The sequence below is a fragment of the Mytilus trossulus genome, chromosome 6 (assembly GCF_036588685.1).
Source record: "Mytilus trossulus isolate FHL-02 chromosome 6, PNRI_Mtr1.1.1.hap1, whole genome shotgun sequence".
Lineage (NCBI taxonomy): Eukaryota > Metazoa > Mollusca > Bivalvia > Mytilida > Mytilidae > Mytilus > Mytilus trossulus.
Genome location: NC_086378.1, coordinates 44,878,802 through 45,022,980, shown reverse-complemented (window position 1 = coordinate 45,022,980; position 144,179 = coordinate 44,878,802). Strand labels below are relative to the sequence as shown.

Below are 144,179 nucleotides of genomic sequence, written 5' to 3'. Positions count from 1 at the left end.
AATCAGGAGGTTTAGACTTGAAGTCGTCAATATCGAGATCCTGCAAACGCGTTTGTAATTGAAAATTTTAGTTGCAATAGGTTTGATATAGGTATAAGAATTTATTGGTACAGACTGGTATTTAAAATAAGGAGGTACTTTCGATTGAAAAAAATTATGATGGAGGGTATTGCCTATGTTGACGCCATCGAGACCTTTGTTGGCAAAGGAAAGATTTAGAAAAGATCTTTTCTCTTTTTCATCTTTTCCAATGCGAACTGGCTTGAAAAGTCTGTGACTTGCAGATTCATGCACGGGTACGACTCCCAGTGCAGGCATATAGAAATTACAAAAATTAAGGGTAAGTTTTTAAAATAATTCCATTACTAAACAGAAATAAGTAAATTGGCCAATTCAACCTTAATGTACTTAGGTAACAAAGGAAACAAAAGAATATAAAACGGTGAGTCGATTTCTGTGACGGATTAAGGAAGCGTTGATTCTAGAAAAAGAATCCACGGTAAATGAATAGGCTGACGTCACCATAATGGTTTAAGTGATATAGATACAATGGATAAGCGTTGATTCTTGAAAAAGAAACCATGAGCCCGCAGGGCGAATGGTTTGTTTTTCATGAATCAACGCTTATCCATTGTATCTATAACTTAAACTATTGTGATAATGTCTTTTCAAAGTTAAAGCCTATTCTTAATTAGAAGGTATTGTTAGTGAGTTTAAATAACCATGTTATCGTGACAAACGATGCATTACAATATATCATATATTATATTTAAATCATTATGGTTAAAACAATACAAATACATGTTGTACACATAACGTCTGCCCTTAAAGATTTTCATTTATCAGGCATCTGAACATTATATGTTTTGACAAAATAATTTATTTGATCTTATTTCTAATAAAATTGGGGAATGTGTCAAAGCCTGGGACAACAACTTGACAAAAAACATATATATGGCATATATATAAAGCATGTGTCCGTAATTTCTAACAAGAAGTCTCATTACCTACATCAAGATTTTCTAGCATTAATTTGTGAATAAACAAATGTAATCATACTATATTGATTTATAAAACAAAAATAGACACCTATAATGTTAACATTTCCGTTTTAAACATGTAGAATAGCTAACAATCATCCAACAATAAACGACCAAACTCGCTTTTATTAAACAAAATATCCAAAATCACTTAATAAACAAGGAACAAACCAGGAAAAGTCGAGAACAGGGACAAAAACAAAAACAGGATTCGAACCTAAGCCGACAAGTTCTAACTCATTGAGCATTTCCATGAAACCTCGCGGCTACCAACTCATACTATATGATTGCCTATTATTGTATATATAAAGGTAAAATCTACGTGTGTCCGTTGTACCGATGTTTATCAAATATTCAATTTATATATATGAATTAGACAATTGAATCGTAACCAATTGGTAGCCGAGAGGTTTCGTCGATGTGTTGATGTAAGTGACAATGAAAAGAATTCATGGACGGGTTCGACTCCGAGTGCAGGCATATATAAATTACAAAAATTAAAGGTAAGTTTTTAAAATAATTCCATTACTGAACAGAAATCAGTAAAATTGGCCAATTCAACCTTAATGTAATTAGGCACACAAAGGAAACAAAAGAGTGACAAAATGTGAGTCCATTTCAGCGACGAATTAAGGAAGCGTTGATTCTAGAAAAAGAATCCACGGTAAATGAATGGGCTGACGTCACCACAATGGTTTAAATAAACTTAATAGACAACAAAGGTAACACTAAATATCATTCAAATTCATTAAAAAAAAGTGTTACCCGTTTCTACCTGAAATGTCAAGTCAGTGATTGTACAGCGTATTTCATCTAAACTCATTAATTTTAGGTTTTTGCAATGAAAAATCCAAAATACAAAGATCCAATTTGAGTATTGCACTTCGTTTTGTCTATATAAATGCTATTCACATGTTTGTACTTCAAAGATGAAATACTAGTGACAAAACGAAAAATCCATATCTAAAATACCGAACGTTACCGACCAACGAAACAAAGAAATACAACTGTCATATTCATGACTAAGTACGTGCATTTTCTGCAGATAATGGTGGATAAAACCTGTTTTTTTTATAGCTAGCTGAGACACCTAATAATATGACAGTGTTTTATAGTTCCCTTATACTTTTATATTAACATAAAAGTTTAATGTGACAATAATTCAGATTATCATATCTGCTTATTGTCAAAATAAGGTCGCGATAACTTCAAAACCAACCAGAAGTGCCATGTTGGAAAAAACATATGGGAGATAACTTCCTAATGGTTTGATGATACACAGGGTCATTTGATAATATGTCATGGTGCGATTGTGACCTACCGAATAAGTCTATTTACCGGATGTGTTATTACATAAGCAACACGACGGTCGCCACATGTGGAGCAGGATCTGCTTACCCTTCCGGAGCACATGTGATCACCCCTAGTTTTTGGTGGGGTTTGTGTTTTTTGTTTTTTGTTTATTTTCTATGTTGTGTCATGTGCACTATAGTTTTTCTGTTTCTCTTTTTCATTTTTAGCCATGGCGTTGTCAGTTTATTTTAGATTTATGAGTTTGACTGTCCCTTTGGTATCTTTCGTCCTCTTTTATCGATTGTCAAAATTGGTGTTGATAACTTCAATAGAAACGATGGGAAGAATAAAAAGAAAAAAAAAACATTAGAAAAACAATCAGGTTTTTCGAAAGTATGGGAAAGACCTTAAAAGCAATATTAGGTTTTTTCCAACGTAGAGGAAAGATCGTTATAAATTCCTGCCTATATCAAAGTGAGACAAAAGTCTTCATTCTAATTCGACATCATGATTAGTATCAAAATTTATTTCAAACACCTTGTGTTACAAAAAAAACAATAGAATAGTTAACGCAAGCGTTATTTTCAACAAACAACTTCATGTTTTTTTGGTTTTTTTTCATATTTGAAGTCCTTTGACTGTATTAACGCATATAGTTTCATAATTTAAATGCATTTATAAATAAGGAAATCAACAAATGTAAATTTGCAGTTATACATTTAGTCGTGGAATGGTGATATTTAAAACATTGTCTTCCCATCTGTTAGAAATAAATTTATAACGGATGTTGTCTCAATAACGTTATTGCTAAACTCTCTGACGGGTTAAAATGCAAACATGATATTCACAAGTGACAAGCAACATACAATACATAAAAAAGTGTTAAACAAGTCAAATTAATATTAATAATAATATTTATATACATTATAAGAATATAGACTAAGATGGTTGACCATTCGCAATAACCATAGATGTTTTTAAATAACCACTGGCATTATAACTACAATACACTTTCAGTAATATTGACATCAAGGCAATCTTTTGGGTTGTATAAAACAATATTATCAAAATTCAAGAAAAGCGTATTGTTGTGCTTTTACTTTTCATCACTTGTTAAAGGTTAAGGGGGAGGGTTGAGATCTCACAAACATGTTTAACCCCGCCGCATTTTTGCGCCTGTCCCAAGTCAGGAGCCTCTGGCCTTTGTTAGTCTTGTATTATTTAAATTTTAGTTTCTTGTGTACAAATTGGAAATTAGTATGGCGTTCATTATCACTGAACCAGTATATATTTGTTTAGGGGCCAGCTGAAGGACGCCTCCGGGTGCGGGAATTTCTCGCTACATTGAAGACCTGTTGGTGACCTTCTGCTGTTGTGTTTTTTTTATTTTGGTCGGGTTGTTGTCTCTTTGACACATTCCCCATTTCCATTCTCAATTTTAAACATAGATAAACGCAGAATGAATTTCTAAATCTGAATTTTTGTTTTACGTCATTTCAATAAATAATAATGCATATTAATAACTGAGCATGTTGAACTATATGAACACTAAAAAAGGTTTATTCAAATAAATATTATATGCAGGACATTATCTTTTCCAATGCCAGTTCAAAAAATATAACATGACATCATCTTCCTGATTTGCTATTTAAAAAAAATATATATCAAAAGTAACTTCTAATTTCTTACACGAAAAGAAGTAACAATACATCATTTTACATTATAATGTTATGCATCGGAATAAACGATATTTTCTGAGACAATAATTACTGGTCTTTAAAATACACAAATAGATATAGAGATTCGATGTCAGAGCTAAATATTCCACTCATATTGCTGAAACACGTGGAAGACAAACGATAAAAGTTAATTGATTGTAACAATTAAAAAGGAAACTCATAACTCCCTTCTCAAAATGCGGAACAAGCCAATTTTACAAGATGCTTTTAATAATGTAATTCATCTGAAAGACTTCACCAGAATTCACCAAAGTTCTAAAAGCATACCATAAAATACCGCAAATTCACAATAATCGAGACGACCTTTCATTGAAATTGAATAAACAAATAATGTAATTTTTTTTTTTTAACCTGCACAGACAGGCTTTAAGGTTGAATGTTGATTTTTTTACGTGACAGGAGCAGTCCAGTGTACTCGATAACTTAGATGTTAACAAGTTGTAGCGCTAGCCTTCTAAAAAGCTATGTACTGTTTCGCTTTACCCTAATTTAAGGTAACATTTGTGCATGTGATTGGAAATGTGGTACTTTTAGATATTGATTGATAAAAAAATGATGTTCTTTAAGATTGTCTGTATGCATTTATACCCATGCTTTTACAAAAAATCTAAATTTCTTGTTGAAAATTAAAAAAAATGTAAATAGACATGACTCTGGAGGTGTGCCTAGATTGTCAGGCGTTTTAAACTACAGATAATACATTTTGTAGACATTGTATATGAACATTGTTTAGCATAGAAAATCGTGCAAATTGCAGAGTAAAAAAGCAAATAAACACGTATTAATAATGGATATTTCAATATAGAATCCATCTGTGAAGTGTATGCATAATAAAACGAACATGAATAAATGACAGTGGATCGGAACTGAAATACACATTTAATGTCTTATCCTGGCTTAGAAAAGTCTGTAATTATTCATGTCATTTAAGCCAATATATCTTGCTGTATCTCAGCCGCATTCAATCAGAATCTATACGTGAAAAGTAATGTATTCAAGATGGCGTGTCTGTCGATTGATACTAATAGCTCCGCACCGTGATGCGAAGCAAAAACATATTGGAACATTGTGACATGCTACGGACTTATCGCGACCCGAAAGATATTTAGATTGTGTATGTACATGATTTTTTTTAATTTTTTATCATCCATATTACCGATGTGCAGCAAACATTATCATTCTTTACATTTCAGTTTCAAAAGCTTCTGATGCATTTTTCTCATAGAAACTGAACTTAAAACAACGTGTATTTGCATGAAAATTTCTAATAACACAGTTTGAACAATAACCTCTTTTTACAATGTACAACTGTTGTTTAGAAATAACTTTTTATCAGTATCGTAATCAGCACTGTTTTATTATTAATTTTTCTCGACTTTTTCATAAGAATAGTGATTTTCAATTATCTGTGATCACTTGATTTCTCACTGTGTAGCTGTTCATTTTTTTTTCTATAATTAGCCTTAGAATGATTTAAGAAATTTGTCAAAATTGGAAGAAAAAGCTGATAAATTGTGGGAGGTTTAGCGCTATAAAACCAGGTTCAATCCACCATTTTCTACATTTTAAAATGTCTGACAGTTGTTGTCCATTCGTTTGCTGTGTTTTATCATTTGATTTTGCCATTTGATTAGGAACTTTCCAATTTTACTTTTTTTGCACAGTTTAGAAAGTTGGTCTAAGACAACTTCAACAAATGATTTGAACTTTTTTTTGTGCGTTTTAACGTAGCAGTAATCCAAAAGTTGACTAAGCATTTATGTTGTCTATGTCCATATTGTTAGAGGTATTTTACTCCGTAAGTTGTATGACATCAACATCATATCCTTCTTTCATTCATATGCATCTAGCTGTATTTGGCAAAAACATTTAGAAATTGCAAGACCACTTTAGACTTCAACTTCGTACTTTTTAGCCCTTTTTTCATTCGAGCATCACTGTTGAGACTTTTGTAAACGAAATGCGCTTCTTGTCTTTACAATTTAAATCCTGGTATCTTCGATGAGTTAATTTGGAATAATATAATACGCAAAACAACTAAATTATATACTGACAAGGTTTCCAAATGATACATTTGCTTTTGATATCCTACTCAACGCACTAGATTATGTACATTCTGTAGTTGTGTATTTCCATTGTTGTAGATTTAAGGAATGTAAAAAATAAACAGAAACAATTGACCTTTGAAGTCATCTGTTTTTTTGTGATATATATTCTATATGTAGTCATTTTACAGACAAATCCACTGTGGTTGATTCGTCACTTTTCAAACATTAGGCTAACAATCTGTTCAAACTGTGTTTAAATTTGTGTAAATAAGTTTCAGCAGATGTGGAAATTTTGATGACAAAGAGTTTGGGAAATTCAGTGAAGATCGTTGCACAACAAACTGAAATTTATGACCCATTGATATATCACAATCGATCGGTCAATTACTACCTATTGATATATTTCCTCGGTAAAATTGCACCCCATTGATATATTTGACGGATCAAAAAAGGGACCCCTCCAGCGGCACATATGTATATACCATTATATAGGAAGAGACCCCCCGTGCTTTTTAGTATATTTGATTTGTTTCAAGTAGATACATCAGATACATAGTGTACAGGTCTAGTGGCTTTCGAAGCGTTCCGTAAATTGTATAATTATGATATCATTTGGCCACCACTTTTAGAAACACTTAAGACACGTTTATTGCATGTAACTATATTTATTGCTTATATATCACTTGAAACAAATTAAAAGGGTTTATAGGACAGCTAACTGTTATCCGTAAAGAAAGATCATGTTGCAAAATTTTGCTTATATTGTTATCTCATTCTCAAAAACGGATCAATGTTGCCATGGTACATGTATAGAAATAACAGAAACTAAACTAAAATATTGTTAAAAGTATGAAATACAAAGACCAAAGGTTAAAGTTCCCTTATTTTCTGTCTTTGGTGTTAAGTACCAGTGTTCATGTGTTCTAAGTTTTAAAGGTTTGAATACATGTAGGAATAATGGATTCAGTTTCAATTTGAATCAAAGATATGGTAAAAACCAATAAGCACGAATTAAGCAGCCACAAGAATGTACACCTTTGCCGCTTAGCTATGTATACAATTGGGAGGTTGTTACATAAAATAGCCTGGAAAATATATAATACGCCCGGTATATTCACATCTGACGGCGTTACTTTATCTCATGTGGGCAATTGTTTTTCTTATTTCATTACAGGGTAATTTAGATATAAATATATGTGTGGTCATTTAAAAGTACGGTCACGGCGGGTGTGTTGTGTCGCTACCGCATTGGTGGCGGTGGTCGAACTAAGTGTCCAATAACTCTTGGTATAGCCACTGAATTCGACCATGTGGCGAAAATAGCGACACAACATCTACAAATATATTATGCTTCTTATAATGGAATTATGTATCCGCTGAGCTTCTGTTTCCCAGGGCCAGCATCCGATCTATTTTGGAAGCAATAATGTTAATAAGGATATTATATTGATATATAAGGAAATGACATCATTATAAGGAATAACAATAAGGTGGAAATAAGGAATAAGAATAATGTGGAAATAAGGAATAAGGAATGGACAATAATGTGGAAATAAGGAATAAGGAATGGACAATAATGTTGAAATAAGGAATAAGGAATGGACTATAAGGTTTAATTATATATACTAGGGACTTGCCAATTATGTTTCTCGGCAGTCCCATTCTTTGTCAAGCCGTGGCCGTACTTTTGCCAAATAAATATTTCTTACTTTATATGTGTATGTCATTTGGCCCCACGTTGTCTCAGATAATAAGATTTATTCCTATGAAGAATAAATCCGATTATCGGAGGAAAGTAGCCTATTTGTTCTGTAAAACCCTTACAATTTTAATAGCTTGATACATCGATAACCCATCTCCAGGTAGGGATTGAATTGAAGGTCACATGAATACGTATTCAATGATGTCCAAATATTCACTCGCTAGTGCACAACCCATCAACCTTGTTTCTCAGCTAATTTAACAAAATAGAACCAGATTGGCTGCTAACAGTGAATTATAATTTCACTTTACCATTTTTATTATCTTTATAAGGTAGTAAGTCTAATATTCTTCAAATTCAAAGTTTTCTTTTTTAAAATTTAAAACATAATGCTTTGGGAGAATTTTCAATTTCTGATTTCCATGTCTGCTGAAATTGGTCAAAAATTATCTGTATAATGCTCAACTTTAACCATTTTGGATTAAAACTAAAGTTGCTCTGATTTAACCAAATATTTGTAAGTCCATATTAATTCAAGATATGTTTGATAGAAATCAACCATTCAAAATTTTAAGATTACTAACTGGTCTTCTAGTTAATATAGAAATCAACCATTCAAAATTTAAGAGTACTAACTGGTCTTCTAGTTAGTATAACTATTACTTTTGATCATACTTTCACCTGACCATAATACAACATTGTTTTAGTAGTCAGTAAATAGGTGTAAAAATTCATTTTAAAATTAGTAATTACTGGTAATAACTGAGTCGTTTAAGGAATTATTTGTATTTACTAAGTGCATCGGGGATTACCTGTAATTCCTAAATTCTAGTAAATACATGTAATTCCTAATTTCACCTATTTACTGTAACATAAACCAAGCAACAACATACATATGTATGAAATCTACTTAAAGACTGGATTGACCGCAAGCAAATGTATTGAATTTACATTAAAATGTATCTGAAAAATAACGTAGATTTTAACCAATGTTTTAGTTTCAGTTTTCATGCAGATCAAAATTACCATATAAGACTAATATTCGTGTATTAGTGATATGTAAGTGTTCTGCATATTTATTGTAATCCAATCGAGATCAACTGGATCTCTTTCATAGATATGTGTCCCATATGTCAGAGTGTTTGCGTCTCGTATACGCCAGTTCTGGTGAGATTAAGGATTCTAGAGGTTGCACTTTGTAAATACAGATTTTTCAAAAACCATGCCCCTTTTGTGGAAATATATTATATTCATGAGTATTTAATTTTGTTTACGTCGCCAATGATCTTTATGTTTCATCTCGTAGAGACATAACATAGGAAGGTTATCAGTTAATAAACATATATGCATAGCGGTCAAATTGAAGTCTTTGGTAAATCGAAAGGCAAAGTAGGGGTGGTACATAGTATCACTATCAGTGTAAGTTTATAGTCATATGAAACCTCAAACCATCCATATATTTTTTTTAAACTAAATTGATAGTTTTCATTACACAACTTATATACATAGACTTTTTTCTGAGGAACATTCTTTAATTTGTCCACATTTAGAAGAGGTTTATTTGTTTTTAATTGCTTGCTGCCAGGATGCATAATGACCTGAGCGTGACCCTCCTCGTAAACATGCGGTGATAGCAATACGCATGCATCTGTCATTAAAATCAACAATTACTTTATAATATATGTTAAACACGTGCTAAATACCCGCTTTTTATTGGTAATTTACTATAAGGTGACAATCGGTAAACTTTGGCTTCAAAACATGCCATTTAATGAGTAGCCATATTTGTTAAATGAAAGCAGACAGGGAGAAAAAAAAATGACGATTATACGATATATTTGCCTAAAAAATGACAAAACCGTGCACAGAGGACTAAGTTTATGATAAATACATACATTGGATCAAGAATTGGATAAACATTATTTTTCACCAGTCACTCGTTTCTTATGACTTTAAACTCTTGGAAATTCGTCCATACAAATGTTGAAAATTTGGATTGTTCAATTTATACGAAGCAACAAAATACAAAATGTTACAAATCTACTTAACAAACCAAGATCTACCGCAAGCAAATGTCTGAATTAAATTGAATATTTAAAACAAAGGGTATCAGAAAAAAATAATTTAAAGTTTGAACAATAATTTAAGTTTCAGATTTTCATGCAGATCAAAATTACCATATTAGACTTAAATTCGTGTACTAGAGATCTGATAGTATACTGTATATTTATTTGTATTTCAATCGGGATAATCTAGGTCACTTTCATTGCAGATTTGTCCCATATGTCAGAGAGTGTTTGCGTGTCGTATATACCAGCGCTGTATAGATTAAGGTTCCTAGAGCCTGCACTCTGCATAGATTACCTTCGCCGTATTTGGCACAACTGTTTGGAATTTTGGATCCATAATGCGCTTCAACTTTGTACTTGTTTGGCTTTATACATATTTCGATATGAGCGTCACAGGTGAGTCTTGTGTATACGCCTCTTTTAGGCGAGTGACATTCAGACCTAAAAAATATTTTTTATGCACCTATAATGCACAGCTATATTATATATCATTCGAAAGGAAAATGTGTGCAGATTCCATTTTTCGCGGTCGTAAAAATGAATATGGTGCATTGTTTTTTTAAATTGGGGTCAAAGGTCATTCATAAAAAATTGAAAGAAAAACACTTTTTTAGTATTGTTGTTTTATTTGAAGCAGCTGGTAATATAGCTAATTCAAATTTTACTTTACACGATACTATGATAACGTCTCTCTGATTCTTAGTTGCATATCGTTCATTGTTTGGCGATAATAGACGTCATTTTGACGTTTTTACTCTGCTATAGCTAAAACGGTTCTTTTCTCAAAAACGACGTATAATAACTAATATTTGACCTAACATGTGTTAATATTTGCTATAATTGATGGTGTGCCATGCAAAATAATAAAATATGATGAAATATTTGTAAGTTGGACGAGTAAAAGCGAGAGAAAACAACGCAATAAAGAGAGTAAAAAGTAGACGTCTTTGTCACATTAATAGTGACAATAGTCTCTTGTTTAACATCCAACAAACCGTGTCAAGATCAGAAATCACTATATTACATGTTTAATACAACCACAAGCAAAGTTTAAAAGGATATATGAATCACATTTCAAGTCTGTCCGTCCGTCAGTCCATACTTGTTTGCGGCCCGTGTCGAATTAAATCAGGTAACTTCAACATGTATACAGATATACAGTTGATCCAAAAACCAATGATTTCAAATATAAAATGCATTGCCTTGAACTATAGAACTAATGTTAACACACTTAGTTCAGAGTAGTATTATGGGATAACACGTGGTTTTTCATAAATTAAATCAGTTCATTTTAACAGTGGCATTGACATTTGAGCCGTAAAATGTCAAACATTGTTTGATTCGTTCTTGTCTGGGTTGTGTCCGGTCCATATATTTTGAACCAGGGTTTTCCAAACTAAGTATGCATATACATCATATAAAAGGGGATGTCATAAACTAAAATCAGTTCACTATGATATGGATCCAATCATAATGTAGTCCTGTCCGCGACATATATAGCTGCAAAACTAAGGTTTTTACATTGTCAAGGGCCTTTTATAGCCGACTATGCGGTATGGATTTTGCTCATTGTTGAAGGCCATACTGTGACCTACAGTTGTAAATGTCTGTGTCATTTTGGTCTCTTATAGACATCTGTCTCATTGGCAATCATACAACATCTTCTTTTTCTTATATTTACCAAACTTCAGAAACAGAAGTCGGTTTTACAAAAAAACTGAAGACAAGATTTATCGCAAGTAAACTGAACTATTCATGACTTGCGACCAGCTTAAGTCGGAAGATTTGTTGCGAAACTGACCCCAGATAATTGACAAACTAAACCTAGGTCCCACGATGACCCTTGTTTTGACACTTGGGATTATATACTTTGCAAACACTTTAATTTCTTAACGTGTTTTTGTTTATTACGACTGCATTTATTTTCACTCGCGTTTGTGCAGTCAAAAGTTTTGCAGTTAAATGTGCAAGCATTAATGTCTTACCAGTATTCAAAACTTAGATATATATAGATTTTTATCAACTAATATGGAGAATAGTTCGGCTAAACCTATATATAGTTTTTTTTTGTCATTCTGGAGGATTTTCTGTGAATAATCTATTTCTTTAAACTAAACGAAATAAATCTTATTTATTACAAATAATGCAATTTTTTATTTTGTGATTTTTAACAATATAAGACAGTCGAAATTCATATTTTAAAACTGAGCCTGTGAAGCTTTTGCTTTACTGGAACAATTTTTGATACTTCGCTTTTACTGACATAATTCTGTGTAACAGATGTTTACAATGATTTCAGTCAAGTACAAGTTCCCTAAAGCATATTGTTTTCCTTCAAAAGAACAAATTTATTAAATCCTGAAGAAAGTATGACGTATTAAGACCTTTTTTGTCATCCGTACTCATACTTAGGTAAACCTACTGCCGTATTAGCGTTTGGTATGACGCCATGTCTTTGTTTGCCAGCTTTCAGAACATGTAGTTTGAATGATGATGCACTTGGTGGTAGGCGTGACACGATGGCAATCTTTTTGGTTTGAAGTCTATTATTATGTAGCTTGCTAAAATAGTCTTGATTAGACTTATACATACGTATTTTTGGTTTCGGACACTTTATAGAGTTTTCTTTCAGCACCGATCTACATGTCAATATGAATTTTGTTTAAGTTGTGATAGAGCCGCTATCTATTGATGATTTCGAAAGCGTTTAAAGAAAGTTTTCTTAGAAACACAGATAGATGATGAGCTAAATAACTTGTAAGAGCATGAACTGCTGGTAAAGGTACATATATTTAATAAAGGAAACTATACATGCACAATAAACATGGTGCATCGCCAACCATAATTCACACTGGTTATAGAACTCGTAAACAGCACACAATTGTTCCGTGTCTACAATACAACGAAGTGTCAGATCATCGTCGACCCTCTGACATTACTCCTCTTAAATTGTTAATCCGTATTTAGAATAAGAAGCCTGATGATATCATATTATAAGCCCGGTACATTTGATAAGTATGATTAAAAGGACACTATGATCTCTGTATACCAGAGACTAAATGCTTTGAGGTGAACAACTATAGCTTATCGTATGGTCTTAAACAAGAAGTAATAGCCAACACCGTATAAGTTATAAAGGTTCTAAAACAATTTTAATTAGTTACCCAAAAGCTTGATTCATGATCAAAACTACAAACAAAAGCAAAAATCATAAAAAGCAACTAACGACAACCATAATAAATAACAAATCAATTTGAAAGATATTAGGCATATAATCGCTTGTTCACGTTAGACACGTGTTTCGTCAACATAAGACTCATCGGTGACTCTCGAACCAAGTAAAACTTCGAAGAATATTTAAAAACACGTAATCCTATTTAAAATACAGCTTAAGTAATATATACCCCCCTTAGGTAGAACATTTATTGTATTTCAAATATCTACGAAGAATTCAAAATTGTCAACTGAATGAATAGATATTCCCATATGGTCCGAGAACACAATTATTTCGTTGTGCATTTCTTTTAGAACATAAATGAAAATTAAAAAAATCCCACCTGCGCTTTCTCAAAGAAACTTTTACAGTGTGTTGTACTACTTTTGGGACAAGTTATATCAAAATTACAGAAAACTTCATCGTCTCTAACTCAAAATATGAACAATATTATGTGTAGGGCGTCTTGAAATATTTTGACAGCTTCCGAAGTGCTTATTTTCAACCTTTTTCAGCTGGACCAAATCACTACTTTCCTTTAAATTTCACCCCCCTACTTGCAATTTGAGGCATCAAACATGGAGAAATAAATTTGGAAGGGGTATAAAAATTGATGGCAAGTAACCCACTGTCAGTACTAGGGACTATATTCGACAACAATGGTGGTCTCGGACCATATACTAAAGTATTTATAGCATGTCAACATACAGGTTCTTGGCGTGGTCCTAGCACATACGCTATGCTTCTCTAAAATACAGACCAAATTTGCACCATCAAGTCTACCGTATGCGAACGAAATTTAAAAGGTGGACATATCTCACGTTCAAGTTCATGGTGAAATATCAGATTTGACACATTTTTGCGTACTTTTAGTTGCAAAACTTAAATGTGCATTGATCCAATTGAGAAAGAAGTATTTTTCAATAGTTATTAATAATCTCTGCTTTTTGGAGGTGCAAATTGACTAAGAACAGTGAGATATTGGTTTTCTACCAAGAAAAAAAGGCGACGTTTCAGCTTCTATGATCCTTCAATGCCCATGCCCATGCTACGTCAATCTTTAAAGACCCAAATGTTGCTAAACACCTATCCGACCTCCATGATAAATATGTTGTTGTCCCCGCAGACAAAGCCCCAAATAACATCGTTTTTGTCTGTAAAAGTCATTACATTAATTGCTTGATAAACGAATTAGGTATAGACAATTCACTTGGAAACTCAACATATACCCTCACGACACTTACCAAAGAGGAAATCCTGGATAATCATAGGTCTGTTCTTTGTTCCTTTGGTATTTCAACCAAAGATGAAGAACTGGATCTTCCATCACTGTATTGGATACCTAAACTACATAAGTGTCCTTACAAACAGCGGTATATTGCTGGGTCTTCCAAGTGCTCTACAGAACCTCTTTCTAAATTATTAACATCCATTTTATCAGCAATCAAAGACGGGCTTCAAAGTTATTGTGAAACTGCCTATTCTAGAGGTGGCGTGAATCAGATGTGGATACTTAAAAATTCCAAAGATCTTTTAGAGTACATACAATCTAACTTTCTTTCATCTTGTAACAGTATTAAAACATTTGACTTCTCTACTCTTTACACAAGTATTCCACATTCCAAACTTAAAGACAAATTAAAAGAGTTGGTATTACTTTGCTTCATAAAAAAGAATGGCCAACGTAGATACAAGTATCTTGTCTTAGGGAGGGATAAATCCTACTTTGTAAAGAATTACTCTGATTCAAACAAAAAATTCTCTGACACCGATATTATCAAGATGCTTGATTTCTTGATTGACAACATATTTGTTACGTTTGGAGGACATGTTTTTCAACAGACTGTCGGCATTCCCATGGGAACAAACTGTGCCCCTCTACTTGCTGACTTGTTTCTTTATTATTATGAGGCTGACTTCATGCAGGAACTTTTTAGGAAGAAAGATAAGAAGTTAGCAATATCCTTTAACTCTACTTTCCGCTATATAGATGACGTTCTTTCACTAAACAATTCAAAATTTGGTGACTATGTGGAACGCATCTATCCCATCGAATTGGAGATAAAGGATATTACAGATACAGTTAAGTCAGCTTCATATCTTGACTTACATCTAGAAATTGACAATGAGGGTCGGTTGAAGACAAAACTTTACGACAAAAGAGATGATTTCAGCTTTCCAATTGTGAACTTTCCATTTCTAAGTAGCAACATTCCAGCAGCACCTGCATACGGGGTATATATCTCTCAATTGATACGATATTCCCGTGCTTGCATTTCCTATCATGATTTTCTTGATAGAGGGTTACTGCTCACAAGGAAGATATTAAATCAAGAGTTCCAAATGGTGAAGTTGAAATCATCCCTTCGTAAATTTTACGGACGCCATCACGAGTTGGTTGACCGTTATGGAATAAGCGTTTCACACATGATATCGGATATGTTCCTTACGTCGTTACTACAATCCCCTTCCCTTTCATGAATTTGACCTACCGAACTAGACTATTTACCGGATTTGTAATCACATAAGCAACACGACGGGTGCCGCATGTGGAGCAGGATCTGCTTACCCTTCCGGAGCACCTGAGATCACCCCTAGTTTTTGGTGGGGTTCGTGTTGTTTATTCTTTAGTTTTCTATGTTGTGTCATGTGTACTATTGTTTTTCTATTTGTCTTTTTCATTTTTAGCCATGGCGTTGTCAGTTTGTTTTAGATTTATGAGTTTGACTGTACGAAATCGACAAAATGTATAACAAAAAATAGCCGAAAGTGGTCATGAAATGGCACAACTTCGGTAGCGTATCGCCGCTATGCGGTATGTAGGGTTCAGCGTATATTTTCGTGGGGGAGTTACATATAGACCAAGAGTACCACCATGTTAGCGTATAGCAATCGGAATTTCAACTTACAGTTTCCTCATATCACATCCATGCAACGTCATAACTATTATAGCCTTCTATACTGCATGTAACAAATAAATGCAGATTGTTGCCATGGATACACCAAAAAGAAATTATATTTTACCATTTTATATACTGGAAATAAAATCTATGGAAGATTCTGATTACATACATATGCCCATATATGACACAAACAGTAAGCTTGATATTGCAAGAAAGCAATGCAAAGGGAATTGTAAAATTCATAAGGGCAAATTTTAGTATTTTTTCCTAACTGTTTATTGCTACCTTAACAAAACATCGGATGGGGTCGATTCCGGCTTATTTTGTAAAAAGAATCAGTAGCACTTAAAATTTATTGATGTTTTGAGATATATTCATTTTGTTTCAATGATATTTAGTTGATAATTTATTTGGAGAGATGAATAGATATCGTGTACTTCAGAAACAAGGGAAAAAGGAGGACCACGCCCCCATAGTGGGGACATACAAAATAAAGATGACCGTTCTCCATTTCTACTCGACAGAAGTGCCTAATTTTTTCATAACATCTGCATTATGTACCAAAGATTATAAAATGAAAGTATAAAAAAAATCGAGGCGGAGATTTTTTAGAATCAGCTAATAATTATAGCAGACCAATAAACGTAATAGACAAATAGGCGAAAATGGCGCCTTCTTCAATTTCGAAAAAAATCTATAATTTTACAATTTATTGACATATATTGATATTTTCATAGAGGTTACATATATAGGGATTCAGCTATTCTTGATAGTTGAATGACTATTTACTTTAAAAACAGAATATTTCCCAATTTCTAATTCTACCGGCCATGCAAGGAAAAACCTATAAAAAATTGATACCCCTACTTTAAAATGGGTACAATTTTTTGCCCCAATTTGGACACCCCTTTTCTTTACGGATTTCGATGTGAAAAACTAGCGAAATTACGATGTAAAAATTTTAGGGTAATTGGAGGATAGGCTTTTTTTTTGTACCCCTTTTTAATATCGCTATTTAATTCTACAGTGCAGAAAATCGAAATCCGAAATTCTATGTTCAGATGTGAAAAATTAAGATTTTTTTTTATTTTTGTGTTCAAACATGAAAATAATAAGTAAACTCATATATTTTTCTCTTATAAATGTGCTTACAATCAACAGCATTGACCGCCGGTACTTTGCTATAAACGAATGAATTTTTTTTACAAAAGCGCGCCATTTTTCAGCTGACTTCGGCCGACTCAAAATAGTCCAATTTTCGGCGTAGGACTACTGAGCGCCGCCGTATCACAATTTAGCAAAAAAGGCACATCCGGTTGTCCTACTGGTATAAATAATTCATCAATCATCTCATTTCATATAACAGTCACGTCTCAGTCCTTACAGCTGAACGGACGTGCTGGGTCAGCTCTCCTTTACCCGCTATCTTCGATGAGGGTTTATTGCTAGATGGTCAACGACATACTACTAAGATGACAGAAACCAATCCATGCCGTACAGAGAGACGTAGTAGTAGGCGTACCCGCGTTAACATGCCTCCAAAACCATTGTCTATTATGGGGAGTGTCATGCCGATTAACGTCCGAGGGCTGTATCCTAGGCTGTTGGGTGATACGACCTACATTTCACTGCCTCAGGGCTTTGGTCCTGATAACGCTTCGGAGTCCTGTCATCTTAGAATTACGTCCACGATTCATCTACCAGTACTCCATCATCGAGGCTAGCGGGCTGCCAAGCTGACCAAACTGGCCCTGAAAGCAGCCGTTGTGAAGTAAAGAAAACAACAAAAATAGTCAAAAAGTAAAATCAACTCACCAAAACCAAGATGGCGGCCTCCATTCGGCGTCCTTTGCTACCCGTTCCTGACCCACGGCACAAAATATTGAAATGCTCACCAATCGTCTTCGGGCACCGAGCCGACCGTGCGAGGGCTGAAAAGCCAGTCAAGGTCGTTAAACACTTCCATATATATATATTTCATATAAGTATTTATACGGCTCAGCCAGTCGGGTTTTTATATACCAGAGTCAAATTGATATGTTCTAGTTCTGAATATGCATTAAACATGCCACTGGACGTAAATGTGTGAAGTCCTATTTGAAAGCGTTATTTATTTCACATGTGGCGAGAGAAATGATCTAAGAGTCGTCCATCTTTCCCAAATGTTCCTTTGATATCTAACGCCTCTGAACCCTGAACAGTTGGGGCACGTTTGGATACAATATCAAAGCTTGATACGGTCTAAATTTGGATTGTGATACATTTTTTGACATAATATAGGTTTCTGACACAAAATAAATGTGGTCAAGGTATTAAAAATATATTGTGCAATTCTGTGCAATTGGAGATTTCTTTTCGAGATATTTCAAAAAATTTCAAAAAAAAACAAAAAAAAAACGAAACGCCATCCCTCCCCTTTTGGAGTAATTACCACCAAACTCAATTCCAGCCTTCCCTGTGTGGTATGGAACCCTGTAGTACAATTTTAAATAGATCCATAACACAAGTTATTGTAAAATTATTAATAATAATTTTAGTAAAATGCTTGTTTGTGGCCCCTAATTCCTGAACGTTTTGAGCAATCACATGTTCCCCTCAAATCAATTCCAGCCTTTCATTTGTGATATGGAACCTTATGGTACAATTTCAGAAAGATTCATTACTTCTTAATGTCATATTAGAAATTTTGAAAATCAAAAGGGTATTTACATCAACAGATATAAACAATTCATCAAAGCGTTTTTGAGTTAATGCCCGACGACGGACGGACGGACAGATGTTTAACATAATATGTTCCGTAACAGGGCGTAAATTAATTCAACACGTACTATACATTTGGCTTTACCAGTCTCCAACAAGAGAAACATTTAACACTCACACACACACCAACACACATGTCTTTATGTAGATATACACATGTCTCACAGAGTACTGCTAAACTGTAACAAACACATTAATGGTCCGTCTGGTAAATAATATTCCACTCATATAGACAAATGTTTTGTGCTGATGTTCATGTAATACTTGTCACTGAAAGTTTTGCAAAAAACAAGAAAACAATGGTAAAAAAATTGATAAATACATGTAGTAATAAAAGTTCAGATGTAGGTTCGAGTTTGGATAACTCAATGTGATCACTGTCGACAGTGATAACGGTATATTGTCGGAGACCGTGACTGAAAAGGACGTCTAATTTGTTTATTCTTTATTCTTTGGTTCTTTTAACAATAATAGCCAATATGATATATCAGTTAGTGCTTAAATATTGGCACACAAATTCAATTAATTATTTTCAAATTAACTATCATTAATGAGGGGTTGGGGCAGAGGGGTCCTGATCCCGAAATCCCGAGCTTAAAAACATGAAATTCCGAGGTCCAGAATTAAAAACAAAAAACTCCTGACATCTTGAACATCCAAAAAAGAAATCCCGGATCCCGAAAGGGTCAATTCCGAACCCCGAGCTTAAAACACTTGATTCTTGAAAAAGGTCCTGCCCCTCTCATTAATCAGTATTGGCAAAAAACAGGTGCATTTACCACTGCGACAATGAAAGATAAATGTGATTAAAGAATATACATTCAAACAAAAAGAGGTGCACCAACAGAAAATAGGAACAACATTCTTACTCTTAATTTCATCGGATCTCAAAATTTAAACTCTTAACAGAATTTTTACTCTATCTAACCGTATAACTCAAGAAGTTTCTAAGTGTAACTTGAGCTTAAACTAAAAATCTTACTGGAAAAAATATTCGAAATCAAAATAAAACTGAAACTCGAACTTAATTTGCGTAACAACAGAAATGTTAGCCAATTTTAAATTTCTTCCGAAAACGGTGTCATTGAGAGCTTTTAAAAGTGCCGAGTTTTTGGCTTTTTAAACACGGCAATTCGGGTTTTATCTTCCCCGCGGTGCAGTGGACATTCAAGTTAGTGAATTTATTCTGTTTGTAGTCTAAATGGAACGTGTTCCTTTTCAGCTACGATACCCTCAATCTTCCGAAGTAGAAGATTCTAAATCTGCAAGCCGTAAACTATTCTTTAATACAGCATGAGGCACACATTAGTTTTTCCTATACAACAAATGCAATTAAAAAATTTAGATGACTCCAACTTTGACACTTACTTTTTAATAAACTGTTACTTTTTAATAAACTGTTACTGTATGTTTAATAATGAATAATCAAAATACCTTAAAAAAATATTAAAATATAAAAAAAATATATATAATTTTAACCCAATAGTTCCAAGCATTGCAAGAAATGCTGCTACGCTAGCAACGTCGATCCATAACGTTAGGAGAAAAAGTTATAATTCCCGCCAAAAATCAAAGTGATAATAAGATTATTTCCACTGTAGCGGATTTAAATTATCGGTGACCCCCCTTTTTATTAATGCTTTTAAAATCTCCCCTGAAGCTGCAACTAATGCAGAAGTTTGAAGGAAAAAACATTAGTAGATTTTTTTTAATTCAAGAAAAATCTATAATGAACGGCAATTAAAAATGGCGGGAAATGTAAAAAGCCTTAAAAAATAAGGAAAGTGAGAAAAAAATAAATGTGTATAAGATAAAAGTTACAATTGGCTGTTTTACTTAAACCAGTTAAACATCGTTTTTTAATAATTTTGCCTTCTTTTAGCATTTGTTAGCGCGATTTCTATATTACAGTATAACGCAATTCTTTACTTTTTGATGATGTCATATCTCGAAAACAACATCGGTGACCCCAATTTTTTTTTCGCCTAAAATATTGAAATAAGTTTGATCTGTCTAAATGCGAAATTTCAATGAATTAATATTAGTAGTTTAAATAGTGTGATTTGAGTTTATTTCTATTGACGTTGTGTAGAAAGGGAGATAATCTGTCAATTCTTTGTAATAACTGAGATACACATATGAATATTAAGTTAAATAACTGAAAAATATCCAACGATAAATCTTAGGGGCGCTGGATCGTATAATTTTAATACAGTGCACTACAAAATATAATATATAACCAGTCTCAAATGGTACAACACCCCCCCCCCCCCCACCCCCAAAAAAATAATAAATGAAGAAATGTTAAATATTTCGGATATAACAGAAATCCTTCATTAGTATGATCACGATGTACAATGAATCATATCAATCTATTCTAATTATAAATCTTCAATTCTATACAATAAAACAGTTTTAGCCGAACATCATATATAATAGCTAGTACAATGCTAAAATTTCCAAAACTCGACGCAAAGACAGCAAAATATGTGCCTAAAACATGTAAAATAAAAATAGTAACTTGCGATATGAACTTGCACAACTCTAAAATTCCAAAATGACGACAGTTATTATGTTTAACATCAAATTATATATATATAAATTGACTTAAGCCGTGGTATCAGTCATGACAATTTTGCTGTTCAATGAATTATTGTTTTTATAATTTTACAAATCTAAATAGCAGCGTAAAAATGTTAGATTCGTAAATTTGCTATTGCAGATTTTTGTTCTTCCCTCGACGGGATTCAAACTCAGACTACTGAGATATCGTGACACCAAATCGCCTTGCACTGTATCCGACGCGCTAGACCGCTAGACCACTAGACCACCTAGGCTTCACAAAAAATAAAGCTCTCGGTAGCCGGGTTTTACCTTTCCTCTTTAGTTTTAATTTCACGACATAATACAGTACATGATTTATAAGGTATGAAGATGAAATTGGTACAGATCAGCTGCATTTATTATCTATTGTAAAGGGTCCTACAAATTAATGCAAGATGCAGTTACAGAAATTTTAAGTATAATTACGTCTGAACCAGTGACAACTCAACAAGAGATTTTATCCATCGGATCACCAGCATTGATTGTGATACAATGCTGACAATGCATTCTATAATAATTAAGAATTTAATATTAAGAAGATGTTATACGGTTACAAATAAATTAAAAACTCTTCTCAAGAGACAAAACGCCACAGAAATTACTAACGTATGCATGGCCTTCAACAATGAGCAATTCCAAAGCCCATACTGCAAAATCAGCTGTAAAAAAGCACAGAAATGACAAATGTAAAACAATTCAAATGAAGAAACTGTCTAATTTATGTTAAAAAAAATGAACAAAAATCAAATATGAACAAGCGACAACCACTGAATTACAGAATCCTGACTTGGAACAGGCACCTTCATACAGAGTGTGGCGGTGTTAAACGTGTAACCGGTATACCAACTCTCCCACTCACCTAGGACAGTGGTATAACAGTACAACAATAGAAGAAACTATAGAATACAGTTGAAAAGACTAAACTGGGTCAAGTAAAAGTAAATGGGCTATGTCTCAGATTTTGCTAAAAAAAATACATGCAACCTTGGCACCAAACTACTGCAAATCGAAAAAATAATGCATTTATCTCTTTTATTATCTGAAATATTACAGATTGATTTCTTTCAATATAGGTGAATATGTGTATGGAAAGCACATAAAATCAGTAAAAAAAAATTAAAAATTTGTCTTGAAATCGTCAAATCTCTAATTCTACTCCATAGGTTTTTCTTTAAAAACTACTACCGAGTATGTTGTTAATAAATAAATTCCCATTTTAATGATGTAACAAAATCATATGGTCACCGATTTCATGTTTTGTGCAATAATCAATTTGTTACATTTTTTTGCAGTGAAAAAAAACCGGGCAACGGTTGTACGGCCTGCAACGCGATGGCGTTACGATTATTTCGACGTGTTATTGGATTTGTTCACGAAATACACCACTTGGAATGATTTTTACCTTAAAAATGAAGTCGTTCACCCTATCTTTATTGGTTTAAAAAAGGCAGCAAGTTGGAATTTTCATTTTCGGACCATTCTTTGGACATTGGCTCTGTAGTTAGAATACAGAATGAGATGAACTAAGTTCCTATCATGGCAAAATTAATGTTAAAAACGTTCGAAAAGTTGAAAAAGGCAGAAAAGTATCGCAGTTTAAACTTGATTGGGTCATTTGTGAATAAAATGAAGGCTCTCGTTCTGCATATGCTTATCGTAAGTCGGGATCTTATTGTTGCTGTCATTCATATTCATTTTTTTATATACTTTATTTCATTCTAGAGGAAGTATACAAGATAAGAAAATCAAACTATATAAAAAATATATGTCAATATGTACCTACACCTAAATTTTAGGCCGTATAGAGATGTGATATTTTTCTGGGACAAGTGTTTGTAGTTTTATTTCCGCTTGTTCGCAAATGCCATGTTCGTAAGTGTTTTTGGCAATCGGGGACGTTATCCCAACCTCGCCTAAAAATTGATTGAGAATTTATGTAATAGCTGTTTTTTATGACATTGACAAGTAGGTAAACAATGTTCATTTCAATCAATAAATGATATTTGTGTCAAACTTGCAATACTATGAGGCAATATATATCACCAAGGATTTGTATATATATTTCTGACTATACAAATCCTTGATATCACCATGGAAGTAATATTTCAATATTACTTCCATGATATCACCAACCCGGCAAATCATTCATTTCAACCAACCAATCAAGTTATCGATACCAATCATTTATTTCAACCAACCAATTTAACCAATCCGAACCATCTAACCATCTAACAAAAAAAAAGTGTTTCGAGTACCAACCATCAAAACCAACTAACTTATCGATGCCAATCATTTATTTCAAACAACTAATTCAACCAACCAGAACCATTTAACAAAAAAAGTGTTTCAGTACCAACTTATTGATACCTGGGACTATTATACTAACATTTGTATAATAGTCCCAGTTGATACCAACCGCATACCAACCAACCCAAACCAGGCTAACAAAAAAGTGTTTTAATCAAATCAAATCAAAATCAAATATTTTATTGTCATATAAACTTTACAGTTTGTGACCAACATATATTAATACAATAAACACAATAAACATATATACATACATATTAAACATACAAAATATGAACAGCATTAAAATTTATAACAACAAACAAGTTGTTAAGAGTCCCCTGCCCTCAGTTCTAATGACTTTTTCAAGAAGGATCCTAACTTATTTGTTTGTAAAGACGATGATGGATTTAGTAAGTAATGATTTTTTTCTTCTTCATTTAAATTATTAAAGTTATTATTTTCTGTACATATGTGATGAAAAAAGTCATTTCTTAGAGTTTCATTATACTCACAATATAGTAAAAAATGTTTCTCATCCTCTAGTATTTTACATTTATGACAAAGACGTTCCTCTCTTGGGATTTTAAAATATCTCCCCTTTTCAATCAAGAGGGAGTGATCACTTATTCTAAATTTAGTGATTAATCTCCTTATCTGAAAATTAGATGTATTTAGATAATATTTTAGTTATCTTTTTTAAGTTTTTTATAGAGAAAAAAATTACTTTTATCATCGATGTTTTGAAATTTATTTTGAATTAAATATTCATATCTATTTTTCATTTTTAACTTTATATCGTTTTTTATTTTATTTACATCTTTTATGTCCTTTCAAGTAGAAAGAATATTAAGGTCAACGTTAGTCTTTTTAACAACATTTTAGCATATGTATACCATGAGTAAGTTCCTGTCAAATCTAGAGACTGTGCTAGAGAAAAAGCTTCCTTTAACAATGGATTAATATTATTATTATATAGTCCTGCTAAATATAAAAGGGTTTGTGTTTTAATAAAACATTCTATAGGCAATCTTCCTAATTCAACTCTTGCTCCTAAGTTGGATGCATTTTTTCTTATCCCTAGAGTAGATTTACAAAATTTAAGATGCATATTTTCTACGGGGGTTTTGTCTATAAAATCAAGTTGATTAATTTCTTTTCCTGAAGTTAAGGCTCTGCTTTGGGCTCGATGAAAAGAAATATATGTATCCAAATATGTTACTTCTGAATTATAGGTCATAATTGGTTTTACTAAAGAATCAAAAAGATTATTTGCTACTTTTATAGGTAGATTATTCAATGATTAAGTATATGATTTTATTGCAAAAAATACTTTTTTTGCTTTTTTTTGTCAGCTCTAAAGTACTTTGTGATAAATTTCCATTACATTTTATCAACATTCCCAAAAATGAATATTCTGTTACACTCTCTATGGCTTTATGCGGGGTTCACACATTGCCGATTATTGCTCCCGTTTGAGATCAGACAGCAATACGATATGAAAAGTGAAAAAGTCGGATTGGTATCCTCAATTATCTGGAATGTCCTATCATTGTCTGAACGCATTCGTTTTAGTTCGTAACAGATTCCTACGGATCGGGAAGGGTCCGAATAGTTCGGCAAAGCATCCCGACAGTTAGGCGCGTCCCGTAACATTCGGGGCAACTCAGCCGATTTTGTCTAATCGGATTACAATCGTGGCTATGTCGTGACAGATTCTGCTGTATCGGATCGAATTCCGAACAATGTCTTGTGTATTCTGGACGGTGTCCTGTGAAACGGGAACGATCCGGAGTAATTTTTCATAGCTGTTTTTCTGCCGATTGAGTCCAGATTGCATCCAGATCTTGTCGATTGCGAACCGTTTTTTGCCGAAACCGTTCCGAAACAGTCCCGTTATTAATACGAAATTCGTCAACGATACCCACGTCAGAGTCCCGACAACTACAGAATACAATACGACTGAGACCAGACAAAGCCGTTTGCAATGCGATAGAGGGGAACGTGATAGGATTACGTTCCGACAGTACCTGATCATCCCGAATATGCCGACAGTTTTCGAACAAATAACTTCCGTCAGCGTCGGTTCACAGTCTGGTCACTGTCTGATCTCAGTCGGATTACATTCGGTAGAGTCGGGACGCAGTCGTGACAGACTCGGTCGAATTTTACCTGGCGAAAAATACAAATCGGATTAGAAGCGGATTCAGAACGGGATTATCGGGACTTATTCGCTTAGAAACGGTTGAATATCGGTGCTTCCTGGACACTATCTGATTGTTGTCGTGATCAAATTATTTTTTTTACAAATTTTAATTCAAGTTTGAATTTCCATCCACGATTCACAGGATCTTGATCAGACTTTTAATAAATTTTAATCGGGAATGGTCCTGTCAAGAACGGTAGTAAAAATCGTGAATGTGTGACCCCAGCTTAATCCTCATAGTAAATATGTGATGTTTCACTTTTATGTTTTAACTGACTAAAAATCATGGATTTAGTTTTGTTTGTATTCAAAGAGAGTTGCCATTTGTTACAATATAATTTAACGTTAAATAAAAAAAGGTGGAAACATTTCAAATGAAGGATTGAATTCTGTACTTGAATTACTCCTCTTGGTTTTTTTAAGATAACCCATTTCTCTATGTGCCAATCAACTCTCAATGAATTGTAGGCTACGCGTCTAACTCTTTTAACATAACAGTATACTGTAGTGACAAAATTTAAATACATTAGAGTTAGCTCCCTTGTGAAACAGGTGCCCGTAGTTATCGCCCTTGAAAAAGACGTTCCCGGAAGGTAATCCAAAAACCTAAATTCTCATATATCTTGATATATATTTAGTGTCAAAAATAAATTAAAAGATGAATGAATAAAATACTTTACGATAAAACATGTAGACAAGGAGACATTATGACATGTGACTATTTAAAAGACTAATTAATGAAGGGAAGTAAACAAAGCAACAAGTTCCAAAAAAATGGCAGCACTTTACAATGGGAATCAAATAGAAAACGATGATTGGGCCAGATTCAGAAGTTTGGAACGTGGACTTGTTGTGACAATATTCTTTGGAAAGAATAAAAGACCTGAGAAACGAACTTTACAAGTTAGAATAGAAACAAGACAACTGGTATGGATCCGAGCACAAGGAGGAAAACCAGAGGGTTCATGTAAGTTCATTCAGTGCAGCTGATGCTGATGATGGGGTTTATCATTTTCAAATCCTGATTCTGTATCATACATTTTTATAAATGTACAGTGATGGTTCACATATATTATAAACAAATGTGTTATTTATAATGTTTATGTCATGTATTCTACATTATTATTGCAATTGATCAGTGTTGATCATGTTGATCTAGCATGTCTAGTCCTAGTCCAAATAATTATGACATCTTGAAAAGCTAATATATTATTTTTCTTTGACACCTTACATCGCAGAAAGGAAACATTAGCCTTCCAAGACGTCATAACTATTTGGTCTAGTCTAGCATTGTCTATCATTGTACATGTCTAGTCTAAATAATTATGACGTCTTGCATGTCTTGCTATTTTAAATTTTTGCTTTGACATCTTACATGTACATGGCAGGAAGGCGTCAACGCAAAAATCTAAAATATTTAAAAGTCATAATAATTTGGACTAGTCTAGCATTTTCTAGTCCAAATAATTATGAAATCAGCATGATCAGACCGTTCGAGGGATGTACAAATGAATATCAAGTCAAGGTTGTTAAACACTTCCATCATCGATCTAGAAAGGCTATTTTAAATTTTTGCTTTGACACCTGTGACATGTAATGTAAGGCGTCAAAGAAAAAATTGTATTAGCCTTCAGTGATCTGGAAGGTTTTTTTCACTATGGGCCCAGGGCCCCTCAAAAATAAATTCAATGGGCCATTTTCAAAAATAATGGGCCATGTTGTCAAATGAGTGGGCCATTCGAATTGACTTCTGTAAAAAAATAAAAAGTATCATTATTTTCTCATGTTTTGGAAAAGTTTACCTTTATGATTTTAAATAATATTGTTCCTGTGATTCTGTAATTTCAATGAATATACAATAACTTCTTCCAAAACGGACAATATTAAAAATAAACCTTTATTTACAATGTTTAAACTGTTACTGTTGCCTTGGCTTGTTCATGTTCATGTTTTTTTAACATTAAATTTGGGTCTTCGTCGATACCATACTCATCCCAGACGTTCCGTATTAGAGGACATTTCAGGAACGTCCTCTGCACTTCTTGTATTATTATTATTACTTCATCAAGATGACAAGAATAACAGTCGAGAGTACCAATAATTGATAGAACAAAACAATAATTCGCTGAAGTCATGTTTACAAAATGTCAAAACGAGCCAAAGACCAAAAAATGACAAGGACAGTTAAGCGCCTTTTATGGGGACAAAAACTATATTCATTAAAAGGCTTCAGGGGTTTTCAATCGAAATAATAGCAAGCTAAACTAAATTAAAATATTATTATTAGAGTTAAATCTCGTCTGTAATAGCCAAATTTCACAAATGTAAAGTTGTTTATAAAAAATTATATCATGAATGATGGTTAATTGCGTTTTTTGGGTTATCAGTTAAACCGCATGGTTCTATTATCACCATAGGAAAACACCAGAGACATTAAACCGCATGGTTCTATTACCATAGGAAAACACCCGAGACGTCCTAAAAATATATAGGTGCTCCTATGATTGGAGGAACATTATACAGTTGTGTACACACACATGGTGGCACGGAACACGATCGTAAAACTATTTGACGAGAACTTAACGTTTCGAAACGATGTGAAAAATATCGTGCGCCACGTGGGCGCTTACATTTGTCACTCTATGCGCCATTTCTGGTGAATATGCGCTATAGGCGCAGGGCGCACGTCCTTCCCGATCACTGGCCTTTCAAGACATCATAATCATTTGGGCTAATGGTGATAATATTGATCCTGATACATGTACATGTACATGTATCAATGGTTATTGAAATATACAAACAAGCTAACAAATACTTTATTTGCCAATCATCAATCCAAAGTGTACAGGAACCTTTAATGTTCTGTTTGTGGACATTGTGGTAGAACTGTTGTTTGTCTTTTATTCTTCATCTTGTTTTGCCATACAAATGAACAATGTAGCTTTGTAATTTTTTTCTTCAACTGAACTTGTTGAATTACCCTGTGAAATTTCAATACTCAAGTTTATTTTATAGGCCACTAAGTCACAGTTAGTTTGGCCATATTAAACAGAGGCAGAAATTTTTATATACATTTTGTAGGTGGCAATACATTGTAGTACCATTTACAGGTACCAGGAACCCTATGCATGTTTCCAAGCTACTGTCATGACTGTTCTGTTTTTTTAGGCGAACGATAAGAAGAAGAAGAACTGTTCTGTTTTATATAAAAAACATACATATTCAACATGACTTCAATGTGAAAGGGCCTCATGTCTGATAATTTTGTTTGTCTGATAAGTTTGTTCATTTTGTATGTCTGCATTATATGAACCCATCACAAACTTTGGGGTGTTGTATAAACTGTTGTCCAGCATGGTATACACAGTACAAAATGAAGAGTAGTCAGTACCTGCCAACCTCTTGGAGGTATTGAGTTGGAATTCTACCTCTCGCCATCTTCAATAGGGAGGGGTATTGTGCATGAATTCCTTTTTCCATTAAAAATTGAGAATTAAGTTTCTAATTAAGCATCAACATGATCAATGCAATCATTGAAATAGACTCTATTTTAACATGTTTAATAGTCCAGTTAAAACAGAAAATAGATTTGATTCATGTAATTAGCATACTTATAAGTTAAGTTAAACACACTCTTGTAGTTCATTGCAGTTTGGGACCATACATGTACATGGTGAACATGCATGACATGTATATGGAATGAAAAAAGGTTTATGAATTATAAGAATACTAGTAATAACAATGGTGGTCATTCATTACAGAAACAGACTCCATCACAGAATCTTGTGCAGTATGATGTTTCTCTGCTCTTGACATTTAATTAAATTTGAATATTCTAAAGGCTCTGCAAGACTTATTCTAAAGCTGAAAGGGTAATAATTACTGCTTCATGGAGAAATGTCACACTTGATGCAGTGCACAGTGTACATGTACATTGTAAATGATGTAGAATGCATATATATTATTTTTACATATTACATTGTATATATATATATACATTATGTACATGTACTGTGGATTCATTATTATTGGTTGGATACCAATTTTCGTGGTTTTCGTGGGTAAAGGTGAACCACGAATTCAAATGTTCAACGAATAGCACATTTTCAATAGGCTTTATATACAAACATTGGCAAAACCACGAAATCAAATACATTGTATCCACAAATATGCAAGTTTTCTGCAATCCACGAAAATTGATACCCACGAAATGAATCCACAGTATTTCTCTAATTCTTACCAAATTATAATTTTCCTGACCAGTTGATAATTTTTTAACAATCCTCTAAAAATTATTAGAGAAACTTTACACAACCAATCTTGTGCAAATGCCAATATGATGACTTCAAACAGAAATTAAAACACCAAAATGACAAGCTAGGTATGATCTACAAATAGATTTGTAGGTATATACCCGGTATAGTCTCTTTTGCCTAGTCTATGTACATGTAAGAAAGAATTGAACTGTAAATATGGAAAACAGCAGAAATTGTTAGCAAGAGTATGAAGATCCACAAGTTGGTTTTGAGGTGGACATTTTCCAGGGGTTGATCCAGCCTCTCTTAAAAAGGGTAAGGGGGTTACAACCATACATTTGTTATAGATATAGGAAGATGTGGTGTGAGTGCCAATGAGACAACTCTCCATCCAAATAACAATTTAAAAATTGAACCATTATAGGTTAAAGTACGGCCTTCAACACGGAGCCTTGGCTCAAACCGAACAACAAGCTATAAAGGGCCCCAAAATTACTAGTGTAAAACCATTCAAACGGGAAAACCAACGGTCTAATCTATATAAACAAAACGAGAAACGAGAAACACGTATATATTACATAAACAAACGACAACTACTGTACATCAGACTTAGGACAGGTGCAAACATTTGCAGCGGGATTGTACATGTTTGTCCCTATTCAAAAGCAATGATCGTAAAAAAAAAGGGGGGAGGGGATTCTAGATTCCCTTACCCCAGACCCATTGTCCACATCTGGTTTTTTAATCAATTTTTGATTCAAAAGTCTCTTTGATATCTTCATATTAGATAGATTCAAATTGTATAACCGGTGAAACTCGTCCTAATATAATAACTCAATTTTTGTGGCTAATTTTACTAATTGTAACTGGCATTTGTAGGTAACTGATCATGAAAAACCAGAAATATTACTACAAAATGAACTACAAAAATTTTATTACTATAGGAATTTACTACCCAGGAAATTTTTTATAGTATTTGACTTTGTGATAACCATCTTTATAGTAGGGAAAACAGGAAAACCTATTCACATCTGATGTAAGTGATGGGGAAGTTACCCATGTCTTCATCTTTAGCTTACACACTTTTTCTTAATTATGTTATAAAATGTTTATGATAATACTTTAAGCTAATTTATTTTCCACATGTCCAAATTACGTATGCATGGACTGGAAATTCAGAAATGAGCTGGAACCCCCCAATTTAATGCTACTGGAGTAAATTATGTATTAACAATATTTTGCATGTTTTTATGTAAATTGATTAAAAATTAAATTAATTGTTAATTGCAAATATACAGTAGCATAAGTGATAAGCTGTTGTTTTCAATGTTGACAGTCTTTAACAGAGCCGGGACAATACTTTGCACATTGCATGCTGATTGGTCTTATATTTTCAAGGGTTGGCAGTGATGATATATATGTCATAAATCATGTTAATTACAATTAAAAATCTTTGAATGGAAATAACAAATTAAAGACATTTGAAATTTGTTGAATAAGATATTATCAACAGTTATAAATATAAGTAGTAATATTCAGTAGTCATGATTATACAATGTACATACATGTTGTACATGTACATGTACAATACACAATCATTAGAAAATTTGATGAAAGACAAAATAAAACCTTTGGAATACTTGATGTGAAAGTCAGTTTTCCATATTTAAATTTGACAGAGAGATGCTGAAATTGTACAAGATAGATGAAAACTATAAGCTGTTGCATTTCCTCTAACCTGCGATTTTTTTCTATATAAAAAAGAACATTTATAGTTTAAATTTTTGGGGTCAGTATGATATAAACTGTACAAGTTACTTTGATAATAAATACTTTAAAATTACAAGATCTACACTTGACATATTGTTTTTGATCTGAGTTCTTTAAGTTATCATATATACATGTATGTACATTATATATTCTAATGCAATTTGGATTTAACAATTTTTTTCATTGGCTAAAAGTTGCCGTCAAATCCACAGTTGACCAGGCGTAACTAAGGAGGGAACCCACCATTTTGAATTGATGAATCAACAAATGTTCGATTAAACAAGCTAAAACGTCAAGAATGCATGACTACCATGAAATACTATTATTAGACTTGATATTTAGGTGTATCATAAGCCAAAGATCAAGACTGCATGACTACCATGAATTACTATTTCAAGACTTGATATACAGGTGTATCATAAGCCTGAGGTCAAGACTGCATGACTACTAGGAAGTACTATTTCAAGACTTGATATTTAGGTGTATCATAAGCCAAATATTAAGATCACATAACTACCATGAAATACTATTCCAAGACTTGATATTTAGGTGGATCATAAGCCAAAGATCAAGAATAAATTATTACTATGTACTTCTTAAATTATTAAAACACCCTTTATCCAATGCTAAAGCCCAAATATGGTTATATCATCAGGTCACATGTTTACCGTATAGTGTAAAAATGTTTACCGTAACATGTCAAAAAGTTTACATGAACATTAGCTAAATATAGATAATTGTAACCATGGAAAATCCCACTGGGATTTTTCACCGGTTAACTCAACCGCCGGTAAACTCAACCGCCGGTTAACTCAACCGCCGGTTAACGCAACCGCTGGTTAACGCAACCGCCGCTTACCATATCTATATAAATAGGGTGCAAACATTAATCCACCATTCTGCCACTGATGAAGGTCCTTTATGGACCGAAACCGGTCAGGCTATCAAACATCACCAAGCGCTGTTAATTATGTGTATTGGTATGTACTATATTTTTATGCTTTTACATTTTTCTCACTGATACACATATTTAATATGGCTTCTACTAACGAAAGCTCCATGGAGCTAATGTGTTTAGAGACTACTTATGTCAGTACACCTTTCCTATATTGCCAAATGTTCGATTACTACTATATAATCGAAAATAAAACAACACATACCTCAAATTCGCCGTTTTAATGTAATTTTATCCTAATTTGAAGCGTACAGGTAACCTCCAGTTTGTAAGTTTTCATTTGTATGACGTCACGTTTAGCCATAAATTCTTTGTGCCAAAATCATTCATGAAGTTTCGCGGATTTTTTTTAATTTGACAAATTTAAACATTTTTTCAAGTTTTATCAGATTTTTTCTTTTTGTAATGCATTAGAATCGGAATAACAGTACTTGATTTGACGGTCGCAAATCTCCGTTTTACTGTCTCCGCTACTCGTCGCCAGTAAAACTGCATTTGCGACCGTCAAATCTACAATTGACGGTGGCAACTCTTCAACTACAGTACTGTTATTCCTTAAATGTACAATATATTTAAAAATATGTTTGTGACCAAAATATTGCATTGTTGACTTTTTATTGAATTTCATTTTTCAGTTGACATGTTAGGTATTTTGTGCGGATAAATCTATGGGTCAAATAGATATTGAATTTAAAGTGTTTCTTTATCTGGCAGATATTATTGATTTTTAAAAACTGATTTATGTATATATATGCATTGTATATCGGTCTAAGGATTTTTATAGGGTGTATAGTAAGATATAGAAGTAGTTGATCTGTCCTATTAAAATCAAAGTTGAAATAGATATACAATCTCTATATATTTTATGATGCATAACATTTGGCCTTTTCATTGTATTAGGTTTAACAAAAAAAGACCATTATTACATTCTAAGAAAACAATTAACTGAATAATTTTTTCAAATGAAAGAATTTATAAGTGAGGCTTAGTCTATAATACATAAAAATTCTGTACAAAATATAAGATTTGTGTTAATATTCATGAATTTGAAAAAGATATTTAGTTTTATGTAAATGGAAACCAGTCCAATATTTCCTAGTAAAAGGAGTTTGTTATAAGTCCTGAAAACCATATCATCAATATCATCAAATGAAATTTTTGAAAAAAATCTACATGTACATGTTCAAGATTCTATTTGTACCTCCTTGTCCTGCTATTCAAAGTTTTGTAAATGTTGTGTCATGATCAGATAAAATATTTTTTTAATTAAACTTTGATTTTTGAATATTTTTTTGTGTGTACATAGTGGAAGATTGCATTGGGATTAAAATGTCCTTTTCCCGCAAACGTAAAATGGTCAATCAAATTGGTTAAAATTTTATCATTATTTGTTCTTTTATTTTTATCCTGATATGTCAGAGGTTGGGAATAATTATCGTTAATGTGATTCGTCAACATTTGTATATTTATTCATGAAATTGATTGTCTAAAAGAAAGTAAACATTTAATCGTCGTGCACCAAAAATTATCGTTAACGCCATTTGGCAAGATATGTTTTCGTTATTGGTCATGAAGGTACCCCCATTTTGACCCTCGTGCATGGGTAAATGTCCAAGAATTAATTTGCTCTTCTAAATGCTTGCAATGGCTTTTCAAGCAATGTCTCACAAACAATGAAGGTTGTAGGGATTAAAAATCTGGCTGTCAAGTTGAGGGAAGAAAAAATCTGCATATTTTCCATTATAATTAATTATCATATTATCAGATTACTGTGGATTCATTTATTTTCGTGGGTACCAATTTTCGTGGATTAAGAAAAACTTGCATACTCGTGGATATTTAATTTCGTGGTTTTGCTAAAGTCTGCATACAAATCTATAAAAAAAATTATAATTCGTTGAATATTTAATTTCGTGGTTTGACTGTGCCCACGAAATCCACGAAAATTGGTATCCAACGAATAATAATGAATCCACAGTATGATAATCAAGTTCAATGGCCCATGTAGAAAATTGGGAAAAAACTTAACACCCCATTTAATTTCTGAGTTTCAGTCATTGATGTTTATGGACAATAGATATTGCATTAGGTATTTCTTCCTTAAGAACTCCTCTTACATCTTAAACTGTGCCACCGAAACATTGTATTTAGTTCATGTGAATTTTCCTCATTTATAAGCCTTCATTTCCTTAAAATTTAAGCTTATGTTTAAATTATTGAGTCTTCCTGCAGATGTATGTGTTTAAAGTCTATCCAAAATAATTGATATTTATGTTGATAACATTCCTTAATAGTGTGTCCCTTTATTGTCATGGGAACTGTATCTGGGAAGCAGTTAGTAAATATAATGATATATCTATTGGGTATGAAGTATCACCCTAAGTTCCCAAACTTGCACTGACTAACTTGTTTTGTGAACCTGTTGCATGTACGAAGTTTTTGTGGTTTATATAAAATAAGAAGATAAGTAGATATAGGAAGATGTGGTGTGAGTGCCAATGAGACAACTCTCCATCCAAATAACAATTTAAAAATTAAACCATTATAGGTTAAATGTATTAAGTAAATTTTTCACATACTACATGTGTATAGAAGCAATAGATCAAGTATATCAGGTGTTAGTAATAATTGTAAGGTTAACAAGTCTGTCATATGACCCTCACCTCATTTTCATGAGTAGGTCAACAGCACTCTTTGTCTGACATGGTTCATCTGACTGACTTTTTTTAGGGACAACAATATGTCTTTGTGACACTTGTAGTAAACTTTCATATAAAGGCATTCAATATGAATTCAGTCATTAGTACAACAGCCTGTCAGGCTAGACATTTCAGTGGTGCACTCATGTTTTATTTTTTGTATTTCTTGTTTTTTGTTGGTGCCCAATTAGTGGCCATCTTTTTTTTGGCTGATATGGCTCAAATTACCAACTTGAACTATTTCCCACAAATTTTATCCATCATCTTTCCATCCATTTACTTTTTGAAAAAACATCTATAAACCCATTAGTCCGGCGTCTTTGTGAAAAATTGTGCACATCCTGTTACAAGCATGAAATTTGGCATAGACCTTCCTCAACTATTACTCTTTTATTTCAGATAGGGAGGCATTTGAAAAAAATGTCTCACTTCCGGTCAAATTCAAAATGGCGGATGTCATACTTAAATCAGCCCAATATCGAAGGCTAGCGTGTAAAAATGTGTTATTATCATGCTACTATCATAATATTTGGTACTGACCTTTGTTTTTTACTACTTTTGGATAAATTAAATAGATAAGATGTCTTCAGAAACCCAACTTCTGGTTAAAATCCCACATGGCGGACATTGTACTTAAATAAGCTCATTTTTAGGGAGGGTAATTGAAATGTGTTTTAACGTATTGCTACAATTATTACATTGTATAGGAACCTTTCTTTGGTGCTTCTGATGGCTAGAATGTATAAGACATATGTCTTAAAAACCCTTACTTCCGGTAATAACAAAAATGGGGGACATAGAAATATCTTTTTTTTATTCAAATTTCAACTTTTTTCAAAATGTAAAGAAAATGATTTTATTTTGTCTTGGTCATTAAACTTTTGGCTTTAAGTTATCCCCAAAACCACTTATTCTAGCATATTGTAAATGTTTAGATTTAAAGTTGACACTTCCGGTAAAAATATGAAGTAAATATCAAAGATGAGTCCTCAATCTATTTCTTCGATGTAGAGTTTTGGATAGATTGATTAAAACAAAAGGAAATCACTACATTATTAAAAAATATTTAAAATTACTACTATTTGGTCAAGAATACATGTTTATTCACAGTCATCACCACAAACACTCATCGCAGTGCAAGGAATACCCGGGTTTCCACATTAAAAAAAACCACGGCATCCTTTCTTACATCCATAATGTACAAGCTTCTGAAAAAATGATGAGGTCTCAGAAAGATTATTTTTAAAAAAGGAACCCTCTGTGTCCCTTCGCGATCCATTAATGACTAGACTAGGTAGCATAAGAGTCAATCCCAAGCTCGTCTCACTAAACACCTGCATTAGTATATTGCACGTTTTACATGCTCGAAAAGAATAGGCCAAGTCGTGGGAATAGCCTCACTTATAATGAGCTTTCCATTTTGTGCAAAAATTGACTTTCTTGCTTCGTTAATCATGTTAGCGTCATCTGATAAAAGTGTGCGATCTTACAGTAAAACCCCGGTGATTAAGGCTGATCAATCATCATTCTTTATGTTAAAGTCACATCTTCTAATACCATCAATGTCTCCCGCACAGTCTTTTTTTCCTTTTAAAGCAAAGAGAGAACCGTATCACAACCGGTAAAGGTATGGGTCAGAAATAAGTGTGTGTGATCGATCGTTGCCTAATGCATTTGAAAGGCCATTGAAAGATATTAATCCAAAGATTTTTGCCTCCCCAAACACAATCCATAGTTTGTCTGCCCCTATGTCACGGAATAGCGAAATAGTATTGACAGCATCATCAGTGACTGTTAATCATGACTCGTTTAAGTTCGTGTTTCACTGCATCAGACACATGTACCATGATTAAAGTGTCAGTCTCTTTATGTGAACATGGTGCTACACTTAAAATACATCACGTGGTGGATAAGATAGAATATCATGAGCATGTGTTGCTACAACTATCATACTCATCAAAGACTTCATCCACTCTTGTTACAGTTGCAAGGTATTTTATTAAGGTAAGGACATAATACCCAATCATCATACTCGTTCGGAAACACTTTTAACTGTAACATCAGTGGGTGTAGTGTCGGATGTGAACATAGGCAATACTGGTAGTTTGAAAGCTGTTAAAAGAAGCAAGAGCAACATTTAGGGGAAAGGGAATACACAGACGAATCCAGGATAAAAAAAACATCCTCAAAATTGGCAAAGTTTTCTGAGAGATGACGACAGTAAGAAAGAACTTTTAAGTTTTCATTCACAGCAGCTTGCTCAATACAACTTTGAGTACAAGGTAGTTGAGGCAACAAATGCTCAGGATGTTCAGTGTTATCCAACACTTGATGATGTTTCAAGTTTAGCACCATGTTTACACGAAGAGGCTGACACTAGAATCAAGATCGATGTGTCTGATGCGGTGAAACACAGACTTAAATAAGTCATGACTCAAACAGATACTGATGTCATTGCTGTTTCGCTATTCCGTGACATAGGGGCAGACAAACTTTGGTTTGCATTTGGAAGGGAAAAATTATAAGATATATATCAATCAATGACCTTTCAAATGCACTAGGCATTAAAAGATAACACGTTTGCTGGAAAAGGAACTGCGCTGGTGACATTAATGGAGTTTGAAGATGTGACTATAGCATTTAGAATGATGATTGACCAGCCAACATCACCATATGGATTTGATACGTTTAATGTCATTGAAAACGATACATGGTTTGTTGTAAGATCGAGAAAAAAAGAAACAGATTTGGTGAACAAGGCAAGAAAATATGTGTTTTTGGAATTTAAACATGTGAGAAAAAATACCGCAGTCTTTGTAAATGTTGGAAACCAGCTCTCCAATTGTGAATTGCGGCCTAAAGAGTCTGCTGATTGGGTATTATGTCCTTACCTTAATAAAATACCTTGAAACTGAAATACGAGTGGATGAAGTCTTGGATGCGTATGTAAGTTATAGCAACAAATGGTCAGGATATTCTATCTTATCCACCATGTGAAGTATTTCAAGTTCAGCACCAAGTTCACATTTAGAGGCAGACACTAAAATCATTGTGCATGTGTCTGATGCAGTCAAACACGAACTTAAACGAGTCATGATTCGAAAACAGTCGTTAATGATGATGCTGTCACTACTGTTTCGCTATTCTGTCACATAGGGGTAGACGAACTATGAATTGTGTTTGGGAGGGCAAAAGACTTTGGATGAATATCTATCAATGGCCTTTCAAATGCACTAGGCAATGAGTGATTTAATCAGACTAAATCACCGGGGTTTTACTGTAAGATCGCACAAATTTAACAGATGGGTATAACTATAACATTGTTAACGAAGCAAGAAAATAACTATTTGCGCAAAAGGGAAGGCTTTTTGATGCTGTCCCTCAACTTGGTCATGTCTTTTCCAGCATGTAAATCATGCAATATACTTAGGTAGGTCTTTAGTGAGACGAGCTTGGAATTGGCTCTTATGCTACCCACTCAAGGTGAGGACAAAGAGGATAGCTTTTTAAAAACTCTTTTTAAGACCTCATCATTTTGTCATAAGCTTGTACATTGTGGATGTAAGAAAGGATACCGCGGTTATTTTTAATCTTGAAAATTGGGTATCCCGTGCACTGCGATGTGTGCATGTCATGGTGACTGTGAATAAGAATGTATTCTTGGCCAAATAGTTTTCTTTAAATATTTTTTAATATAATGGTGATTTTATTTTGTTTTAATCAATCTATCCAAAACTCTACATCGAAGAAATAGATTGAGGACTCATCTTTGAAATTTACGTCATATTTTTACCGGAAGTGTCAACTTTATATCTAAACATTTACAAAATGCGTTTTGGGGATAACTTTAAGCCAAAAGTTTAATGACCAGCACAAAATAAAATCATTTTCTTTACATTTTGAAAAAAGTTGAAACTTTGAATAAAAAAATGATATTTCTATGTCCGCCATTTTGGATATTTAAAGAAGTAAGAATTTTTAAGGTATATGTCTTATTCATTGTATCCATCAGAAACACCAAAGAAAGAATCCTTCACAATGCAATGATAGTAGCAATACGTTAAAACACATTTCAATTACCCTCCCTAAAAAATAAGCTTATTTAAGTACAATGTCCGCCATGTGGGATTTTAACCAGAAGTGAGGTTTCTGAAGACATCTTATCTATTTAATTTATCCAAAAGTAGTACAAAACAAAGGTCTGTACCAAATATTATGATAGTAGCATGATAATAACACATGTTTACACGCTAGCCTTCGATATTGGGCTGATTTAAGTATGACGTCCGCCATTTTGAATTTGACCGGAAGTGAGACATTTTTTTCAAATGCCTCCCTATCTGAAATAAAAGAGTAATAGTTGAGGAAGGTCTATGCCAAATTTCATGCTTGTAACAGGATGTGCACAATTTGTCTGAAATATGCTTGTAGCCGCCGGACTACATCACATGATATTGAACAGTCATCTCTACAGTGTTGGTTTCAAAATTTTACCTAGTTATGAAAATGTTGGATTTTCCCACAGAACAGTTGAATTTACTCTCATTGCTACATGTATATTGATATATAGCAAAGTAGTGAAACAGGAAAATGATAAGTTTTTATGTACTTATATATATTTAGTATTACATAATGTACAAAAATTTATATGTGATGTAAGTATAGTCACAGATTGCATATAAATTTAAGTGCATTTGACTTTTATCTTGATTATATCAACATTCCTCATGGACATGTAAAACTTTCTTACAAAAAAGCTGGTTTTCCATTGTCAGACTACACAGTTGGACTAGTTTGTGTCAAATGTTCCAACTGTTGTACTCACAATACTGACCTTGTTTGGGGGATGTGACCTACCCAATTTGACTTGTCATTTAATTTGTACTGACAAGATCAACACAAAGGGTGTCGCATAAGGAGCAGGACCTACTTACCCTTCAGGAACACTTGAGATCATCACCAGTTTTCGTTGGGTTTGTGTTGCTCAGTCTTTGATCTTTTATGTTGTGTTTTGTAAACTGTTCTTAGTCTTTTTGTTATTTTTCTTTGTTTATGCAGTGGTATTCTTATTTAATTTTTTGACTTATGAGTTGGTATATCTTCTTTGGAATTCTCTCATCTCTTACTCCAATCAAAATTCATTTATTACTTCTCCCCTAATCCTAGTTTGCATATATTGCATCCACCTCTGTCTGTCTGTCTGTGCCTTTACTCTTAATATCATGTTTATTCAGATAAATATTTATATATAAAAAGATATACTTTAAAAATTTAAAATAAAAAGCTCATATCAGTTTAAACAGAAAAAAATGAAGGAACCCTGGGTATCAAATCCATAGTTGATATATTGATATTGCGTAAATTGTTAGGAGAGAAATTCAACCTCCATAGAGTCTTTAACTTAATATCCCATTTGTTTGTTATGAAATTGATCTATATATCTAGCTTTTAAAGACTTCTTTATTATAATTAGTGCTCCTCAATTACAGTCTTAAATTTTTACCATAAGAAGGTTATCTCAAATTGTAAACAGAAGTTATAATGGGTACATATATATAATTACACAGCATACAAAACATACTATTGTATGCAGAGTGTGAATTTTACATTTTTGTTGAATGGGGACCTTTGATACTTCACTCTTAAATAGGCTAAATTGATTGTAAAGATACTTATTCTTTCCTTAAAAAAAACCCACTTAAGGTCTATTTATATAAACAGTTGAAATCTATTATAAAGACATTTCAAATGGTCATAAAATATACGGTGCACAAGATATATAATGCACATGAATGAAATATACAATCTCTTGATAGCTTTCATTCTTTATTGGAACTTTAGGACATTATAAATAACATGGCTATTTAAGTATAAATTGGTGTATATATAACTAAAATAAGACTATTTAGTAAATTTGATAAATATTTGTCTTGATGGTTGTACACAGTAAAACCTGCCATACTTAACCTCCATAAAACAAATGCATGTCGTATCATGATCAGGTACTTCATAATTTGTGTCCTCATGTAGCCGTAGTTTTACATATGCACTCTCAGTAATTGAATCTCAATTCAAAGGTGACCTCCCTCAAAGGGTCTATATGACCAAGAAGAACATAAAAGAGGGTCGAAGGATAAAATGATGGCCTAATACATTTAAAAGGTCCACTTTCCCTGAGGGAGTTGAAGCCTGATTTTAGTTTCATGGACAAACATATCTAATTAATAGATGTTTATATTAATACTCTACTGACAGTAAATGCACTAATTACAGTAAGTAAAAGGTATACCGGATGAATATGTAGGTCTTTTGTCATGTTTGTTTACTTCTGAGGTCCTTTTGTTTGATGGGTTTACATAATACCTTACATGCCTTAGGTGGTCAGGTTTGGAGTAAGAAATTAAACAGTTTGATCCTGTTGCATTTGAATAGAATGTATAGAGAGAGTATGCATCAAGATCACAGTGCCCTTAATGACAAGTTAAAACAACAACACATCATACAACGTCTACGATGTTGATTTCCAGTGTAAATTAAGGACGTAGTAGTTTGTAAATACTCTCAAGAGTTGATTTTTCCCTGTTATATATACAGATGTCTAGAGTTCTCCCAGAACAATATAAATTGAAGGGAAGCAGATGACATTTAGATCTTAGAACGGAGGTCAGGTTTACTTTGACAGTATATATCCTATTTCACTTCCCTGTGGAAATTACTGTATAATATTGATTCTGGAATTACGAAACCACAAATATTTAGTCAGCTCAAGATTCTAAGTAAACTTAAACTAACTTTATTGGTATTATAAAACTATGGCATATTTAAATTTTCCTTCCTCATTCTTTGTATTAAATCAATGTATAAAATTTATTTATATGCATATAAAAATATATTAAGGACACACTTTAACATTAAAAAATGCTTTCCTGTATATTGCATAATTTTGTTTTTGTGGCTTAGATTTGGTTCATCAGAAATTTTCTGTGTTTTTTTTTATATATATATATAAAATTACAGCTAAATGATAATTTTTGAAAGTCAGCAGTGAAAAAAGTTTGAAAGCTTTGTTGTAAGAGATAGTAGAACATTTCTATTACATTGAAATAAAAGATTTTTAAATACTCATTTTACTGGAATCTATGTCAGTGTTACAAAACAATTATTGTTGTAAATCAGTGTAACTAAATGTATGATTCTTTTACGTAAATGATGTTAACCATAGGCGGATACAGGGGCGAGTGCCCTCCTTTTGTTTGAAAAATTTGGTTGATTATAATTAGGAAAAACTGTGACGACTGGAGCAGGCCCTGTCTTAGACCCCGTTCACACTAGGACATTTTAATCGATTTAAACTAGACCGGTTCTCTTTAGATCGGTTTAAGGGCTAAAGTGAACACATTGAATCGATTTTCAATTGGTCTAAACTAAAACACCAAAAGAGGTAGTTTAGTTTGAATCGATCTAAAATAAACCGATCTTACTTTAGATGTGAATGCATAGATCGGTTTAAACTAGTACGATTGAATCGAAAATAACGTATGCGCATGTGTAGCGGGAAAACTATCTCAGAGGTTCGTTGTTTAACCCATATTTCTCTGTTGAAAGACCTTTAAAACAAACTGAAAACATGTTGTCTTCGCCGTAGCATAGATTTGCGAAATCTGTGTCTTCTTTTCTTCTGTTGATTTTTTTTCTTCGTAGGAACCGCAGTATTTCCGGCGTCGTGTTGTAATTTCGTTGCTACAGTTAATTTTTTTCAATTTTAAACGGAAAACTGCAATAACACCAGTATCAAAAATTTAACTTGTGATTCAAGAGAAATAATAACTTTATCCAATTTTTTCCCCAAGTTTGTGTATCAGTGTATAAACACATGAATTTGATAAATCATTTCTATTTATACACAGTGTTTACAGTTCTATGGGCAAAAAGGTTAGATCGATTGCGTTTTTAATTGTAGTGTGAACTAGTGGTTCAGATTAGACCGATAGAGATCGTTATGATTAAAGATAATGTGAACGCTAACTGGTTTTATTTAGATCGATTCAGATTAGATCGATAAAAAAAAATGCAAATGTGAACAGGGTCTTAGTTGCAATATACCACTGATATCACAGTTGATAAATCCAAAATCAGCCAAGTGCTTTTAATCTTGCGCTTGAAATCAAATTTAATTTAGAAATAAATTACCTCTCAGCCTTTGAAAAAAACAAACAAAAACAGCTGGTTATATTTTTTATAGATAAAAAGTTATGAATTTTACTGCCTGTGTGGTAGTCTTTATTTGCCCAAAGCTTATATTATTGGCACAATATACATATATATTTATATATGTGTTTATTAAGGCAGGCACTATATGGATTTTTTAAGCCAAAGTACAAATATGCAAAAAATGTATCTTTGTTGCAAAGTCAAGTACATAAAATTACTTACTTTATTATTGCAATCCGTGTTTTCTCAAGTATCAAGTAATTGTATAATCAAACAACCAATGGGATTTGAAATCTGTTTAATTTTTAGTTGCAAATAAACAGCTATCTTAGTACAAAAACTTATTAATTTGATATGGATAGAGACCCTGCTTTGTACTAGGTCTGACACTGATACTGAATTGGAACATTCTATCTTGAAGCTTCTGTGGCATAGTGGTCCAACAACTATATTATTAGCCTGCCAACACTGAGGTTGTGAGTTCATATCCTGCATGTTGCAGGTGCGTTATCACCAATCTTAATTCACTACGATTGTCAGATTTTACAACAACATTCTGTGATTCCTTCTGGCACTCTCAGGCCCAGGCTTCCTCCATCAATAAAAACTGACCGCCCCAAAATTGTTAATAGTGCTAAACATGGCATTTAAAACCTATCAATCAATGATATAATATCTGACAAGGGGACAATACTACAAGAAGTCCAGTCTCTCTATTACAGTACATTATTCAGTCTACAAGTTTTTGATCTTACTCCATAATGAATGCTGCATTCTCTGCAAGAAACATCAAATGCTTTGGTTTGACCAGATTAGTGATGAAACCTGCATTTGAGGTGTTGAACACTTTACCACAATATAAAAAAAGAAGATGTGGTATATATGATTGCCAATGAGACAACTATCCACAAAAGACCAAAATGACACAACTATCCACAAAAGACCAAAATGACACAACTATCCACAAAAGACCAACATGACACAACTATCCACAAAAGACCAAAATGACACAAACATTAACATTAACAACTATACGTCAATACACAAGACCATTAGAAATTATAGCACTTTATTTACAAAAATGATATATGATACACTCAATTATAAAATGTATTCAGATTGGTAAATTGAAAGGAGATGGCACCATACTTCTTGGTGTTATAATGTCATGAGGAGGGTTAACACTGTCAAATCAGTCGCCATTCTCATTGGTGGAACATTATTGACTTAAATAAATAAATAAAAATGCCAAAAAGCAAACAATAATTAATGTATATTTGTTGTATTTTCATGATTTTTAATTAGAGATTTTTCCCCATTTTCACGGTCCACTGACATACAAAATGATGGTGCGGTATATAGGGGCATCCGTGTACTGTGGACACATTCTTGTTTCATTATGTTTGAAATTCATTGGTAAAATGAAATAATTAGAGGTTTTTATTCTCTTGTATATATATTCATGATATTGTCAATTGAAGATGAAAAACAACTGATAAAGAAAATGAAGAATACATGTATGCATATTGATCAACTGTTACTGACTTGTCATACATAGAAAACTTGAAGTGAAGAAAAATTATAGATCATTTATAATGTTAAAAATGTTAAATACTACCACAATTGTCAATACAAAAAAATGTTATACTAATTTACTCTTTCTAAATTGCAATGTAGGGTTTTGAATTTTATAAAAAGAGCAAAGTCTGTAATAAATTAACTTTGTGCTGTTTAATTTAAATTAGTAAAACTTCTGGTTAAATTACTTTTGTTTTTAATTGTTTTTCAAAATTTTTAATTAAACATTTTTCTCAGAAGATCAGCAAGTTTTCAATGTCTTCCTTGTTCAGTAAACAGTGCCCACACAGTTATTCCCTGGGGGAAACACACTTGTTGCTGATGGAGAGGGGTTCACCATGGAATACCTCTGTCTGTGAAGGGATAACACTGGGTGTTTTATTACCTTGAGTTTTATAATTTTTGATATTCTGCAGGGAGATATATCAGGGTGAATCACCACTAATCTGGGTGAAAAATCACTTCAGTCAATGTATGATCTATGCTAAAACACCATGTGTGTAATTGTAAAACTGACTTATTTTCAGCACGGTTTATGAAGATATATTTCACACAAAACACATTTTGTTTACTTGCAGTGTAGAGTACCAAGATCATTAGAATTGAACTTTATCATGGGAGGTATTATCACCACTCACGGTGTTCACAAGTATTTTCCGTCTACTCATCTTAATTCTTTGTCCATCCAGTCTCCTAAGCCGTACCAATTCAATTCAGTTGATCCATAAATATTGTATTGTTTATCTCATTTGATCCTGGATCTGATTGATTGATTGTTGGTTGCTTAACGTCCAGTGGCAAATATTTCCTGGATCTGAAAGAGATAATTAAAATTTACTGCTGGACCTACAATTATTGAAAGCTTGTACAAAATGTTTGGTCAAAATATTATATTATTGTATAATTAAATAAATATTTGTTCCCTATTGGAATTTTTGAAACAAGAAAATATTTATTATCAATGATAATCAGTCTATTTGCCTATCAATAAATTTCTTTTCAAGAAGAAGAATTAACAGATTTATATAAATATTATATGCTTTTATGGTTCACTGAACTTAGAAATGTAATAGTGTGAAATTACAACAATTTCTGTTTTATGTTTTTTTATTTGAGGTAGTTTACAAGGAAGTTGTGGTCACATCCACTTGAAACTTTATACACATGTTTGTTATGATGTGAAGTATTCAAATTACATGTATACATATCAAAAATTTATATTTTGACCCTAAATTTATGGATCACTGAACATACAAATGTGATACTGTTTCTGGGTTTTCATGGGATACCAATTTCCATGGTTTTGGTTGGTACCAGTGCACCAAATATGTTAATGTTTATTGAAGTGCAAATTGTATATAGGCTAGAATGCACAATTTTGAAAAACATGAAATTAAATATCCAAGAAAATTCAATTTTACGTTAATCCATAAAATTGGTATCCCGGAAAATAAATGAATCCACTGTAATGTGAAATCACTATATTTTCAGGTTTTTGTTTTTGGTTAAGTTTATAGTTATTGTACTCGTTAAATTGAGTTTTCTGCGGCCCCATCATCTTGAAACCTTAGTACTTATATTCTTTCTTTGAATTATTTTTTAAATCTTTTGCCAAATTAGGATTTTAACCCTAATACCATGGTTTATACTGGCATAGAAATATAATGCAGTTTTAAAATGTTAACTTCAAATTTGGTAAGAAATGTTCTATAAATATGATCAACATTATTAATAAACAAGATATTATTTTACACTGGTAATTTTTTGTAGCTCTTTATAGCTTGCTGTTTGGTGTGAGCCAAGGCTTCATGTTGAAGACCGTACTTTGACCTATAATGGTTTACTTTTATAAATTGTGACTTTGAACATGTTGGATGTGGAGAGTTGTCTCATTGGCAATCATACCACATCTTCTTATATCTATTGAATATTAATTTCATTATTTTTTTTTTCCAGTAAATTTGAGGGAAGTGAGAGAAGTCAGAGAAGGGAAAAACTCCAAAGATTTTGAGAAGTGGCCTGACGATGCCAGGAAAATGGATAATGCTCTCTGTTTTGTTATTTTTTACGGATCAGAATTCAAACTTAAAAATTTATCTCTTGTTGGTGAGTAAAAATATTTTGCTTTTTTGTAAAGTAGTTTTTTAGCTCACCTGGCCCGAAGGGCCAAGTGAGCTTATGCCATCACTTGGCGTCCGTCGTCGTCCGTCGTCTGTCGTCTGTCATCTGTCGTCGTAAACTATTTCAAGAATCTTCTCCTCTGAAACTACTGGGCCAAATACTTCCAAACTTTAACTGAATGTTCCTTTGGGTATCTAGTTTATAAATTGTATCCGATGTTTTGATCTATCATCAAACATGGTCGCCATTGCTAAAAATAGAACATAGGGGTCAAATGCAGTTTTTGGCTTATAACGCAAAAACCAAAGCATTTAGAGCAAATCTGACATGGGGTAATATTGTTTATCAGGTCAAGATCTATCTGCCCTGAAATTTTCAGATGAATCAGACAACCCGTTGGTGGGTTGCTGCCCCTGAATAGGTAATTTTAAGGAAATTTTGCTGTTTTTGGTTATTATCTTGAATATTATTATAGATAGAGATAAACTGTAAAAAGCAATAATGTTCAGCAAAGTAAGATTTACAAGTAAGTCAACATGACCGAAATTGTCAGTTGACCCCTTTAGGAGTTATTGCCCTTTATAGTCAATTTTTAACCATTTTTCGTAAATCTTAGTAATCTTTTACAAAAATCTTCTCCTCTGAAACTACTGGGCCAAATACTTCCAAACTTTAACTGAATGTTCCTTAGGGTATGTAGTTTATAAATTGTATCCGATGTTTTGATCTATCAACAAATATGGTCGCCATTGCTAAAAATAGAACATTGGGGTCAAATGCAGTTTTTGGCTTATAACTCAAAAACCAAAGCATAAAGAGCAAATCTGACAGGGGTAATATTGTTTATCAGGTCAAGATCTATCTGCCCTGAAATTTTCAGATGAATCAGACAACCCATTGTTGGGTTGCTGCCCCTGAATTGGTAATTTTAAGGAAATTTTGCTGTTTTTGGTTATTATCTTGAATATTATTATACATGTAGATAGAGATAAACTGTAAAAAGCAATAATGTTCAGCAAAGTAAGATTTACAAGTAAGTCAACATGACCGAAATTGTCAGTTGACCCCTTTAGGAGTTATTGCCCTTTATAGTCAATTTTTAACCATTTTTCGTAAATCTTAGTAATCTTTTACAAAAATCTTCTCCTCTGAAACTACTGGGCCAAATACTTCCAAACTTTAACTGAATGTTCCTTAGGGTATGTAGTTTATAAATTGTATCGGATGTTTTGATCTATCAACAAATATGGTCGCCATTGCTAAAAATAGAACATAGGGGTCAAATGCAGTTTTTGGCTTATAACTCAAAAACCAAAGCATAAAGAGCAAATCTGACAGGGGTAATATTGTTTATCAGGTCAAGATCTATCTGCCCTGAAATTTTCAGATGAATCAGACAACCCATTGTTGGGTTGCTGCCCCTGAATTGGTAATTTTAAGGAAATTTTGCTGTTTTTATACGACCGCAAATTTTGAAAAAATTTTCGTCGTATATTGCTATCACGTTGGCGTCGTCGTCGTTGTCGTCGTCGTCCGAATACTTTTAGTTTTCGCACTCTAACTTTAGTAAAAGTGAATAGAAATCTATGAAATTTTAACACAAGGTTTATGACCATAAAAGGAAGGCTGGTATTGATTTTGGGAGTTTTGGTCCCAACATTTTAGGAATTAGGGGCCAAAAAGGGCCCAAATAAGCATTTTCTTGGTTTTCGCACTATAACTTTAGTTTAAGTGAATAGAAATCTATGAAATTTTGACACAAGGTTTATGACCACAAAAGAAATGTTGGGATTGATTTTGGGAGTTTTGGTTTCAACAGTTTAGGAATAAGGGGCCAAAAAAGGGCCCAAATAAGCATTATTCTTGGTTTTCGCACAATAACATTAGTTAAAGTAAACAGAAATCAATGAAATTTGAACACAATGTTTATGACCACAAAAGGAAGGTTGGTATTGATTTTGGGAGTTTCGGTCCCAACAGTTTAGGAATTAGGGGCCAAAAAGGGACCCAAATAAGCATTTTTCTTGGTTTTCGCACCATAGCGTTAGTATAAGTAAATAGAAATCTATGAAATTTAAACACAAGGTTGATGACTATAAAAGGAAGGTTGGTATTGATTTTGGGAGTTTTGGTCCCAACAGTTAAGGAAAAAGGGGCCCAAAGGGTCCAAAATTAAACTTTGTTTGATTTCATCAAAATTGAATAATTGGGGTTCTTTAATATGCCGAATCTAACTATGTATGTAGATTCTTAATTTTTGGTCCTGTTTTCAAATTGGTCTACATTAAGGTCCAAAGGGTCCAAAATTAAACTTAGTTTGATTTTAACAAAAATTGAAACCTTGGGGTTCTTTGATATGCTGAATCTAAAAAATCTAATTGGAGTTATCTTTCTTTGTCCAGAATCAACTTAAATCTTTGTTATATACAATATACAATGTATATTCACTTTTTACTACCAACTGATAAATTTAAATAATCTTTACCATTCAGTGATAACAAGCAGTTTTTTTACATCTTAATATTTTATGATGTATTTAAATGAGTAGTAATTGTTGCAAACTCCATTAGAATATTTTAATTGAAATTAGTTTTGGAATAAGGGAAAGGGGGATGTGATTAAAAAATTGGGTTCAATTTTTCTCATTTGAAATTTCATAAATAAAAAGAAAATTTCTTCAACCATTTTTTTGAGAGGATTAATATTCAACAGCATAGTGAATTGCTCTAAGAGAAAACAAAAATTTTAAGTTCATTTGAATACATTCATTCTGTGTCAGAAACATATGCTGTGTCAACTATTTAATCACAATCCAAATTTAGAGCGGAATCCAGCTTGAATGTTGTGTCCATACTTGCCCCAACTGTTCAGGGTTCAACCTCTGCGGTCGTATAAAGCTACGCCCTGCGGAGCATCTGGTTGGTTATTATCTTGAATATTATTATACATGTAGATAGAGATAAACTGTAAAAAGCAATAATGTTCAGCAAAGTAAGATTTACAAGTAAGTCAATATGACCGAAATGGTCAGTTGACCCCTTTAGGAGTTATTGCCCTTTATAGTCAATTTTTAACCATTTTTCGTAAATCTTAGTAATCTTTTACAACAATCTTCTCCTCTGAAACTACTGGGCCAAATACTTCCAAACTTTAACTGAATGTTCCTTAGGGTATGTAGTTTATAAATTGTATCCGATGTTTTGATCTATCATCAAACGTGGTCGCCATTGCTAAAAATAGAACATAGGGGTCAAATGCAGTTTTTGGCTTATAACTAAAAAACCAAAGCATTTAGAGCAAATCTGACATGGGGTAATAATGTTTATCAGGTCAAGATTTATCTGCCCTGAAATTTTCAGATGAATCTGACAACCTGTTGTTGGGTTGCTGCCCCTGAATTGATAATTTTAAGGAAATTTTGCTGTTTTATGTTATTATCTTGAATATTATTATAGATAGAGATAAACTGTAAACAGCAATAATGTTCAGCAAAGTAAGATCTACAAATAAGTCAATTTGACCAAAATTGTCAATTGACCCCTTAAGGAGTTATTGCCCTTTAAAGACTTTTTTCACACTTTGTTCATCATGTTGACTTACTTTAAAAAATCTTCTCCTTTGAAACTGCTGTATCAATTTCAGCCAAACTTAGGCCAAATGAGTTTCAGAGTATCTAGTATAAATTTTATATTTTATTTCCTTGTATGTCAAGAAACATAGCTCCTATGGCTAAAATAGAACATAGGAGAAATTGATTATTTTTTTTGGCTTTTGAAGAAAATAGGACGATCCAAAGAACATTTAAATAAATTGAAAAGCCAAAATAATCATTGATGAGAGATTTAACCAAAAGAATTAAGGTGAGCGATTCAGGCTCTTGAAAGCCTCTTGTTTCTTTTGCTACCAAAACATTGTTTATTGTACATACTTTGTGAGAAATATTGAGTTTATTTTGGTATTTTATCACATGGAATAATGCTATTACTTTATGATAATGTACAAATCTTTATAAGATCCTATAGATAAAAGATGTTTGCAAAAATAGCTACATGTATAGATTTTATGTTATACTATTATATAAATGTATAATCTCTTAAATTTAACTGACTTTTGACGTTGATGCTATTTCAGCGTCCAGTTTAGATGAGTACAGGACATGGAAGTTTGGTTTACAGAAATTGGAGGAATCGGCTAAAAATGCAACATATCAGATACAGCTAGAAAGGTAATAACATCACTTAACATTTGTCATGAAATAACATCAAATATTTCCAACTGGACGTTAAAAATAATGAGCAATCAACAAAAATAATAATTTATCATAAAAAATCGACATCTCTTTCAATGGTTAAGTTATTTATTAGAATGGAATCAGGGAATAAACCAAGAAGACAACAGCCTATCAAAGAGCAGAAAGCAGCCTAAGGCGACTAATTGTTCTTCAAGGCAGTGAGAAAATAGTATGATACATCAACAACTCTGAAAAAATATCAATGTTGTGTGCTTGTTTTTCATGTACTTGAAGTAGTTACAATAGATGTGCCTAGATTTAACCTTCACTATATGAAGAATACATCAGTGTAAGCAAGAATAAGGATCAGTTTTGTTGTGTACATATTTGTGATCTTTTAAAACATATTGCCAAATGCAGGGTTTGCTATGGAAGATTTTTATTGCAAAAGCATGGGGGAAAGCCTATAGTGTTACAAAATGTTAAGGAACCATTTAAATGAAGCAGTTGAAATTTGCTGCATTTGATAATTTTTCTTTATTAAAATTCCAGTTAAACATTTGACGAACATTATATTAGCAACCCTGAACCCACCACTATCCTTGAATTATTCAAATGAAAAAATATCCAAAAACAACACACAGATATGATTGTGTTAATAATGGTCTTGACCAAAAGCATTCTGACATCCTAGAACCTGTTTTGTTTCACAAGATATATTAGTTTTGTTTGTAACTAGTTTAAAAACATGAGAATTATTTTTCAGATGGTTAAGAAGAGAATTTTATTTGATGGAAAAGAGTGGAGCAGATACGTAAGTAACCTGACATGTTGCAACTATATTTACACAATTTGAAATTCCAGTGACCAATATTTCAACAATATTTGAACAAAAACTTGTTGATATTCGTAATATAAAAAGATCAGGATAAATTCATTACACAGTGTGCAATTATCCATTGTTATCCTAATACACACACAATTTAATCAGGTCAATAAAATTCATAACTGGTTTGACTTCGCCTCATCCGATTTGTATTTTATTGACCTCATAAATTCTGGTATTAGGACAATTGCACACTGTGTTACTAATTATATCTTTGACTAACAAAACTAGCATTTTACCTCAATACTACAGAACTTGTTAAGGTTCAAAACATCAAGCAAAAATAAAAAAATATAGAACTATAGAGAAAGATGATAAAGATTAACCTGTGAGTACAAAGAATAGCACAGATCAAGGGCAGATCTAGCCATTTAAAAAAGGGGGGTTCCCAACCCAGGATAAAGGGGGGTTCCAACTATATGTCCCCATTCAAATGCATTGATCGGCCAAATAAACCCGGGACAAAGGGGGGTTCCAACTATATGTCCCCATTCAAATGCATTGATCTGCCAAATAAAAGGGGGGTTCCAACCCCTGTAACCCCTCCCCCCTCTGGATCCGCCACTGCAGATAAAGAATCCATTGCAAGAAAACTGGTACATTTACATTTAATTTTATGTTAATTAAAATTTAAAATTTAAATTAAAATACAGATGAAACAAGTAATATTCAGTAAATAAAGGAATTGAATGACATACTACAATCAGACAGCAATCAAAAGTCATTTAAAAAAAATGACTAGTGTAAAACCATTCTAGCAGGAAAACCAACAATCTAATCTATATAAGAATAGGAGAAACAAAAAAGACTCCTGAACCACATCAACAAAGACAACTACTAAACATAAGAATCATGACTTAGGACTCAGGTGCAAACAAATGCAAGAGGTTTAAACTTTTTAAAATAGGTACCAACCTTCACCCTTATTTGAAACAATAGTGCAACATCACAACATAGAAACACATTATAAAATATTAATTGAAATGGCTTACAGTAACTCAATCAAAAGACATATTAACACAAGTGAATATACACTGAATTAATATATTTAATCTATGATACAATGTAAATACAAAATTAAACTGGTTATTATCAGGAAATTAATTTTAAGAGAAATTAAAGTTTTTTGTAATTGATTTTGTATGTTTTACAGAGTAACATTGAAGCATTTTAAAGCCTGGATGCAGAAAATAAATTGTAAGATCAATAACAAAGATTTGAGAGACAAGTTCCAGGAAGTTGCTAAAATGTCCGAGTCAATACCGTACCAGTACTTCATCTTGTTATTTAAGAAAATCATACATGTGCCATGGGTAAGAACACTTAAATCTATACTGTAAAAATGTACATTTATTATGGGAGGAATAATCTTTTATGAAATATTAGGATAGGACCACTATATTTGCAGGAATTTGGGATAAGGTCTTTACTTTTCCCAGGAATTCAAGATTAACACTTATTGGACCTCTCAAATTAATGATTTATTTTTCTGGATCGTTGAAAAAAAAGTTTTTTCTTTTCTGCATTTCAGGATTACACCTTATGCTGCCTCCCTTTTTCCATTGGCGAAGAGAACTACAACTACAAATCATTATATCTCGCTTACATTAAAAAAAAATCCTTACTTTCATTTTTTCTCAGCTAAATGTCAAATTATTTACAGACAGAAGGTTATGTTGTTTAAAAAATTATGGTTACTACTCTTCTTCTTTTACTTTGTAATGCATGCTTTCAACAAATTGAAGTTTATGTCACTTGTTTGTTTATAAATTCTAAAACTTTATAAACAGGCAAGTTTGTTGATTGAGAGACCAAAAATGGCACTTTGAAATTTATTTAATGAGTGGCTGTCAAGTACAGTTGAAATATAATTGATTTCTTCGTTTGATTCTATAGGTGGATACTCCTGTTTGAAAGTACACACCTGGGTCCCTACCATGCCTTAATACAACGCTTAAACTTTTTAGCTCACCTGGCCCGAAGGGCCAAGTGAGCTTTTCTCATCACTTGGCGTCCGTCGTCCGTCGTCGTCTGTCGTCGTCCGTCGTCGTCTGTCGTCGTCCGTCGTCGTCCGTCGTCGTCCGTCGTCGTCGTCGTCCGTCGTCGTTAACTTTTACAAAAATCTTCTCCTCTGAAACTACTGGGCCAAATCAAACCAAACTTGGCCACAATCATCATTGGGGTATCTAGTTTAAAAAATGTGTGGCGTGACCCGGTCAACCAACCAAGATGGCCGCCACGGCTAAAAATAGAACATAGGGGTAAAACGCAGTTTTTGGCTTATAACTCAAAAACCAAAGCATTTAGAGCAAATCTGACATGGGGTAAAAATGTTTATCAGGTCAAGATCTATCTGCCCTGAAATTTTCAGATGAATCGGTCAATCGGTTGTTGGGTTGCTGCCCCTGAATTGGTAATTTTGAAGAAATTTTGCTGTTTTTGGTTATTATCTTGAATATTATTATAGTTAGAGATAAACTGTAAACAGCAATAATGTTCAGCAAAGTAAGATCTACAAATAAGTCAACATGACCAAAATGGTCAGTTGACCCGTTTAGGAGTTATTGCCCTTTATAGTCAATTTTTAACCATTTTTCGTTAATTAAAGTAATCTTTTACAAAAATCTTCTCCTCTGAAACTACTTGGCCAAATTAATCCAAACTTGGCCACAATCATCTTTGGGGTAGCTAGTTTAAAAAATGTGTGGCGTGACCTGGTCAACCAACCAAGATGGCCGCCACGGCTAAAAATAGAACAAAGGGGTAAATGCAGGTTTTGGCTTATAACTCAAAAACCAAAGCATTTTGAGGAAATCTGACATGAGATAAAAATGTTTATCAGGTCAAGATCTATCTGCCCTTAAATTTTCAGATGAATCGGTCAATCGGTTGTTGGGTTGCTGCCCCTGAATTGGTAATTTTGAGGAAATTTTGCTGTTTTTGGTTATTGTCTTGAATATAATTATAGATAGAGATAAACTGTAAACAGCAATAATGTTCAGCAAAGTAAGATCTACAAATAAGTCAACATGACCAAAATGGTCAGTTGACCCGTTTAGGAGTTATTGCCCTTTATAGTCAATTTTTAAGCATTTTTCGTAAATTAAAGTAATCTTTTACAAAAATCTTCTCCTCTGAAACTACTTGGCCAAATTAATCCAAACTTGGCCACAATCATCTTTGGGGTATCTAGTTTAAAAAATGTGTGGCGTGACCTGGTCAACCAAACAAGATGGCCGCCACCGCTAAAAATAGAACATAGGGGTAAAATGCAGTTTTTGGCTTATAACTCAAAAACCAAAGCATTTTGAGGAAATCTGACATGGGATAAAAATGTTTATCAGGTCAAGAACTATCTGCCCTGAAATTTTCAGATGAATCGGTCAATCGGTTGTTGGGTTGCTGCCCCTGAATTGGTAATTTTGAGGAAATTTTGCTGTTTTTGGTTATTATCTTGAATATTATTATAGATAGAGATAAATTGTAAACAGCAATAATGTTCAGCAAAGTAAGATCTACAAATAAGTCAACATGACCAAAATGGTCAGTTGACCCCTTTAGGAGTTATTGCCCTTTATAGTCAATCTTCAACCATTTTTCATAAATCTAAGTAATCTTTTACAAAATCTCCACTGAAAATACTAGGCCACAATCATCTTTGGGGTATCTAGTTTGAAAAATGTGTCCGATGACCTGGCCATTCAACCAAGATTGCCGCCTAGGCTAAAAATAGAACATAAGGGTAAAATGCAGTTTTTTGCTTATAACTATGAAACCAAAGCATCTAGAGCAAATCTGACAAGAAGTTAAATTGTTAATCAAGTCAATATCTATCTGCCCTGAATTTTTCAGATGAATTGGACAACTGGTTGTTGGGTTGCTGCCCTCCAATTGGTAATTTTTAAAGAAATTTTGCCGTTTTTGGTTATCTTGAATACTATTATAGATAGCGATAAACTGTAAACAGCAATAATGTTCAGCAAAGTAAAATCTACAAATAAGTCAACATGACCTAAATGGTCAATTGACCCCTTAAGGAGTTATTGCCCTTTATAGTCAATTTTTAACAATTTTCATTAATTTGGTAAATTTATGTAAATTTTTACCAAATATAGTTCTCTGTTACTAATGGGCAAAGTTCATGATAGATATAATTGTAAGAAGCAAAATCGTTCAGTAAAGTAAGAACTTCAAACACATCACCATCACCAAAATACAATTTTGTCATGAATCCATTTGTGTCCTTTGTTTAATATGCACATAGACCAAGGTGAGCGACACAGGCTCTTTAGAGCCTCTAGTTAAGGATCAGAACAGAGTTGTATGTCTGTCTTCTGCATCTAATATTTCATAATTTTGTTTTCTGTATTTCAGATAATTGACAATTATTTAGAATCGTTTGCTGATTATCAGAATTCTAAAAAGTAAGTATTCTTTTTAATTTAGAACAACAACAACAGTAGCAACCCTCATCCTAAATAAAAGCATAAATAAAATTGAAAAAAAATACATGGCATACAATAGTATAAAAGTCAAGTATAATGAAAATGTTTAATACAATTCCATAAAATGCTGAAACAACTCAATATTAACATAAAAACGAGACAAAAAGACAACCAACAACACAGTTTGCATTATTTTAGAAATTATTCATCACTAAGCCTACCAAATACATGGAAAAAAAACTTTTTTTAGTTGAAATGTTTGTATCAAAATTTTGGAAAGCCTTTTAGAATCAGTCAAATACAGGCAAATTTATATGATCCATCCTTGTGACACAGATATTATATAAAATTAAATGTTCTTGTTGTATTATGATAAGTAGTTTTTTTTAAGTATATATGCTACATGTATCTTTTGTATATTTACAGACTCATCTCCCCTAATAAATTCCAGCAGTTTCTGATGAATGAACAAAAAGTAAGTAAGATTTGATAATTGATTGTGGGTATCATTGGGGTCTAAGCATGACGCGGGATCGCAGATTTTTTGTAAGCAGGATACGTGAAAGTGAAATTATTGTGTCATGAAACGGGAAATGAGGTCTTGCGGGACCCAGGAAATGACAAAAATATGAGAATTGCTTACTGGCATAGTGTAAGCGGGATACGGGAATCTGACAAAACAGTAAGCGGGATCCAGGATTGGAACCCCCCAATGAGACCCCCTAGATAGTCAAGTCTTCCTGACCTGATTTTCAAGTGGGTTAAACTTAGATTTATATATTTTGGTTATTTTCTACCACAACATTTATTTATTAAACTTGACTATCAGATATTGTTCAATGATAACCTATCATGTTTCTTTTTAGTTTCAAGTAGTTGAATTGACATTTACCCACCTTTACTTTCACCTATATTATTCTAAAATATTGCATTTCCATGTTTAATGTAATATTGTGTTGTTTTTTATAGGAATCTTGGGCAGAAAATATGCCTCAGGTGAAGACCATGATGGTTGATTTTGTTGCTGATGCTATGAGACATAAAGGAAATATTTATTTTGAAGATAACGAGGTAAACATATTAAGGTGGTAATCAACACCTTAACCTAAATTAATTTGGCTGGTTTAATTTTCATAAAATTTTGACTAAGTATTTACTGTCACCCTTTGACAAAAATATAAAAACTTCAAAAAATTTGAACCAATCATTTTATCAGAAAATTACACTGGTTATATAGCAGTTTTACAAACACTTATTTTGGTCACAGAGAAGCTTAAAATTCCTTCAACAGCACAACGTAATTAAAACGTGTAGCTGATTTACAGAGTAGTAGTGTTAGGTACCCCTGTAGTGTTAGGTGCCACCTTAAAAGAATAAGCTGTTTACTGAATGCAAAGTATTGATCTGCAAATATTTGGGGCGAGATTGATCATGCTTAATTTGTGCACAGATTTGATAACTGTCACGATTTAATGTGATTTCCCTAAGTAGAGGTGCTGGCCTGAAATTCTTTATAATATTAATATAACTGGATGCCTCAAAACTGGTATTTAAATGAGTTAAAATGGTATTAAAGCACATATGAACTCAATAGTATATTACAAACACTCATGCCAACATAAAATCCAAAATGGAGGTTTTGTACAGTTGGAAGGAATGGGTGCATAGTAATATGTAGGGAATGAAATAATTTAATTTTAAGTTCGAAAAGTCAAATATGGGATCTGCTTCTTGTTTATTTTACTTAAAGCTCAGGGCTGTTTCAAAATTGACTTTATTGGGGCCTTTATTGGGGCCTTGGAATGAAATTCTATTTAAAAAAATTATAGGTGGTGCACATTTTAGAAATATGTGGTATGATTGGCAATTCAATGAGACAACTTTTAATAAGAGACCAAATGACACAGAAAATAATAATTATAGATCACAGTAAAGATTACTTAACAAGTATAGAAAATAATCAAATGGTTTTTGTCAATTCGAATTTTGCTTTTAAAATTATTTCAAGTATAATCAGGCCCATAGCCAGGAATTTCCAAAGGGGGTTCATTGGACTCACAAACTGGACTTTAACAGTCACAAGTCGAACAGAACATTGACTTTAACAGTGCTTATTTGTTTTCATCCAAACCCCCTAAACCCCCCTGGCTACGGGTATGATAATAGTTAATAATAGTTATCATGTTTTTTTCTTTTACAGTTTGAGGATTATTTATTTTCAAGTGCAAATTCAATATGGGACAGTGAATATGATAAAGTCAGTCAAAATATGGATTTACCACTATCAAACTATTGGATAGCATCTTCACATAATACGTAAGTCTACTTTATATATGTCCCTGCTGTTAGGCCAAAAGGGCATTAATTGTTTAATCTTTTTGTCTGTCTTTCTGTTCTTCTGTCCATTCCATTTTTGTTTAAATTTCCACACACTAACTTCAGTTTGCCTCATTTAAATTTTATGACACTGATAAAAAATGTAAAGAATCAAAACTTGCAGACATATTTGGAATTTGGGCAGAGAGTCATTTAACTTTCTAGAGTTATGCCCCTCTACTAAATGTTTTGAAACTTATACACAATGCTAAGAACCACCACATACAGATACCAGTCTGCACGGTTAGCCACTAGTCTGATGTCCCAGAATAGTAAAATTTCATCGACTAGTAAGTTTTTGCAAAACTTTGTTTGGACAAATAAGAAAATGTCAGGATATTGGTCTTTGGACTAGTAGTTGAAAAAGTTTTTGGTACAGATGAGATACAGCATTGATAAGAAATATTTTTGCATAAGCAACATTTTCAATTTTTGACAGAAAGTTCATATAGATATAAGTTTTGAAATTAATTTATGCATAAGCAACATTTTCAATTTTTGACAGAAAGTTCATATAGATATAAGTTTTGTATTCCATGAGGCTCTTGCAAAGGTTGATGATCAGCTGTAATGTTATCAAGAATATTTGCAAAGGCTGTTCCAGAAAAAAATGTAGTGTAGGAGACACCAAAAAAAAGTGGACAGGATCAAAATATGTTGTCAGATATGTTTAGGGCTATTTCATTAAAATGGAGTTGCATGGGAGAATAGGAAGGGAATATTCCATTAAAATGGAAGTGCATGGGAGGAACGGAAGGGATCAGCACTCAGGGAACATAAGTGAATTGAGAATGGATACATACTTCATGTACTTATTGGAGTAATTTTGTATACAACAAATAGTCATACAACTAAAAATTACCAATGTCCAAAATTAGAATTCCCTTTGTATCCTCCGCATTGATTTTAGCGGTTCTTATAAAATACATTTGGAAGTATTGAAATACTTAGCAGACATTTTTAATGCATTGAGTTGAAAGAATGTGCAAGAATATAAGGAAATTATTAGCAGATAGATCCTTAACATATATCTTATATGACTGTTACAGATACTTAACAGGGGACCAGGTATCCAGTAACTCATCAGTAGATGCTTATGTCAGATGTCTGCGTATGGGTTGTCGGTGTATAGAGTGTAAGTATTATTGTTATTACCCTAAAAGTATTTTTATAACTGTAAACCAACTTATTTTCACAGATATTTTATTTCGCTTTAAAATTTCACTGCTATTTAATTTTGCTATTTTCATATTTACTTGATGTAGTTTTAAAACAAGGAAAGATTAAGGTTTTCAATTTTTCGTGATGATTTATATTCACATTATTTTTCTTCTCACGAAAGTAGTAAAAATAAATCACTCAAAAAATTAGTTGGTTTACAATATCTAAAGGATTATGTGTAATTTCATTGTTTGTATACCTAAATGAAAATAACATTACTTCATTTGTTGAATTTTTAATTGTTTATGACAATTTAGACCAATCACAACATTTTGCTATACTATTTTGTAAAAAACTACCAAGAATCTATTAGATACTGAAAATGTGAATAAACCTATAGGTTTTTTCATCACTTTAGATTAAAGATGTAAATAAAAAGTTATACATATAAGATAAAATTGTCCATAGTAAGAAAACATGGGTGCCAAGAGAATAGTGTAATGGAATGCTTGTAAGTAAAGGCATGATGGAGAAGACAATGATTATTATGTAATCTTTAGACAGTTATGAAAATATTGAAGATTTAGATGACAGAGTTGCCATTTGGAGGTTTGCAATTATTTGATTATATTTTATTTTATAGTCGTCTTTTTGGATGGTTAAGATAATTTTCTTACAATATTTTATTTTTCAGTGGACTGTTGGGATGGTCCAGACAGCTACCCAAGTATATTTCATGGTCACACATTGACGTCCAAAATCAAATTCTTAGATGTGATACAGGCTATCAAAGAACATGCGTGGACAGCTTCAGAGTAAGATAAATTTAAAGTTCTTATTTGAAGTAAAAGGAATGTAGGGTGTTTTTTTTTAATTTTACAACCACAGAAAAAAAAATCAAAATCAAAAGTCATATTATGGTTACACACAGTCTAATTTCTTTACTGTTAAAATTGAGAATTGAAATGGGGAATGTTTCAAAGAGACAACAACCCGACCATAGAAAAATTAACAGCAGAAGGTGACCAACAAGTCTTCAATGTAACAAGAAATTCCCGCACCCGGAGGCATCCTTCATCTGGGCCCTAAACAAATATATATTAGTTCAGTGATATTGAACACCAAACTAATTTTCAAATTGTACACAAGAAACTAAAATTAAAATAAAACAAGACTTACAAAGACCAGAGGCTCCTGACTTGGGACAGGCGCAAAAATGCAGCGGGGTTAAACATGTTTATGAGATCTCAACCATTGCCCCTATACCTCTAGCCAATGTAGAAAAGTAAACGCATAATAATACGTACATTTAAAATTCAATTCAAGAGAAGTCCAAGTCTGATGTCAGAAAGTGATATCTTTTTCTTCTTTTATATCCTTTATACTCATGATACTGTGGATTCAATTATTTTCGTGGAAACCAATTTTTGTGGATTAATGAAAACTTACATGTTGGTTGATATTCTAATTTCTTGGTTTGCTGAAATCTGCATACAAGCCTATAGATAATTAGCTATTCATTGAACATTTAATTTCGTGTTTAAAACCTGTTCCCACGAAATCCACAAAAATTGATATGCAACAAATAATAATGAATCCACGGTAAATTAAAAATTTACAGTGTTAGGAGATTGACGATTTAAAAATCTAAAGGACTGTGGGTAAATTAATTGTTTGTATCCTAAAATGAAATTAATGCATTCATTAGTTGAATTTTCATTGTATAGGACGCTTATAACCTACCTAGACATTTTTTATGTACACACTTAAAAATATTACCCAGATTGCAACAGTTACCTCATGTTTGAAAACAAAGACAGTGATTTTGCTTATCTATTTACAGTTACCCATTAATATTGTCGATAGAAAATCATTGTGGATTAGGGCAACAAAGAAACATGGCCATGGCCTTCAAAGATACATTTGGAGGTAAGTAGAAAATGTAGTCTTTGTCTAGAAATATCCCAGAAAGAAACTAATTTTTTCAGGAGTTAAATAGAGGGGCACTGAAAAGTCAGTGATATTTGGAACACAATTGTATTAGCATTAGCATATATATATATATGTATGGTTTAGCACCCTGGGCATAGTGCAAGACGATTTGGTGCCACAATATCTCAGTAGCACAAGTTCAAATCACGGCCAGGGAAGAACAAATATTGCTTCTGCAAATTTACAGATCTCAAATTGTTGGGCTGTTTACACGAATTATATATACAAAATATATATTCTGCCTTGTATCATCATCACTGGTCATCCAATGGATAAAATCTTTTGTATAGTTTTCACTGGTTCAGACGTAACTCTACTAACTCCATTTCAAAATTACTAGCTTTTTAAAAGGTATTGATAGTATAAAAATAACTGAACTGAAAAAACAGAACATAGAAATATTATTTTTCTTCCTCCTTGAAGATATTGATAAGATATTTGGTATATAGAGAATAATACATGGCAAAATCCGTATCATATGTCGTATCATCCCGAGACATCAATATCAGCCCAAGGGCCTTTAGGCCCGAGGGATGATATTGGTCGCGGGTGATACGGCATGTGATGCGGATTTTGCCATGTATTATACGCTTTATCATATATTTCAACAGAAGAGTATAATATTTTATGAACTGTTTTCTGATCCATAGCACTGGGTTATCTTCAGTTCTACTTGTTTCAAAGACCTAAAAGAACTGCTCAATTATTCGAAGCACCATAGTTACCTTACAATTTGCGTGCTGCTGTTTTAAAAAATATTTTGTTTATTATTGTATTTATTTGTGTGTTTTGTATTTTTAGCTCACCTGGCCCGAAGGGCCAAGTGAGCTTTTCCCATCACTTTGCGTCCGGCGTCCGTCGTCGTCCGTCGTCTGTCGTCCGTCGTCTGTCGTCCGTCGTCCGTCGTCGTTGTTAACTTTTACAAAAATCTTCTCCTCTGAAACTACTGGGCCAAATTGAACCAAACTTGGCCACAATCATCATTGGGGTATCTAGTTTAAAAAATGTGTGGCGTGACCCGGTCAACCAACCAAGATGGCCGCCACGGCTAAAAATAGAACATAGGGGTAAAATGCAGTTTTTGGCTTATAACTCAAAAACCAAAGCATTAAGAGGAAATCTGACATGGGGTCAAATTGTTGATCAGGTCAAGATCTATCTGCCCTGAAATTTTCAGATAAATCAGTCAACCCGTTGTTGGGTTGCTGCCCCTGAATTGGTAATTTTGTGGAAATTTTGCTGTTTTTGGTTATTATCTTGAATATAATTATAGATAGAGATAAACTGTAAACAGCAATAATGTTCAGCAAAGTAGGATTTACAAATAAGTCAACATGACCGAAATGGTCAGTTGACCCCTTTAGGAGTTATTGCCCTTTATAGTCAATTTTTAACCATTTTTCGTAAATCTTAGTTATCTTTTACAAAAATCTTCTCCTCTGAAACTACTAAGCCAAATTGAACCAAACTTGGCCACAATCATCATTGGGGTATCTAGTTTAAAAAATGTGTGGCGTGACCCGGTCAACCAACAAAGATGGCTGCCACGGCTAAAAATAGAACATAGGGGTAAAATGCAGTTTTTGGCTTATACCTCAAAAACCAAAGCATTTAGAGGAAATCTGACAAGGGGTAAAAATGTTTATCAGTTCAAGATCTATCTGCCCTGAAATTTTCAGATGAATCAATCAACCCGTTGTTGGGTTGCTGCCCCTGAATTGATAATTTTGTGGAAATTTTGCTGTTTTTGGTTATTATCTTGAATATTATTATAGATAGAGATAAACTGAAACAGCAATAATGTTAAGCAAAGTAGGATTTACAAATAAGTCAACATGACCGAAATGGTCAGTTGACCCCTTTAGGAGCTATTGCCCTTTATAGTCAATTTTTGACCATTTTTCGTAAATCTTAGTTATCTTTTACAAAAATCTTCTCCTCTGAAACTACTAGGCCAAATTAATCCAAACTTGACAACAATCATCTTTGGGGTATCTTGTTTTAAAAATGTGTCCGGTGACCCGACCATCAAATCAAGATGGCCGCCACAGCTAAAATAGAACATAGGGGTAAAAGGCAGTTTTTGGCTTATACCTCAAAAACCAAAGCATTTAGAGCAAATCTGACAGGTGGTAAAACTGTTTATCAGATCAAGATCTATCTGCCCTTTAATTTTCAGATAAATCTGACAACCCATTGTTGGGTTGCTGCCCCTGAATTGGTAATTTTAGGGAAATTTTGCTGTTTTTGGTTATTATCTTGAATATTATTATAGATACAGATAAACTGTAAACAGCAATTATGTTCAGCAAAGTAAGATTTACAAATAAGTCAACATGACCGAAATGGTCAATTGACCCCCTAAGGAGTTATTGTCCTTTATAGTCAATTTTTAACAATTTTCATAAAATTTGTAAATTTTTATTAATATTTTCCACTGAAACTACTGGGCCAAGTTCATTATAGATAGAGATAAATGTAAGCAGCAAGACTGTTTAGTAAAGTAAGATTTACAAACACATCACCATCACCAAAACACAATTTTGTCATGAATCCATCTGCTTCCTTTGTTTGATATTCACATAGACCAAGGTGAGCGACACAGGCTCTTTGGAGCCTCTAGTTTATAGTTGCATTTAGTGTGCCAAAAAATATGAAAACTTGACGTTCGTGACGTCACATACAATATAAAGAACTTGACGTTCGTGACATCACATACAAAACAATGACGTCATTTAAAAAAATGACCTATTTTGAGGAAAATTTTTCTTAAGCAAAAAAAAAATAAAACTGACTTTATGTAAAAAAAAAAAAAAGTAGGGGTGTGATAAAGGGTAGGGGTGCGATAAAGGGTATGCGATAAAGGGTAGGGGTGTGATAAAGGGTATGCGATAAAGGGTGCGCATCAAAGTTGCGCGATATGGATTAAACAGCAGGCTATTTATCACATATGCAAAACTACTGTATTTACTACTAAACATATGATAAATAGTTTTATCATGACAAGTAAAATATCAAGTTTGAATTTTGTTACGATCTGATGATTTTGTGCAGAGTTAATGGTCCTTGGACTTAAAAAAATTCACTTAAATAATCAGCTTTCCACACTTTTTAGCTTACCTGGCCTGAAGGGCCAAGTGAGCTTTTCTCATCACTTGGCGTCCTGCGTCCGTCGTCGTCTGTCGTCGTCCGTCGTCTGTCGTCCGTCGTCGTTAACTTTTACAAAAATCTTCTCCTCTGAAACTACTGGGCCAAATTACACCAAACTTGGCCACAATCATCTCTGGGGTATCTAGTTTAAAAAATGTGTGGCATGACCCGCCAAACCAACCAAGTCGGCCGCCATGGCTAAAAATAGAACATAGGGGTAAAATGCAGTTTTTGGCCTATAACTAAAAAACCGAAGCATTTAGAGCAAATCTGACATGGGGTTAAATTGTTAATCAGGTCAAGATCTATCTGCCCTGAAATTTTCAGATGACTCTAGAGAACCCGTTGTTGGGTTGCTGCCCCTGAATTGGTAATTTTATGGAAATTTTGCTGTTTTTGATTATTATCTTGAATATTATTATAGGTAGAGATAAACTGTAAACAGCAATAATGTTCAGCAAAGTAAGATTTACAATTAAGTTAGCATGGCCAAAATTGTCAGTCGACCCCTTTAGGAGTTATTGCCCTTTAAAGTCAGTTTTTAACCATTTTTCCTAAATTTTATATATCTTTTACAAAAATCTCCTCTGAAACTGCTGGGCCAAATTACACCAAACTTGGCCACAATCATCTCTGGGGTATCTAGTTTAAAAAATGTGTGGCGTGACCTGCCCAACCAACCAAGATGGCTGCCATGGCTAAAAATAGAACATAATGGTAAAACACAGTTTTTGGCTGATAACTCTCAAACCAAAGCATTTAGAGCAAATCTGACATGGAGTAAAATTGTTTATCAGGTCAAGATCTATCTGCCCTGACATTTTCAGATGAATCAGAGAACCCGTTGTTGGGTTGCTGCCCCTGAATTGGTAATTTTATGGAAATTTTGCTGTTTTTATTGATTATTATCTTGAATATAATTATAGGTAGAGATAAACTGTGAACAGCAATAATGTTCAGCAAAGAAAGATTTACAAATAAGTTAGCATGGCCAAAATTGTCAGTCGACCTCTTTAGGAGTTATTGCCCTTTAAAGTCAGTTTTTAACCATTTTTCCTAAATTTTATATATCTTTTACAAAAATCTTCTCCTCTGAAACTGCTGGGTCAAATTACACCAAACTTGGCCACAATCATCTCTGGGGTATGTAGTTTAAAAAATGTGTGGCGTGACCCGCCAAACCAACCAAGATGGCGGCCATGGCTAAAAATAGAAGATAGGGGTAAAACACAGTTTTTGGCTTATAACTCAAAAACCAAAGCATTTAGAGCAAATCTGACAAGGAGTAAAATTGTTCATCAGGTTAAGATCTATCTGCCCATACATTTTCAGATGAATCAGAGAACCCGTTGTTGGGTTGCTGCCCCTGAATTGGTAATTTTATGGAAATTTTGCTGTTTTCGGTTATTATCTTAATTATTATTATAAATAGAGATAAACTGTAAACAGCAATAATGTTCAGCAAAGTAAGATTTACAAATAAGTCAAATGACCAAAATGGTCAATTGACCCCCTAAGGAGTAATTGTCCTTTATCATGTTTATAGTCAATTTTTAACTATTTTCATAAAATTTGTAAATTTTTACCACCGGTAACATTTTCAATAGAAACTATTGGGCCAAGTTCATTATAGATAGTGATAATTGTAAGCAGCAAGCATGTTCAGTAAAGTAAGATGTACAAACACATCACCATCACCAAAACATTATTTCGTCATGAATCCATCTGCTTCCTTTGTTTAATATTCACATAGACCAAGGTGAGCGACACAGGCTCTTTAGAGCCTCTAGTTTTTGTCATGCATGCAGATCTTGATTTGATTATTTGTACATAGTTAAATCATTACAAGTTACAGATCATATTTGAGTTTTGTTCCTGTTTTATGTTTTTTTTGCAGAGCTATGGTCCTTGAACTTACAAAATTCGATCAAAAAATCAGTTTTCCATACTTTTTTTGACACACTTGAAGATATTGTTATATAGTCTACTCCATGACAAGTTATAAATCAAGTTTCATTTTGTTCCAGTACAAAGACTACTTAACCAGTAGTGGACTATATATTGCTAAACAATGCTCTTAGAATGCTTATTTCACTAACATTTGTTTACTTTTCTTCAGAGGATTTACTAATGGATCCAGTAGAACCATTGGATATGTCAAAGTTACCTTCTCCTTACAAGTTGAGGCGCAAAATTATCATCAAGGTGAGTTTTTAACTCTACCAATTTTTAAAGCTTATAGATTTATATAAAACCCATAAGAGAAAGCTTTATGTGTTACTTGCTGCTTTTAAAATGAGCAGGGTAACTTATTATTCAGAGGACTTATTAGAGGCAAAGAGACAAAACTTTAAGGCAGTAATAATAGTGATATATATATACATGTAGGTGCCATTTTGGATATGGATTTACTGAAAATATACCATCATTTTTACATGTGGTGACAAAAAGGTATATGTACATACTTTGGATTCATTTATTTTTGTTTAACCAATTTTTCATGGTTTGAGGAAAACTTGCATTTTTGTGGATTTTTAATTTTGAGTTTTGCTTAAGTCTGCATAAATTTCGATACAAAATTTTAAATTGTTAGATATTGGAATTCTTGGTTCTTGGGTATCCACTAAATCTACAAAATTGGAATTTAAAGAATAATAAAGAAAATCCATAGATTTTATAGGTTTTTTTTTTTACTTGTTTATTTCTGTTTCATTTGGTCTCTTGTGAAGAGTTTTCTCATTGGCAATCATGCCACATCTATTTTTTTATAAGCCCCTTTTATTGAATTGTGTTGCATCTTGGGGATCATCTGTCTAGAGCGATTTATGTGAAAACCCTGACACATACAATGTTTTGTTCACTCTTGATATACTGGTATAAATAATCAAGTTACTTTAATACTATGATAAAGATTATGGCCTGTTTTTCATTTACTCATATTTAAAACTTATTGTCTATTCTTTATTTATCAAAGATTTTAGATAAAATCTTGCTATAATTTATCACCAAGTCTCATAGCGCTTCCGCCTCCTTTTATTTAAAAAGCCACAGAAAACTTACCCCGTATGTATGTGATTATTTATTGTTTTAAGTGTCTAGATATGCATGATCAGGGCAGAGTCTGTGTTGTTTACATATAAGGTTAAAAATATGCACCATTTTTCAGTTGTCTTGTTTTGTAACCTTCCTTAGTTTAATGGTTTCACAAAACATCCCAATGCATGTAATTATTGTAACCCTCATTCCTTATATATGTTATGGTTGTTAACTTATTTCATAGTTATTTTACCACTATAAGCCTAAATTTGCATGCCTGTAACCATTGTAACCCCCATTCCCTATGAATGTAACTATTTTAAGACTAAATCCAATGCATGTAACTATTTTAAGGTCAATTCTCCATGCATGTTGCCATTTTATGCCTGAATCCCTGTAACCATTTTTAGCCAGATTATTATGCATGTAACCATTGTAAGCCAGATTTCCATTGCATGTAACCATTTTATGTCTTATTCCCCAAGAATGTAACATTTTAAGCCCCATTCCCTATAAATTTTACCATTGTATGCCTGATTCCCATGCATGTAAGGATATATTAAGCTTGATTCCCATGCATGTAACCATTTTAAGCCTGATTCCAGATGCATGTTACCATTTTAATTCCTGTTCCCCATATGAATTTAACCACATTAAGCCTGATTCCCAATTTATGAAGTAAACTATTGTGACCCAAATTGCCAATAGTTATGTAACCATTAAGCTTTGACCCCATTAACCCCAATGAATATAACCACTATTAGGTTAGCTTGATTCATCATGCATGAAATAAGAACTGTAACCCCCTGAACCCTATGAACGCAACAAGCATCATTCACTATGCATGTAACCATTGAAACCTTCATTCCGTATGCATGTAACAATTGTAACCTTCATTCACTATGCATGTAGCCCTCATTCCGTATGCATTTAACCATTGTAACCTTCATTCACTATGCATGTAGCCCTCATTCCATCGTACATGAACTTGTAATTTGTTCCTTCATGTAATGTAGATTCCCTGATCCCTCCTTACATTTGTCAAATATGCAACTATGTTAACTAATGGGTAAACATAACTTGAATTGGGGTTACAAAACAAGAAGACTTTTATGATGTGGTGCACAATTTTATGCATATTTTTTTTCTTTTTAAATTGTCATTGGATAATTGAAGATGTGTTGAGATTTCATACTGAAACCACACCAAGTTAACCTGTAATCAACAAAATTCCCTCTGAGGAAAAGTATTTGATTTTCTCCCCTTATTAAGATAATAGGTCAGAGGAAAAAAAGAAATATACTGATCATATAAAAAAGAAGATGTGCATTGTTATCTTGCATTTTAGTTGCAGTAAAATTTATCAAAGTATTCCTTTAAGAACTGTGAACACACAGAAAGTGTTTAATGATGATCTAGAAAGCTTACATCAAATCACAAATCATGTTACTATAAAAAAGAAGATGTGGTATGATTGCTAATGAGACAACTATCCACAAAAGACCAAAATGACACAAACATTAACAACTATAGGTAACCGTACGACCTTCAACAATGAGCAAAGCCCATACCACATAGTCAGTTTTAAGAGGCCCCAATAAGACAATGTAAAACAATTCAAACGAGAAAACTAACGGCCTTATTTATGTAAAAAAAAATGAACATTTGCAGTTACCTTTAAACTGACCAGAGTACAAATTTGAATAAATAAGGACGCCACCAATACTTTCAACAGCATGCCCAAGTCTGAGGAGAAACAACTGTATCATTTCGGGGCCTTTTATAGCTGACTATGCGATATGGGCTTTGCTTATTGTTGAAGGCCTTACTGTGACCTATAGTTGTTAATTTCTGTGTCATTTTGTTCTCTTGTGGGTAGTTGTCTCATTGGCAATCATACCACATCTTCTTTTTTTGTTGAGGCTGCAACTTTTGTTGCAGAAAGCTCGACAGGGATAGTGATCTTAGCTAACTTCTTAAAAGGTTTATATTTTAGAAGGTGAAAGACCTGATTGCTTCATACTTTGTAAAAAAAAATGCATCATGTTACGACGTTTCTGTCAATCACATGTCCAATGTCCTTGACCTCATTTTCATGGTTCAGTGACCACTTGAAAAAAAAAATCAGAATTTTTGTAATGTTGAATTCTCTCTTCTTATCAGGATAACTATATTTGGTATGTGTGTACCTTGCAAGGTCCTCATGCCTGTCAGACAGTTTTCACTTGACCTCGACCTCATTTCATGGATCAGTGAACAAGGGCCAGCTGAAAGACACCTTCGGGTGCGGGAATTTCTCGCAACATTGAAAACCTGTTGGTGACCTTCTGCTGTTGTTTTTTTATTTGGTCGGGTTGTTGTCTCTTTGACACATTCCCCATTTCCATTCTCAATTTTAAGGTTAAGTTTTGGTGGTCAAGTCCATATCTCAGATACTATAAGCAATAGGGCTAGTATATTTTGTGTATAGAAGGACTGTAAGGTGTACATGTCCAACTGGCAGGTGTCATCTGACCTTGACCTCATTTTTCATGGTTCAGTGGTTATAGTTAAGTTTTTGTGTTTTGGTATGTTTTTCTCATACTTTATGCAATAGGTCTACTATATTTGTTGTATGGAATGATTTTAAGGTTGTACATGTCTAGCGGGCAGATGTCATCTGACCTTGACCTCATTTTCATGGTTCAGTGGTCAAAGTTAAGTTTTTAAGTATTGGTCTTTCTATGTAAAATTATATGCCAAAGCTCAACTATATTTGGTGTATAGCAATATATTATGATCTATATGTCAGTTATGCAGGTTTTATTTGACCATGACCTCAATTTCGCGGTTCATTGCACTGTTGAGTTTACATTGTTGAGTTTGTATTTTCGTCTATTTTTCTTAAACTATAAGTAATAGGTCAACTATATTTGTTGTATGTAAGCATTGTTAGCTGTACATGTCTAACTGGCATGGTTCATCTGACTTCCACCTAATTTTCATGGTTCATTGGTCTTGTTTTTATCTATCTTGGTTAATGTTAAGTTTATGTGACAGTTGTAATAAAGCTTTATACTTAGGACTATCAACATAATATCAATGATTAGTAAAGAAGGTGAAACATTTCAGTGTGTGCACTCTTGTATAATCATGTAATCATGTACAGGACTAAACTGAATATAATAGATTTCATAGTTTACAGTCTACATTCACTGCAAAACAAAGAAGCTGTTTTATTTATCTGATTCGGTAACGTTTTTGAGGGGAAATGGTAAACTATAAAAAGTATTGTATTCAGATTTATTCCCGTCCACGATGAAGACCTGGCCATGCTGTTTTGAATAGTGATGATGGTGTCAATAATTATTTAAGTTTGTGCTCAGTAGGGTTTGAAGGTAACCCCAAATGGTCAGTAGTATGTTTTGTGATTTGATGTGAGTTTTTGAGTTCATCGTTGAACACAATCCAGAGTTTTAACGGCTCTCAAAAGGAAGTCTGTTTACTGAATTTTGTAAAATTTAATAATCTTATTTCACTTGAATTATTTTTTTCCTATACATTACACCATAACTATTTCTTTCACAGCATAAAAAGCTACCACGAGAAGGAAGTGAGGACCAATTTGTTACTGTCAGATCATCAGATGAAAGTAAGCTTAATAATTCTTATAAGGAAATGTAAATTTAAAAAAGGCTGCAGAAATTTCAATAATTTTGATCCATTGAACTTCAAAAATGTTAATATGTTTTGAAAAGTATTAAAAGGTTCAATTTTAACTTATTTTGCTTCTATACTGCTAAAATGAATAAAAAGATTTGGTATGAGTTCCAATGTGACAACTCTCCATCCAAGTCAGAATGCAGATAAAGTTAACAATTATAATTCAAATTACGGCCTTCAACACAGTGCCGTGGCTCACACTGAACAACAAGCTATAAAGAACCCCAAAATGACTAGTGTAAAACAGTTGAAACAGGAAAACCAATTGGCTAATCTATATAAAAAACTAGAAACGAGAAATACCTATGAACCACACTAACAAAAACAACAACCACTGAACAACTATCTCTAAAATAGTCAACATAGAAATTCTCAGAAATATCAAAGTTAAGATTGCAAAAAATCGAGGTTATGACAATATTAATGAAATATTGAGGTTTAGATCAAAGAAGTTTACTCAAAAACTTCATGTTCAATGTAGTAAATTGTTTATTTTCGTCCTATTTTACAATTTAGATTTATCGACAAGTCAAAAATTATCTGAAATAAGAACAGTTAAAATTTCTGGTGTCTTCAATGTAACTTACTGTTCCTAATCCTGTCTTTATGGATTTAATACATTAAGTGTAAAGTACAACATATGAATTATTGTATTCATAAACATTCAGTGATGCAGTTTCTAGGTTATGAAAGAAATACCAGTAGTACCACTACCTTTCAAACAAGTCATGTGACTTATTCCTTACCATGTGACATTTCTATTTTAGGAGACAATGACATCAGTAGTTCTGCCATTAAAACAGGTGTACTTTATCTAGAGGACCCTATGGAGCCTGTAAGTTTATATGAAGTGATTGTTATTTAGAAATAAAAAGCAGTTGTAAATTAAAATGAATTATAATACTGGTTTCTGAAAATTCTAACTTCAATTTTCCTGTATTTATTAGACAATCTGGTTTCCATTTTGAAACAGTTTTTGTTTATGTTTTGGGGAAAGAGTAGAAAGGGGATTCACTGCAAAACATTTAACAGGATGATAAATTATATTTGCAGGGCCAAAATTCTGGTCTCCTTGAGCGACTGTTATGTTTCATCCCTGATAATAGCCCTTGAACTTCAGCAACAGCAGTGACACCCATGAATTGTCATCTAGTTTATTAAAATCACAATAAGCAAGTCTTGGGGATTTTTTTGAGGCAGTAAAAAATATTTATAAAAAAGCTTTATATTTCAGAAGGTTGAGGACTTGTCAATATCTTAAGCAATAGGTCAACTATATTTGGTGTATGGAATATTTGTAAAGTGTATATGTCTGTCTGACATGATTTATCTGACCTTGACCTCATTGTCATGGATCTTTAAAAATGTCCAGTTAATATTTAGTTTATGTGATACCTTTAGTTAAACCTTTATGTTTAAGACTTTCCAAAGTAAGGTGAGTAAAGTAGGCAAGACTTTGCAGTGTGTGTACTCTTCTTGATTTATAAACTGTTTTTGCTTTTTAAATGCTTTTTGGTAGGGTCTGCTAGTAAAATTGTGATTATGGTAAAAGGTTTCTCTCATCTGTATAGAATATAGATACAAGATACCAACATTGATGTGTTGTATAGAAAAAAATATAAAAAAGATTTGTATGATTGCCAATGACACGACTCTCCACAAATAACAAAAATGACACAGAAATTACCAATTTTAGGTCAACATAAGGCCTTCAACAATGAGCATAGCCTAAATCTCATAGTCAGCTATTACACATATTAGCGGGATCCCAACCCTCCTCTATAGTTCATATGCACATTCAATAGAATGTATTTCTTATTATTTGTGCCTTATAATTCCCTTATACAATTCTCATATAATAATTAGCTTAAAATACATCAATTTATTCGGGTACTTTGATTTTTAAATATAATATATATTGTGGTTTTAGAATTCAAAATTATATTTTCAATTTAAATAATGAAAATTATGTCTTTATTTAATTAAGGAATCAAAAGTAAGTTATTAAACTCAAATAAACATCCAACATTTCTAATCTACTGATTTGTCTCAATTTCTATAACTTTTGAAATTATTGAAAGATTTATATTAATATCTATTGTCATACTAACATTGAAACCTTTATCACTTGTTAAATCTTACAGAATATGAATGAGGAGTTTATTTTAATTTTAATACTTGCATGGTTTTGACAAAATCTAATTAATAATATCAGATATTATTTCTGTAACAAAGGATTTCCAGAAACTGTCTCTCTCCTAATAAATTAACAGATTGACAGACTAGAGTCACTGAAATGAGATCAATTCTAATTTTTATGACCCTCCTATGACATATGGGTCATTATGTTTCTGATTTTTTAGTCTTTCTTTAGACCTTCCTGTAGGTTGCACTATGTAAATAAAGCTGTTTAACAACAACTCTTTTATGGAAATATATAATATTCATAGATATTTTGTTGTGTTCACATACTGGTTCCCAGATATGATTTATATGCTTCATGTCATAGAGACATAACTGGGGAATGTAAACAGTATAAGTAGACATGGTAGCGGTAACAATTGAATTCTGGGAAATACCCAAAGTGAAGGGAGGGTATTACAAAATTTGATATATGTTTAAACTCTCAGAAGTTTGGGGCAAGTAAATATTGAAAATATGCCGCAAAGCCCTATGTTTTGACCTTTGAATAAAATAGTCTTGCATATCAACTTTCCATTCTAGGATATAATTTTACGAAATTTCATCATATAAGTGACACAGTTTTAGTTGTAAAGGGAGTTCCTATGGGAATTGCAGTGTCTATATTTCTGTATCATGTAAAGATGGTTTACCATGAAGTTTTACCCACATTTTTTAGAAGCTTGTACACATTTTCATTCTGATGTGGATTTTTTAAAGTAGATATAAAAAATTTGTTTTGACAGGGATTTGGCAATTCACTAAATATGGAAATTTGATAGTGAGGGTAGAGCAAGGTGTTAACTGCATACATATTCTTGTTTACTGATACAACATTTTTACTTGTTTTTTCATACATTTAGCATTACAGAAAAGTACAAGGGTGTTTATAATCTTAATTACACATTTTGTATCAAAGGACAAGTTTAACCTGTGTACCATTTTATGGTATCTTAATCCTCTACAGTTAACCACTGCCTTTTATAGTTTAAACAAAATAGTGCAGTTAAGTAGCAAAAATTTAATTTTGATGCATTATACATTTCTTATGAAGAAGTCTTATCTTGTGAAGTTGAAATGAAAAACAGCAATACAAGTCCTGTTCCTATATGTTAGATATCCTAGTATGCATAGAGTTTTTGTGACTTTGAAAGGGAGAGTGCTGTGACTTCGTGTTTGATTTTTAAGTGTGAATAGAGATTTGGGTCATAAATGAATACACTATATTTGTAAATATTTGTCAATTTCATTTATGAATAGGATACAACATTTTTGTGTATTGTGAATCTAGATACATGTAGCAGACAGGCTAAGCATATCTTATTTGTTAGTTACAATTTGTTTATTTATATTGTAGGTATGGCATCCTCATTTCTTTGCTTTGACAGCATTTAGATTATTCTATACCAAAGAAACGGACCAAGATAATGATGATGAGATTGATGAAGATTTACTGTCTCAATCTCAAACACAGGTCAGTTTTAGTCAGTTTTAGTAAAAAAGTATATCAGAGAATGGAGATTTAAAAAAAAAAAAAAATCCATGATTTTGGAGGGATTAAAAGGGATGCATGTTATACACAACTGCGTACTATACACAACTAACTATGGTAGACCAAAACCTTACAATTAATGACTTCATAAGCAAGCATCTAAGTTTTTGTAGAATTTATTTTGAATCAAGTAACATATTTTACAATCACTTTAAGACAAAGTATAAACCAATTTGCTCACAAATGATTAATTTAATTTGAATTTTTGTTTCATGTTATTTTGACATTTAGAAATATCTCATCTTCAGGGATTATATAAAAAAGGAGATGTGGTATGATTTCAATGAGACAAGTAATAAAAGTTCAAATGAAGTGGATATAAGCAACCATAGGCAACTGTATGGCCTTCAACAATGAGAAAAAAATCAACTGTATGATTGTTGGCCATAAAAGGCCCTGACATGAAAAAAATGAAACAATTCAATTTAGAAAACTAGCAAAACAATTTACATAAACAAATATGAAAGACATGAACCAACTACAACCATAGGCTCCTGACTAGGGACAGGCAATTTAAGAATGGTTGGGTCATACATTTTTGTGAGTGCTTAAACCTCCTCCTTACCATGGACAGTGGTTTAATAGTTTATGTTGATGCTATGTCTTATTACAGAACCAGTCCAGTACAGAATTGCATTACAGTGAGAAATGGTTCCATGGCAAGTTAGAAGGAGGTAGAAGAAAGGCTGATGAGTTGCTAAACAACCACAGTTACCTTGGAGACGGTACTTTTCTAGTCAGAGAAAGTGAAACTTTTATAGGAGATTATTCGTTGTCTTTCTGGTAAGATACAGCTACAACAGTGAAAAATTAAAATTGTCTCAAAAGAAAATTGTTTCTTCAAAGCATTTGCTTTAAATTTATGATCATCATGTAAATGAACTTGACTTTTGTATTGAAAATTAAGGTAATTTGATTATGCATTACTCAAACGCAATATTTAAAGTTTTAACCCATTTTCTTAGAAAATTTTGTTCCCCTGAAGATTATCTAACAGACCTCTTGCTGTTCTAGAGCATGCAGAGATATGCTCCTTTATAAGGGGTATCATTTGGGGGTTCGATCCCGCTTATTGTTCAGTGAGAATCCCATATCCCACTTCTCGTTGCCATTATAGCACATGTTATTTCCTGTGTCCAGCTGAAATTCTATTCCAGTTTGCATGCTTAAAAAAAATCGGCCAATCCTGCTTTACGCTTAGACCCTAATGACCTCCAACTTTACAAATGGAAAAAATGATAAAGTTTTGGTTTCTGTTTTCCAACTTGAGTTTGGCTCAACCAAATATTATGAAACTTATACGTATACTACCACAAACTCTGATCATGTACAAATTTTGGTATATTAACTTTTACCGTACTTGAGTTATGTCCTTTAATAATGTTGTATTCAAATGGGGAAACCTCTGTGCCATATGGTCTCATTCCCCATGTAATTAATATTTAATGGTATATTATTCTGTTTTCAGGAGACGTGGAGAAACTCAGCATTGTAGAATTAAAACCAAACAAGAGTTAGGGCAGTTGAAATATTACTTGATAGAGACAGCATTATTTGACAGTTTATATGATCTTATTACAAACTACAGACACAATCCAGTGCGAGGACAAGATTTCTCTATGCGTCTTTCAGAACCTGTTCCTCAGATTAACAGTCATGAAGGAAAAGAGTACGTCTGTTTTTAGAATGTTAGAATAAGGGCAGGGTTGTGAGTAAAGGTAGCACAGCAGTTTTAAGGAGTTTTAATTTCCATATTTTATGGATATACTTTATCCTTTAATTAAGACCCAAACAAAACTTTTACCTTCTAAGAATATTACTTTCCCATGCTTTAAACCATAAAAATAAATTCTCATGAAAGCCAAATAAGGGACAAAACCAGAAAGTTTTAAACCCACAAAAAATAATAATGTACTGTATTCCAAACTTTTTATTCTAACATGTCTAACTTGCCCATATTTGAAAAACTGTAACAACATTATGTCAAATTTTTTATGCTCCTAATGATGAAAACTTATTTAGTATCTCTAAAGTTGGCAAAACTGATTTTCTTCCAGATATTGTCTTTTAGAAACATGCAGGTAATTGGTTGTTTACCAACTCTTTTGAAAAACAAAACTTTATTTATTGTCTCTCCTTTTAAATAGAAAAAACATCTTCTTAAAATTTTTTCCTGAACTAGACTGTTGTGCTGCCTTCATTGAAGATGATGCTTTTTTTTTATTCATATATACAGACTAATTGATTTGAACAGGTTTTACCAGGCTGGCTAGTGTATGATTTGAGTTGCAATTTTGAAACTTGATTATATTCATTCAAAATGGATACCTTTCATTAGCATATTCTTATCCTTAAAGAGCCACTACAGGTTCAAAGCAAAACATGTTGCAAACTCTAATCATCTGCAGCACCTGAATCAAAGCAGCATACTTATTTATTTATTTATTTATTGCAGAGCCTTCAATTAAAAGCAGAATACTCTTATTTTTCCTGATAACTTGATTCAAAACAGCATAATTTTTTCCTTGCAAAGCTTTGGATACAAAGCAGCCTTGCTTTAGTTTTGGCATTGCAAATTCTTATTTCCTATTTATTACAGAGGCTTTAATCTTCTGACTTCAGTGTTGGTAAAAATCTTGTAGGATGCTAAGAAAATGTTGATAAATTATTCCTGGCTTATGTTTATTTATTTTTATTCAGATGGTATCATGACAACATGGAACGTGTAGACGCAGAAGACATGTTAAGACGAATACAGAATGATGGTGCCTTCCTTCTACGACGGGGAGCACAAAATAATTATGCAATATCATTCAGGTAATTTTTTATGAAAACAGTCAAATTGAATAAAGGCAACAGTAGTATACTGCTGTTCAAAAGTCATAAACAAAATTAAGAGAAAACAAATTATAATTACAAATTAAAACCGAGGGAAACACATCAACTATTATAATAAGAGGAAAACAGGGGAACAACAGAAACACTGAACTGCAAAAAAAACAAAAGCCAACATACATAGTAACAGACTATTTGAGGCAAATTATGAATTTTTTCATTAAATTTGACAGAGATTTTCACTTTTCTAGGTCTGTCAATAAATCTTGGTGTGACTAATTTTTATTAAAATTGAGAATGGAAATGGGAAATGTGTCAAAGAGACAACAACCTGACCATAGAACAGACAACAGCAGATCTATTGCAGTCATAACAACAACAAAATAAGGAGATGTGGTATGATTGCCAATGAGACAACTATCCACCAAAGTATTCAAACAATCATAGGCATCTGTATTGCCTTCAACAACCAGAAAAAAACAGTCCCATATAGTCAGTTTTTAACCCCTTCCCATTCACACCGGTACAGCTTACCGGTGAAGCCAATTTCAAGATTTTTTTGGGGCATTTAGACTGGTTCCATAGCCATTTGTTGACGTACAGATGTGGTTAAGGGCTCAAATTAATCCTCAGATAACCAGCAATGCGATTTAATGTGCAGCAAACCTCTATCGTTATTAGTTAATAAATAAGTCGCCTCTTACTGATGTGTAATTCTTCTGTAAAAACCATTTATTTTTCTTCGAATTTTGAGGAAAATTCTCAAAAAGAAGGGCAAAGAAAACTGCTCTTTTAAGAGGAGTTATGACTTTTCTCAATAACTGTGCAGTGAGTTTTGGAAGAATAGTATTAAACTAATAGTTCTAACTTGTACACTAGTTGCAAATGTTATTTTTAGAGTAGAAGCGCACTCACAAACTTGAAATGCGCTAAAAATTCGAAGTCATTTCTTAGAGATATTATGAGAAAAGAGACAAAAACCACTTAAATATTCTAAAAAAAATTTCCAAAGTTGAAATAGATGTAACAAAACATAGTTTCGTAAGTGTTGGGGTATGATAAAGTTGAAAACACTTTTGTTTGAATAAAGGAACATGTATATTTCAATGAAAAAATGACATTGTAAAGAGTGGATTCCTCCTAGATTTGCGTAAAAATCATGCATTTGGCAACAAAAATTTTCATCTGAACACATAATTCCAAAAGGAAAACAAACTGGGTGAGAATCTTTATATTATTTTTTTTTTTGAATTTCTTCCGTAGTAGTAGACTTAAGTACTTAAATTTCAATAATTTCATTACAATGCCAGTGGCGCAGGGGTACGATGATCTATCCCAAGCCGCTAAGAGTGAGGGTTCGAATCTCACTGCCGGAGTTGGAAAAATTATTTCCTATATTAAATGTAACTTAACTTAACTTTACTTTCAATTTCAAAAAGAAAACCTAAGATTTTTTTTTCAAAGAATGTGTGTGCCAAATTGCCCCCCCCCCCTTTTTTACCCCCTTGGCTCCATCTAGCTCGGTCAAGGGTGTCCCAGATCAAGCTAGCATTGGTAATTCAATTAATTTTCACTTGTAAAAACAAAGTTTAAGTTGCTGATTGATTGAAAACGAATTAGACCAATAACTAGGGTCCAAGTTTGAAATCGGACAATAATGGTGTCTAAAATCAGTTATTTTGAATGTTACGGACATCTATATTTCAAGGCCTATAGCACATTATGCGTCTATTTATTCCACTATGATAACTTTTATGGCTTCAACAGACTCGAGGCATTGTGTTTCCACCAAAACCTGACCCTATTAGCGCACCAATATGTCTCTGCATGACTTTTTGCCCAAGGATTTCGTATTTTTTCACTTTTTCGCCAACAGTCACGTGACTTTTGGAAATAAACCATGTGACCAAAAAATGACGAATTATCTCCAAACTTAATTTTCTGAAATATTTGACTAATTATATTTCATTTGAGCCTAACATGACATGTGTATGACCATTGATGCGAATGCAGTATTCATTTAAACTTCGATAGTGTCTTTTCGATAAGTAAAGGTCTAAAATGTCTGAATGGGAAGGGGTTAAGGCCCTGATATGAAAAAATATAAAACGATTCAAATGAGAATTTAATGGCCTAATTTATAACAAAGAAGTTTACAAGAAGACAAATATGACAGACATGAACCAAGGAAATCTCGTTTTTAGTTAAAATAAAATTAACAAAATAAATTGATTTGAAATTAAAATAATGGATGACAATCTGAGGATATTATGTTTGAATAAATAAAGAGCTGTGACCCTGATTGTGCTTAAATTCTAACATGAAGTCCTTCAAACGCTTTGAATGCATACCCGTGGTAAAATATGAATATATTGTTAGGGCTGTTCGTATTGTACTCCCACGTCATATGTATTTTAATGAATGAGCTACCCGACGTCATAGAACAACGATGTCAGAAAATAAGCATTTTATGGGAAAATACATGCTTGTGAAACCGAAAATCATCACAACAAGAAAACGTAAACAAATTATGCTAAAATGTGTTATATTAGCCATTTTGTTACATATATGAGACATATAAGTACACTAATCATTTAGATTAATCCAAACTTATCTAAATATGTTATTGTAAATAGTTTAAGCACTATCATTTTTATAGTTTTCTCCATTATTTTACGTAAATTTAATAGTGCATTTATTGACAGGAACGGCAAAATATGCCATCACCTAGAGAGCCTAGATTTAAAACAATTGCTGTATTTGTGCTATTAGAATCGAAATAATTCATGGGGCTTGAATTTCTCGTGATCGCTATCGCTCAGGGTAAAATATTTGTCATAAAGGGCCAGCCCGTGTTCAAATCACGATATATATTCAGGCCCCCATTAATTATTTCTTAAAACAACTATCCAACATAGGCCAAATGATGTCATCAAGAATAACTATTATTTGTTTAAATCTTTTTTCAGGGCTGATAATAAAGTTAAGCATTGTCGTATAGAAGTAGACGGCAGATTATTTGTGATAGGAGAGGCGCAATTTGAAAGTTTAGTGGATTTAGTGCAATACTATGAAAAGAATCCATTATATAATCGTATCAAGTTAAAGTATCCTGTGAACCAGACGGTAGTCGAAAGAAGGGGCTCTGTAAGTAACCTTATTTAATCATAGATATCAAATAACATTTGTTAATGTTGTTAATTGTCAAGTCAAAATTACCTTTGACTTAAAAATTAAAATAATTTCATGTTTAGATTTTAAAAAAAATTACGTAAAATTTTGATTAAAAAAAATTGAATAACATTTAAATTGTTAAAAGGGAAAAAATGACTTAAAATTAAGATAAAAAAGGCAAATTATTTAGATAAATAAAATGACATAGAATATAGGCAAAATATCAATTTGTGACCAGATTGAAAAAAGTAGTTATCTTATTGATTTTGCCAAAAATCTTCTAATTATTAGAAATTTTTATGAACAAATAACAGATGTGTAGTTATAACATAGGGTTGTGAACCGAAGCGTTTTAGATAAGCAGACAAAAAGAAAGATTTCCTTAACAGCCGCCTGCAATTTAAGTATAAAAAAAGATAATTCAGTTTTTGATATAAGGTTTTTATATTATAAATTTCCTATGAGAAATGTTTGTCAAATTATTATGATAATGGTTAATTTCAGGTTGAGCGTTCCCCACCGGTGGATGTGGGTATGACCTATACCAAATCAATGTTAAAAATATTTCAATTAGTAAAAAACGTAATTTTCATCATATGATCAACTGGACTTATTAACAATCTGAATGCCATGAAACAGAGAGAAAATAAACCTATAAACTATATATTATTAATTCTGAATATCTTATTACTAGTTTTTTCTTTCAAAATATATTTTCACTTAATTAACATACTTCCCTAAGGAATGGACATTTTAAAATCTACATTTGCCTATTTTTTTAAATGCATAAAACATGTATGAACCTTAAATTCCAGGATTCAAGTGTTTCAGGGGGAGCTATGGGTATGAATTACGTGAATCCAAATGACCTTTCCAAGGTAACCGCCTTGCAAGTCATGCATGCATGACCACCTGACGTAGTCCTATATGTATTTGGTTTATGGTTTAATTATATTTGCATGAGCATAGAATGCGTACTGTGTTTGCATAATTTGTGTATATTTGATATTTCAGTCTTAAGTATTTATAGTTTTGGTGGAAATTTGTTTATTATATGAATATTCAGAATGCATTATGCAGTATACACAATGTAATTCAGTTAAAAATCATTCTTTTTATGTTGAGTTTATCTTTCTGAATCAGGGTGATTACTAGCCATTTAACGTGATAACGACCCCATCATATAGTATTGCAGGAGGATGTTTCTGATAACATGCTTAAAATGTTGTAAGCCAGACGTGCATTTTGTCTTTAATAGACTTATCAGTTAGCTCGAATCAAAAGGTTCAAATGGTCAAATAAAGTAGGAAGTTGGCGAGCATTGAAGACTCTAAATTCTAAAAGGTTTTGCCAAATACAGCTGCGGTAATTTATTCCTGGGGTAGAAAAGCCTTGGTATTTAAAAAAAAAAAAAATCAAAATTTTTGTAAACAGTTTATTTATAATTATGACCAGACATGCCAGAGTGAGTAGCTAAAAATCACACACTTTCACCTGGGAAAATCAACACTGAGATTTCAAATGATATTTAACTGAATCTATCTTGGTGTACTGTAAAAGCAATATTTGTGTACTGTAGTAACCACAATACATGTACTAAGGCATGCACATTTTTACTCCAACAGACAATATTTTTTTTTGGGTTATGTCAGGGGTAATTATTTCGGGATTATAACTACCGGTATTCATTTATTAATCTTAGAAGTTTAACTTCTCCTCTACAATACTGCATTTAGAAATAGTTATGATCCATGCTCCATGAATAAATATTATTGGTATATAATGATGACGACCAGGATACACTATACTATACGAGCAGAACAATATTCTTTAACATAAGTTCAAATTTACTTTATATAATATAATAGTGTATTTTATGAAAAGAAAATTATTGTTTGGTTTTGATACAATTTTACAACAAAGGGGCCTTAAAAATAATAGAGTTTGGAATGGGTGTAATGGGCATTGTATTCAAAAACACTTACAGTAACATATTAATTTAAATTTTAGAAAAGATTTGTAAAAACAAAATTTGAGTGAATGCTTTCAATGTACACATAACTATCAAGTTTGAAGTAAACATTTTCATGTGATCATAATTGGGTGCTGATTCCCTAATTGAAAAGCTATGAAGAATATTGCTGCTTGATTCTTACATGTCATACATCGCAATAAGTATTGTACCACAGAAACCATTTTTATGCTAGGAAATTTGCTTGCAATTGTCATATCAATTTGAAATTATGAATGGTAGCAGGAGATAGGATTTGACTTAATATTGGTCAATGAAAAAATTGTACCATAAATTTTAGTTATAGTTCTTCAAACATTGTTTTTTTTTATAAAAAGTATTGACCTCTTGTAAGACATTTTTTAACATTTTAATGGTTTCTGGTATTATCTGTTGTACAACATATAATTATAAAAACAAATAGTTTGCACAGCTAGTTATGTCGACGATTTATATACATAGCAAAATAAACAGTGCATTCTTGGAGTGGATCAATATGAAAGTTTATATAGCATTTTCATCATAACATTTAATGGCAAGTACAACTTTAAAATAAATCTGTTGTATATCTAGACCTGTGGATTCATTATTATTCGTGGGGTATGAATTATCTTAGATTCCATTTGGATATGTTAACCATGAATTTAATTATTAATCGAAGTGCAATTTACTTATATGTATGCAAACTTAGGCAAAATCATGAATTTGAATATCTACAAAAGTACAATGTTTTCTCAATCCTTAAAAAAATTGTTACTCACAAAAATAAAAGAATTCACAGTATTTATCTTACAACTAACATGCAATGAATATATTTTAAATTAAGAGATTGATCTAAAAATAGAAGTTGAGGTAAAATAAGATAGTCTGGATGTTTGCTTTAATCCTTTAATTCTGAAATTTCTACCCTGCAAGCTATTTGAACATGTTGAATTATTTTGTTGTAAATGCATGTACTCATGTGCATATGATCTAAGAGTCAGTATTTGATCAATTCAATACATATAATGAATTTAGTAGTTCTATCCTAATTAGGACCTATATAAGAACTTCACATTTATTGATCGCTTTAAATATTTGGGAAATCTTTGTTCATCTTTTGGACAAGGGTCAAGCATGATCAATTTGATTACATGTGAAATGATGTGAATCTTCATTTAAAATGCTCAAAAGGATAATAACAAACAAATGACTGCATATAGTTTACAATTTCTAGGAAAACAAAAACTTTTATGACGAACACAACACATTTTTATGCATGAAAAAAGCATTAACTTGTAATGCTCAAAGGTTCAGAATAAAAAGAAAGTGTTATGAATGAAAGTGCTTATGTTCTAATCTTGTCTGTTACATTTATGAGAATGATATGGTGGCAGGATGTGGCCAGTTTTCGTATTTGTCTTTGATATTTTATGAAGCAGTAATGTGAAAAGATGGAAAATCCCTCCAACCAGATCTCTGCTCTTTACAGTGTAATGTTTTAGTGCTGTCATTTTAGCATTCATATTTTTACTTTATGAATATCAAAGACACGATAATGAAATGGCCTCATCATGCCACCATATGAATGAAGTATGGCTAAAATCATTCTCTTGTAGGCATATGTGTACTTAAAATCTTCAATACATTTAGTTCATTATTGCTATAAATTTGTCACAAATTATACATCGTTTTGGTACTGGTATCATGCCATTTTATACATTTATATTTAAAGCTTCAGCATGCTATGGAATTGTGGTAATTTTTGCATGATATTTGCATGTGCTCGTGCTTTGTAGGTACTTATACCAGATGACGATGAAAATAGTATCTATGGCGATGGAATATATCACAGTCCAAATCAGTTGGTATCCAAGGTAACACAGATTTGACCATGATGCATTTATTTTACTGATTTTCCTTTCATTATTTTTTTATGCTTATACTTGTTGAAGCGGGTGTGTAGTGATTGTTTCATAAATTTGTACGGGTGGAAAATAAAAGCTGAATCTAGAATTCCTTATAAAATAAAGCACTTTTTCACAGATCCGAAAAAATAGTATTTATTTCCTGAGGTGGGATAAGTGTAAATCCTGAAATTCTGGAATCCACCAAAAAGAAGTGCTAAATCCCTCCATCCTGAAAATTTCATAGAATACTAAAAGATGGCTTTCTGCATCTCTTATTTGTTTTGGGCGAGATGAGACTTCTCTAACATGTCTAAGCAAAACATTGACTGCTATGTAAAACACAGGATAGTAATCTTGTACAAGTAGCAATAACTCTTATTAAACTTCCATGTTAATGACACGTACACAGAAACTAGTTATTGGGTAACCCATCATCAATATATGAGCTTTGCCATGACCAATCAAATACAAATTTGCTGCCTCACGGACATTATTATTTATCAAGGTTTGCAGATATGGGTTAAATAAAATTAAAATCTTCAGATTGAAACAATTGAGCATATTAAATATTTGAAATGGAAATTTGTGAGAAAAATGTTTTCTGGTCTTGCATATACAGAACTGCACATTTTAAAGCTACCAACAATTACATATTTATACATATTTATCAAAATAAATCTATTTATGCTTATATTATATGTTGTGTAAACAATATTATTTTTAATCATGGTAAAAAAATAGCTTTTTGAAAAAGTTTCAGTAAATATATTATTATTGAATGCATTTCATGATTTGAACTTAATATAATATTTATTATCAACTATATCTGAAAATTTAGAAATGATACTACTTTATTGATGTTAATATTAAGAAGTTTTATGCAGAATAATCAATCTCTGGATAAATCAGTGTTCTCCCCAGGCCCTTAAAGGACCACGGGCCCGCGATGTATAATTTTTACCGTGGCTCTATCTGTCTTGCCGCGATGTATAAATTTCAAAATCATATTATTTAAAGACAAAATATCATCAAGTAATCATAAAACTTTCAGGTGAAATTTGACCAGTTTAAACGAGTTCAAACCTTGATTGTTTACACCACGTGATCAATTTACCTTATTGAGGTTAACCTTGTTGATTGGATTTAATCTATGTTACTAACACTTATAACATGATTGTTTTGTGTCTTAATTAAGATTTGATAATTTTATGATCACAAATAACTACACGTTCAGCTTGTCTGACAAAACAGCCTTTGGACGTCCAAGTAATCTCGGTCTATAAATATCACATGACCCAGTTAATTCAAGTAGAGAATTTAAGTTTATTTACAATTAATTGCAATATAATTTATAAATCAAATGCATGACTGTACCTTCAAACTGTCAGAATATCTATATATATATATCCCAAATTAATGAATGAAAGAAGTAAACAATGTCCATAATCACATGTTGAATCTATTTATATCTACTTCCTGTCATTTAGGCGGGAAAAGTAGGGAGACTTTGTTGTTTACATTGAATATGGTTACTTATTAGGGGATTCTTTTAAATGAATCATGACAAACAAAGATAAATGATTTAGTGCAGCATTTAGGTTGTACAATGTATCTATGTTTGGTTTCCACCAAACACAAGAAAGGTTAATAATTACATGAAATTTATATTTATGGTAAAATGTTCAAAAGTTTATAATTTTTTTTGGTAGAAGTTATTAAAGATAGAAACTGGTTCAAATAATAAAACAATAGAAATTGGTTCAAATAATAAAACAATATAGTATAACTTTATTGCAAAAAACATGATTTTGACGGGTTAAAATGCAAACATACATATGACATAGTACATTGTATACTCAAGTGACAAGAAACATAATACATGATAAATGTTTTAAAAAGTGAAGTTGATATTAATAACATATATAAGTTCTTGAAAATTTTAAGTCTCCTTAAGGGGGCTCGCGGGTCTAAATAATTTTTTTTAATTTAATATAGGATTTCTCTATATTTTTCTATAAATTAACTTTATCTTATGCCTAATGGAAAAATGAAATAAAAAAATGGGGTCACCATGCATTTACGCTCACAATCTGCCTTCGAAAAAAGATTACTTTTTTGTGAATGTCCTTTTTTTCTGTTGAACTAATAGGAGAAATATTGGTAATATCGAAATTAAAAAAGAACTAAATTACAGAAATTGTTTAAATTTTACAATTATTCAGTTTATGTACAGCCTTTTCTAAAACAACAATAAAAAATATAGGTCACCGATGAGTTAAAAAAGATATTTTATTTTTTAGCCCAAAAATTGGCATTTTTGCACCAAAGGGAGATAATTTGGAGCTTTTTCAATGATATCTAAATTTTAACAGTCACCTGGGGCCAACATGTATTGATTTTTTTTGGAACATTATTGTACCATAAGATAAAGTTACAACTACTTAAGGTAATTGATAAAATTTGTAAAGAAAAATGAATGTTTGATTTTTTTCTGAAAATCTTATACCCGCAAGCCTCCTAAAAGACAGTAATCCTTTCATATACAACAATTTTCTATCTAGAAATATAGAAAGTTTTTTAAATTGAACTGTCATCTTAAAATGATATTCAAGTATACAAATTGTTTATTGATTAACTTCTTTCTTACCAATAATTTTATAACTCAATGTCTACATAACACAGTACCATAGTATTAAAACAAAACAAGACTAAAAAACAACAGTAACTAGAAATATAGGTAAGCGACACAACGCGACACCACACATTAAACAATTATTTTACCAAGAGCACGCATTACCCTGGTGCTATCCAAAAATCCTGGGGAGAACACTGGATAAATGATATGTTTTTCTTTTATTCAAGCAGTAAGAAACAAATGGTTTGAATTTAAATTCTGCATTATTTCTTTAAAGAATTTGAATTTATTTGCAATACACCTTATCGCTATTTGTCCGCCATTACTGGATATCAAACAGCACTGGTTCCCGTAAAATTCTAACGTCATAAAACATAATATCTGATGCTACAATGGAAAAATGATTGTTGTATGCGTCAAAAGTTCATGCGGGCGGGTCAACCAAGATTAGCTATAAGGTGTATTGTGAAAAAAATATGCTCTCAAAAGTTTGTACAAACATTGAATAAAAAATATTGTAAAATAAGTTCATGTACATTTTAAATTCAAAGTTTCTCTCAATTGATTTAGCTGAAAGTAAAAGCCATAGCAGACTACCAAGCCAACAGAGCAGACGAACTGTCTTTCAACAAAGGATCCATTATAACCAATGTCAACAAGGCTGATGGGGGATGGTAATGTGGATGATTTTTATTAAAACAATACAGTGTAACCTGCCTAATCAGACACCTGAGTATTCCAAGATCATGCTTTATCCCACAAGTTTTCATGGTCCTAAAAAATGCCTATCCTTGCAGAAAAAAAACTGAGTATTCCGTCACCATGCTTCATCCCACATTTCTTTTCTGGTCCCCCAGTGTGTCTGATAAAACAAGTTACACTTTTTGAATAGACCTCTTTCCAATTATGCACACCTTTATCATGCGCTCATTGACCTACTGTTTAACAAACACTTGAAGCAGGGGTGTAATTAACAAGTGTTAAAGCTCAGTTCATCTTGGTTTTTTTTCTAGATTTTAGCTGATTAATTTTTTTATAAAATGTCATTTATATTTTGAAAATCAAAATATGATTTTCAACATGTCATAATCACTTTATTGACATTAATGTTCAAGAGATAATGGTAATCATCTTTAGCCTGTATTTGTATCTATCAGGAATGTCCTTTGGCTCTGATTAAATGTATTAAGAGCAGAATTATTTCTTAGCAAAAGACATCATTCTTTTAGAGTACAATGTATTTAAAAAAATATTTTTTCTATACCTTTTTAAGGTGGCGAGGTGATTTTAATGATAAAAGGCAGAATTGGTTCCCTGAACATTTAGTAGAGGAGCTGGACCTCCCAGAGGAATCAGAAGATACTTCACCATTAGGAGCTTTGCAGAAGGGTTTTATAGACATACAAGGATGCAGAGTTGGTAAGATTTCTGAGCATTTCTACTACGAAAGAAAAAAAACAACATTGAAAATGAGTTCAAATAAGACACGACTAGTGTTACTAATTAGGTATAAGAAGATGTGGTATGAGTGCCTATGATTTCAAGATTTAAAAGATTTTATTCATAACCTCAGACATATACTTGTGTACAAGAGCACAATATATACAAACATTTTAAGATAATACATAGCGAGACAGAACAAACGAAACACAAATACATATTATATTTTAAAAGACAATTGGTATAATCAGATTAAGTATTTTATGATTTTCTTCACGAAAATTGATAATTTCCTTTGAACTTGTACGTTACATATAGACAACAAGCCAGTGAATTTGTTCTTGCTTGGATTCATTACATAGTAATTTGGTATAAACTTTGAACTTAGAGCAGAAAATCAGCATTTTTACAGGTAAACAATATATGAAACTCATCCCCTATTTCCTCATTACATAATGTACATATTCTATGAGACAGCTCTCTAAGCATTTTAGATTTTACTATAAAGTTGATATATTTTGATATATTTTGTAACAATAAGGTCAAGACATAACATCTATTTCTCTTACGATTCAAAATTCACAAACTGGTCAGGACAAGTTTAGAAGATGTCAGAATTAGAGACATTGTTATTCAACTTGGAAATATTGACATCAGCTGGCATCGTTGCCTTTTTTCATGACTTCACAATAGGAACTTCTGGAGAAATCATGAAAATAATTGAAAATTCGAACAATTATTCACTGAGATCAAAGTTTTCTCTAGAGATGAGAAATAGTTATTCTCACACTGATCGAGAATAGTGAAATTAGTATGAAAATTAGAGAAATAGGGGAAAGAAATCAGAATGCAATTGTATATTTAAGTAAACATTAGTTCTAAACTCTAAACTCACTTTTTCAGAAACAAGCGGAAGGGCTGACAAACCATTTACATTTATGATCTATACACGTACAAGTCCTCAGCCACTAGAGGTCGCTGCTGATAATGAAAGTGATATGCGGGAGTGGATGGGTATTATTGCTAATTGTACACAACAAACACAGCAAACAGTAAGAAAAACATTAATTCAGATTTTTTATACCCCACCTAGAGGCATATTATGTTTAGGGTCTGTGCTTCCATCCATTTCTTTGTCCGTCTGTCCTGCTTCAAGCTAAAGCTTTTGGTCAAGGTAGTTTTTGATGAAGTTGAAGTCCAATCAACCTGAAATTTGATTGAAAAATAAAAGAATTTTCAGTATATGATGGAAAGCATCTTTGGTCTGATGTTTTCTTTTTTAATCCATGACATTTATCAATAACATTTGTTAAATTAATGTTAAAGATACACTATTTCTCTGCTTGGCACAGACAGTAGCTTAAAATAATATGAAAATTGAGGATAAAAGTTTTAAGTTAATTTGATGCTTTAGTTGACAAAAATGAGGCTATCAACCCTACACCACAAAGGGTTTTCCTACATTCTTTTAACACATGACAGATTTTGATGTACTCAATTATAATTTGAAATTTAACAGTCTTCTAAGAAGGTGAGTATTGCTCTGAAGTAGCCTAATCCTTTAAAGCAACACATAACCACCCAACAGACACATGCCAGATTGTTTTCAATTACAGTCAACAATTTCAGTAAGCATAACATGAAATCACAATGTAATATTCAAACGACCACTTTCGAGTTATGCCCACTCCTTCACTAGAAAAATTTGTTTATAATGCACCCCTTTATGACATCATTCACCAGCTAAAGGGGATCACCTGTATCAATGCACAGTTAAACTTCATCAAGTGTTTTTGTGATCATCATTATGCAGGAGAAAATAGAAATAATGTTTGTTCCATTGGTACTTAATCACAATAACCTAATGACAGCAGTACTGATGAGCAATATAAACAAATAATATGATGACTAATTCTTGCAATAAAATTAACGGTACCAATTTTCTTGCACCAGATGTGCATTTCGACAATACATGTCTCTTCAGTGATGCTTGTGGCCAAAATATTTGGAATCCAAAGCTTATATAAAAGATGAAGAGCTATAATCCAAAAGGTCCAAAAAGTATATAGCATCATATTTTTTCAACCATTTGCTCAGCTTGGTTAAGGAAGTGACAATGCTTCCAAACACATGAACATGAACCTGTGTATTTGACAGAAATGCATCAAAGTGGAAAGTTGTCTAATTTTTTATATAAATTTGAAATGTACATGTACTAGCTATAGGTAATTTATATAAGTAGAAACAAGAACTGCATTTTTACCTTTTTCAGGTTAACTTATGGTCTCAAATAAAGCATTGATGATGAATTGGTGTGCATTCAATTTCCCTGTAATTAAAAAAATATCAACACATAAAAACTATGTTGGAAGGGATTAACATTCCCTCAGTATATATTGTAACATGCTCAAGTCTCAAATTAACCTCTTGGTTTAAATTCTAGAATTGATTTTATGGTCAGTGCAGTGTATATAGTTGATGCATGGTTTTCTTTTTAGGCATATCAATTATGGACACTTGGTAGTTACGTAAGGAATTTTGTATATTTTTGGAAATTTAAATAAATATTACTTTTAAAAACAGTAGATTTAATAACAGCTGGTGAAATAGTAGGAATTAGAATCATATTCAAAACAGTGTGGTCCTGGCCATTGATTGACGACCTAAATTATCCCATTGACTGGGACAGATTAGGTGAACGTTTGTCTGTAACGACCATTGCTCACTTCTTAAATTTAAACTGTGTGGTCACCAAAGGTTCTTAACGCCTTTAATAATAAAATAATTCGAAAAATTATTCAGAAATAGCCTTTATGTTTTGATTAATATCATTGATATAAATCAACACATCGTATTATTTCTGATTCGTTTTTTTCGAATTGCTTTATTTGGGTGTTGAGAACCTTTGGTGACCCCACAGATTCAGTGTCTTTAACAAGTACATAGTGAGCAGTGATTGTTACCGACAAACGTTCACCTAATCTGTCCCAGTCTAAAGGATAATTTAGGTCGTCAATCAATGGCCAGGACCACACTGTTTTGAATATGATTCTATATAAGTTTCCTATAAATAGAAAATATGAATGCAAATTGTCTATTCCTTTTAGAGATGAATAATATATTTCTGTTTATTTACAGTTCAAATTAATAAATTTATATAAACTTGGTGTTGCAATTTTTATTTTATTCCTCATACCTAGTTTACATAAAAAAAAAATCATCATGCTCATATTTTTAAATAAGATAATAATTATAAATATAATAATAAAATTTTAAATGAAATTTAATCAAATTATCTCCCTTAGATAAATTTTTACTTTCTTCTTTGTATTGGAATTTCTGAATATTTGGCATTCTTACCTAGTCCAGATTTTAGTTTTTGAAGTTTGGGGTCACCTATAAGCTGAATGCTGTGACTATATAAGATTTATTTTTTTCTTTTATTGTTTTATATTTAATCATTTTGAAGTAGTGTCTTGAAGTTGTTGATATTAACATTTATTCAATCTATTTTGATTTTTTTTTTAAATTCATCATTTGCTTTGAAAATATGGTGTGTTGAAATATGTGGTCATTTATAGAACTTCTTTGTTTAGATCCATTACTTAGAACATATTTTACTCTAATTCTTAAAACTGCTGTGGTGAGTATTTTGTACTTTCAGCCTCAAATGGTTCTTATCATTGTCACAATCATCCTTATGACATAGTTGATGAACATGATTTAATTGGCTATAATTTACAAGTTAATTTGTATTGATATATATGAAAAACTTAAAAACCAAAGAATACAAATTTTCATTAGAAAATCTTTTTGTTGACATTATTTGTTCAATATTTTTCAGAAACAAAAAGATAAACAGTTAGAGAGGAAGAAATGCCTAGCTAGAGATTTGTCTGATCTGATTGTCTATGCTGTTGCTGTGCCATTTGATTTAGATAGTAAGACATTTACAGATAAATATTTAAATTGATATCTGCTCTTTGATTTTAGTACATATTTTTATACGTAATTTTTTTTGGGACCCTTTAAACAGGAAAATGTTTTTTTTTTGGTTTTCGGTCTAGGACAGTTGAAAGAGGAGCTTTTGGTTTTCGGTCTAGGACAGTTGAAAGAGGAGCTACATGTAGATAGGACTTATAAACAGTTTATGAATGTAAAATTATTCATAAATCTTCTGAATAGAGTAAATCATGGTTAATTGAAAACATAAACTACACATTTTTCTGATACAGAATTTACTCAAAATTGTCCAAAATCTGCTCTTCGGGTCTAGGCAGAAACGAGCTTCTCTATTTATTTGTCTATATTCACACTGAAATCCTGATGAATATGCAGTCAAGCGAATCGTCAGACAATGTTGAGATTTGTTTGTTTGTTATATTTCCTACAACACGAGGAAGCAGATAAGGCACAAAGAAGCCATTTTCTGATAATACCAGACGCCACTCCACTCTCTAGTTCCATTATCATATGGTCTATAAACGCAAAATATAATGAGACTTTCCAATACTTTTTTGGCGTGATTGCAGGATGATTGGCTCTGGTAGTCCGTTGAACACATTGCCATGGCATGATTTCAACGATATCTAAGGGTTCTGATAAATCTAATGTCGATTGGTACATCTAATTTTAAACAGATAAACTGTACTCTGTAAAATGAGCTCAGAAACTACATGTTTTAACTCTTAGACTGAGTATAACAAATTCAAATCTTGTAAAAGATACAAGTTGCTGTCCGATTTTGTCATGATCTCCAATAAAACTTCTATTTTGAAACCAAATGCCGTTATTTAATAACATTTCATCAATTAAAAAAAGTGACAACATATGTGTTTCCTTTAAATATTTAATTTATATATTTTTATTTTGCAATAATGTTTTTTACATGCCGAATTGAATCGATGTGCGTGCAACTGTGTGTTAGCGTATAGGGAGCTACGCGCCTGGAAACTTATACACAATGCTTATTATCACATTATACAGAGAGAAAAACATTAATGTGATTAGTGATATCCCTATACAAAAGGAAAAAATTGCTAAATTTGTCATTTCTACACCCTTCCTTTACTTTCCCTCAACCAAATGCTATAAATGTTATACATTTATGTCCCTTTATAATAAGATTGAGAATGAAAATGGGGAATTTGTCAAAGAGACAACAACCGACCATAGAAAAAAACAACAGCAAAAGGTCACCAACAGGTCTTCAATGTAGCGAGAAATTCCCACACCCGGAGGCGTCCTTCAGCTGGCCCCGAAATATATACGAGTTCAGTGATAATGAACGCCATACCAATTTCTGAATATTACACAAGAAACTAAAATTGAAATAATACAAGACTATCAAAGGCCAGAGGCTCCTGACTTGGGACAGGCGCAAAAATGCGGCGGGGTTAAACATGTTTGTGAGATCTCAACCCTCCCCCTATACCTCTAGCCAATGTAGAAAAGTAAACGCCTAACAATACGCACATTAAAATTCAGTTCAAGAGAAGTCTGAGTCTGATGTCAGAAGATGTAACCAAAGAAAATAAACAAAATGACAATAATACATAAATAACAACAGACTACTAGCAGTTAACTGACATGCCAGCTCCAGACTTCAATTAAACTGACTGAAAGATTATGATTTCATCATATGAACATCAGGCACAATCCTTCCCATTAGGGGTTTAGTATCATACCATCATAACATATATGAGAATTTCATAACCCTTTATGAATGGATTGTTTTTTAATTTGATGTATAATTACATGAGAGGACATACATGTCCCATGGACACATTTGCCTTACAAGCAAAAAATCATGTTGTTGATATAGAAATTTTAAACAAATTTATAAATGTTTTTATAAATAAATTTTCTTCAAGTGTATGCTTTAATAAATAGCATTTCTCTGCTTAAATGAACTTCTTATATGAAAATGAAATGACAAATAAATAAGGCACACATAGATTTAAATATTGATGTTTTATTGGGGAAAGTTTCTGGTGTGATTAGGTTTATCTTATAATCTGTATCATAACTAATCTGCAATTAGAAAAAAAAACATTTTTTGGCCATATCCAAGACAGTTTTGGCCTGTGGGGAAATATTTCTAGCCTATGTCAAAGTTATGGATGATCCTTCAGTTTAGTTGTCACATGTTTGCGAGAGACTTTTTCGTCTTATCATGATCAGCTGATTTGATTTGAGTTTAATTTAATTAATATTGCACTGATTGAATAGGACCTGGTTTATTTGTTTTGTACATTGTTAACAGAATATGTATGTCATTTCATTTTAGGAGCCCTTAAAGGACCAATTAACTGCTGTGAAATGTCTTCCTTCTCAGAAATGAAAGTTGAAAAATATTTAACAAGACACCAGGCTGCAAGCTTTGTAAAATATCCTTTGTCAGTAAAAAAATCTTAAAAGTGAAAATATGATCATGTGTATGTATATGTGTCACACAGTTTGTATGCAGAGTCATAACCAGACATTTGGGGTTATATACAACATAAACCCCTGACAGAATTCATTGAAAAAAAATCAACAAAAATATCAGCCTTATGATTTGGTATGCCATACTTTTTTTCTTCAAAAGAATCTTCAGTGATGCTTCAGTGTAATGTACAAAGTTTGAAAATCAATGAAGACTCAATTTTCCTTAAGATATTGCAAAAACAGCTAAGGTTATCTATTAACCAGTACAAAACCCTTAACATTGGAACAATTTTAAAGTTCAAATGCAGATTTGACAACAATCATGACAATATAAATCTTATTCTAATATGACATGCTTCTTTTGCTTTGTAAACAACATCGTGAGTAAATTCTCCATATATCTATACTTGGCGCAGACTCAGAGATATATATTTTAATGGCTGTTACAATAGACTTCCCACATAGATCCACATGTATTGGAACCTATTTGCAATTGGCCATTTGCCGATTCCATTGTTTTAAAAATTGCCGTTAAAAAAAGACAAAATAACTTTTATTCTTATTCGGATGCATAATAGAAAGAAGTAATACATAAGAGCTCAAACAAATCAACAAAATAAAAATAGAATAAAGTTCGGCGAAAGTCTTTTAATGTTTTTGACTCTGATTTAAGTCATTTCAAAACATGACTTCATACAACTGAAAACGCTACAGTTGAACGTTTTCTGATATGTGTACCATCAAAATTTGTATAATAGTGTTTTAAAATTGATTTGTAAGGTAGGTTTTGTATTATTTTCTATTCTATTGCATTATTTGCCTATTTACTGATTTCAGCAAGTCAACATGGCGGCTCCTTAGTTATCAAATGTCAACTTTGGATTTGACGGTAGCTTAAGAGAAAAACCTATAAATTAAAAATGGCAAATGTTGGGTTTGAGAATTCAAAGAATTAAAACAATTTTTTTTCTAGCTGTTATTCAGGAAACAATCCATGCAAGCTACAGATTTTATGAATGTTAAAGCTTTATCGAACCGGGAGTAAAACAAGAAGAGCCACACACACAGCATTCCTACCATCTACCATTTACTCATGACCTTGGCCATGATATTTGTTAATTTTATCCCTCGCTAACGCTCAGGATAAAATTCGAATATCACGGCCCAGGCCATTTGTAAATTTCCAACAATCTATGGCTTCCATGAATTATTTCTTAATTAACAACAACAAAGCTACCAACAGTTACAGTTATTACTATTCTTATGCAACTCTTGATAATTTTTAAATATGTCAGAAATTTTAACGACTCTTAAGCAACATTGTTGCAAATGAGGTATACTTATACATGTAATGTTGGTTACCTTACAAAACAATAAGCAATTACTTTCTTTAACATTCTCACATACAACACGAAACAATTAAGTAGAGTATATCCCAAGGGATCTCGGATGGACTCCTCTAACTATGACCCTATGCCAATGTGGAATTGTGGGTGTCAGATGGTGTCACTCAATTATCAGACTCCAGATAGATCTATGCAACTGAATGAAGGCAGATTTATGAGAAATGGAAGGTAGTTATGTGTTTTTATACAGGGAGATAACTCTCTAAAAATCAGCTAAAAATTTTAATCCTTTTCTATTGTTATGAAAATATTAAGCTTCACAATGATCAAAGTTAGTGTTTGTCAAACTGCTACATATCCAATGATTTTGTTTTGATAAAATGTTATTTTTTTTGAAAATTGTTTACTTTGGTCAAAGGGTCAAAGTAAATATTTTGTCACAATTTTAAGAAAATAAAATAAGCCAAATTAATTTTAGTCAAGGTGTATGTTACCTTGATAAACATTTGCTGGTATGTAGACAGCCAAATCAGACAGTTACATGAAGTTTCTGAAGGTTTATGTAAAAATTATTATAAAAAGATTTGAGTTAAGAATTTTGTAGCATTCCCGTAAAACTTTGGAGGCTTAGTGAACAGTAAAAGAATATACAAAGAATATGATGAACGTAAGGAATTTCTATTCACAGTATGTGTAAAAGTATGTGTTTTTTGTATTACAGGTGTGGGTATGTGTTACAGCCGGATGTGATGAGAGCAAAAGATTACAGTCCATTTAGTAAACAGTGCTTACAAAATGTAGACCCACTCACATTACATATTACTGTAAGATATTATTTAATCTTCATAAAAGTATTATCTAGACATTGATCCAATCATATTTTTCAAATATTTGCTCTTGCTAGAGTATGCATTTTTCTGCAAATGAACTTTATCTTATACTTTATAGAAAAATAGAATAAAAAGATGGGGTGGGGTCACCGTTTACTTACGCTCACAATTTGCTTTTGAAAGAAGCAAACATTTTTGTAAAGGTTTTTTTCTCTGTTGAACTAATAGGAGAAAAAAAGGTAATACTGTATCGAAATAAAAAAAGAACTAAATTACAAAAATCGCTCAAATTTTACAAAAGTTAGGTTTAAGTACAGCATATTTGAAAATGATAATAAAAAATATTGGTCACTGATGAGCTAAAAAAGATATTTCAATGTTAATGCCAAAAAATGGCAATTTTGCACCAAAGGGAGATAATTTGTTGTTTTTTCAATGATATATACATTTTTAAAGTCATCTGGGTTCAACACAAGTTGATATGTTTGAATGATTTTCCTACCATATGATAAAGTAACATCTAATAAAGGTTATAAATAAAATTTGTAATGAAAAATAACCGTTTTATTTTTTTTCTGATGATTTTTTTTACCCTCGAGCCTCCTTAAGTTAAATATTATGACCTCAAATTTTCTTGATTTCTTCTTAATTTCCTTAGAGGCAACCATGCCTGATGACGTCACACATAACAAACATAGTCTTGGCAAGCATTGCGTTTTGAATTTTGAAGTTTAACTGTCTTTAGTCTAAAAAAAATGGTAACTACCTTGATTCAGTGGTGGAGTCTTAATATTTGGTCTTATATCATATTAAAAGTTACATATGCAGTTAGATAGTTCTGTTATTATTTTACATTTTGATGGAATTAAAATTGGGAAATTGACTACAGTATTTATTTGATTGACAGGTATTGGGAGCTAGACATTTATTAAAGTCTGGTCGAGGGTTTGCCTGTCCATTTGTAGAAATAGAGATAGCAGGAACTGAAACGGATAACAGCAAGTTTAAAACGCCAAAAATTGGTATGTGTTTTGATTTAAATTGTTATCTCTTTTGTAATTCATATAGAGTAAAGAGTTAAAAAAAAAAAAAAATTATATTTATCTATACATGTTTTGGCGATCTTAATTTTTGAGAAAAGTTGTAGGTCACGGTTGGAAAATACACTTTGCTGATCTTTCCAAAATAAAATTCTCTTTGATAGAACTTCCAACACAGATAAACTATACTATTTCAACTTCACAAAATCTATATACAGTATGACTTAGAATAAAGAATAAAGAGTAGAATTGTATTATGTGTTTTCAGATGACAATGGTTTGAATCCCACTTGGAGAGAAAATTGTTCCAACACTTTTGACATTACTTGCCCAGAATTGGCACTGATCAGATTCATGGTACAGGATGAAGATGTATTTGGTGAACCCAAGTTTCTGGGACAGGCAACATTCCCAGTATCTTGTCTAAGAACAGGTAAGATTGACTGCTATATATATGACTAGTTATTAATTATATCTCATGAAAATCTTTATTATACCCCTGCTTTTATACAGTGGGGGTATACTTTTTTACCTCTATCTGCCTTTCCGTCAGTCCGTCCGTCTCATAAATATTTTCGTTGCATTTTTCTCAGGAACTACTTAAAAGGATTTCTGAAATTTGGTTTCAGGCTTTATATAAGTCAGTTATGTCGTGTGATGCGTTTTCAGATTCATCACAACTTCCTGTTTACTGAAAAAATATTTCAGGGGGGGGGGGGGGGGGGGGGGTATCGTCAGTGAGCAGTAGGTCACATTTTTACTTGTTTCATTTGTAATTCGCTATTACATATATACTCATCAGATTTTAGAGCAAAAAGTTATTCCATTTATTTTAGAACTTAAGTGCTTTGATCCTGTGCTGATTGTTATGGTGGTACCCCATAAAATTTTTAAGACAATAAATTACACTTTATCAAATTATGGCTACAATACTATTTACTGGTATACAAATTATCCATAAGTTTATGTGCCTACTTTGACTAAACCATGAACTCAAATGTCCACAAAAGTAAATTTTTGCCTCAAGCCACGAAAAAAGATAAAGTCACTCATATATCATTCCAATTGCATACATTACAGGTTATAGAAGTGTACCTATACAGAATGGTTACAGTGAAGAATTAGAAATGGCTGCTTTATTAGTTCATATAGATAAAAAGAATCCAAGAGTAAGTATGCTTTCATGATGCTTGACTGCTGCCACCAAAAAGGTTTGTAAGTCCAGGAAAACACTTATTTCCAAAGATTTTTTTTAAAATACAAAAAATTCTTAAATACTGTAAATTCAGAAATTATTGCGTGCATTTATTATTGCGATGTCATTTTCAACTAAAATGCAATTTTGATTTTTGCAATATTCAGAAATAATGTTTGACTGATATAAAAAAATTCACAGTGTAAGTTTTAATTATTGCAATTATAACCCTGTTGCATTTTTTGCAATAATAAAAACATCACAACGATTTCTGAATTTACAGTACTCTGCTGGCTATATTTATGCCCCCACCATCACTGTAGGGCGCATTTATTATTACCCTTGTCTGTCTGTACATATGTCCCTAAATTTATTTCAATTCTCTAACTTTAGTTTGCCTCATCTAAATGTTATCAAACTTATACACAATGCTCATTACCATAAAATTATTTTATGAAATTTCTCATAATGCATTAAATCCTGAAATGCCTTGACAATAAGATTAAAAGTGTGTGTAATAAGCTTAATTTTGACTCCTATTTCATTGTTTTAGGAAAGTGAAGAGTCTGATATCTATGCCTGTATACAAGATTTACGAGATAAGAAGAAAGATCTAGAGGAACAGATTGGCACTTACCAAAAGGAGGGAAAACAGCAGGGTGTTCAGAGGTTGATGGAGGAACTGTCTCTTACGGAAGAAAACTTACTTGCAAAAAACGATGAACGTCGTCAGAGAAAGTGAGTTCATCATCTTATATTTAGAAAGAGAAAAATTATTAATTGGCAAAACGGGAAATGTTTAGTGATTTTAGTCCCCATGTTTAAAATTTTTTCATTGTAGAAATAAAATTTCTGTTGTATCATTCATTATCTTAAGTTTAAACGAAGGTCAAAAGTACTTGGTTCTTGGTTATAAATGGGATGAAATTCAGTAACAGATAATTTGCTGTTTCAAGGATTGTGATCATTTTCAGTGTCTTCATATCAACATGGACAATAGTTTTGTAACAAGAAACGAACATAGAAATAAAGATGTAAGATTCAAAGACATAAAACTAGAGGTTTTTTTTCCCAATACTAAGATCATAAATTTAGTTGTTGTAAAAAAAAGTTAAATTTCAAGGTCTTTGAATCATGTTCAAAGAAAATAATGTTAATTATATATATTAACTTAGGAACAATCTGTTATGAAGTATTTGTGTTAAATTCGCATGAAAATGTTGCATGGTGCACAATGTTTTTTATTTTCACTTTATTTAATTTTTATTTTGTTTGGCATATTTAGTTCAGCTTTTTCTTTGTTGTTTGAAATTTTGATTTATTTTCTTTAATGCATTTTGTAGAATTATTCAAATGGAGTTAATATAAACCATTACTATTTCATTATTCAATCTACCATTCAAGATGTTTGAAAATTGAATTGATAGATATATAAAACACCATAAATAAACAAATATTCAAAATGAATATAGATAAAAATATTGGAACATTGTATGAATTATTGTTCCTGTTGCGATTCTAAAAAGAAGTCATCTTTGACTCAGTGTGGATGTGTGTTTTCCTCAAAACTAATCTTGATTTGACTTTTCTAAGGCCTATAAAACATAGGAACTTGACATTTTTCAGGTCTAGAAAAAATAGGTAAAGCAGTATGACTATGGTGGTATGACACGTGTGTAATATAATACCTGTGGAACACAAAGTGTAATGCACTTCCCACAATTATATGTATTCACTTCCCTGTTACAAACATGTGCACCTCCAAAAATAGACTTTATGCCAATGCATAATATGAGAAGGGGTAAAGACCTGCACAGAAATACCCTTGTAACAATAGAATATATAAGAATATGTATTGATTGGCAAAGTGATTTTACCATTACATAAAATAGTATTGAATTTACTTTAACAGCATATTTACTTGAAACATAAGGGCTGTTCTAGAATTAAACACGTGGGGTGCATGGGAGGTGTTTTAATAAGACCCTCACCACAAATTTTAAGTATAATTCTTACAAAATCTTAATCGCCATTTTGTTAAATTCGGAACAGCCGTTATTGAATTTATTTAACATCATTTTAACAAAAAACAGTAGTATAATTATGAATTTAATATAATTTGAAAAACAATCTTTTAATTTACAGTGCCTAGTTTGGGGCTGCCCCTTTTTTTAAATCCTGTATCACCATCTGTGTTTTTGGTGCAATGTATCCAACAAAATAAAGAGTAAAATTGAGAATGGAAATGGGGAATGTATTAATCTTGATTTGACTTTACTTAGGTTTTGGTCTAAGAAGAGAGGTAAATCAGTTTGATTGAGGTTGATTGTTAGAAGATATTATATTGGGATCACAGAGGGCACTGAACTTCACACAATTACATGTTCCCTTCCCTATTGATAATCTTCTAAATTTTCAAAATGACATCTTCAGTATTACTAAAAATTTCTATATTTCTTAATATGACCATTCAAATATTGATTCAATGCTGGATCAATAAAGTTGGTACCAGTAACAAGAGTTAATGAACTTTAAAAAATTAATAATTAAAAGGCAATTTTCATTTTTATTGGTGTAAAAAAAAGCCTGTTATATCTCTGAATGAGGAAAAGATTTGGAATCTATTTTCAGTATAAATGAAAACTATATTAAGTTTGATATTTTACTCTGAAGTATTAATAGTATTTTTATCTGGACAGTTTCTCTCTTATGCACTTTCATTCATGGTGAGTTTCCTAACATTTTGGTCAAGGCAGCTGCATGCCTCAGTGTGATGGGGCTTTATGTGACTGTCATGTGTATGTGATACCTCTTACGTCTATTTTTCTTTGCAGGACATATACATGTAACATTACACATATTGTAGGTTGTGTTATTCATGTATGAGTGTTATATAGTTTAGTGTTAAGGAAGAGTGATCACTGATATCCGGGGATTCAATAAATAGAAAGAGGAAAGACAGAATCTTTCTTAATTGATTCGTGTTATATTGGAAATTAGTCATAATACCTTTGTTTGCAGTAATGGCAGAAACAATTCAAACTGGCATCACACTGCTATATATGTTGATATTTTTTTGTTTAAATGCTGATCAGGAAAATATCTATATAAATATTTTCTATAACAGTGCTTTTTGAACTGATGAAGCAGTGTATATGCTTAAAGGATTATCATTATATTAATATTTTGTTTTGTAGGAAATATCAGAAAATCCTAGGAATTGACGATTTTAAACGTAGTCATGGTAACTAACATTAACCTTCACCACAATAGTAAACAAAGAGTTATCTCTCTTTTCCATATATTAAAGCATGTATAGAATATTTACCTTTCTATGGTATAAATTAATATGGTATAATTTATGCAACTGTTTCTGACCCAAACAACTATCTTCCCCTCAGACTTCTAACTCTCACATCTAATATATTTAATATATACTTCATTAAGTAGTTTTCCTACATTTTAAAATTTCTACCCTGGCTTGTAGAAAACTGTAACATCCATTCTTTACTCTAAAAACTGTTTCATAATGTCTTTGTTCAGGGTTTTTAAAGTTACATATTTCATGCTCTTTTCTTCATTTCATATCAATTAGTCTACAGAAATTTCTTTGAAAGGAATGATCATTTTCATGAAATGTATTTGTATTGTGATGATTTGATTGGTTATTACAAGACATGGTTCAGCCACACATTATTTTTGAAATATCTTTAGTTAGATATGTTTACATATTAATATTTTTGTAAATATGATTCCTCTAGAAATAGACATATATATATATATATATATTCATTGTTTTTTTCTAGTCCAAGAAAGGCTTTTAGATAGATTATGGTTCACATTATTTATTAGATTTGCAATCTGTAAATCAGCTTTGGTTATATTTAAATCATGTGAGAGATTGCATATAGGAATATATATATAAAAACAATAGAAACTTTGAATATTTGGACCCTTAAGGTTCACAATATATTAGTACATGTAATAGAATTGTTTTGAAAGTATTGAATCGGAAATATTTCCAATCTCTTTATACTATAAACACTATACACTTAGAAATGCAATCTGCTGGTCATTCGAGTATCAAAAAACAAGAAAGTGTTGCGGCGTTTGGCCATAATCCCAAAAGACACGAAATTGTGAAGCACCAAAATTCAGCCCCTATGCTTGGACGAAAACAAGAAAGTATGAAGGGTTCGGTGGAAGACTTAACAGCCAAGGGTGATGAAGAAAAACGTTCTCAAAGGAAGTAAGTCGCTGAGAAAAAGTTTAGCTAATTTCGGTGGAAAAAATACAGGATTCCTTTGTTGATTTATTTACTTACTTGATTTTTAGATTAAATTTATGCTTAAAACTAAGTAATTGTTTAGGAAGGGAGGATTTGTATCTGCCTTTTAAAGGAAGGGGAAAGTCATTTATAAGAAATTCTTAACATAAGTACAATACATTCCAATTTCCAAATATTGAAATAATAAAGACAAAGCATTGTTTTGATTAATATTTCACAGAATCATCTTTCAAATAAAAAAAACTAATATAATGAGTTCTTTTTAAAATATTCTTGACATTTGAAATAGGACACACGGTTTTTTTATACATGTATATGTAAACCTACTTAGACAGAATGTTCCACTTATAATCCTTCTATATATATTTTTTCAGAAAATATCAAAGAATTTTAGGGATAGATGAAGACATAGCATCTTCTGAGGGTAAAATCACAACTTCGTACATGTAGCTTAAAAATGACTATTTGCTAGAATGCTGATTAAGCAGAATACATGGAATGTCGAAATATATAATCACACCCTTGATAGAGCATTGCTTTGTTGTAAATGATTCAATATCCCTATTTAAAGGTATACATGTATCAAAAGGTCTGTTACATGTAGAATGCTCAGCTGATGCCGCAGTGGATATATATGTCGTTTAGATATAAGTCCTTGCATACACATTGCTATACTGCTTAGTATGAGTCCTATAGTAGCAACATTTAATCAAAAAAAATTCATGGCTACTTATTGCAAGAATTCCTCTATAAGTATTTAAAAATTGACAAACTTTTCTTCCTGTAGAATGCTTCTAAAAGCATTTTTTTTGTTGAAAGTATTATAGCCTATTTTGAGGCTTGCACTGTCATTTCTGCCTTTAAGCTGATGATACAGTGCAGAAACATTGTCTGATAATTCACAGTGATGTAAATCCATCCCCCCTTTTTTTCGCTTCATAAGAGAGAAACTTGAGGGATATATCTGATCAGAAAGATTAAAATGGCAAAATTAACCACTTCATGAGTGTTACAGGTAGAAATCCCAGTTCAATTCTGAATCCAGGTTTCAAGTTCAGGGGAAATGAAAGGGGGCTTCTTAGGTTAAAAAAACAAGAGGGCACTATTGCAACACTAACTTGGTGGTAATTATACCTTTATAACATTTTTAGCTCACCTGACCTGAAAGGTCAAGTGAGCTTTTCTCATCACTTGGCGTCCGTCGTCCGTCGTCCTGCGTCCGTCGTCCTGCGTCTGTCGTCCGTCGTCCGTCGTCCGTAAACTTTTACAAAAATCTTCTCCTCTGAAACTACTGGGCCAAATTCTACCAAACTTGGCCACAATCATCCTTAGGGTATCTAGTTTAAAAAATGTGTGGCGTGACCCGTCAAACCAACCAAGATGGCCGCCATGGCTAAAAATAGAACATAGGGTAAAATGCAGTTTTTGGCTTATAACTCAAAAACCAAAGCATTTAGAGCAAATCTGACAGGGACTTAATTGTTGATCAGACCAAGATCTATCTGCCCTGGAATTTTCAGACGAATCGGACAACCTGTTGTTGGGTTGCTGCCCCTGAAATGGTTATTTTAAGAAAATTTTGCAGTTTTTGGTTGTTATCTTGAATAATATTATAGATAGAGATAAACTGTAAACAGCAATAATGTTCAGCAAAGTAAGACCTACAAATAAGTCAACATGACCAAAATTGTCAGTCAATCCAATAAGGAGTTATTGCCCTTTATAGTCAATTTTTAACAACTTTTCGTCATTTTTTGTAACTTTTCTAAAAATCTTCTTCTCTAAAACTACTTTGCCAAATTTAACCAAACTTGGCCACAATTATCATTGCGGTTTATAGTTTAAAAAATGTGTCCGATGACCCAGCCTACCAAACAAAATGGCTGACATGGCTTAAATTAGAACATAGTGGTAAAATGCAATTTTTGCTTTATATCTTTGAAACTAAGACATTTATGGAAAATCTTTCAAGATTAAAATGTCCATCAGAATAAGATATATTTCCTCACAAATTTTCAGTTGAATCGGACAATCTGTTGTTGGGTTGCTGCCCTAAAATTGGTGATTTTAAGGAAATTTTGATGTTTTTGGTTATTATCTTGAATACTATTATAGATAGAGATAAACTGTAAACAGCAATAATGTTCAGCAAAGTAAGATCTACAAATAAGTCAGCATGATCAAAATTGTTAGAGGACCCTTTAAGGAGTTATTGTCCTTTATAGTCTATATTGAACAACTTTTCGTCATTTTTGTAACTTGTATAAAAATCTTTTTATAAAACTACTTGTCCAAATTTAACCAAACTTGGCCACAATCATAATACTAGGGTATCAATTTTTTTAAAAAGTGTCTAATGACCCGCCTACCAACGAAGATGGCCCACATCAGTAAACACATTAACAGGTGAGCGACACAGGCTCTTGAGAGCCTCTAGTTATTTATATATTTTTTTTTTGGGGGGGGGGGGGGCTAGCCTATATCTAAAACTGCCATCATCACTGTGATTCATCATGATAAACATATAACTGTAGACATTCAAATCAAACTGTCCAGATATCTTCTCTGGTGGCTTTTGCTAGTGACTGCTAGATCTTTATATCTGAATGAAGCTTTTGTTTCACAAGGTACACAAGATTTAATATGGTCTCTTAGACTTGAACAAATAATAATTTTTATCTTAAATATTCTATACTTTTGCATTATTTTGCAACAAAATAAAACATGTGTTGTTGAATTGACTTGTAACCATGGTAACTGGATGAAACTAAAAGTTTTTTTTTTTAATCGTACTTAACAATTTTGTTTCATTTACTGTTATTCCAAAAACCATTGATATTCATAGAATTGAATTGAATTGGTGAACACATGTTTTGTTTTGTTTGTAAAAAAATCGACTTTAATTGAAATTCAAGGCTAGACAGGCTGACTTTAATTATTTATTACAAAATTCTTGCAATGATGAATTGAATGCTGTCATGGCCTCTTTGATGCACACAAATCTCCTTAACCAGTATCACTATGCAATAGTAAATATATAGTAAATATTCGTTATCATTTGGTGGAATGGTCTTTCATTAGCATCTTATACTCAAGTCTGGTTTGGTCAAATCAGTGTTGGTTTTATCATCAGCTCAAACTATTTATATATATATAAATTGCTTCAGGGTATTTCCGGAAAATTTTGCCAAAAATAAAAATAAAAATATATGTTTACAGTCACTTGATGCTTAAAAATTAGGGTAAAAAAGTAAGGGAATTTGTTATGCCCCCAATCCAGCATTAAGTTTTCCCCTCATCTGTTTGTAAGTTTGTAAGTACATCCCAAAATTAGTTTCTGTTCTCTAACTTTGGTTTTCTAAAACTTATACATAATGCTTTTAACTACCAAACACAGAACAATTTTGAAATTGGGTTATGTCCCTTTATAAATTAATAAATTTGACAATTCCCTAATCTATCTTTAGTTTGCCTCAACGAAATATTTTGAAACTTATACACAATGCTTATTACCCCCATGTTCACTGTTCTTGAGTTATGTCTCTTCATATATTGGAAAATTGCTGAAATAGCAGTATATATATTTAAGCGGGAGTATTGGTGTCCCATGGACACATTATTCTTTCATTTTTTATTAATTCTGGATTCTACAGGGAAGATATTGTTTTTTTTATTGTGCTTTATTGAAAATGGTAAAAAAAAGGAATAGGGTAAAAAAAGGGGAAGGTTGGGTCAGGTGTCAGTAACACATATAGGGCTTTTAAGGTGTCATTTACTTTGAAGCAGTTTATTTCAACAGCTTGGGGGAAAAATAGCATGATGATATAATCATGATAATCTGAATGGATTTGACCAGCTAAGCTAAAATACAGTCTTGATAAAAAAAAAAAAAAAAAAAAAATTATTTTATGATCTTTTTGAATTTGAAAAAAAATATCTTTAAGATGAAAGATTTGCTGTTTATAAGGTAAAATTATTTGCAGATTTTAACAAAATTAGAGCAAAGTAATTCAAATTAAATTTTATAATTAATATTTGATAATAAATGCATATTTCATTTTGCATTGTAAATTAAAGATATTTGATAACTTTTGAAATACTGATAATTACATTCAAAATTGAAAACTTGAATATGACAGAAAACTTTGATTTAATAACTAGATGAAAAAATGCTAATGTACCAAAGAGTAGCAAAACAAGAGAAGAATCAGTACTTTGAAATTGAAGAGATTCGTGCACAGAAGAAAAAACGTAGCAAAGAGAGTAAGTCAAGTTAAAAAGGCAAATCAAAACTCACCTTACAGCTCATTGTTACTGAGAAAAGTACCACTGGGTACCTGGTTACCAGTTATAATTACATTTTACTGTGGAGTCATTATTGTTTGTGGAATACCAATTTTTGTGTATTTAGTGGAAAAACGTAAACCACTATTAAAAAATTCAAGGCTTATAGGCTCATATGCTTACTTTTGCACAATCATGAAATTAAATATCCATGAAAAATTGGTATCCATGAAAATAAATAAACTCTCAGTACATTGGAAATCATGCATATAGAGTGGTCTGTGTTTGCTTTAGAAAAGTTTAAAGAAGTTCAAAGTAAAACAATACTGTTTTAAAGTTAAAAAGAAAAAAGGCATGCCTTCAGCATAATTTGGCCTAAATTAGTTATTGCCTATGTTTACCAATTGCACTAGCAATTGAGCAACACTTTATGAAACAACCAATGTTGAAAATATTGAAGTAGAATTTACCACTTGCAAAGAATATGTAAGCATTAGTAGAGTATGTAGTGGTGCAAATCTGTCTATTCTCATTTTCATATCTATTATCTAAAACTCTTTTTCTTCATCTTTGTACTCCACTTTATTATATTAATATTTCCAACAGTATCCTTAACTATAATCTAGTCTGGTCCCCTCAAATGTCAATTGGGTAACTGCCACTCAATCTTGTCAGGTCCTAGCTTATCATGCACTTTAATTCATTTCCTAAACATGGTATCTGAGCCCTTATAACTTGTGAATATCGGGAATAACATATACTAATGATTAACTGTTATATATTTATAGTGGTAGTATCCACAATTTCTTTGGAGTAAGTCATATTTTTGCTTGGATGCAATGAATGGATAAATGACTGGTAAATAGCTGATTCCATAGCAAATATATAAATACAGATTCAGGACAAGTTTCCACTGAGTTCATGAAGAAAATTAGAATATTTATATCTGTTGTTAGTCTTGCTAATTTTCATAACTCTAAAGAACAGTTTTAGTTTTGCTCACTTTCACCATTCTGAGAAACTTTTAAAAACAATTATAAATTTACAATTTATCATTAATTTTCTTTTCTTACTAATACTGGTTATACTCTGTTCTTTTCCCCTCCTTATTCTTAGAAGATATAGACACTTTCTCTTTATTCTTAGAAGATATAGACACTTTCTCTTTATTCTTAGAAGATATAGACACTTTCTCTTTATTCTTAGAAGATATAGACACTTTCTCTTTATCATTACCCTTAATTATTTTTCAGATTTCAGGTCATGTATATATAAAGTTGAGATTTACATAAATAGTAAACAACAAATCTTAAACAAGAAAGTAGTATTTTTCTGTGGTTCACTTTATTTACAGATTAGTAGGAACCTATTGCGACATCACTAAAAGGTGACCATGCCCACTGACTTTAGAAAGTCAAAACACACATTGTTTATAAACCATTACTAGAGAAACTGATTTCTCCATGAGTTTTAGATACTCATAATGGTTGTATTTAAGTCTTATGTTTTTGTTTTTTTTTAATTTGAAGATTTAAGTGTATTGTTTGAGAAATATTGTACATGTATCTCTATTTATGCAGTGGTAGAATTTAGTCATGTACAGTGTACCAGTATACAAATATACTGCATGCATGAACAAGGAGAAAATGGCAGATGATAGTCATCTGGAAGCTGGTGTCATGAAATATTCAAGATTTTTGTACAAGAGCTGAGGTTATAAAAATAAACAGGGATACAAAGAAGAATAAAAAAAGGATTCTATAAACATTCTAAATGATTTCTTGACTATTTGTTTCAGAAAATTAGAACGACTTCTAGGGATATCTGGTTACGGAACATCCGTCTGGTAATAGTCAAGCTACCAATAGTCATTGCTTTGCTGAAACTGTTTATCCTAGCTTGCTTTTCTTAAAATCTTTACACAAAAAAATAGAAACCAAAAAATATTGTTAAATTTAAAAAACAGTATATACTAGCTTTGTTAACAATAAAATCCACATTTAATTGCAATTTCCTTTACTTTTACCATCAATTCCTTTTTTGTCTATGCTGAAGATAATTTTTTAGGTCAAATATTTGTGTCAAAATCACTTTTTTTTTTTTTGTATTTGTTAAATTTAAGGATATTTTTTACTTATTAACACAAAGTTATTAGAATGGTTTTGAAACTTCAGGTCATTTGCATAATTATAATATTGTGCAATAATATATCAATGATTGATAGAGGTTGAAAGGTGCTTCTCAAGGATCAGTAAATTGGCATAGATGATTATGGTTTTCTCCTTCAATTTAATACACAACTGGTATGATAACATTCTCTATTACAGACTTTGCCTTCAATTTCGCTTTTTCTTGCACATTAGAGGATTTTGATATATATAATAATATTACATAATATTTATAGATACAATTAGAGAATAATAAATATACTAATCAACAAAGTATGTTAAGAATATCCAATATCAATGTATGGTATATTGGATTGTCACCTCTTAAAAAGTTCAAACCTGTTGAATTTGTTTGCACCTGTCCTAAGTCAGACCCCTGTTGTTCCAGAAGATGTCATTTGTATATGTGGTTTCTCATACTTTATATAGATTAGACAGTTGGTTTTCCTGTTTGAATTGTTTTACATCACTCAGTCATTTTGGTGCCATTTAAAGCTTGCTGATTGGTTGTGAGCCAAAGCTCCATATTGAAGGCCATACTTGACCTATAATGGTTTATCTTTTACAAAGTGATTTGGATGGAGAGTTGTCTAATTCAATATTATCCCTCATCTTTTATTTCAATTTAGATTTAATGTTTTATCTTGTCCAGGTACAAATACTTAAGCTAAATGAAAATAGTAAGTTGTATCCGATTTTAGCCGATATTTTGATTGAGTTCTGATTCACATGGATGACGTTGCATTCATAGCTGGATATGTTTACTCTTTTGCCCCACCCCCAGTCTGGCTCATCTCGGAGTTCATGTTATCCAATCAGTTTTTATTTGTCACCTTAAAACATTTTAAAACTTATTACGATGTATTACTAAATATATGTACAAAAATTGTGTTGTTATCGGGATGATTTAAAAAATAATGATGGGTCAATAAAATGTTTTTGTTTGCTATTTTATAACTCTAGATAGTTATCAAAGGTACCAGGATTATAATTTAGTATGCCAGACGCGCGTTTCGTCTACATAAGTACATAAGGCTAATCAGTGACGCTCATATCAAAATAGTTATAAAGCCAAACAAATACAAAGTTGAAGAGCATTGAGGTCGTTAATTATACCATAGAAGCAGTTGATATGTTATAAAGAAAAGCTAGCTATTTTTGAATTAAGGTTTATCTGTATTGCCATTAGAAAATTCTAGTGGAAAATTGCATTCATTTTCAATTTAATGCTATGTGCTTGACAGATGATTCTGGTAAACTGGCCTTCAAATTGTATTTATATATAAATGGTTCATAGCTATAAAAGCAGTATTGAATTATATTATAATTTTTGTAGAAAAGGTGATGTTCTTGGAAAATCAGTAGTTATTAGAGTGTACTAAATTATATTAAAATATTTCAGCCTCATTTAGGAATATGAACCAGTTATTAATAACTTTGCAGATATTTGCATACTTCTGACTGTTCTAGAAAACTTATATTAGTTGATCAAATTTTTATTAGTTCTTTTGGTTTTAGTTGAATAATTGATTTTAATTCGTATGAATATAAATGTATTTATATTTTCCTTGTTTTATTTTCATTATTGACTTTTGACACTTTTATTTCTTGAATACATGTTAATTTGTTATTTTGCATGTTTAATTGTTTATTTGTGCATGCTTGTCTTGTTGATCAATGTTATTATGCAGAAGCATTATACAAAAGTTAAAGGTTAAATGGATTGCATCAGGTATAATGAGAATGGATTTGTTTACAAGATGCATGCACCGTTAAGCCCAATGATTATTAGTAGATTTATTATCCTCAGCTACTAAGAGAATTGCTTCTGAAAATAAATAACATTTATTAGTTAAAAATTTGAACACTGAAATACTGAAAAAAAACTTGAATAAAAATACCAATGCTATGAAAAAGAAAAATCGACCTTTAGACCACTGTTTATAGTTTGAAGTTTTACGTTGGAAATATGAATAATTGCTGAAAAAGCCTATAATGTTGAATTTTTGAATCTTTTTTCATATATTTATGTCAAAGTAAATTAATAACTAAGTTCTGGTTTTTATTATTCAAATTATTCTGCAAAACATTTTTCCAATATTGAGCGAATTATATCTCAATTTATTCAAACTGCCTGCGTTTGTTTGCATGGTTGGATGAGATGGTGCAAGAAAAATTTGAAGTGAGCAAATTATTCAATATTTCATATTAAGAAAAAATTGTTTGTTACGCATTTCATGAACATGAGCAATTTATGTCTCATTTTATAAGATCATATACTGTAACAAAGACGAAAGATGGATATTTTACGTTTGTTTTTTTATTTTTTCAGAATAATTTCTACAAGGCCAAAAGTTGTGTATAGGAGGACCTCAAATAGTTAATTACCTTATCACCATTGATGACCATTTGACTGATCATGTGATAGAGATCTCATCCTGATTAACACTCATCCAATCAAATCTTGTGATACATACAACATTTGTGCTATGACAAAAGGGACATTACTCATGTTTTAATTGTTGACAATATTGTTATACATTAATATTGTTTTAATTGTAAATTATCTTTCCCCATCTATAAGTGCTAATTTTGCTTTTGAATAATAATGATGAGAAAAATCATACCTTGACCAATAATAATCTTAACATAAATCTCATATATCGCAATAAATCTCAATTGTATGATATTTTACTATAATTTCAGTTGAATGTTTATGTATAAACCAGTCATTATGGTTTTGGTCCATCAGACAACACAAGTCTGTGTGCACATTTGTTAAATAAAAAAAGCTTTTTGGTCCAAGCATCTGACCTAATATATGTTTCTTATTGTTTAGAAATGTAAGCTTGGTTTACTAATATGGAACTTTTCTCTGATAATCATATGTTATGTTAATACAAACAAGTAAGGATAATTCAAATAACTTGTAGGAATTGTAAAACCTTGCTCTAGAAATTCATATATAAACGATTTGTGGCTGCTAAAATAAACATTGATGATATAACTATGAAAACATTTACTCATAAATTTACTTATTTCTTAGGAGCACAGTGATGTTTTTCATCAAATTGCTCAAATTGAAAATAGAAACTTTTGATAAGATTCTGAACAAAATGTTTAAAACTTATATAATTGCCATTTACTAAAAAACTTCTCCACTTGTTAAATGACTGTTATCATACCAAGAATTCACAAGGTCTAAGATAATTGCCAATTGTGAAGATATTATTCTATATCTACATTATATACTTTGCAAGTACATGAGGTAATTGAAAAGACATTCTACATCATTTAATACACACTACATTATATAATATGCAGAATTATGTAATTTTGTGATGCATCAATTGTATACCAGGATACAAACCCATTTCTGATTTATGCAGACAGCTAAGTTGCCAATGACAAATAAATATTATGTACTTAAAAATAGTATACAAGGCCTAAGAAATAAAATTTCGTAGTTTCTAATCCTAGAGATTATACATTTATATAGCATTTTGATGATGATTTTAATAGACTTTTTGACAATGATAAATGTATCTGTTTGAAGTCTACTTAGCAATGACATCAGCACTTTGTTAACAACTTTTTATGTTATCAGCAGAAATTAAAAATTGATATCCTTACAGTTCATGACATGGTATCAAATATAAAATTGTTAAGAATAAATATGCAATTGTTTTATTGTGTACAGCAAACAAATATGCCTAGTATACTTCTGACAATATATATACTGTAATTACCAGTGCATTGTTTTTGTTATCGGTTGACTGTCTCATTGACACATATCAACTCCCCAATCTCTTTTTATGTATAAAAGATAAGAGAAATATAATTAGAAATATAAATAACATCATTTCCTTTTACTGTAAAATTTGACTTGCATTAGAAACCTAACAAAAAACAGCTTCTGAAATTTCTTTCCTAAGCCTAGCTATTTTTTCATTAACAACAATTCCGACAGTAACAGTATTGCATTACTAGCATTGAATTAGTAGTATGCAGAGGCAGATTTTGGAGGTGGTCGGCTGTTAGTGGATAGACTGTTATGCAAATCCTACTCCTTATTTTGTCTTGGTGGGTCCCCTTTTAAAAATCCTGGATCTGCTTCTGGTATGATATCAGTTAAAAAAAAGAAGGTAAAATGGACCTTTTTTATTGTTCCAAATACCAAAAACATTTGTCTATTAAACCAATTTTTGTCTCGCCTATAAAGAAAGTAGTTGAAATCAACAAGACTTTCTTGTTCTGAGGTCACAGTGGTTTAAGATTGTTAAAGTTTGCGATAAGGTTACAAAAGGGAGAATTATCTTTGCGTTAACATTATATTTTGCAGTAGTCAGTCTACTGTAGTGCAGTCTATATTAAAATGTTACAGAAGTTTGTTAGCTGTTGAAATGAAAATTTCTGTGATAAATATATTTTTTGGCAAAAGTGAATTTCAATACATGTAATATGCAGTGAAAATGGGATGTATCAGTGTCAGTGATATTTTTTGTGTATGCACAATTGTAAATGGCACTATTTTACTGTTCTGTATCTACATCTGACAGTCTGTCCAGTATCAAGTTAAATTTTTGATTTTAGGTAGTTTTTGGTCACAATAACTAGAAATTAACTTAAGTATATAGATATGGTCTATTTTAAAGTAGCATCATTTGAGTTTGTTTTTTCATATTGTATATGATAAATTGATTCAAATTAAAGGGTCAAATGTTTGAAAATATATATTGAAAATTTGGAATTATTTCTGAGTTTCATTTTTGTTAAACATAGATTAGTATTTAAGATGGTCATTTTCAGACCAAAACTATATTTAACAATTTAATTGAAAACCAAGTATCTCTTACTGTGTACAGAGTTTGATCGGAAATTAGGTGAATATTTGTTTGACTTAGTTATTAGAAGATTAATTTGTTTTGTTTTTTAATGAATTTGAAAAAAGAAATCTCCATTAAGGGGAGATAAACCTACATTTGATAATATTGAGAATTAGCTAGGAGTTTCACACTATTTGAATATAACTTCATTATAAGTATATTATTTCTACCTTAAAAAATTGACATATTATTGTCAGTAAGGACTAAGCAATATAGAGAGTATCCCATTGCTAACTGTAATGATATTGTAGCAAATTATTAATTAATTAAAGATTAGATTTGTTAATATATATGTTAATTTACGATTAAATTTGTTAATTTATTAACCAAATTACCAAAAATCAGATTGAAGATCATTGAAGAAGAAAAAGAAAAGAAATAGCAAATATTACACAAGTGATGGTGATGTTTCATTTGGAGGTTTTGTAAAGTTGACACATATATAAATATGTTATGTACATTTATACATATGTATAAAAAAAATCTTATTTCTTTGCAAAATGTATTTATGTAAAGCATACAATCTTATGTCATTTTAAAAATATTAATAATTTTTGCATCATAATATTGTGATAGAGAGAAAATATTGAATGAAATATTAAATAAATATTGGTAAACATAATATGTTTTCTTTTCTATCTTGTGACTTCTTTATTGTTACATATTTATATTTATCATTATATTTGGGCAGGATTATAAAAAGATCTTAAGTATTTTCTTTCAGTAACACAAAAATATAAAAGAAGATGTGTTATGATCCCAATTGAAACAACTCTCCACAAGATGCCAAATGACTAAGAAATTAACAACTATTGGTCACTGTACGGCTTTCTACAATGAACAGAATCCATACCGCATAATCAGCTTTAAAAGGCCCCAGAATGACAAATGCAAAACAATTCAAAAGAAAAAAACATACAGTCGAATTTATATACAAAATAACGATGAAAAACAAATATGCAACACAGCAACAAACAACTGACTCCTTACTTGGGACAGGCACATACAAAGTTCATATTAACACTATTTGAGAATTTATAACAAGATCTTTCATTGAAAAAGCCATGTTTTAGATAGATTGTAAGCAATATAAAAAAAATCAGTGCATGCTATAAAATTATCTTTTCTGTTTATTTATAGAAAAATTGGAAAATAACGTTAGTGCAAAGAAATGTTTGATAATGTAAAACTTTGTAAATATAAAGGATTTATATGAAAAAAAGAAGATTTGGTATGATTGCCAATGAGACAACTCTCCACCAGAGACCAAATAACAAAAAAGTTAACATTTATGTGTCACAGAACAGCCTTCAAATATATTTGTGAATCAACTGATAAAAAAAAGAGAATTGGGTACTAACAACTAGTTAAACCCGGTCCCGCATCTATGTGCATGACTATAGTAAGAAACCTAATGATTGGTTGTCTTTTTTTATTCTCCAGCATTTATTTTTTTAAGGAAAATGGCAGCCTTTTAAAATTCGTTCACAATGTGAAGACCCCCCAGTGATACAGATCTATACTATTGTAGGAGGATAGGAATGACTTGTATCATCAAGTTCTCCTCTTTCTATACGGTTTTCATCAATTAGGCATTATTTTTTTTTATCATTCTTCCCTTTAGAAATTTTAGCTTTTAATTCCATTTATGTATATTTTAGCACTGTTCTATGTGTTACCCATTCATAACCTCTTGCTGACCTTGTATTAACATTAAGATGTCCTTTTAATACTTTGTTTGTGCAGAGTTGTTTTCTCATTAATGTTTGATCCTTCATCTCATTAACATATACACTAAAAAATATTGATTGTTGCTTGTTTGAAATGAACAGTGGCAAATATTTCATGCATATTCTCACCAGGTAGAGAACAAAACAATTGATACAATAGATATTTATTCAGATGAATCGCAACATACTTATACTTCCCTTGGAAAATGATTGTATGCCCAATAGGGGGCACACATTTTTTTTCTTGCAACAGAGTACCTGCCAGAGACATGAGAATCCAGTGATGACCATATCTCTATACCCTGATAAAAAAAGATAGGGTCAATTTCATCTGAATCTTTTTCACTCATGTGTCATTTTCAAATTCTCCATCAAGTGTCACTAAACAATTGGTTGTTTCTAAGATAATATATGGATGTCTTAAAAAAATGTTATCATAGTTCTGAAAGTGTTATTTAAAAGTAAATGTTTATAACCCAAAGCTGCATTCTGGTCAAATTTTGGAATTAAATAATTTTTAAACAAGAAACATTTTCTGCTTAATAGAATAGAAAAAAAGTAAAAAAACAAAAATACCGAACTCCGAGTAAAATTCTGAAGGAAAGTCCCTAAGTGAATGACATATTCAAAAGCTCAAACAGCTCAACCCAATGGATAACAACTGTCATATTCCTGACTTGGTACATGCATTTTTTTATGTGGAAAATGGTAATTTAAACGGCAAAATCCTTGATTAAACCTGGTTTTATAGCTGGGTCATAGGCAGATCCAGGGGGAGGGGGAGGGGGGGGTCAACGATATGTGAACAAAACAAACGGACATAAATAAAAATGTCAAAAATAGGGGCACTTCAGTCAACATTGTGTTCTAATCTTAATCACTACAAAATCGCTAGAATATATTATATAATTGTCATATTCAATCTCGGTGACAAACTTAAAATTTTGGATCCTCTTTTGATAGCGTTTGGATGGAACGGTTCAACCAACGTATTTGTCCCAGGTACATTTACTGATAATAACCTTTATTTCAATGTGCCATTTCTGATTTAGCATACTGCACATTAGTAACGGTTCTAATCACAGGGACTCGGTTAGCAGATTAAAATTTTGTAAATCAATGTTTTTAATTTATTTTTTATTATTTCCTGTCTATTTGCATTACTATATTAACGTATTTAAAGTTGCCATCACTATTTCTTTGTTTTCTGGCAATGTGCAGTTTACTATCCATATCCATATACTGAAAAAATAATAGTTTTTTTTTCAGTGTATGGATATGGATAGTAAACTGCACATTGCCAGAAAACAAAGAAATAGTGATGGCAACTTTAAATACGTTAATATAGTAATGCAAATAGACAGGAAATAATAAAAAATAAATTAAAAACATTGATTTACAAAATTTTAATCTGCTAACCGAGTCCTTGTGGTTCTAATCTCTGAAAAAACACAGGAAAATACATGTCCCTTGATAACTTCACGGTACAATTTGAATCAATTTAAAATAAGTTAGCAATTCAAATATTACACACGTGATAGTCATACCTGCCAATTGTCACTATTTGCGGAGCATTTCCTCCATGAAAGCTCCAAAATTGAAATTTTGAAAGAGCAATTTTGTCAGAAATTTAAAACAAAACAATACATTTTACAATGTCTATATGATGATAAAAGTATGAACAAGACTAAAAAACCCAAACCCAACAACCAGGCTCAAGCTAGCAGCCACTCGCTAGCAGCCACTACGCTAGCAGCCAGTTTTCAGATATGTCTTTAAACCCAAAAGTTGCATAAGATTCAAACGTACTTTAAATGTTTTTATCATTCATATAATCACAAAATAATCTGTTTTTATATATGAGTGAGCAGCCGAAGACACTATTTAATGTGTTTTTTTTCAAATTAACAATACATGTAATTTCCTGTTCATTACTTTATTCGCTTTTCATATACCAAACAGCGTACTGCGCGCAATTTTAAATAGTGTATGAAGAATAGTAAATAACTATACACTTATTTAAATGCTGGCAAAATTGTTGCTACATGACATCGACTTTTCCATAAGAAATCAATTTTGTGATTTTGTAAGAAATAGCTTTCCATAGTCTCGGCATCCTGTCAAGTAGTTCCCAAAAAGTATCAATAGTTTTGCATTACGTACAAGAATAGAAAATTGCACTCGTGCTTTGCTATTTTTTTGTCAAACAAATTTGTTTTGACAAAAGATTCTACTTCTGAACAAGCGGAATGCGCTCACATTTGATTAAACGAAAGGTTTATTTGTTGTACTTAATGTATGGTGTGCACGGGAGATATAAATTAGCAATTTATAGAAATAATCTACCTTTGGACCTATGGTGAAATTTTCCAACCTGGACCTCTTGACCCATTGGACCTTAGACCCTTACCTATCATTTGCACCTAGTGGGTAAAAAAGTATTGCCGTAGGGAATTTTTGACCGACTTTTGAAAATTTTGGGGTAGGCATGTTTGACCCTTAAGACCTAAGTTCGGACCTTTGGTGAAGACAAACTATGAGTTGTCCCACCTGGACATTTTGGCCCATTGGACACTAGTCCATTACCTACCATTTCCACCTAGTGGCTAAAAAAGAATTGCCGTAGGAAATTTTTCAAACCCTTTTAAAAATTGAGGTAAGGCAATTTTTTAAATTCTAACTTTGGACCCATGGTGAGGACAAACCATGAGTTGTCCTACCTGGACCTTTTGACCAATTGGACCTTAGACCCTTACCTATCATATGCACCTAGTTGGTAAAAAAGTATTGCCGTAGGGAATTTTTTACCGACTTTTGAAAATTTGGGGTAGGCATGTTTGACCCTTAAGACCTAAGTTCGGACCTATGGTGAAGACAAACTATGAGTTGTCCCACCTGGACCTTTTGGCACATTGGACCCTAGCCCATTACCCACCATTTCCACTTAGTGGCTAAAATAGTATTGCCGTAGGAAATTTTTCAAATCCTTTTAAAAATTGAGGTAAGGCAATTTTTTTTTCAATTCTAACTTTGGACTCATGGTGAGGACAAACCATGAGTTGTCCCACATGGACCTTTTGACCCATTGGACCTTTGACCCTTACCTATCATTTGCACCTAGTTGGTAAAAAGTATTGCCGTAGGGAATTTTGACCGTCTTTTGAAAATTTGGGGTAGGCATGTTTGACCCTTAAGACCTAAGTTCGGACCTATGGTGAAGACAAACTATGAGTTGTCCCACCTGGAACTTTTGGCACATTGGACACTAGTCCATTACCTACAATTTCCACCTAGTGGCTAAAAAAGTATTGCCGTAGGAAATTTTTCACACCCTTTTAAAAATTGAGGTAAGGCAATTTTTTAAATTCTAACTTTGGACCCATGGTGAGGACAAACCATGAGTTGTCCCACCTGGACCTTTTGACCCATTGGACCTTAGACCCATACCTATCATTTGCACTTAGTTGGTAAAAAAGTATTGCCGTAGGGAATTTTTTACCGACTTTTGAAAATTTGGGGTAGGCATGTTTGACCCTTAAGACCTAAGTTCGGACCTATGGTAAAGACAAACTATGAGTTGTCCCACCTTGACCTTTTGGCACATTGGACTCTAGCCCATTACCTACCATTTCCACCTAGTGGCTAAAAAAGTATTGCCGTAGGAAATTTTTCATACCCTTTTAAAAATTGAGGTAAGGCAATTTTTTAAATTCAAACTTTGGACCCATGCATGGTGAGGACAAACCATGAGTTGTCCCACCTGGACCTTTAGACCCATTGGACCTTAGACCCATACCTATCATTTGCACCTAGTGGGTAAAAAAGTATTGCCGTAGGGAATTTTTTACAGACTTTTGAAAATTTGGGGTAGGCATGTTTGACCCTTAAGACCTAAGTTTGGACCTATGGTAAAGACAAACTATGAGTTGTCCCACCTGGACCTTTTGGCACATTGGACTCTAGCCCATTACCTACCATTTCCAACTAGTGGCTAAAAAGGTTTTGCCGTTGAAATTTTTCACACCCATTTAAAAATTGAGGTAAGGCAATTTTTTTAAATCTAACTTTGGACCCATGATTAGGACAAACCATGAGTTGTCCCACCTGGACCTTTTGACCCATTGGACATTATACCCTTACCTATCATTTGCACCTAGTTGGTAAAAAAGTATTGCCGTAGGGAATTTTTTACCGACTTTTGAAAATTTGGGGTAGGCATGTTTGACCCTTAAGACCTAAGTTCGGACCTATGGTAAAGACAAACTATGAGTTGTCCCACCTTGACCTTTTGGCACATTGGACTCTAGCCCATTACCTACCATTTCCACCTAGTGGCTAAAAAAGTATTGCCGTAGGATATTTTTCATACCCTTTTAAAAATTGAGGTAAGGCAATTTTTTAAATTCTAACTTTGGACCCATGCATGGTGAGGACAAACCATGAGCTGTCCCACCTGGACCTTTTGACCCATTGGACCTTAGACCCATACCTATCATTTGCACCTAGTGGGTAAAAAAGTATTGCCGTAGGGAATTTTTTACCGACTTTTGAAAATTTGGGGTAGGCATGTTTGACCCTTAAGACCTAAGTTCGGACCTATGGTGAAGACAAACTATGAGTTGTCCCACCTGGACCTTTTGGCACATTGGACCCTAGCCCATTACCTACCATTTCCACCTAGTGGCTAAAAAAGTATTGCCGTAGGAAATTTTGACAGACTTTTGAAAATTGAGGTAGGGCAATTTTTAAAATTCTAACTTTGGACCCATGGTGAGGACAAACCATGAGTTGTCCCACCTGGACCTTCTGACCCATTGGACCTTAGACCCTTACCTATCATTTGCACCTAGTGGGTAAAAAAGTATTGCCGTAGGGAAATTTTGACAGACTTTTGAAAATTTTGGGGTAGGCATGTTTGACCCTTAAGACCTAAGTTCGGACCTATGGTGAATACAAACTATGAGTTGTCCCACCTGGACCTTTTGGCCCATTGGACCCTAGCCCATTACCTACCATTTCCACCTAGTGGCTAAAAAAGTATTGCCGTAGGAAATTTTTCAAACCCTTTTAAAAATTGAGGTAAGGCAATTTTTTAAATTCTAACTTTGGACCCATGGTGAGGACAAACCATGAGTTGTCCCACATGGACCTTTTGACCCATTGGACCTTAGACCCTTACCTATCATTTGCACCTAGTGGGTAAAAAAGTATTGCCGTAGGGAAATTTTGACAGACTTTTGAAAATTTTGGGGTAGGCATGTTTGACCCTTAAGACCTAAGTTCGGACCTATGGTGAAGACAAACTATGAGTTGTCCCACCTGGACCTTTTGGCACATTGGACCCTAGCTCATTACCTACCATTTCCACCTAGTGGCTAAAAAAGTATTGCCGTAGGGAATTTTTTACACTCTTTTAAAAATTGGGGTACGGCATTTTTTTTTAATCTAACTTTGGATCCATGCATGGTGAGGACAAACCATGAGTTGTCCCACCTAAGCCTTTTGACCCATTGTCCCTTAGACCATTACCTATTATTTGTTATCCTTTTGCCAATTTGACCTTGAATTATTACTTACTAATGTGCCTTTGTGAAAGAAAAGAGAAAAAAGCCACATACTAAACACAAGGTATGTCTGATCAGAGAAAGAAGGTAGAAATCTTTAGTTGCCGGTACCCAGAATCTCAATCATTCATTTATTTATAGGAGCATACCGAGGAGGGGTATCTTTAAAGGTGCTGGTAGCACCTAATATCAGACTGGCTTTGTCGTTGCTGACCACGTGCACGCCTCAAGTAAAGTCCATCACCATTGGTGTATCGGGCGTTTTTAGGGTTTGAGGTAGAGATCGTTACCACTGGGATTCACTGTACAAATAAACTCATGATAGATACCAGAATTAAAATATCTAAAAATTTCAAACGCATCCACCAAGTTTCAGGTAAAATCATGATCCCAATACCTTGTAGACGGGTACACGGTCACCACCCAAAGCAATCAAGTCTCCAATACCCAAGCAGATAGAATGGTTTTAGATACCATGTGAAATGCCCGCATTGCCAACCCTGCGAACATGGGTAGGTATCCATCTACTTTTTGCATGTTTTCTTTATCTGCGTTGTACTCAGCTCCAGATTAATAACACCAGTAACTTTTTGAAGAAGTTTGATAATCTTTTGAACCTGCCGAGAGGTGAGCCACATCTTGTGTTCGCATTACAGGTTTGCATGGGACAAACAAATGGAGACTTGACAACCTTTCTTGGCAGTCCAGTGTAGTTTATTTACTTGACCTTTCAAACCATTATCGTGATAAGTTATTTATTTATTCCCTTAGAAAATGAAAATGGATAGTGTGTTTTCGCCGCGGAGTTTGATGGGGTCACCATCCTGATCGGTGAGATAAGTGCACATGCGATTGATGGTTTTCAGGGTCACTGGTAAGTACACCAGTTTTTTTGGGGGGTTCTTCATACCAGGATCGACACCGGGAAAGAAACTGCAGATGATGGATTACTGCTTTCCATTAACATAGCTCCCATAGATTATACCGCTATTTGCCAGCTGGATGCTGATGATGTTGATGATATTAACAATGTGTTCCCCTTCTGTATAGCCCTTTCGTAGGTGTAAATTTGCCGTTCTAATCCCAAGACGGTGTTGCGGCTATTTGTTAAGTTGAAATCTACTTCGTAGTGCCTGGCGAGAGTTATGGTTGTTCTTAGGGTTTCTCGATTTGCATCGATAATGATTTTGGCTTTGTGTTTATTGAGTCGCAGTTGTCGCTGTATTTCATCGTTGATGCCATAGGAACCTGTGTGAATGTTGGGGATGGAGTATACGTAGTTGGTCTCATGATTTACCAATGACATCTCATAATCCTTTCCAATTTTTAGTGGATTGATGCGGGTATGAATTTGGCTATGGTTCCCGGATACTATGAACGAGAACTCCTGCTTTAGATCGGTTTTACTTACGAATTGCTGCAAAATAATTGTTGTTCATTTATTTTCAGGCTTCAAACACGACGTTCATCTTGTGTCCGTCAGATTCAAAGTAAAGAACTCTGTCGGAGATTCCAAGTGCAAATGCTTCGGTGTTGGCGTAAACATTGTGATCGAATTCGGCCCGTATCTGCATGTCCACCGTGGATTCTTTCAGCCGCTTGGACTGATGACTTTCATAGATGACAAACACCGGCTATAAGCCTGTGAAATCAGGGGTATCGGTGTTGACGCCGCTGTAACTGAGGAGGGTGACCATGTTGTAGAGTTTCTTTCTGATGTCTGCAGCCACCTTGAACACTCTGGCTACCCTACTTTGGATGAAACCGGCATTAAATACGACGGCTGGGTAGCGTTCAGCGTTGACAGTAATATAGATGTTCCGCAATCAACAGTGATCGCACACGGCGGAGTCATGGGTCTTATTCACACTTTTGTCGATTTGGATGATAACGATTGTATATCTTGTCTTTTAAGTTCCACTTGTGACAGATAGGCGCCAGTTGAATTGTGTATTTTGAGAATGGCGATAGCATCACACTGCCTCATGCGAAATCCACTGTCGATTTTACTTTTACTTTGTATGGTTTTGTACAACCGCATCTTGTTTTCGTCTGATGGGGTGACGTGAAGAACGAACCAAGAGATCTGACTCAGAATATTTTTTGCCACATCGTTGACTGCGGCGGCTCAGTGCATGGCATCGGCGTCTGAATCACGAGCACTAGTGACAATGCATGCTTTAATACGTATACCATCTTGTCGTAGTCGTCTGAAAAGCCGAAAATATGTCTCAGGGGTATGCATGGTGAATGAAAAAGCTCCTTTGTTGGCAGGTTTGAGGATAATTTTACCATGACGTGCTGCAAATAGATATAGGAAGATGTGGTGTGAGTGCCAATGAGACAACTCTCCATCCAAGTAACAATTTAAAAAGTAAACCATTAAAGGTTAAAGTACGGCCTTCAACACGGAGCCTTGGCTCACACCGAACAAGCTATAAAGGGCACAAAAATTACTAGTGTTAAACCATTCAAACGGTCAACCAACGGTCTAATCTATATAAACAAAACGAGAAACACGTATATATTACATAAACAAACGACAACTACTCAGCTTCGGTAGATGAATCCTTGCACCACAGCTGTTTGAGACCTTGATATTTGGAGAAATAGTCGTGATAAATCAAAATTTCTAACATGGTAGTGGCAACGCCTGGGTTATTGATATGTTCGATTAGCTGGCTTCAGAGAAGAGATACATGATTCCAGTGTGAAAGAGAGACACTAGATCTGCATCAGCATATGCACTACTGTCGTTCTTTTGCAGTTGCCCCTCTACCAAAAGATAACTTTCATCGGGATGAAGTTATAAGTCTTGGGTTTCGATATTGATTAGGATATCACCTTGATTATTCAGGTTGGCACTAGTATTCGTGAACCTGATAAATCCCTGGAGACTTTCATCGAAAGTCAATCCTTCGGTGATTGTAAGGATGTCATACATAATGTATGTATTTTTAGCGTTGACGAAGTGGTAGATGGTTTATACCACATTACCAACCACATGGTCGACGGTTTAGGAGGCCCCTTTTTCAACACCTTTCAATGCTACCGTGTCAAACAGTCCTCTATCACCGTAGTCGTACTTTCGTGCGTAACCTTTTTTTATTTGCAACATTTATTTATAGGATGCTACGATGAAGCGCCTTTTATTCCTCAATGCTGATATGTCTACCCTTTTTCATAGCATCAATAATCGACACAATTTCGTTGCGCACACCATTATTTACTGCTCGGTAGGCTGCAGCACGCAGTTCTAAACGATCGAGAAGCTGCTTGAAGTTGGCAGGAAGAAACACGGCTGGCAGCCCACTGCCAAACTAATCCCTCTTGTAGATGTGGGATACGATTTCCTTCGCGGTTTTCAGGAGGGTGGAATTGCCTTGATACATGGCACCTGAATTTTTCAGGATCTCTGCAGTCGTCAAAGTCGCCATCGTCGAACGAATCTGTTTTCTTTTTCACCATGAGTTCACAGCGGCCAAGGGTTCCTTTGTACCTCACACCACTCACGAAAATATCATCGCCGTCAAAAGAAACTGATAAACTTTGGATGAAGAAACCATCGTTTTCAGAATCCAAGGTTGTGGTCGGCAGAAGGAGTCATACTGAGCTGTAAATAGACTTTCATCCATATCGGGACATAAATAATGAAACACAATCCAACAACACTTGTAACACAGTCTTCATACCTTGCCCGGGGCCGACTCAAATTAACATTTGCTGGGCCATTCGTATTTCTTTGGCTGGGGATCGAACTCTAGATCCAGTTCCTTTTCAATATCTGACAATGAATACTCTAGGAACTCTGAATCCTTGTACTTCGATGGGTTATCTTTGTAACAATTAATTATTGATACTATGAAACTCTTCAAATTGCATCGATATTTTCCATTTGCCTTGGTGCTTTTAATATCTTTTTTTTTTAACAACATAATAATATTTATTCATCTAATCTTGCTTGTTACAAGTTTCACCAAGAGTCCAAGCTTCTCTTGATTTACCCTGTTACACTCCACTGATTATCCAGGGAAATAAACAGCTGATCCAACTTATTAAGTAATAAAAAATAATATAAAGTTGTATAGTTGTCTCATGCAGAGATTTATCAATGCTAAAAATTCTTTTTAATTGACAATAATATTGGACATCTTGATTTATATGCATCTATTCTTTTATTAAATTCATTTTCAAAAATGCTAAAGACATCAACAGTTTTTGTTCTCTGCTCGGATACATAGTATGACTTATATATAGAAAAACTTAATACTGTTAGTATATAATTCAGAAAATAATAATTACTATCTGTGATTTTATATCCAAATACCAGATGTTGCAATTTAATATCAAAATCTATTTTACTTCTTCTAAAGAGTTCATAGATTTTTTGCCAAAATTTATTCAAATACCTACACTTCAAAAAATAGTGAGCATAATCTTCTTCTTGCTTACAAAAATTACATTTATCTGTCTTAGTTACTTTCCACTGCAATAACAGTTTTTTAGTTGGAACAATATAATGTAATAATTTCCATCTAAATATTTTTAATTTATTTTCAGTCATATATTCAAAAATAAATTTGTACAATGAATTCATATTAAGAGTTTCTTGTATTGGTAGGATTTTAAGCCATCTGTTTATCCCTATTGACGACTCTAGTTTTGTATTTACCAAAGAGTTGTATAACATTTTATTTGTTAATAATGTAGTCTCAATAAAATTATTTTTCCATACGATTTTATTTCTCTGAATATTAATTGTAGTTTTGACAGAATTCTCTTTTTGAACAATTTGAATCCATTCTGCTGGTATAGATTTTTTTAATTTTTGAAATTCGGTGATCCAGTTTATTTTGAACTTTAATTTGTTTAGAATGTAGATTTCTGATAATGACATTTTATCATTTAAGATATCATTTATGTAAATTAGATCACTCCTAATCCAGTTCTCAAATATAATAGGTTTATTATCAAATTTTATAGATTTATTTCCCCATATTACTTGCTTTCTAATATCAAAAAATGTGTCTGGTTGTTTTGTTTGCCCCCCGCCAGTCAAATTCCAAGACTTTATTACTTCTTTATAAAACACAGGAATATCTTTAAGATATCTTAAAGATTTGATATCACTAAAATTCATATTAAATATTGACAAAATATTGTTTGAGACATTTAAGTATTTAAATGGTATAAGCTTCCAAGTCTCAAGTTTACCATTTACCAATCTATTTACCCATGATGCTTTTAAAGCCACAAAATAACTTTTAAAGTCTACCATTTTAAGACCCCCCTTCTCATATGGACCAATCATCATGTTTCTTTTAATCTTGTCTGGTTTTCCATCCCAAATATATTTATAGCTACTGTTTTCTATTTCTTTTATATAATTTTCTGGGGTTAGACATACGCTTCCCAAGAAAGTAAACAAAGGCAATATTAAAGTCTTTATAATTAGGATTTTTCCTAAAATAGAAAGATTTCGTTTTTTCCATATCATAAATAATTTATTCATCTTTTCTATTTTACTATTCCAGTTTAAATTTTTGCATTCTTCTTTGTCATGTCCGAAAAACACCCCTTAAGCTTTAATAGGTTTATCTCCCCACTTAATCCCAACAATTTTATCTTTACAAGATTTCAGTTTTCCAATCCATAATCCCTCTGTTTTATTTCTATTTAGTAGTAAACCTGAAAAGGAACCAAAAATTTCTATTTCGTTCATTGCAGCTACCACATCGTTTTTATCCTTGCAAAATAGTGTTGTGTCGTCTGCTAATTGTGAAATCTTGATACTATGACTTTTCCCATCTAATTTTATATTAATTCCTTTTACATTTTTATTATTTCTTAATCTCTGGGCCATAATTTCAACAGCCAAAACAAATAAAAGAGCCGATAAAGGACAGCCTTGTCTTATTCCACGTGAATTTTTGAAAGTTTCTGATACCCACCCATTGTTCATAACACATGTTTGTATATCTGTGTACATTGCTTTAACCCAGTTAATAAATGAATCGTTAAAACCAAAATGTTTCAATGTTCCAAACATAAAATCCCATTCCAATGAATCGAACGCTTTTGTAAAATCTACAAAAACTAATGCCCCCTTAATATTGTATGTGTCTGCGTAGTCTATTACATCTTGAATTTGTCTCAAATTAAAACCAATAAATCTATTTTTAACATAACCAGTTTGGTCTTCATTTATAATTTTTGGCAGTACCTTTTTTAATCTTTGAGCTAGAACATATGACAAAAGTTTAAAATCTACATTTAGAAGTGAAATTGGACGGTAGTTTTCCAAAAGTAAAGGATCTCCTTTTTTAAATATTAAAGTTAATATACTGGTACGTTGTGAGTATGATAAACTTTGTTTATCGTAGCCTGTATTTAGAACATCCACAACTAAAAATTTAAGTTTATCCCAAAATTGTCTATAAAATTCAACCGTTAGACCATCAAGCCCTGGTGATTTATTTAGTTTCATTTTATAAATGCCTTGCGTGCATTCCTCTACTGTAACTTTTCCATCGCATATCAGTTTATCCTTTTCGTCTACTTGATTTTCTAGTTTTGTGTCATTGATATATTTTTCAGTTAAATTTTTATTTGCAGATTTAACATTATACAAGTTTTCATAGAAATTTTTTATTTCATGGAGTAAATTTTCTTGATTAGTAATTAATTCCCCATCCTCTCCTTTTAGTTTGCTTATTGATTTTTTCACTTGCCTCTTCTTTTCTAGACCGAGGAAGTAGGAATTGTTCTTTTCCCCAAACTCAACCCATTTTTCTCTAGATCTAATTTGTGCCCCTCTTGCCTTTTCGTCATAAATGTTACTTAATTCTTTTTCTATATCTTTAATTTCTTTTTCCAAATTTTGATTTTCATCATTATTTCTCTCATCTCTAAGTTCCATCTTTTGTTCCAGATCTTTTTCTAAACTACGCCTTCGCTCTCTTGTTAACTTCGCTTTATTTCTACAGTAAGTTGTAGTTACTTCCCTTACCTCGATTTTAAATCCATCCCATAAAAGCCTACAATCTATTGAGTCTTTTTTAAATGTATATTTATCAATTAAACATTTTATACATTCTTGATAATCTTTATTTTGTAATACTGAGTTATTTATTTTCCAATACCCATTTCCCCTTTCTGATAACCCTGGCTTAAAATTTAAAAATACACTTTGGTGATCAGTTGACTGTATAACAGCCGGTTTAATTTTACACCATTCTATAAGAGGTAAAAATTCTGACCCAATAAAAATCATGTCTATTCTACTAGCTTGTGATTTATCCTTTCTTCTCCATGTAAATTGCTGTTTATTTGTGTTTAAATTTCTCCAAACATCCGTTAATTTGTTAGTTTTTATTAATTGCTTTAATCCGTTAACAGGTTGATTAAATTTACCAGGACATAAAGACTTTCTATCGATTGGTTTAAGTGCATCATTAAAATCTCCCCCTAGTATATGTATACCAAGACTGTATTCTTTCAAATTATCGCTTACTTTTTTAAAAAAAGAATTTCTTGAAGTTTTACAGTTCGGTGCATATATGCTGGAAAATGTGAAAATAGTATTATTTAATTGCACATTAATAAGTACAAATCTCCCTTCACTATCCCTAAATTTATTTATAAATTCAAAGCTTAGTGACTTTTTAATTAAAATAGCTACACCCCTACTAGCTGTTGTACCGTTACTGCAAAAAGTTTCATATTCTGTTTTATTTTTAATTTCTCTTTCAATATTTTCGTCAAAATGTGTTTCTTGTAAAAATGTAATTTGACTTTTCTGTGCTTTTATCCATTCTACTACTCTATTCCTTTTTCCTCTAGAACATTGAGACTACATAAGTTAATTGTATGTGCTAAAGCCATTATTAAAGTTACAAATTAATGATCTTATTAGCTTTGATATATTAACTATAGCATGTATAGTACTGCTCATATTTACTATAAGATTGACATAAATATACATCATTTTAATAAAGTCATATTTATAACACAATTTTCTATAAAATAAAAACATATAATATTTACCAGTAGGTATACCCTGGTGTGACCTCCACATAATTATTGATACGCTACTAAACCACGGGTCTATCGTGTGCCCTTTAATACATGTTGATACATACCAATAAAGATAATTGGCTAAGTTCGGAAAAAAGACATACATAAATTTTATACATTCCCTGTGTGAACTATGTGCTTTCGATTGTGTATACCATCTATTTGATATTTTATTTATCCACGCATTATGTATTCGATTAAGTTGTGTAATGGAATATCTTTGTGAAAGTTCGAAACAAAAAGATTCTTCCGCTTCGTGTGTGCATGATGATGTAATTGTATTTACAAGTCTGCCAATTTTATAAGACAAAATTTCAACCGGGATAAAAGTTATTTGTGTATTATACACTTCTACACTGCTTTGCATCTTCAGCTCAAAAAAATGAATCTGAAGTTTATCAAGTGTTGGATTGTATAAATATGTGTGCGGTTTTTCAATCAATTGTTTTGGATTATGTAACCATGAGTGGTTCATGTGACCATATCTATATTTTGCAGGTAAGTAACTATTTTTTATAAACATTTTATTATCGTATGTTTTATTGAATTTCAGGTGTTGTTGAGAAAATGTTGTACTGAGACTAACGAATCTCGTGTATGGCTTAGCGTTGATTGACACTGCGTGTTGTGTTACTAAAAATAGCATAGGTAAAAACCCAAATAGTCTACTTGTTTTGATAATATTGAACAGCTGATTTCTAAAAGTTTGTTCTATACAAGATTGTTCTATGCGAGAGTCATTACTATAACTTTCAATAGTTTTGTAGCAATTTGTACATATTGATTTTACTACTAAGTCGTTAATCTGTCTAAAGATTGTTATACCCGTACATAATATTGGTACATAGAAGACATATAGTATTTTAACAACTTTTAACACATTCAATTTTATCACATTCAATTTGTTACATTTGTTATACACTTCTCTACAACATGATTGAACTCTTTCAAAGAGCTTAAAACTTTTATATACTTTTATTAATTTTTTTTTCATGTATTTGATATAAAATAAAATTTCAGCAAAACAAAAAAGTAAGCTGAGACATATAAAACATTCACTAATGTTTTTTATGTATGATTGGTTAAATCTTAATCTGAGCTTGAATTTGTTGTACATATTTTAAATATTTTTGTAGTTTAATTTATATGATAAAACTATAATACAATCTTTAAATGTCATTAAGATATTAATTTGAACATTTGATTATGCTTTAGTCTTTTTAGTTCCATGAACTCCAGTAGTTTTCTCATGTAGAGCTTCAGTTGGTGTTGGTGGTGTTCTATCTCCTGCATTAACTGTTCTTCTATGTGGTGTTCTGACAAACCTCTCCATAGATGGTTGTGTTTTGTCTGTGCTACCACTATTGCCAAGATTGGTTTTTTGTTGTCCTGACTTGTTTGCATGTTTCTTGCTACCACCTTTTGTGTTTTCAGATGTTTTTGAAGAAGGAGATTTTGTTGGAATATTTGTAAGTTCTACACTCTCTTCCTGTACATTGTCATCAACAGCCTCAATGCAATTCTGCTCTAATTGCTGATTATTCTCATCTTTGTCCTGGAAGTTTTTTTGACAGTCAATCATTTTGTGTCCACTCTCTTTGCAAATTTTACAAGCCCAATCATTAGGGCACTGGAACAGCATATGTCCTGGTTGAAGGCATTTGTGACAAATTCTTTCTTCTGAATTGTTATTTCTGTTTTCGAATTCAGGTTGGCCCGAATGGAAAATTCTGCCCATGTATTTTCCAATTTGCAAATTTCTAGGTATAGGTTTATCTAGTGTCTTGCTAATCACTAGTCTATCACCAGTCTCACAGTTGGTTACTTTTCCGTCTATGCGCAAACGCTCCCTAAACAATCCCTGAATTTTACAGCCTTGAAGGGATAGGGCTCGATGTATTTGCCCATCGTCCGCAGAAAGGGGGATGTTCTTCACCTTTATGCGGATTGTGTCACTTTGTAACGTAGATGGATTGTGAGGGTTTTGTGAGAGAAGGGGTACTTGCCTGCCACGTAAGTTTAACCCCTGTACTAACAAAGACAGTCTGTCACCCTCATTGTCCATGTATATACGCCACATCTCTCTTATTCTCTGTATCCCCTTAATGCACTCTTCTGGGACTTTAGCACCAATTGACTTGTATATTTCGACATTTGTGAGCCATTGGGCGCGAGGAGGTTTGACCGAGCAGTGAACATCTTGATCTTTCAAGAAAATAGGTTTTACAAAATCGCCCGGGTCACTTTGTTCTCTTGGTGCTTTATATTGAGTATTGTTCTCTGTATATGATTGATCAGATTGAATGTTACTTTGATTTTTGTGTATATCTGAAACTGCCTCGGCGTACGTCGCCATTTTGTCATTGTTTACATCTGAACTGACCGTCGCTTCATTTTGTAATGTAAATGTATCAGTACCCTGTAGACCTTCTATAAGCCTTTGAAGGCGATCCTGAGTCATTTTTCTGCATAATGCTTCTACTTCTGCATTCATTTTCAGCTTTTTCCAACTAGTTAAATCACTTTTTGTATGGAGTATTGTACGATACGTCTTAACATATCAAGGGACGTTACTCTATAATGCTTTTAATATCGATGCTTACACATCCATAGGTTTTTGACCAGCAATGTTTACACTGAATGCCAAACTATTCCTTGGTGAGATTGTTGCAGTGATCTCGTCGGATTTTTTCGAAATTCTTAGCATCATGCTAGAAGAAGCATAGGACATTGGCATTCTCCAGGATAGCCTAGGGGCCGTTGAAGTAGTTCTGTCACAATTGAAAACAATCAATGTTGTGGCGACCACTCACGTAGTAGTCTTCATTTTCTAAGCATCAAGTCGTCGAACACAATGAGGTTTGGTCGAGTTTCCGGGATTAGTTCATCGCTCCTTTGCTCGAAGAAAAGTTTCGATATCACTCCGGTGTCGTGGTGGTGGAAAGGCGTTGACCACATCGATCAACGAGTAGGTAGACTTGCCTTTGCACTGTACGAGGTTTAGGATATCTTCCTTAGTGAAGCCTGTTCCCAGCGCTTGCTGCAACAGCCGGTAGATGAGCTGGTGAAGCGATTTCCAGAAAGGGTACAATTAATCGTACTCGAGTCATCAATCGCACAGGATTATGTTGTTCAACAGCGTTGTCTTACCACTGTCCGACTTCCAAATGATAAACCTTTTGATTGCGGAAAATAAATTCGACTGGGGCATTATCGATGTCTTCTCCAAAAATGTCTGACTGATACCACTCAAAAACAAGAAGGGGTTGACGGTGCAGAATGCCTTCCAAACGGTATTCAAATTGCGTTCAACTCTTTGGTTAAAGCTGCGGATGAATATACTAGTTCATATGACTTGGAAAACACTGCTGTGTTATAGTATAGTTGCGCAGGTCCTCCTCAGATATGAGAATCGATTCGTGCCGTTTCCTGTCCGTCGTGTGATAAGACTTCACCTTCAATTCGATGGTATTGATTTTCTCTAGAACCGCCATGCTTAGATCCACATAGTTCTTTGCATATACCATCCTTTGGTCACTAGTTCTTGTGCCGCAAGGTAGACACTTTCCCACTTTTTAGCGATACCAACAAGGTGTTTTTTCATGTCCTCGAGAGCTATTTCACGATTGCTTCTAGCGCAGCCTCTAGCTAATTGTTGTCTTTTATACCATTCTTTCAACTGCTTGGTCACCCACCGTTTTGTCACAGCATCCGAGCTGTCCTTGAGATATCATAGGCTAGTAATGCGATTGTCGTTCATATCGAAATGCTGCACGATTCACCAGACGGATATGCACTGTTTTGCATGGGATTCAAACTTATCCATTTATTTATAGAGCGAAAAAATTGCATTTTCCACGATTTTCCCATTGTCAGCATCTTCAACGCGGACAGAAAGAAGTGACGACACACCACATTCCCTCGCGTCTGAAGTTCATCAGTTTTGATAAGGAATTCAGGCTACAAATAGTCTACCATCTCGTAGGGCTTGGCAATCTATAAGAGTCAAAGTAATACTTTGTCGGTCTGCGCTTTTACCAACACGCCAAGTGCGTTGCACGATCCTTCCAGCTGTCGTGGTTAAGGTTCCACATTTGGTGTGTCAGACCTTTGGTAGTAATGTATCAGGCATGACCGCACCCCAACAGTATTGAATTTTGTGGTGGTTACAGCCTGTTTGAGCTGAGTGTTTGAAAGGGGGTTGTAGGGGAGAACAAAATTATGCACCCATATGCCGCTCATTTGTTTACGGTTGACGATTTTGTAGTGGCCACGGGCAAGGGTGCTAATTCCATCATGCATGATATGACGCTTGTCATCGTTGGCTTATAGGGCTCTCTTGTGACAAGTGTATATATCTGATGCCTATGACTTTTGATTGTGTATTCATAGTCCGGTAGCTCAATGTGTGCTTATCAAGGCATCTTTTGTAGTTGTTGTGAATAAGTTTTAGTTTCAGTTTAGCACTTTATCACTTTTATTTGTTTAACGTTTTACCGCCATTTACGTAACAATAGGCCCGCAACGTCGTCACTTGCCAACGTCTCTCTTGTATATTATAGACTAGTAAAACATACGAAACATTGAAGACGCTTTTGTGTTTACTATTATCGATACGTCCAAAACAGTAGTTTTCAAAGGTCATTTTTGACGATGCACTTCTTCACCCATTAAACCATCTTCGATTCGCGCATACCAACATTGAGTGCGTATATCTTTGACCGCAATCCAAGACTCAGTCATGGGGACTGCGGCTCATTCATCCTAGAACTTTCCAAGAATTTTCCTGTTTTGATACCGGAAGTGTGGTCACTTGGATAGTTGAATGTGCCGAACTTCTGCCGCCCGTGTTTGTTAATGTCTTTGTAGACATCTGGAGGTTCGGCATTGTAAACGATACTGTCGGTGTAACAGATAGTTGTCTTGTCACGGTAGGTTGGCTTTAGGTACTTGTAAACATAGTCCGCTATTAAGGTCTTAGATATGTCTAGGTAAATTGGCTTGTCAAAGTCTATTTGGTCTTACGCATGTGCATGGCTGCAAGATACTCACTTAAGTTAACTCGGCGATCAATATTGAGCTTGGTGACGAGCTTTATTACTTTTTCCTCGTTGGTAACCATTCGGACGTCAACCATCTTGCGGATATTTTCTATTGCCTTTCCGACACCGCATTGTTCATGAGCTTGAAAAAGTCTTTTTCAAAGTTAGTGGTGGCACCGGCTCTGAGCGCGGTGGTTAGATCTATTTAAATCTTCAGCCATATGATCTGGTTTTAAACTTAAAACCGTGTGGTTTTCTGATCATGAGCCTGAGCGCAAGTACTGTTTTAGGTTGACGTAGTGTACAACATACCTCAGTTTGTCTCCGAGGTTTGGAATCAGATTCTTTACTTTGTTCAGCTGTACAGTTTCCGGGGCAAGCGAGTAGTCATTGTGGTAGTTATGAAGTTCCTTGAGATATTCGATGTCTACCTCTAATATAAATCCTTGGTCGTCTTTACTGCAAGGGTCTCCAAGGTTGGTTAAGTCGGTGTTAATCCATTCAAAGCCACCGGTCGGTGGATAGCTACTTATATCCCATTCATACAGGTTATCGGTATCCGCATACATCAAGTAGTTGGTGGGCTTGTCGGCATTGAATCCTTCAACATAAGGGTTGTTGACTTTGGCAAACCGCTGCGTCGCGACTGTTAACCCACCTCTGATCCCTTTTCAAGCATCAGAAGCATATCAGGGTACGAAATAATTTTAGGTTTCACAACTGTTACGGTAGTTTTCAATGTCGCATCATAGGCAAGTATTGGTGCTGTTAGGTACCACGCGGGATTAAGTTCCTAATACTTCAAGTATACATCTCTGAAGTTCTCAAACACATTGCACAGCAGGAGTACATCCGTTTTCAGATACAAGTCATGATACTCTCTCATGCTTGTGATATCCATCTCTTTTCACACACTTGCTGTGCGTATTAGTTCATAGTCTGCATGGCTTACTCCCTCACCGGTGATGGTATTGTAGAATTCTTACTGGTTGGCAACTCGGTCTCCTGGAGATTTTCAAACCCATCCACATAGTTATAAGGGTACACACCCTTTCGCAAGAGTAAACATTCATCAAGAGACTTCCCTTGCGCGTCAACAGCTTTATCATTACCTTCATCCATGACTTTCTTGACTCTATGTGAGCACATTGTCCTGGTTGATTGTGCTGCCATTGACCTCCAGCGATCCAAATTTAATACATTGTCTTGTAAGCGATTTGAACGCTGCCATCAATGCTTTTTCGTCTTGCTCGGTTTACTCAAGTTGCTTGAACCCCATCCATATACTGTAAATTCAGAAATTATTGCGTGCATTTATTATTGCGATTTTGTGATTTTAGACTTAAATGCGATTTTAATTTTTACGATTTTCAGAAAACTCCTGTTTAATTCATATAAAATATTTCAAAATGCGAGTTTGAATTATTGCGTTTACAGCTCTGTCGCATTTTTCGCAATAATAAAAACCTCGCATTAATTTCTGAATTTACAGTAATCAACAGGGTACACACTCTGTCGCAAGAGTAAACTTTCGTCCATGGCCGTCAACTGGTATATCATATGTCTGGTGAAGGTAATTTTACATCACTTGACCTCCTTGACATTCTATGAACAAACGGCGAGCACCCATGAACATATTTGTGGTGGTACATTGTCCTTGTAAAGCACGATACCGTCAATTACAAGTGTTTCAACTTCAATATCCTGTTCTGTCAAGTAATCAAACGCCACCGTAAGTGCCTTGTTCTTCAAACTACAAATTACAAACTAGTAGTTCACCGTACTTCCATCGATGTTGTAGTCGGTGCCCTTACATTTCTTACATTCCTTTGAGTTTTTCGCCTGCTCATAAAGGTACGGCTGCAATTCAACAATATAGTCTGTGATATGTCTCACTCCTGATACCATTTCGGATCCTTTAGTGCAACCTTGGCCTGCATCCCACTCAGTCCCATTAATGATGGCCGAAATATGTGCCTTGGCATAGTCCCAGACATTTCCCGTGTATACAATCTTATCTGCCATGTACCTTTCGCAATGCAGGCGTCGAGCCCGGCGCAGTTGATACCATTGTCGTGACAGTACCAGGATAGCTATGTAGGTTGGACACTTCTGCGCAAGGTAGCCCTGCATGAGTGTCAGATGTGCGTTCTTGTCCAGCTTCTTCCCTTTGATAAGCCTGCTTCCCAGCTCACAATATTCGCGGCATGACACAATGTATTCTAGATAACGCCTGTTTGTGACCTCGCGCAGTGTGATTTTTCCAACCGTTTTTGGACTCCGCGGGTATCACCCGGTACAATTCGGGATCAAACGCTCCTCTACCAAATACCTTCCGATAATTCTTGAAGGCTGCTGTTGGACTTGAGTTTACCAAGCTATTCAGAATCGCAATCATAAATTTGAGACTGTCCAAACCTCAAACTCTGATGGAGGGGTTTCATTTAATCTTGTACTCGCTCACCTGGAATGTCTTCCTAAACGAAATTTACTTTTCCTCCGAATTTGGAATGCATGTGAGCTGCCCCGGTGTCGATTCCAGGTTCTTAATGAACAGATAACTATCATACCCGGCCAAATTGTGAAAAATACAGGTATACACTTTGACATTTTGTACTTCAGATTACACTGGTTAGGTGCTGCGCCCCTGTATTTCGGTAAAGTCGCAGTAATACCTCATCTTGTCATCACCAAGCGAACACAACCAGCGCTGAGTGGCCACCTGGTGGTTTTCTTGTCCTCTTTCGTCAAGACCATATGCTTCATAAGATAGTTTAATGTGTAAAGGCCTTGATTTTCTTTCTTAATGCATTCAATAAAGACCTGTGCCACATCTTCTCCCGGCTTTTGCATGATATACAGAACTGGTGCCTTGGTATACACGTTGTCGTCAAAGCATTTGATGTGGTAGCAGAAACACGAAGGCGTGTGCTTTTGGTAGGCTTTCGTATGTGGTTTATCAATCCTAGTTTCAACCTTCTCGGTTAAATACTAAAATTCCGCAAACACCACGACAGGGACTCCTCTCAAGTGAGTGTTGTCAAATGTCTGGTAGGTCCCTTCCTCGATTAGCTTGGGCAGCTCGATCTTAACCGCCTTGTGGTTGACGTAACACTCTTTGTGGGCCTCCAGGACTTCTTTAATGTAAACTGGTTCATGCACCTGTAGCACAGCTGGTGGGTCTCACAATTGTGGTCCGAAGTCTGGCTCAACACTAGCCAAGACTTTTTTATCAGCAGCAAGTTGATGTCTCTCCCCCGTTGTTCGCTAACGTCTGCGCAGCGGGTATACTTCATTGTCGTTAATTTATAATGCATTGACTGTCAGGGTTGAATTGACCTTCTAGAACTTATCAAAACCCTTGAGGCTGACCGAGAACTACATCTTTTTCCAGATTGAGCTCGTCCTGCCACAGTGGTACTGTGTTATCATGTCTGTATGTTTTGAAACTACCTCGTCATGGCCGAAAGTATGGCCCACTTAAAACAATCCTCATCAGGTTTTTTCCGTATTGTTTTCAGCTTCTTTCAAAGTACTGTGACCCTAGGCCTTCCAGCGGCCGGTGTTTGTTAATATTGACTTGAAGTTTGTTTTACAATTGCTTTCAATGTTCAGCCATATTTTTCAGAGGTTCACTGGGCAATCTTTACTCCGATGTTTTTGTCCATCTAATCAAGGGTTTCAGCTAAGATCGTGGCCTCGGTGAAAATTTCGAGTGAAAGTATTCCTTGTTCTTATCATCTGCATTACCTGTTGGATTAATATTCACAAAGGTACAGTGTAGCACATTGATTTTTGCTCCTTTCAATGTCCAATTTGTTTTAAGTTCCTCCAGTGACATTTGAGAGACGGCAAGGAAAGTCTGCACATCCATATCAATAATGGGGGTCATCTTTTAGGTATTAAATGCTTCTTTCAAGGCTTTCGTTGGCGGATACACTATCGACAGCCTGCTAATACCTTTCAACCCAAGTTTTTTTGTCTGGGGTTTCGGACGACGCTGATATCTAAGGTTGGTTTCTTTTGTTACAATCAACTCAACCAACTGATCTTTCCCAAACCGGGAGTACCATCAAAGGTGACTCCTTGTGGTAATACCTCACAGGGCTTTGACATTTTCAACAACTTACTCCTTGTCCGCTATTGGATCCATGTTTTCATCCCAACAATAAAGAAGATCAATTTAGGTTACCCCAACCACCGTCCCTAATTCAATTTATTAGACACAATTTTTTCGGTCCTAAAAATCATATCTTAACCCTGTGAATCCTACCGTCCGTGAAAGTCGTGGTAATCATACCCAGTGCGCCCGGATTTTTCATACTATAGCTTTCAATTTGCATAGTTCGATTGGTATCCTTGCCCAGACGGTGGACTAAAATGCCTACCCTAATCTTAAAAAAGCTGTCAAAATTCCCTACGGCAATACTTTTTTTACTCACTAGAAGCAAATGATAGGTTATGGTAAAATGGGCCAAAAAGGTCCAGATGGGACATCTCATGGTGTGTTTTAAGCATGGGTCCAAAGTTAGATTAAAAAAAAAAAAAAATCCCCAATTTTTAAAAGGGTGTAAAAAATTCCCTACGGCAATACTCTTTCAGTCACTAGGTGGAAATGGTAGGTAATGGGCTAGGTTCCAATGGGCCAAAAGGTCCAGGTGGGACAACTCATAGTTTGTCTTCACCATAGGTCCGAACTTAGGTCTTAAGGGTCATTATGCCTACCCCAAATTTTCAAAAGTCTGTCAAAATTTCCCTACGGCAATACTTTTTTACCCACTAGGTGCAAATGATAGGTAAGGGTCTAAGGTCCAATGGGTCAAAAGGTCCAGGTGGGACAACTCATGGTTTGTCCTCACCATGGGTCCAAAGTTAGATTTAAAAAAAATGCCGTACCCCAATTTTTAAAAGAGTGTAAAAAATTCCCTACGGCAATACTTTTTCAGCCACTAGGTGGAAATGGTAGGTAATGGGCTAGGTTCCAATGAGCAAAAAGGTCCAGGTGGGACAACTCATAGTTTGTCTTCACCATAGGTCCGAACTTAGGTCTTAAGGGTCATTATGCCTACCCCAAATTTTCAAAAGTCTGTCAAAATTTCCCTACGGCAATACTTTTTTACCCACTAGGTGCAAATGATAGGTAAGGGTCTAAGGTCCAATGGGTCAAAAGGTCCAGGTGGGACAACTCATGGTTTGTCCTCACCATGGGTCCAAAGTTAGATTTAAAAAAAATGCCGTACCCCAATTTTTAAAAGAGTGTAAAAAATTCCCTACGGCAATACTTTTTCAGCCACTAGGTGGAAATGGTAGGTAATGGGCTAGGTTCCAATGGGCCAAAAGGTCCAGGTGGGACAACTCATAGTTTGTCTTCACCATAGGTCCGAACTTAGGTCTTAAGGGTCATTATGCCTACCCCAAATTTTCAAAAGTCTGTCAAAATTTCCCTACGGCAATACTTTTTTACCCACTAGGTGCAAATGATAGGTAAGGGTCTAAGGTCCAATGGGTCAAAAGGTCCAGGTGGGACAACTCATGGTTTGTCCTCACCATGGGTCCAAAGTTAGATTTTAAAAAAATGCCGTACCCCAATTTTTAAAAGAGTGTAAAAAATTCCCTACGGCAATACTTTTTCAGCCACTAGGTGGAAATGGTAGGTAATGGGCTAGGTTCCAATGGGCCAAAAGGTCCAGGTGGGACAACTCATAGTTTGTCTTCACCATAGGTCCGAACTTAGGTCTTAAGGGTCATTATGCCTACCCCAAATTTTCAAAAGTCTGTCAAAATTTCCCTACGGCAATACTTTTTTACCCACTAGGTGCAAATGATAGGTAAGGGTCTAAGGTCCAATGGGTCAAAAGGTCCAGGTGGGACAACTCATGGTTTGTCCTCACCATGGGTCCAAAGTTAGATTTAAAAAAAATGCCGTACCCCAATTTTTAAAAGAGTGTAAAAAATTCCCTACGGCAATACTTTTTCAGCCACTAGGTGGAAATGGTAGGTAATGGGCTAGGTTCCAATGGGCCAAAAGGTCCAGGTGGGACAACTCATAGTTTGTCTTCACCATAGGTCCGAACTTAGGTCTTAAGGGTCATTATGCCTACCCCAAATTTTCAAAAGTCTGTCAAAATTTCCCTACGGCAATACTTTTTTACCCACTAGGTGCAAATGATAGGTAAGGGTCTAAGGTCCAATGGGTCAAAAGGTCCAGGTGGGACAACTCATGGTTTGTCCTCACCATGGGTCCAAAGTTAGATTTAAAAAAAATGCCGTACCCCAATTTTTAAAAGAGTGTAAAAAATTCCCTACGGCAATACTTTTTCAGCCACTAGGTGGAAATGGTAGGTAATGGGCTAGGTTCCAATGGGCCAAAAGGTCCAGGTGGGACAACTCATAGTTTGTCTTCACCATAGGTCCGAACTTAGGTCTTAAGGGTCATTATGCCTACCCCAAATTTTCAAAAGTCTGTCAAAATTTCCCTACGGCAATACTTTTTTACCCACTAGGTGCAAATGATAGGTAAGGGTCTAAGGTCCAATGGGTCAAAAGGTCCAGGTGAGACAACTCATGGTTTGTCCTCACCATGGGTCCAAAGTTAGATTTTAAAAAAATGCCGTACCCCAATTTTTAAAAGAGTGTAAAAAATTCCCTACGGCAATACTTTTTCAGCCACTAGGTGGAAATGGTAGGTAATGGGCTAGGTTCCAATGGGCCAAAAGGTCCAGGTGGGACAACTCATAGTTTGTCTTCACCATAGGTCCGAACTTAGGTCTTAAGGGTCATTATGCCTACCCCAAATTTTCAAAAGTCTGTCAAAATTTCCCTACGGCAATACTTTTTTACCCACTAGGTGCAAATGATAGGTAAGGGTCTAAGGTCCAATGGGTCAAAAGGTCCAGGTGGGACAACTCATGGTTTGTCCTCACCATGGGTCCAAAGTTAGATTTAAAAAAAATGCCGTACCCCAATTTTTAAAAGAGTGTAAAAAATTCCCTACGGCAATACTTTTTCAGCCACTAGGTGGAAATGGTAGGTAATGGGCTAGGTTCCAATGGGCCAAAAGGTCCAGGTGGGACAACTCATAGTTTGTCTTCACCATAGGTCCGAACTTAGGTCTTAAGGGTCATTATGCCTACCCCAAATTTTCAAAAGTC

General features: G+C 33.0%; 1 protein-coding gene across 10 annotated transcripts; it reads left to right on the top strand.

Annotated features, from left to right (window-relative positions):
- Nucleotides 1-26,427: 26,427 nt before the first annotated feature.
- LOC134721419 (1-phosphatidylinositol 4,5-bisphosphate phosphodiesterase gamma-1-like) lies at nt 26,428-117,238 on the top strand. Of its 10 annotated transcripts, XM_063584407.1 has the most exons (40): nt 26,428-26,831; nt 47,290-47,439; nt 51,586-51,679; nt 52,452-52,499; nt 53,725-53,884; nt 56,946-56,995; nt 57,443-57,491; nt 57,986-58,087; nt 59,217-59,332; nt 60,442-60,527; nt 61,248-61,368; nt 62,397-62,482; nt 67,815-67,900; nt 72,299-72,362; nt 73,201-73,268; nt 73,854-73,868; nt 75,972-76,088; nt 76,780-76,949; nt 77,635-77,835; nt 78,867-78,983; nt 81,971-82,148; nt 82,991-83,053; nt 85,965-86,042; nt 89,281-89,384; nt 89,984-90,129; nt 91,054-91,202; nt 93,995-94,091; nt 96,440-96,542; nt 97,986-98,153; nt 98,647-98,749; nt 99,663-99,777; nt 100,064-100,228; nt 100,876-100,964; nt 101,544-101,728; nt 104,188-104,234; nt 105,047-105,239; nt 105,653-105,702; nt 109,440-109,541; nt 111,361-111,408; nt 114,063-114,156. In XM_063584407.1, the coding sequence occupies exons 1-39, from the start codon at nt 26,639-26,641 to the stop codon at nt 111,366-111,368; spliced, it is 4,236 nt and encodes a 1,411-aa protein (XP_063440477.1). In that variant the 5' UTR covers nt 26,428-26,638; the 3' UTR covers nt 111,369-111,408; nt 114,063-114,156. The 10 variants fall into 10 exon arrangements, with proteins under 10 accessions (XP_063440477.1, XP_063440478.1, XP_063440479.1 ...); XM_063584408.1 differs by lacking the exon at nt 111,361-111,408 and having other exon boundaries at nt 114,063-117,238; XM_063584409.1 differs by lacking the exon at nt 73,854-73,868.
- The last annotated feature ends 26,941 nt before the right edge of the window (nt 117,239-144,179 follow it).

Excerpts from the sequence above, each read along its gene's own strand:
- LOC134721419 (XM_063584407.1), top strand. The coding sequence starts at position 26,639 with ATGGCAGCACTTTACAATGGGAATCAAATAGAAAACGATGATTGGGCC. Across the intron at positions 67,901-72,298 it reads GGCGCAAAATTATCATCAAG|CATAAAAAGCTACCACGAGA; the intron begins GTGAGTTTTTAA and ends TTTCTTTCACAG. Across the intron at positions 89,385-89,983 it reads AACAAGGCTGATGGGGGATG|GTGGCGAGGTGATTTTAATG; the intron begins GTAATGTGGATG and ends TACCTTTTTAAG.